Source organism: Micromys minutus, assembly GCF_963924665.1.
Source record: "Micromys minutus genome assembly, chromosome: 30".
In the NCBI taxonomy this organism is placed as follows: domain Eukaryota; kingdom Metazoa; phylum Chordata; class Mammalia; order Rodentia; family Muridae; genus Micromys; species Micromys minutus.
The window spans coordinates 8,512,332-8,656,510 of NC_137965.1; positions in this window are offsets into that span (position 1 = coordinate 8,512,332).

Below are 144,179 nucleotides of genomic sequence, written 5' to 3' on the forward strand. Positions count from 1 at the left end.
CTGGGAAAGTGACAGAAACTTTGGAAGAGAAGTAGAAGAAGGTGTAGAAAGCAATTTCTAATGACAACTTGCAGCCACATCACATATTTTCCTCAAGTTGTGTCTCTAACAAAAGTTCTTTTTTGTAACAAGTTACACATACACGTGTGCAAGCTCGCTCTCTCTCTCTCTCTCACACACACACACAATCTATACTTCCTATGCCTCCATAAAATATTTATACAATTATTTTAATGTTGTTTTCAGATGTCCAGTTGCTAGCTCTCCACTTACAAGAATCCAACAGCAACAGAAACAAGAGCAACATTCTTGTGAGAAGCAGATGATTGAACAAGGAAAAGCTGCTATGCTCCTAGGTGGTCCTGCAGCCTCAGAGGTATAATCCTGCATGTTCACGATACTTATCATGCCTTGAAACCTTGAGCACTACCCTGCTCCTGGTCTTGGAGTGATGAAAATGCTCTGACCCCTAAAACAGTGATTTATGAGGAGGTGATATTTTGGTAGCTTTTTTCATAGACTTCAAGAATAATGTGCCAAAGAGTCCAGAGGATTCTTTATTGAAGGCCTTGCAACTTTGTCCATTTGCTTTCTATCTTCACTGTCAGGAGGCACGTAGGATGCATTTGAGTACCAGCCTATTTCTTCTTAAGAGTAAATCTGATGTCCTATTTCTAGCAGGTGCAGTCCATTAAGACTAGATTGTTGTCAAGATTATTTACCAGACAAATGACTTCCATCACACCCTAGCAATATAGCCAATGTTTATATAACTGTTCAGTTACAAAGGCAGCAATTTCAAGTCTTTGCCAGCACAGAAGATCATCTAGTTCAATAACTAAATTTATTCTATTAATAAGACATAAACTGAAGCTTGTAAATGTCCTCTGGTCTTAAACCTTAGCAGATATAATCAATTCTTGATGAACTGGATGTGGTACATTGCCCTAGACTCAAAGGACGACAAAGAATAGTGTGGCATTTACCATTTTATTGCAAATTGCTCTTGAGATTTTGCTTCTTTCCAAGGCTCATTCAGTCAACACTTACTTCCTGGAACTTGCTTGTGTAACATTCAATTGGTTCAGCCAGTACTCTTGGGTAGCTTGGCAGTGTATGTCAGATTCTGGTCCAGGTGTGTAGACTGTTAGGATGCATGGCAAGAAAGAATGGCAGTCAGGTGGAATTGCTACTCATGGGTAGCAATACATTCTCTGATTGTATATGTTCTTATTTCTTTTCTCTGCCATTCCCTGTGAATCACATATATGAATCAAAGATGGGTCTGTGTGGCTATTGCATTGATCAATTTTACATATCAACATAGGTAAAGAGTAGCCAGTTGTATCAAGTTTCAGTTTACACATAGTGATTAATAAAGTATGGCTTAAAAAAAACATGATCCACATTTTGATCATCCTAAAACTGCATCACCTGGGGATCCATCCCATATGCAGCCACCAAACCCACGCACTATTGCTGATGCCAAGAAGTGCCTACTGGCAGGAGTCAGATATGGATGCCTCCTCAGAGGCTCTGCTAGAACCATACTGACACAGATGAGGATGCTTGCGGCTAACCACTGGACTAAGCACAGGGCCCCCAATGAAGGAGCTAGAGAGAGAACTGAAGGTGAAAGACCCCCGGAGGGTATCTTCCGTCTGAAGAGACCCCTCCCAAGGAGCAGCGAGACCACTCACTTCGAATGCAAGTAGCAAGAGGTTTATTTACACAGGTACCTGTGGGCACACAGTCTCTCAGAGGACTTGTGCGCCGGACAAAGGGGCAGTCCCCTTTTTATAGGGCTTGGGGGGCAGAAGCAAGGTACAGAAGCAGAAGCATAGCAACAGGGTTTTAATTGGTTAGTTTAAATGAAACCAGGGTGAACTGGGGACAAGCCTCAAGTTCTTCGGAAAGGGTGGCCTTGGCCCCTCCTCTGGGACAGGGTGCTGTTTTTCTTCCTTGTCTCAGCATGTATGGCAAAATATTGTGTCTTTACCCAGGTCCAGGTGGTCAACTACAGACATCTTGTTTGGCAGGGACTGTGGCAGAAATATGGCTCCAAGGACACAACTCTTGGTACCAGTCAGGGGCTGCAGCTTATCTGAAAGCTGGGCTTGTCTGAGTGTCTCCCTTTCTTTGTCTATTGCTAGCTGGCCGCCCACCGGTATCTTGCTTGGCCACCTGGGACCCTGACCTAGCCTGCCCCGTGTGTGCACAGCCTTACAGAAATGGCATTTACTGTTGCTAAGTGGGGGTCTTTCAAAGGAGCTGAATGGATTTCCAACCCCATGAGAAAAACAACATTATCAACTAACCAAACCCTACAGAGTTCCCAGGGACTAAAACATCAACCAATGAGAATACATCGAGAGACACATGGCTCCAGTTGCATATGTAGCAGAGGACAGCATTGTCTGGAATCAATGGGAGGAGAGGCCTTTGGTCCAGTGAAGGTGTGTTTTGCCAGTGTAGGGAATGCCAAGGTGCTGAGGTGAGAGTGGGTGGTTGGGAGAGGGAGCACCTTCATGGAAGCAAAGAGAGGGGAAGGGCGATGGGAGTGGGGGGAAAGGGAATAACATTTGAAACGTAAATACAGAGAATATCCAATAAAAATGAAAACAAGTATCAGAAATAAAAAATCAAAATGTAAAAAACAAACAAACATCCCCCCCCCCAAAAAAAATGATGCACATTTTGATGTGTAGACTTTTAAATAATGAAGTTGTCTTCCATAACATGAGTTGGTTTCATCCAACAAAGTAAGAGTAAAGACTAAGGTTTCTCCAGTGCTTCATAGCAATTTATTTCGAATTAAAATATTCCATTTAGGTTTAGAAAGTAACTGTAACTTACAAGGAAACTCAAGAAGCTCTTGAGTCTGAGCTGTAAAAGTCTCCACACCTCTCCAAATTATGCCCATAGTAGCAGTTTCTGGGAAGAAACTGATCTCTGCCTGCAAGTTATAATTCAAGGAAGGATACAGGAAGGCATCCTTTAGAGCTCATCAGTCACAATGCCGTGGGCTTTTGGGCAATGCAGGTACCTTTGAGTCAAACATGCTCCTATATTCATCCCTTACCCATATTCATATAACAACCCTGATAAACTCGGAGATTCACTGGGTTAGACTTGGATGGACTTGTTTCTTTGGTATGTTGTCAGTGCCTTATGAGAGATAAACAATCGCTTGTTTAATCCTCATGTAAAATCTCCAAACTGTGAGAGGGAAGGAATTCTGCTATGATGGTGCCTTCAGACTCAAGACAGTAGTAGCATGGAGCAAGCTATGTATATGATAGGTGTGTGTGTGTGTGTGTGTGTGTGTGTGTGTGTGTGTGTGTGTGTGTGTGTGTGATATTATCTGTCTCTGGAGAGTCCTGTATAATACAGGCTGTTTCTATGTCTAGGACTCCTAAACTCAAGCTTTGGAATTGATTGAATGAGAGGAACAGACGGTAAAGGTGAAGGAAAAGAGGAAAAAGAAGAAGAAAAGGAAGGACAAGGAGGAGGAGGAGACGGTAAGTCATTCCATACTCCCTTTCTGTGAGGCAGTGAGGCTAGTAGTGCTTTCTTTTTCCTTCCCAAGACTGTGCACGATACCCACCCAGGTCCTCTTTACTAAGGTTACCTGATTTTCTGAATTCTGGCAACCACTCTGTTTTCCTTTCCTTCAGTCCCTAACGTAGTAATGGTTTCAAATGGTATTTATTTGGCGAGTTCATATATCTCACAGGTGTCTTTAATCCCACCCACATGTACCGAAATACGGATTCCCCCGATTCATCTAAATGTTTTCCCTATTGAGACCTTGACATGGATTCGTAAGCACTTAGCAAGCACTCTTTCTTCCTTTCCTGTTATCAAAACTGGTGTGGAAGCACATGGCATACTGCAGATCAATAAGTGGGACATGTTTTAAGATTGTCTATGAATTTAAAGGGGGGAAATTCTCTTCAGTATGAGCTGAGCTCATTTACAGCTACTCTTGTCTGTCTTTGAGATGGAAGAGTTATTAATCATTCAAGTTACCCTTTATCCAATTCAAATCTTACATGGGGGTAAAAAAAAAAAACCACTTAAATGCAGAGAATTCTAGGATATGGGAAAATCTAGAATATGGAAAAATTGTAAGTGAGAATTTTATAACCCCACTTGTAACTTTAAAATATAAAGCCAAGGGGCAGGGGGATAGTTCAGTAAAAATAGTTCTTGTGCAAGCCTGGTTACTTGATCCCAGTCCCGGGGTTCTTTATAAAAGATGTCAGATGCAGTGGCACGCGTCTGTGACTCCAGGACACCTATGGCAATGTGGGTACAACAGATTTTGTGGGTCAGAGGCCCAGGGATATACTTCCAAAGTATCAGAAACAACACGAGAGACACTTCCTCCAAACAAGATGGAAGAAATGAGGCACCTCCCTACAAGTTGCCCTCTGAGTCCCACATATACCATCACACCTTCACACACATACACACATACATAACACATGCAAGCACACGCACACACACAACACACGGAAGCACGCACATACACAGACAGAACAGTCAATGAATTCTTTGTCCTTAAAGGCAAACATAGCCATGTTTGCTTGTAATCCTCAGCACCGAGGAGGCTGAGAAACAAGAGCTCTCTGGGCAGTCACACAACCTGGACACATGTATAAATCCCAAATTCTGGCAGAAACATTCTAAAAAAGTGAACATTGACCGCGATATTGACCTCTAGCCTCCTGAGCATGCGCATACACAAGCACATAAGGCTATAAGCACCGCCCACACCAAAGAAAGATCAAAGGGAAGTTGTTCTGGAGGCCTATTGCAATAATGTGCCCCATGGACCACAGCTGTTGTCCGTACTCATCTCATGAGTCACGGAACAGCTGATAGATCTTCCTGCAATATCCCTGCTGCCTGCCTGGACCAAACTGAAGCTGCGAGCCATGCTGCAAATTCCCTGAGCCTTTCAGCCCTCCATCACCAAAAAGGAGGGTTCCTTCTGGCATCCCGCAGGCTCCACGGGAGAAGAGTTCATTTGGCTTTAGATAAGGCTAAAAATCCACCTGAGCTCCGTAGCCACAGGCCACTCTCCCGACACTCAGCATCCCAGAGTCAGCTGGAAGGAGCAGAAATGCCAGCTGAGCTGGAAACACCAGCTCTTCTCTTCCTCTCCGCCTCCGGGGCCCCGCTATCCGTGCCATATCCTTATTCAATGTACATTCAGAGCTCGTATTTCTATTTTTAGTTAAGTCGTGTTTTGTCAGCTCGTCTGTGTTTGTCTCCCAGACACTGGAGCAGAGGTGGGGTCCATCAGTTATCTTCACAGGCAGAAGCTCCGTGAGTCCCTGGGGCTGACCCTCCTCCAGAACCCTTTTTTTTTTTTTTTTTTTTTAAATCCCTCGAGGGTGCACAGGAAAAGTACCAGCAAAGGGGCACGTTGCCCAAACTGGACAAAGTCCAACATGCAAAGGGGGCAGATCCTGTGCAATTTCAAATACAAGAAAGAAAGAATGGAGGGAGAGACTAAAGAAAGGGAGGCAAGAGAGATGTGGAAGAACAGAGAAAAGACGGAGATGGAAGAGAGGGGAGAAATAGGTCTTATGTCCATACAATAACCCGACCAAATTTTACAAAACGCGACTGACTGTTGTGCAGGGGAAGGTGCTAACACAGGAAGAGCTTTCGCTGTGTGCTGCTTACCCCACATGGTTGCTAATGAGAACATCACATTACATTGGTTAAGCTCCTCTGTCAGGCATCTCGCAAAGCGTTTTACATGCCTTCGGTCTCTTCATGCTCAGAGCCGTGGAGATGCTATTTTTTCCCCTTCATCTAAAGGGAGGAAAACCGAGACGAGGCTAGGACTGAAATGTGAACATAGCCATGGCAAGACTTATCATCTTCAATGTCCTGAACTCCGCACTGATGGAAGCCGTTTAGACTGGGTTTAAAAATAGAAAATGCGGGTGGTGCTGGTTGGCACATTGTTGGAGAAAAACGACTTTATCCCTCTCTGTAGCTATCAAATGCCAATAGCTCCTCGGATAACAACGGGCTTTTTGTGTGCACTCTGACTCCCCATCCCCCCATACTTAAATTCTGTTTGTCTTGAGTGTACACGGGTCTTTTGCTGTCACAAATGCTGTGAACTCCCCTGTGAAATTGTCAGGAATCCTTGAATTTATCTGCCACCTCTGACTATTACAATCTTTGTATTTCTTCTTCCATGGGAGACAGGCACAATTCGGATGTCCCATTGATCACTCCCTAGCTAGATGTAGATACATGGTATAGGTTTAATTCCAGTGAGAGAAAGCAGGTCTATATAATGTCCAAAGCCCGGGTTCCATCTAAATTACTATCTGTTCTATTAGACAGCGAATGAAAAAGGTTCATAAGAGTCTTAATCTAACTCTCAGAACCTCCGATTCCCTAAGGAAACTACTTTTGTATTTTTTCAATGCCACCCTCACTTTCGATTAAAACATTGTGTACGTTAAGTTGGTGATTAACATATTCTCAGTGTGTTCTCATTAAGTGGGGTGGTCAATTCCCAAATGAAGTGCTGAGGAGAGGGTTAATGCTCTGAGAGGAACAGTGACCCTCACCTTGTGAAGAGTGTTCAGATAGAACATGCCCTAGTTAGCCCTGGTCCTCAGTCCCATTTCTATCACCAGTAGCACCCGTGTTTAACTTACTTCCTGCTCACGTGCTTTCATTTTCTTTGTATGCTAACACAAGGCGGGGCTTAGCAATGGAAATGATTGTTCTTCAACAGGGCTCCTTGTAAAGGACTAGATAGTAAATATTTAGCTATTGTTGGCTTTCGGTTCCCTGCCATTGTAACCTAAAGGCAATAGTATATCAAATCAGACAAATAGCATGGCTTTGCTAACTGACTTATAGGCAAAGTAGGTTTGCAGGCAGATATTTGGTCTAGGAGCCTAGTTTGTTGACATCTACTCCCTAGGACAAACTCCTTGGGTCAATTGATATCCCCATGATCTTGTTCAAGATGCCTTTTTAGCCTCATCTCTTCTGATGGTTCACATGGTTCATATTCGAGGAAGGAAGTCCAACCTGTCCAACCCATCTTGGAAGGTAGGTTATCTCCAGAAAATTATAAGGTCTTTGATAGTGGAGACAGCATCAAAATTACACTGTAGCACAGTGTTTGAGTATCTGTCACAAGATTGGTTCTCAGTAATATTGTATAGATATGCAAGGGCAGGAGGGAGGGATGGAATTGTGAAATAATTCTCCAATTAGGCATTTTAAGTTTCATTGTCTCTAACAGAGTTTAGATGTCAGGTGAAGAAAACGTGACAAAGAAAATAGAAATGGTGGGGTAAATGAGTGTATTTAGGAAGGAAGTAGGGATAGAAACAGTAGAAAGTTGTTCAAAATCTAGAATATTCACTGAGAACTACTGAGCTTGCATTATATCTGAATTACTTGGTATTGCCCCCAGATAAACCAGCATCATAAAATATATGCCTTACGCAGTGAAATAAAAGGTTACTGTGGCAAAAAAGCAATTCAGCAATGCATTTGTAGTACCTCTGGGGCTCTAGAATTTATGACGAGCAAATGAACCAGAAGTAAATGAATCAAAAGCCATAATAAGGAGCGACTGCAAACTACAATTTAGTTAATAATGTGCCACATTATGAAGTACATCTAGCAGCCTTATGAATTAATTCTCTGTCGCTTTCTCCTTCTCATGATATTTTCAAATCTCTCCTGTGGTATAAATGATCATATAATGATGTTTTCTGTGTGTGTTTTTGTTTCATCATGACCTAGCACCAGAATGAAAACTTCCTGTCCTAAGGGAAAGTGTGGCGTGTCAGGAGCTAGCCTTGAGTATAGTTGTGTTGTCTTAGCCATGAAGGGGTTAACCCAGAATATTTTTAGTGGTGAGTAACATATATCAAACTGTCAAAATTGACATATATTGACACATTCATAGATTGATGTCAAAAACTGTCTTTAAACTGTTGTTCCCATACATCACTCCTGTGTTTTCTTCAGACATGACCATCTCATGGGTTTAGTATATGGATAGCAAAAGGGCAATTTCCTTTTGATATTGCTTTCCCAGGGCCTTTCCATCCTTACTGATGAGACATGTAAAAAGAACTTTGACCTACCAACACACAGCATGCGGCATTGTCATGTACCCAGGAAACCATTATGCTTGCTATTAATTTTTTGTAGCTTGTATTTTTGATATTTAATTTAGAGTAGCCTGATCCTATGCTAGACAAAGTGTTCCGGTGACACATCTGATTTGGTTGCAAGTTGCTCTGGTCATTCATTTTCGGGGCTTGTACTACTAAGCCTTCTCACTCTCTCCAAAGTGACCAGGTTCAAAACAATAAGAAATAAAATGCACTAGTTAAAAATGACACTTTATGAAGATAAGACGGCTTAAAGATAGGGTGGAATAGTCATGGCTGTTCTTGTCCAGAGTCAAGGTCTGAAGGGAGGAATGTCCTTCTCTTTCTTCAGTGTTTATGGCCTCTTAAGGAAATTTCTGATGTCAATCAGAAAGATAGGAAAAGATTCTCAGACAAGACTATTAAGAGAAGTGTTAGGCAAGCAGAAGAAACACTGTATTTGTCTTTCAGCACCTTTGCCCTACCCAGAACACTGTAATTGTCTAGTTGTGTGTTCCCAGGAAGCATATAGATATGAGGACACCAATTTTAAGGAAGCAGGCCCAGAAATAGAAATAGAAAGGATTAGACACTGTAAGTCTAGCAGACAGCTGCTAGTTGTTAAGAATGTAGCCATTCTATCTGAAATGATAGAACATGAAATGCTCCCCGTGCTGGCTGTTTTTGTGTCAACTTGACACAAGCTGGAGTTATCACAGAGAGAGGAGCCTCAGTTGAGGAAATGCCTCCATGAGATCCAGCTGTAAGGCATTTTCTCAACTAGTGATCAAGGGAGAAGGGCCCAGCCCATTGTGGGTGGTGCCATCCCTGGGCTGGTAGACCTGGGTTCTATAAGAAAGCAGGCTGAGCAAGCCAGGGGAAGCAAGCCAGTAAGTAACACCCCTCCATGGCCTCTGCATCAGCTCCTGCTTCCTGACCTGCTTGGGTTCCAGTCCTGACTTCCTTTGGTGACAAACAGCAATGTGGAAGTATAAGCTGAACAAGCTGTTTCCTCCCCAACTTGCTTCTTGGTCATGATGTTTTGTACAGGAATAGAAACCCTGATTAAGACACTCCTCAAAACTCAAGTGTTCAGACATTTAGTCCCCAAGTAGTGGGACCATTTTCAGAGGCTGTGAAACCTTCAGAAGGAAGAAGCCTTGAAGTAAGAAGTGTGTAACTGAGGATTATGAGCCCTTTAGGAGGCATCCTGATGTGATCAAATTTCCATTGCGAGTTGGTCGTACCATAATACCTTTCCCTCATGAAGGATGGATAATGACCATGAGAAAAATGAATTCTTCTCTGGGTAATAATAATTTATCAGAGTAATGAGAAAAATGACTAACGTTGTACCAGAGGAAGAAAATTCCTGTGTCTTTCCTTTCCTTTCCATTCCCCTTTTCCTTTTCTTTCTTTCTTTCTTTCTTTCTTTCTTTCTTTCTTTCTTTCTTTCTTTCTTTCTTTCTTTCCTTCTTCCTTCCTTATTTTCTTTCTTTGACTTTAGGCAAGTATTTATATATATTATCCTTGCTGCTCTAACATTATTGGGTAAACAAGTTAAGGGGAAATGCTTCTGCTAGACATTTGTAGGCAGAACAAGTTTTCTGGGATCTGCATGAATTTGGGATCGGAAAATAATGAGCGCTTCCTGAGTTGAGCTTCTAAATCTGGGAGGCACCATCCACAGAGCATACACAATGCGGCATGGTGTCCACAACATTCTTACAGTGATTCTTTTCCAGATTGTAATCTTGGCCCATCTTTAGAAGAGCCCTGGCTGCCCAGGCCATGTGGGAATTTTCCAAAATTATCTAGCTCATTTTAGGGTCTGTTTCCAGATAAGGCTGAAATAAGATCACATCACATTTCCAGAAACTATAGGGGGACACTGGCTTATGAAATGACATTTATGGTTTTCAGCTTATGAGGACAGGGCCTCTGATACCACTGAGCGTAGAATCTGATTATGTATAGGAGCACTAGTTTCAACTGTACTGTCAGCTTACGATGAGGTGAGGTTTATCTTTCCTTAGCTTAGCATTTCTTCTAATATAGTTGCTGGCTCTATATTACCAGGTTGATAATCCTGGAATGGAAAGGCATCATGAAGTTGTCTGAACCAAACTTTCCTTTTCAGTGTCATACCACAAACAATGTTATAATGAGCTCTTACAAATGCCCTTAGCATTTTCATAGCATGGACTTAATAGAAGGTGTAGTAAGGAGTCTAGAGGTAACAGAAAGCATATGGGAGAACATGCAGGAGCCGTATAAGCTAATATAACATTTCAGATTAGCGACTTGACTGTTACAATTTTTGATGTCTGTAGGAAGTTCTGACCCCCCTCCTCCACTGCCAGACATCTTTATTAACTGCTACAAAATACTTATACCCACATCTTGCTTTACATGTACTTTATGCTCATTGTAACTACTTAGATTTTAATGCATACTATCAAACCTTTAAAAAAACCAAATACTGACAAAAATGTATTTATATACTTTTATGCAAAAGTGCCTTTAAAATCTGTACATTTATCTCTGTTTTTTAAAATAAAGTTGTTCAATTAAAAAAAAAACATACCTTAAACTAAAAATGTTATTTAGAGTCATCAAGATGGCTCCATAGGTAAAGTCACTTGACACCAAGCCTTACAACCTGACTTAGATCCCAAGATGCATAGTGTGGAGAGAAGAGAACTGACTCCTGAACATGTTTGGCCTCCACATACTTGTTATGGAACAAATGGTAAAAAATATATATAAATATTAACATTTATTATTTATTTGATATATTTAAATAATATTTTTATTTTAATAATATTTTATTATTAAAATTTAACTATTATAAAATTCAATATTTTTAAATTATTAAATATATTTAAATATTAATGTATACTACTTTGGTATAAGTCAAGACTGGTAATGTATAGTACATTGGTATAAGCTCCCCCTGGCAGTTCTGAATCACATAACATGGGACATTTCTATTAGTGCTCAAGAGAAACTATTTCTGTGTTTCATAAATGCCTAATCACCCCTCCTAAACACATAATTAAATTATCAAGGTTCTAAAGAATCAGAATAATAAACAATTTGTGGCCATGTACTTCATCAGCTTCAGCAGCTTTTTTTTTTTTTTTCTGCTCTCAAGCATACTTCTCGATGTGTTTAGAATTGAGCAGATGTAATGTGTCGATGATGAACAACCCTGAGCCCTATTACAATGCAGCGTGTCACAGTGTGGGCAGTGAATTTTCCTCTTCTCCCTCAAGCAGAAAAATGGAAGCAAGCATCTTTAGTATCATTATTTCCATTGCCTAATATGTTAGAAGGTTCTAGAAGGTCAAGTTATTTTAATTGCCATCTGCTTGAGTAGCAAACACACAAACAAGATGCTGAAGAGGTTTTCCTACATTGCTTTTCTTTCTAATGCCCATTTGGGGAGAAAAAACATTACAATACAATCTCCTGAGTTTATCTCTGGAATTATATCAAAGGACATTTGTTATTAATTATTAAGATTTTTATGGTTCAGTAAGGTAACCTACACCCAGAAAGGAAAACATGGTATATACTTGCTTGTAAGTGGTCATTGGCTGTTATGTAAAAGATAATCATTCCTACAGACTCCCAGAATCTGGGTAACAAGGGGGGCTCAATGGGGGTGAGGGATGCATGGTTCTCCCTGGGAAGGAAAAATAGAATAGAATTTGGGGATGGGCTTGAGGAAGGTTAAGATGGAAACATAAAGGGTCAGGTGGTAAGTGATACGGGGAGAGACCACTGGAACTGGGAACATTTGGGGGCCAGAGACCTAGGATAGAACCAAACATGACTGGAGAAAATAACAAAATGATTGCTAACAATGTTATGCTATACTCATAGACAGTGCCTAGCCTAGTTGTCGCCAAATACAGGGACTGATGGGAGCAAATACAGGGACCCAAACATTAGACTGAGTCAGAGAAAGTGCCCTGAAGAAAAAGGAGGAAGAATGTAAAAGCCAGAGGGTTTGAGAACCTCATGAGAACATGGTCCACAGAATCAACTAAGTAGATCTCACTGGGGCCCACAGAGACTAAAGTAACAAACACAGGTCCTGTATGGTCCTCTGCATATACACTATAGTTCTGTAGCTACATGTTCTTGTGGGACTCCCTACATTGGGGGATGTAGTCCAAGATGACCGTGAGCTTCAGCCTTCCTACAGGTGTATGCACCACACCTGATACTTTATTTTTACCTCCTTGTTCATAGATGCAAAGATGCAGAAACAGAGGCACAAAATGTTTCCATAACTACCTGAAGCCTCTGCCACCACTGAGTGTCAGAGAGAGGGCTCAAACTTGGACATTTAGGAGCCATCCCATCAGCCAGGAAGCTCCCTAGTATCCTCATGCCCACTGTAACAAAGTAGGGTGTGCCTCACAGGACCACCACTGGGACATATTGACTACTTTAAGCTCAAGGCAGGGTGAAGCAACAGAATGAGAAAATTTCTCTGTTCTTCCATAATTTGCCCAAAAGCAGAATGAACATTTGTGAAGACATAGTTACTCTCGAATCTAACAGGAGACAAGTTAATGACTACAGAAACTGTGTACCCTCTCCTGCCCATGGGAATCTGCATGGAAGACTAAATGGACCAGATTTTGTACAGGCTTCCCCCATTTGTTTACCTTTGGACAAGCAGCTACAGTAGGAACTCAAATCTCCTTCTTTTTCTACTGTTCTTTCAAACTGATTGTTCTTTCTCAAGCTGGTATACATGCCTGTATTCTAACTGCCCACCAAAGTCATCCCTCACTCGGTCACACACCCGTGACTACTCCCATGTGTCCAGTGCACATAGGAACAAACTGAATTTTGGTGTCTCTACATATTGTCAGCTTATTTTACATTGCCCTGAGTAACTGTGGGCAGAGATAGAAGAAGAAAACGATAAGACGATGTCTAGCATATGTGACTCCAGAGACTTGTGACAATGAAGGTAGGTGTCACCACTTCCCATTTTAAAGCTCACCATGAGAGTCACCCCAGCATGAAAACTTGCCAGACCTCACGTGGCTTCTGACTGTTTGTAGTTGGTTTTTATAAATCCATTGTCCTAAACCCACTTATTAGACTGACTACACATAGAAAATACCATATTTTAAAAATGGAACCTGTACCAACTACTTTTTTTCTATAACTCTACATTGTCATGTTTAAATAACTTCCATGGTATATTTGTCTTCTTAAGGATCCTATGGGAGAACACTGGAATATGTCCATGGGCTATACACAAATACAGTTTTATCCAAGGGACTCATGCACCCATGAATTTGGTATGATTGAAAGTAGGAACCTTGGAATAGATTCCCCCAAGAGTGCAAGGGAACTTGCTTAGGAGACCTGCTTCATGAACTCTGTTCCTCTACTGTAAACTTCCTTCTTCCACAAATGTACTTTTATCACCTTAATGTTAAAAACAATGTACTTTTATCAGATAGCATGTTGAAAGTCTTCAGTGTGCTTTCTGAGACCTATTTTAGAGTGAGAAATAATTTAAGAGCTAATTCCAGAGTTTCTGACAAAGCTTACCCAGGCATTTCACATTTCACTGAGGGAATTGCTAATTAAATTCAGGACCAGGCTCTCAGGGTGTCTGAAACTGTGAATTATAAGTCAGGGTCAAGACTTGAGCTGGGGTCAGCCTGAACCAACTTTCATACTGGGAGTCGTGTGTGTGGAGGTCCTAGGAAAGCTCCCAGGGTCAGGACTGGTGCCTGGGAAGGCTATGTTCTTATCTAGGAAATCAGCAGAAATGGGTTAGGAAGCTAGACACAGGATAAGGTAAAGCATGTACAAGTGTGTACCGCTATATTTGATTTCTTGGTATCAGAATTGGAATAGTAAGTCATAAAGCTAATGATAATCAACCCCAATATTTTTATTGCAGTGTTATGTTATTGTGGAGACACCTAGAATGATATTGTCTTACCTAAGACTCTGAAGAATGCAGTGACTATACAAGGCAAATCTTGGAGACTGTTTTTGAGAAATATTACTCTACTTAGGGATTCATCATTTATTCAGTTGGATTTCTTGTGTCCATCTATAACTGATGTAAGGCACAAATGAGAGAAAAAGACAGCTTGTTAAAATGTTCACTAGGAGGGTGAAAAACAGCAGGGAAACTCCCCACAATTAGCTAACAAGTGCCTACACTTCCTACCCCAGCAGGGCCCCTCAGTTTATAATGACATTGCCCTTTAAAGATGAACAGGAGCAAGGGAGTGTGTTGTGGGAGAATATTAATAAGTCCCAGCTGGACTTTTCCTGACTGTAGTGCCTCCTCTCAGCCCCACAGAGGTGCAGTGCTCACCCAACCCACATGGGCTGGGGCTCTGCTTAGGCAAAAACAGTGGAGAGGTGAAGCTAACACAGAACGCTGTGTATTTCAATCACAAACAGCATTGGGATGTCATGTGTCATGGAACATCTTTTGTCTGTACGGTGTACACAGACCAGCCAGCCTTTCATAGTTGTGACAAATGCATAAAAAAAGCAGCTAATAAGTAAATCCATTTTAATACCTTTATTGTGGCTCAGGGTTTGACAAGCTACTTTTTTTGAAATCCAGGATTTCTTGATGGATCATTACTTATTTATCTTGCTGGCTTACTTGTTGTTGGATGATGCATGTGTGTCTGTGTGTGTGTGTGTGTGTGTGTGAGAGAGAGAGAGAGAGAGAGAGAGAGAGAGAGAGAGAGAGAGACAGAGACAGAGACAGAGAGGCACAGAGAGAGAGAGACAAAGACAGAGAGACAGAGACAGAGAGTCAGAGACCAAGACAGAGAACTAACATTGACTTCTCTCTGTCTTCGGGCTGTGGATGTAAGGTAACTTGGTGACTCACATTCCTGCTGCCGAGTCATTCCAGCCATGCCATGAGGAACTGTAGCCTCAAACTGAGTGAAAATTAACTCTGTCTTCACTGAGTTGCTTTGACAGCTATTTCATCACACCATGAGAAGCTCAACTAAGACAAACATCTCAAGTCCAACCTCAGCTCAGCAACTAAGTTGCTTTGTAATTGAGGATTTGTTTTGGCCCATTTGTAGATTTTCCTACCCCTGAATGATTAAGAACAGGACTGTATTGGTCTGGCTGAGGTGCACAGTAAACCACCACCGACTGTGAGGAGTATAAATCGCAGAAATCTGTTTAGAAAATTTCTGGAAGAGGAAGAAACAAAGATCAATATTCCAGCAGTGGACCACTTCCTGACTCATAAGCATTTACCTTCTCACTACAACCTGGCAATGGAAAAAGCAGGTGTGGCTTTTAGGCTTTTCCTTATAAGGCTCTTACTAAAGCTTCCAATTGAGGGCCCTGCCTTTGGCGTTCAATGATTTCCAAAGGGCTCCATCTCCCCAAACATTTAGGCTGGTATTGCATTTTAGTGTATGTGATTTGAGTGAGAAGGAGATATACATGTTCAGTCTTCAGAGGGGATTTGTTTCTTAGTGCAGTTACCTCCTCAGCCATATCAGCTGAACAAATGATTGTTTTAAGATAGTCAAATCTCTAGTTGATACATTCTAGTGACTCCCCCCCCCTCTCTCTCTCTCACACACACACACACAACTCCCAGACATTCCATAGTCTGACCCCTTCCTTGTTCCTCTGGCCTCTAGCCCAGCATTCTCTTCAACACACTGATTTTTTAGTCATTGTGTAAATTAACAAATGCAAACCACACAGTGGTTGATAGACAGCCAGTCTTTGAAAAAAAAAATCAGCTATTGTCACTGCTGTTGCTGCCACTTGGGTAGGCTGGCTGCCTGCCCACTGTCTTCCAGGGAGAATCTGAGAAAGCATCACCATTATGTCTCTGAAGCAAGCACTGGGATTTGTTCAGAAATGTAAACTCCCATTCTGCTGTGTGCTGGGAGCTGTCCTGGGTGCTGATGATCCAGCAGGGTGGTGAACAGCTGTGATTCCTCCTCTCCACCCTATATGCAACCACCAAACCCAAGCACTATTGCTGATGCCAAGAAGTGCTTACTGGCAGGAACCAGATATGGATGCCTCCGTGGAGGCTTTCCCAGAGTCATACAGATACAGTTGAGGATGCTTGCAACTAACCATCAAACTGAACATGGGGTCCCAAATGAAGGAGCTAGAGAATGTACTGAAGGAGCAGAAAGGGTTTGCAACTCCATGGGAAGAACAACATTATCAACCAACCAAACACTTCAGAGCTCCCAGGGACTAAAACACCAACAAGTGAGTACACACGGAGAGACCATGGCTCCAGTTGCATATGTAGCCAAGGACAGCATTGTCTGCCATCAATGGAAGAAGAGGCCTTTGGTCCAGTGAAGGTGTTTTCCTACTGTAGGGGAATGCCAAGGTGCTGAGGTGGAGAGGGTAGTTCAGAGAGGGTGTACGTTCATGGAAACAGTGGATGGGGAGGTAGGATGGGAGTAGGGAGAAAGGTGATAACATTTGAAATGTAAATGCAGAGAATATCCAATAAAAACAAAAAAGGAAAAAAAAAAAAGGAGAAAAATCTTTCAATGAACAAGACAACCAGAAGCACAGTTTTAAAGAGATAGGTAATAGTAACTATTACAAAGTTTATCAAGATGAGGTAGGGTGAGAAAAATGGAGACTGGAGTGGGAAGAAGAGTTGTATTTGGGGTGGGCAGTACAGGCCGCTGGGACAACGTGGTGTTTGAAAATAGATTGATAGAAGCTTGGGGAAGCATGCGTATAATCTAGGAAAGGCTTCTCCCACACAGGATGCAAGGCTAAGGAAGTACCTGGTGGGTCACACGAACACTATGGAAGAAAGTGTGGACAAAAGTCACTGTGTTACAGACGGTGCCAGCCACATGGCCAGAGGAACAAGATGTTGGACTGTGTTGGTGATGCAATTGCTTTAAAGGAATCACTGGGATAGACAAGAGTGCTCAGCAATTAAAATGTCTTGTTGCACAAACCTTATGGAAGAAGTTCAGTCCCAAGAACCCACATAAAGATGTAAGGAAGTTGTTTCTTGACTTCTACACACCCTTCTCATGTTGCATTCATGCTTTTTCTTTTTATCCCACGATGGTTTGTTTTCAATGATAGGAAACCAATTCTAACTAAGAGGTTTTAAACAAAAAGACATCCATGGAGAAAGAATATGAAACCAAAGTGAAAAGGACAGTAAGAATACAGATGCTCTATACTTTCTTGCCATCATTGCTGGGAAAATGTCTCCCCTTGCATCTGCACATGGCTGTGGATACTTCTGAGCCTGGTACCTGGGGTGAACAGGAATAGGTCCTGTAGCATCTCGCAAGTTCATAAAGGAAAGCATCTCTGATACTTGAAAATTGCCCCACCTAGTCAATGCCAGGCTACGCATTTTTTTCAGGTACGCCTCTTCACCTCTACATCCCACACTGAGTCCTGAATAAAAATAAGCTTGCTAAGAGATGTGTTTATCAGATCTTTCATCACCATGAAAAAAATACCAGGTGGCAGTAATTTGAGGCAGGGAGATGACTTTGTTGTTGTTGTGGTTGTTAAAGAGGTTGCATGTTCATGGGTTACAGGCTGTGACGAGCAGATTCCATCGCCATGGCCTTAAAACAAGACATGTGGGAAGTACATGATGGACCAAAGCCATTCAACTGATAATGAACATGAATCAGAGAGAGACAAGAAGGAGCCTGGAACTAAAATACACCTTCCCAGTGACACATTTTACTCAACTAGGTCCCATGTTATACAACTCTACTACCCGTCAGTCATTTGAAATATTAGTCCATCAGTAGTTTAGGGGAATCTGTGTACTACACAGTCATTTGGAATAGAAGGATTGACTGAAAGGAATGCCATGTAGCTAGTGTAACCCAACCACTTCTCCTGTTTTAATTTCAATTATGATGTGGGATCAAATACCTCATCAAAAAGCATTTTAGGGATAAAGGGCTTATGTAGCTTAAAATTCAAGGCTATCCCCCATTATAGCAGGGAAGTTATAGTGGCAGGGGTTTGAAGTAGGCAGTCACATCCACAGTCAAGAATAGGGAGGAATGAATGTACATGCTCTATTCCCTTGCTTATGATCAACTTCATTGACCACATATACAGTTCAGGAACTGTTTTGCCTAAGGAATGATGCCACCCACAGTGGGTTGTGTATTTATATATTGGTTAACTTAAGATAATGCTCATAGAAACACCCAAGGGCTAATCAGATGTTGGTTCTCACTGGAGCTCTTTTCTTAGTCAATTCCAGGTTGTGCTAAGAAGTTGACTATTAAAACTATTACATACCTTAAAGTGTCACCTCAAAACACTGCTGTCATTGGGACCCAGCCTTCAATATGTGAGCATCCTGATGGTATATGTCATATATAAGCCATAGCAAAGTATTAAACATTTTAACCATTCTCGATGAAGTTAGTAAGGGTCTTCCTTGTTTGTAAGACCTGTTACACCTTATAGCCACAATAGTCTTGGAAAGCAAGTAAAGCAGGAGTTTAGGTTTCATTATTCTTCTCTCTCCTGTCATCTCCCAAATGTTTGTGGTAAAAACATTTCAGAGGTTTCAGAGAAGGCAAATTGTTAATCATAGAAGTGGCCCCTTCAGACTTGGATTCCTCAGTCTTACCACCAGGAGACAGGTGCTCCCCTGTGGCACAGTAAAGCACACCTGTCTAGAAACCAGCTGATTCCTGGAAGTAAAATGCCAAAGATACAGTAGCATCTTATTTCAAAGCTTCCCAGAACATGCAGATGGTTTCTTTCACAATGGAACAGAGAAAAAGAAATCAGGAAACTCTCAGACTGGTAGCTATTATGGAAGATAATTCTATCATCTTTCAGACTGAAAACATCCATACTGCATCCCAAAGCAGAAAAAAAAACACTGTAAAATAATTAACCAAATCAAATAACCAAAGGGCCACCCCTCAATGACAGTCTTATAGGGAAAATCTATTTCACTTTTTTTCTTATGGTCTGCCCTACACACTACTGAGTGTGCCAATAGCATCTCCTTGACATATGAGGAGTTACTAAAATTTCGAGTTACTCTTGCAAACCAACAACTTTGTCCTGATGAGAGAGTTTGTGAAATTTCTGATTCAGGTTTGCTCCAAATGCTGTTGGAACTGACAGTTTTCTAGCTTTGTTTTTCTACAGGCTGGGCACAGTATAGGCATTTTATGTGCCAGAGGCCATTAATCCTTCTGCCATAGATGTCTGTATAATCACAGATGCTCTTAAAGATGCTCCAAGTTTATTAAGGAGCATGGCTTTTTCGAAACCATCAGATGTGATATTAGTCCAGAATTAGTTGGTTAACTCATTTTTGCTTTCACTCTGTCTCTCTTCCCCACTTTAATTTCACCCCTATGAAATTAAGTGCCTGTTATAGAGAAGGCTCCAAGCTACACTGGAAAGTTTTCTTAACCAACACTTTATTCTTCCTACGGTACAGTTACAGAACCAGTAAGTACATAGGTGGTGTATTTAATTATTATCTTACCTTGTTATATGTATACCACAAACACTGAAGTCTAAACAGATTCAGAAAATTAAAAATGTCCAAATAGTCCTGTGTAGATACAGGACTGGTTCACTTATAAAGAAATACATTGCCTTGAGATGATGTTTTGACCCAGAAAAAAAATCCTCATTGCTAAGTCCTGCAGGGAAGTCATGGTAATCATTAGGATTTTCACTCAGTTCATGTTCATAACATGAATAAAGACTACAATCTAGGCCATCCTTGACATTGTCATCAAAATGGTTTAATATTATGACTCCATAATTTCACCAACGAATAATACAATCATACCACAAGGCAGGACAATGTATAGCCTTCCTCCAACTGTTAACAGTGAGGAAAAGTGTCTATGGAAAAGCCTAGGCTGAATGGACTGGAACCAGAAAGAGAGAGAAAGTACAAAGAAACAAAAAAGGGAAGGAGGAAAAGGGGGGAAGGAGAGAAGAAAATGAGGATTGATGGAAGGATGGAAGAAGGGAAGAGGGGAGGGAAGAAGAAGGAAGGAAGGAAAGCATGCATCAGGAAAGAATAGGTTAGTCTATTGGGAATCTTTTCACTAATCATTTGAATAAGGTGCCTTCTAGACAACAGAGTGAGTTGAAATTTAGGGCCTAGACAGAGATGCCTATCAAGTTTTCAACAAAAGATGTAGCTCTTAGAGCCTGAAAACGCTTTAATAATCAGATAGCATCTTGAGTGGTGCTGAGTCAGTCAGGCAGTGGTCTCTGAGCCTCTAAGGAACCACTGAATATCTTCCTCTTTTGAAGAGGACACATCAGTTTTTAAGGTTTGCTTCCAAGAATGTGGAGGAAGCCATTCTTTTGTTTTTTTTTCACATTGCTGTGTGGGTTCTCAAATACATTTCGAGATTCAAGGTGCAGCATCTACTCTAACCTGTAGGAGGATGTGTTAGCAACCAGCCATGATGTAAATCATGTCAGTCATAGTTACAGTTTTGTTGGCTATCTTCCATTGCCACCTAGGACTGGATGAGTCATACAGAATTTAGTAGAAGCATCTTCTTGATACTAAAGGAGATACATTTGAGGGGCTCTTAGATTTGGTTTGCTCATCTTTTATTTTGTATCATATAACGTAAAAAAAATTCAAACTACATTTAAATAAGGTGATGGTCATTTGTGGTTTAAGTATACTGGAGTATAATATGTGCAATGTTTTCCTGGGAGAAATGTAGCATAGAAAATCAAATAAAGAAGTTAGCACAAGATACACTGAGGTCAAAGATAAAAGCTGGTGGAGGGGATTGGGACATTACCGTGTGTGAATATCTAAATGAACAGGGAGGGGGGGAATGGGAATGTAAACACGTGTGCATACCAATATCTAATAATGAGGGAGGGATAATAACCATGTGTCGATAGCTAAATACACATGCTGAAAAGTATTCTGGTAAAGAAAAGGGAAGGGTTGCCATTGCTGTTTCCTTTCCATCCTGTCTCCAAATATAGTGGGGGAAATTATTCGACATCTGCTTTTTAAAAACCTTCCTCTAAGAATCTATTTAGGAAAAAAAATGTCAAACCTACAAAAAGCTTGCAAGAATAGTACAATCAACGCCCATGCACTTAAATTCACAAGTTAGCATTTTGCTACATTTCATTTCTCCTTTTCTTTCTATGTAATGATCCATTTTAATGTGGCTTGTCAATGATAAAATGCTCCGAATTTCAACAAGTATCTTCTAACAATAAGAATGTTTTCCTTTTCCCACATAGATGTAAAACAATGACCGGTTTGGTGAATTTAACATAACTAACCACAGAATCTTAATACTATTCTTGTGCTGGTCAACTTTGCCAACTTCACATAACCTAGAATCACCCAAAGAAGTCTTAATGAGGAATTATCAGAATGATGTAAGCCTGTGGACATTTTAATGGGAAATTCTCTCAACTACTGATGTCAGAAAACCCTGCCTGTTATAGGCGGCATCATTCTCTAAGCAAACAGTCTTAAACAGTGTAAGAGAAGAGAAATCTGGCTGAGATCAACTGATCAACGATGCATAGATTTGCTTTGCTCCGAACATGGATGCTAGATGCCCTGCTCCTCCTGTCTTGAATTCTCTAAAATGAGGAAATTCTATAAAATTTTAAGTCAAATAAACTTATTTTTCTCCTATGTTGCTTTTATATCAGGGTATTTATAGTGGTAACTTGATAGGAAACTAGAAGAGATTGTCTTTAGAGCTTTTTGAACTAAGAGTTCATTAAAGATTGCCATATTTTTTGTATGTTCAGCATATTATTTAAAGTATTACAGAAAATAATAGATTAGTTACTTTTTTCACTGTTGCAACTAAATACATGACAAGAAGCAAATTAAATGAAGAAAAATATGTTTATTCTTGGTTTGACTGGATAATGAACTGTGTCAGATAAGGAATGGGGGGGGGACTTGAACCGGCTGATCATACTACATCTGTATTCAGTAAGCAGAGAAAATGATTGCTGGCTGTCAGTGAGCATCATCCTGGTTTTCTTCTTCTGGTTTTAGTCTGGAATTCACCCACATGGTGTACTGGCTGGTTTTGTGTCAACTTGACACAAGCTGGAGTTATCACAGGGAGAGGAGCCTCAGTTGAGAAAATGCCCCCATGAGATACAGCTGTAAGGTATTTTCTCAACTAGTGATCAAGGGGAAAGGGCCCAGCCCATTGTGGGTGGTGCCATCCCTGGGCTGGTAGACCTGGGTTCTATAAGAAAGCAGGCTGAGCAAGCCAGGGGAAACAAGCCAGTAAGTGACATCCCTCCATGGCCTCTGCATCAGCTCCTGCTTCCTGACCTGCTTGAGTTCCAGTCCTGACTTCCTTTGGTGATGAACAGCAATGTGGAAGTGTGAGCTGAATAAACCCTTTCCTCCCCAACCTGCTTCTTGGTCATGATGCTTTGTGCAGGAATAGAAATCCTGACTAAGACACATGGGACAGTCCTATCCATTTCCAGGGTAGGTCTTCCTTCCTCAGCCAAACTTCTCTGGAAACACACTCACAGTCACATGTCTCCTAGGAGATTCTAAATCCAGTCAGAATGAAAATAGAGGTTACATCACACATACCCTTTGGGAGAACTTCTATCATATAATGATATTTTAATCTACAGAGTAAGCTGTATGCTTCCTAATCCTAAGGGCTACTGAGCTAATGTTCTATCATACAATCGGCAGATCATGTCCTGATTGGACTGTTTAGACGTAATAATATGTCTCTGGTCATAATCTCTCTTGTCATAATCAATTTGGTTAATTCTGCCTTCTTTTGTGTAGGTCTGTTCCCCAATCCCCTGAGAAATGAAACTAATATGCAAGTAGGGAAGAAGGGTAGAGAGACTGATTTGATCAAAGACAGCATTTTTGGTTCCCAGGATTCAAAATATTTATCACAACCACATGATTCTTCTTCTACTGTAGATGCCAAAGGCAATAGGTAAATAAATGGGTTTGGTAGTTTGAATAACCTATGGGCATATATTTGGACGCTTAGTGACGAGGGCGTGGGGAGCCTTTGAAAGCATTAGAAAGACTAAGAGGTATGGCCTAGTTAAAGGAAATGTGTCATTAGAGGTGGGCTTTGAGGATTCAAAAGCCCATGTCAGGCCTAAGTGCTCTTTGTCTCTGTCTTTCTCCTTATGGACCAGGATGTCTTTCTCTGCTACTGGTCACAGTGTCTCTTAGCAGGTAGAGCAGTGATTAAGAGGCTGTTAAATGCAAATAGCATCCTGGTTAGGGAAAAATGCACTAGTCAGAAATTGGTCAATAGATCCCCTCAGAGGGGCTAATGAAGGTTTATTATGGGTGACGAAGGCTCAGGAATTCTTTTTTTCTTTTTGGATATATTTTATTTACATTTCAAATGCTAACCCCTTTCCTGGTTTTATCTCTCTATCCCCTCCCCCTCCCCCTGCTTCTATGAAGGTGCCCACCCCACCCCCTCCAGCCTCCCTGCCGTGACATTCCCCTACACTGGGGCATCAAGCCTTGGCAGGACCAAGGGCTTCTGGTCCCACTGATGCCCAACAAGACAAGAAGACCATCTTCTGCTACACATGCAGCTGGAGCCATGGGTCCATCCATTTGTACTCTTTGGGTAGTGGTTTAGTCACTGGGATCTCTGGTTGGTTGGCATTGTTGTTTTTATGGGGTTTCAAACCCCTTCAGATCTGTATTAGTCAGGGTTATCTAGAGTTACAGAACTTATGGGTAGTCTCTACATAGTAAGGAAATTTATTGATGATTCAGAGTCTGTAGATTAACTAACTCCCCAATAAGTGTTAGCAGCAGCTGTGAGTGGAAGTCCAAAGATCTAGCAGTTTCCCAATCCCACAAGGAGAGCAGGCAAAGAGAAAAACACCTTCCTTCTTCCAATGTCCTTATATAGGTCTCCAATAGAAGGTGTGTCCCAGATTAAAAGTGTGTACCACCACACCTGTATCTGGGATTTGCTTTGTCCCAGATGACCTTAAACTCAAATATCTCCTTGTCTTAGTGTCCTGGGATTCATAGCCACTATGCCTCTAGATCTCCATGCCAAGATCCGAGTCAGAAACTTATATCTCCCAGTCTCAAGATCAAGATAATAGGTGAGTCTTCCAATTCTGGATTGTGGTTCACTCCAGATAGAGTCAAGATGACAACCAGGAATAGCCATTACAAGCTCCTTTAATCCTTTCTCTAACTCCTCCATTGGGGACCCCATTCTCAGTTCAGTGGTTGGCTATGAGCATCCATCTCTGTATTTGTCATGCTCTGGCAGAACCTCTCAGGAGATAGCTATGTCAGGTTCCTGTCAGCATGCACTTCTTGGCATCAGCAACATTGTCTGTGTTTGGTGGCTGTATATTAGCTCCAGGTGGGGCAGTCTCTGGATGGCATGCTCCACTATGTTCACAGCAGCCTTATTTATAACAGTCAGAAGCTGAAAGAAACTATGATGTCCTTCAACTGTTGAATGGATATAAAAAACATGGTACATTTACACAATGGAGTACTACTCAGTTATTAAAACAATGACTTCATGAAATTCTTAGGCAAATGGATGGAACTAGAATATATCATCCTGAGTGAGGTAACCCAATCACAAAAAATACACACATGGTATCCACCATGTGTGTATTTTTAATTAAAGTGGATATTAACCTAAAGTTCAGGTTACCCAAGATACAATTAGCAGACCACATGAAACTCAAGAAGAAGGAAGACCAAAATACAGATGCTTCAGTCCTTAGAAAGAGGAAGAAAAATATTTTAAGGAGGAAATACGAAGACAAAGTTTGAAGTAGAGACTGAAGCAAAATAATTTTTATATTTGGTAGCATATTGTGTGTTCACTGTAGCACTTTGTAGACAGTTCTTTTATATATAAATCTTTTTTTTTTCATCTCAGCCTTGGAGAAATTGTAGCTTGAACTGAAGATCTACAGAAGTATTTTTCTAAGAAACTATTGTCTTCATCTTTGGGAAACAGAAATGGTCTCTTGACAGGCTGTTCAAAGATTGTCATCCAAACAAAGCATAACAAAATTGAAAAGTTTGATTGAAACACTCAGATACATGTATCACACTTGTGTTGACCTACTAGTACATACTGCAAGGACAGAGGTATGTCACTGGGCAGTAGAAACCACTGGGGTAGGCCAGGGTTTTAGGGAAGTTCCAATGAACCCCAATATGACTTCACATTCTGTCTACACCAGTCTGTTCCACCTGCTCATCCTGGTGACTTTCCAGTTGGCAGAGTCATGACAATTTATTCAACACTTGAGTGATGGTTTACTTTCTGTTCCAAACATTGTCACTTGTTGGCATCTATTATTGAAGAAAAAAATTAGTATGATATCTTTTTTAAGTATTTTTGAATTCCAATTAAACATTCGTTTGTGTATTGGTTGGGGGGCACAAAATCAAATGGTGTGCTATCTCTGTAGTTTTACCAAAGAAATAACCTATGTATGCACTACTCAGATTAATAACTAAATTGTGACAATCACCTGTTAACCAATCTTATGATTGGCAGAGCACCCTGCTTTCAAAAGCATTCAATCACTTTTTTTTTTTTATAAAGGATTTATTTATCTTATATGAGTGTTCTATCTGCATGTACACCTGCATGCCAGAATAGGGCATCAGATCCCATTACAGATGGGTGTGAGCCACCATGTGGTTGCTGGGAATTGAACTCAGGACCTCTGGAACTGCAGCCAGGGCTTTTAACTGTTGAACCATTTCTTCAGCCTCTAACAATCAATTCTTAACTCTCCTCTCTCCTCTCTCCTCTCTACCTTCTCTCTGTCACTATTGTGTGTCTCCTCAGTCTCACACAGGCTGATCTGAGACTCAGGTCATGTAGCCCAGATTAACCTTAAATTTAGGGCCATCCTCTGCCTCAACCTCTCAAGTGATAGGAATACAAGCATTAATTTCTATTTTTTCATAGTTATTGATTCTTGTGCTTTGTTAAGAAACTTGATTATCTCAAAATAAAGAAGAACATTTTCCATGCTCATAGAAAATTTGTCTTGTACTTTATAAGTTATTTTGAAATAATATTTCTGTACAAGAGGATACAGGAATCAAGATTCTGGCCTTACAGCATGAGTGTGCAACTGACCCTTCATGTTAGCTTTCTCATGAGTAAATTGTCCTATACTCTTCTGCGTTATGTTCAATGAATTTTTCTACCCATATTTGTGTACACGTCATCCTGAAGTATTTATCAAAGTATGTTTGTGTATCTGAAATAAATTTTTATTTTTAAAACTTGGGTAATTTATTTTAATTTATGATTATAAATTTAGCTTGCATGCATGTATGTGCATATATGTGTAGCCTTTAACTGGTGCCCATGGATGTGAAAGGAGGACAGCACACCCTCTATAATTGGATTGTGAGCCACCATGTGAGTGCTCTGGTCCTTTACAAGAGTAACAAATGCTCTTAACTAATGACATGTCTGTCTCCCCACATGATTTACAGCTTCAGAGCAAACTTTCCTGGCTTTCTTCTGTGCTGGCACACACAAAGTTTTATTTAGCTCATTGGTGTTCTTTTAAAGAATGTTTTATAATTTTTATGCCACGTTGTTTGCATATCTTCCATTAGTTTTACTTCTAATCATTTGATTTTTAAAAAAAAGTTCATATCACTGTTTTTGTTTTAGGAAATAGGAATTTAATTTTTCGTGTGTGTGTTGACAGTTTTCCATGACTTTTATTATCAAATATAATGCATTAGTTATTAATTCTAATAACTTAGCCCTCTGGAAAATGCCCACTGTTCTGAACTCTGTTATCATAGAAGAATTTTGTAGTAACGTTCTGCTTTTAATCAGTAGATTCCTGTGAATTTCTCATGCTCACAATAGGTGTTTTATACATAATGAACAATAAAGTTCTTCAATTTTGGTTAATGTATTTTTTGTGGCCATGGTGCTCTCATCAGGACTTCTCATGGCGACAACTCAGAGTAAGGACAGGAGACATCTTTGTCTCATTTCTGAGCCCCCAGGAGTGAGTTTTGGAGTAGTTCGGGTTATAGAGTGAGACTTCTTAAAACTCAGAGAACAAAAATGGAGAAGTTGCCCCTTGTCCTGCAGTTTCACCTTTCCCTTCTTACTGAAAGTCTCTTCTTTGTGGCTTACATGACTTTCCTTTTCTTCGCTTGTTCCTTCAGACACACATAATTTAGCCTCAAATGTTTGTTCTTATTTTTATTCTGGGACACTTCCTCAGTCCGTTTTTCCCACGAATGCGTCAACTTTACTATCTGAAAGCCAAGAATGTGGGCTCCAGCCCTCGTCAGTGTCCAGGTGTAGTGAAGTCAGCTGCCAGCGCCCTCCTGCTGGCTAACGTTCATTGTGGTCAGTGTCACTCAGTCAGTGATGCCATAATGAAACCGATTACTTTGTTTCTGAAAATTAATAATAACTAGAAAAGCCGTCACTCTGAGGACAGATGGGCTGTCTCCTTCCTGTCCTTTCTTTCTTTTGGTCAAGGGAAGAGGTGCCTTATGTTTGTTATTTTGTTTTAAGAGTTGTATTCTCTCAGCTCCTGACTGTGTTGCTACCCTTGAACTAATAAATACCAATCTTGAACTCCCAACTTCTCCCCAGACTCTGACAACTACTCTGCATACTGACCAATAAATACTTAGAAACTTTCAGTGGTAGAACAAATCAGACAAATTGGGGTGTCTCCATATTTCTAGGATCTCTCAAACAGGGCCTTACTGCCTCTTTGCCTCACCCACCATTTTTCGCTGAGCCACTGGTAAATCATTTTGTCCAATGTTATTAAACATTTAAGTGGGAAAACTAATCTGAACCACATATACTTGCATAGCAGTAAACATATCTCACCCCAACTAGTAAATTCTGCCATCTGGAGAACTGTGGAGATTAATGAGAGGTTTCAAGGCTGGTCAAATCTATAAGGTACTTAATACAAAGTAACAGAGTCTGGAGTTCTGGATTCCTTATAAATTAAAACGGACATGGGAATGTGTCTTTGGGGTTTGAGATGTCAGTGGGGACCATCAATCTTCCTCACAGCCTTTAATTTAAGGACTCTATTTAATTTAATATTCTACCACTAAAATATCCGAAAACTTCTATACTATGCGAATCATGATTTTAAAGGGAAACTCAACTCCAACTGTATTCTCAATAGCCCAGATATATTTTGTGATGCATTTATGGCATGTTAGCTATTGTGGTAGGATGGTGGATGCATCAAGGTCTTTTTCTTTTGTTCCTCGCAGTAAAGCATGAAGGAACCATGAGAAAATGACTTTCAGGGGCATAGAAATCAGGCAAATAGAAGCACTATGGGGGAGAAGTTAGATGCCAAGAGCTAAGGAAGTTCTTCCTACCAAAGCAAAGACAGATAAGAGGATGCAGAGAAGAGAATCATGGGAAGAAGCTCCCTGCTCTTTCAGAGGACATAGTGTAAAAGAGGATATGTTTATACACCAAGACTTTATTCTTCTTTCTTGGGTGAACCTAAAGTGCAAGCCTAGGAGAGAGTGGGAGAAGACAAGTCATGGAAAGATGGGCAGACAATGGGAGCTGACTGAGAATACATGTCTCCTAGAAGGAAGCAGTGGCGAAGTACACTGTCCGCAGTCAAATTACTTTTTGGGGTTAAGGACAACAGAGACTAAAGAAAGTCTAATAGATCTGGCAATTCGATTTTGTTGATGCCCTTAGCAAGAAAAGTGAGAGGAGTTTATAAAAACAAATTCTAAAGCCGGATTGCAAGATGCTAAGACATGAGATTGCCTGAGGATATATAGATACATCAAGTAATTAAAAGAAAATTCAGTGCTGGAGATTGACTCTAGAGGCTTGCCCGTGAGAGCAAGTATTCCACCAGTGAGCTATAATGCCAGCCAATCTGTGTGGATTAGCATCTCGGGTGTGTGCACATGCATATACCAGGTACATGTTTATGTAGCAAATGTGTTTGTGTGTGTACATATCAGATCCATGTGTGTAGTATATGTGTGTATACACACAATGTGTGTATGTGGTGTGTGTGCATTGTGTGTATGTGTGTGTACAGCATGTGTGTGCACATGTATCAAGTTCATGTGGCATATTTGTGTTTCTATGTATGTCACATCAGGTACCTGTGGCATATATTGGGGGTGTGTTTACATATCAGGTGACTGTGTGTTTGTGTAAGGTGTGGTATGCATGTAGTGGGTAAAACGTGTGTGGGGGTGTGTGAAATGTGTTTGTGTGCCTGTGGAACATGTTGGTATGTGTGCATGGGTGTGGCAGGTGTGTGAGATTATGCTGGTACTGTAAAGACTAGAAAAGGCTATTCAATGTCTTGTCTCCTCCCCCACTTTTCCTCTGAGACAAGGCCCCTTATGGACTCTGGAGCTAGGCTCCAGCAAGCTTCATGTTTATTTCCCCTGGTCCCTGTGCAGAGATTACAGACACATGTGTGATTCATGCCCATCTTGTGTTTGTTTTAACTTGGATTTTTAATCCAAGCTCAGATTTTCATGTTTATCCATCAAGAACATTATGCATCAATCCATCTCTCTATACGTACCCTCTTGACTTTTAACTCAGATGGAAAAGGAAAGAAAGTAGCTTTTACAAATGAATATGAGTAATACAGTAAATATAAAGTATAATAAACGTGGACAGCATAAGTAATATAAATTAGCATATACTCCAGGCCTCAGAATTTAATATTAAGAAGTCGGCCAAGTAAGAATACTTTGGATCAAAGAGCCTTGTCAAAAATGCTCTTTACATAAAAGAAACCCACTTCTCTCACTATTGTGCACAGGACACGTGTACTCACGAATATACATTTCCCTCTTTCTAGGCATTACTTGAGACACAGGATACTAACTACCTTAGTCTCCTCTGACCAAAAATAGGATAATGGTTGTCAGCAGTATCCTGTAAAAACAATGTAAAAAGTTAGAAATGAAGTAGATTTTGTGCCTTGGGATGGCAATTCTCCAGCTATTCATAACTCATATTTAAGTGCTTGCTTTCCTTTGATAGATTAAAAATAAGCCAGTTCACTGGGCCCGCGTGTTTATTTAGAGGGTAAAGGCACTTACTGCCAAGCCTGAATAAATGAGTTCAAATCCATGCTCTGCATGGTGAAAAGAGAAAACTGTTTCCTGAAAGTAGTCCCCAGTCTTCCATGTGTGTGCCCTAGCAGGTGTGCATGCACACACCCTACACACACAAAAGGAATAAGTATTATTAAAAATAAGTGGAGCAGCACAGGTCTTTGAGTAAGCAATAACAATACACAGGCTGCTTGTAACACATGACAAGGTCATGATAAGCCTATAAGGAGTTCATGAACCAGACCACAGCAAAAGGTAAACTGGTAACTGTAAAATGACTACACGTTGTGGTTTTCAAAGCAGCTTAGATGCCTCCTGTGGAGATGGACAAAGATGCTGCAATGGTACCCGATCCTTGATCCTTAACTCATTCCTTTTAGCTTCCTCCCACCCACTCACACTTCTCTATTCATTTTCCCTGTATCCCATGCTCAACCTGAAGGTGAATGATTTGTATCTAAATTCCAATTTTTGTTCCTGTCTCCTAAGAGTCCAACACAGGAACACACAGACACACACAGACACACACAGACACACACACACACACACACACACATACAATTCTCACCATCCCCAAACAGCTCCTTACACTTTAACATGAAATATATTAATAAACACATATTTTATGATTTTGCAGCCACAAAAATAAAATATATGACAGATAAGTTGATGTGATACAAGTTAAAACAAGGATATGTCAGTAAATAAAATTGTATAATATTAAGTTACTATAAAATAAACATAACTAAACACAAAGCAACGGAACAAACAAGACAAATCAGTAGAGAAAATAATGCGAAATTAAGAGTTGCTCTGTATTCTGGACAAATAAGCATTTTTAGGCTTATAGATATGTTTTATAAATGTTGTGTCTGTGAGTGTTTTGTCTGCATGTATACCCGTGCACTCCACGTGTGCCTTCAGGTTCTAGAATAGGGCACATATTCTCCTAAAACTGGGGTTACAGTTAGTTGCAAGCCTCCATGACTGTTCTGTGAGCCAAACCGTTGTCCTCTAGATGAGCAGGCATTAACCACTGAGCTATCTCTTCATCTCCTTCTCAGAGGTCTTCTGGTGTGATCTGTTTTTATTAAAATTGACAATGTGTAAGAACAGCATGTTCCAGATACTGGGCCGCTGCAAAAACATTCCAGAATGGCATCCTTTATGGCCCCCAGTAGATGTTTGGGTCATGAGAGAAACTCCCTGGGGAGGCTGTGGGATGGTGGAAGACTGTGTTCACTTCCCCCTTGGACACTCAGCTCCTCTGTGGACACTCAGCTACTCAGAATGCTCATCCTGATGGTTTCAGCCTGGCAATGGCGACAAAAGGCAAGGCTAGCCTCATCCCTGGCACTGAAGGCTCAATCAGTCTTTTTCTAAGAAGTCCTTTCAGTCACTGGGGTCCATGGACAAGGCCACTCCCTTGGTTTCTTTGGTATGACTTGGAAAGGGCCGATGAAAATGGAGGGAGTCTGTGTTTATCTGCCTCCTGACAGCTGTGGCAGAATTCTTCTCCCAGCCCCATTATCTTATGATTTCTAGCTTCTTTCTCAGTATTGCTTTCTATATTACAGAGAAAAAAGTTAGATGTGATTTTCAGCGTGGCTTGAATGTGCAGCGTGGACGTCAGGGTTAAGACCCCTTCTCAGTAAAGGGGGCTCCAGAGAAATAAGATTCCCCAGAAGTGACTGAGACCCAGCCTCACTATAGGGAGCAGTAAAGACAGTGCAGAGTGTATTAGCAATATTTAAAAAGAAAAATGTGCTCATTTGAACAAATGCAATTGATTCCTTTTCCATATGGAACCTCTTGGTTCTCCATAAATGCTAAGTATGAACAACAAAGATGCTTTAAGGGGCAGATTGAGAAAGAAAATCCACATAAACTTGGTCTGACTGAGCATAGGTGTGTGAAGTCTGGCTTATTCAGCCACCTTTGACACTCTAATGACAGAGTAATTCTTGGCAATTGCCAAATGACTGCCAAGGCTTTGTCCCTTGCTGGGTGGGGGCTCAGGCACATGTGGTCCCCTCTTCTCTGAAATACCATGGCCAAACTTACAGAAATCCCAGCTACATGTGAAAATGGGCTCGGGAACAATATTGATGCACGCCAAACCAATTCAATAGTTGGTGAAAAAGTAGAGAGAGCCTGTTTTTGGGAACAGAATATTTCCGAATGAGACCATTTTTAGTTTTCCCATGTGCTCTTTACCCATTCTGGGATTTTTCCACTTGTGAATTGTTTATTTTCTCGGTGGGACACAATTAGGAGAGCCTTCTCAGGTGTGATTGCAGTCATCGTTCGTATGGTGTGAGACCATTCTCTTGTCCTACCAATACTAACAAACACTGTGCTTAAAGATGTGATCTAAACCTTACGTAAATAGAAAGTAAAAGTGCTGAATACACGGACTCTTTCATGCGTAGGTTATATGAGGAATGGGCTATGAATGAACTGATTTTCATATCTTGAGTCTTTACAGCCAGAACCTAAGCAGCAAACTATAATTGAAAGACATGTACCCCATGACTCATGATTTCTGAGAGTTGGGGTCCCGTGAGACTAAGCTTGACTCTACTAGTGGCTTTCAGTTTGACCTTCAGCAAGTAAGGTCACCCCACTCCACCTTGATTTCCTCTAAGCAAAGCTAGTTTCTCTCTTGGTTTTTTACTATTTTATCCGCAATTCCTGGAACAAGCCCTGCACTGGTAGAGCTCAATAAATACCTCTTTAAAAATGAATAAAGTAGGTTGGTTCCTAGTTGCTAGAGTCTGTATTAGGCTACAAATGAACTGCAGAAGAATTATTGACAGCCTTGGTTGATGGTTTCCAATAAAAGCAGTTTAGTGACCTCACTGGACCTTCCTTGAGGCCCTAAAGCTAATCAGAAAAGAAAGTTAGGCATCTTGCTATTCTGTAGGTAAGGTTGGTAATCCCTAGCAAAAGACACATAAGAAGAAAACGTGCCTTGGTGTCTTCTCAAGGACAGGCATGGGAATTAGATATAGAAAGGACACAATTGGGTAGGTTAGGGAGATGGCTGGGTACTAGCAAGATATTCTCAGATACAAGTTCAGGGAAATCTAAGCATTTCATCTGGGCGTCATAGAAAAGAACCCTGAACCAAAGAGCATCTTTTCTGATTACGCTGGGCATTTCCCCGTGATTTCATTGTCTCTCTTCTGTTGCCCACAATGTAGCTCACCGTCAGCACTCACATTATCTCTTAGGAAGTTCTGTGCTTATGAGGACCAAAATGCTAAGCATGCAGTAGGTGCCCAATAAATTTAAATAATTATCTGTCATTCCTGAACACAGTCAGTTAAATGCCATATTGCCATCCCCTTTTATGCATGTTTAAAGAGTTTAGCTTTGTATTTGAAAACCTCTCTCATCTGCTAAGAAGTAAAGATTTTAATGCAGCGTACTGTCTGGGTAATGGAAGCTATTTTCCCCCAGCCCTCAGCTGAGACACTTCTCCATTTTACTTCTTCCTTCAAAATGATTAATCACTTCTCTTCTCTCTTACAGTTGGTTCTTTGGGGTCAACTGTAAAATACACACTATGACCTTTTGAAAACTCAGAAATAGACTTGCCACAGAGTGAAATTGGATGCATTAGTTTTCTGTTGTGATAATATTATGTTTGCAGTAAATAAAGTTGAGGGAAGGAAGAAAAACCTTGTCTTCATTACAGAGAGAGATCCAGAGCTGGGAACGGTCACTAAATTGATTCACTGGGAACTTTCATTGAAGAAGGCAAAGAAGGCAATCTGTGGAGCTCGCCAGAGAATCGGGACAAGTTTCCCTTACATTTCATATCGAAAATTAGGAAGGGAGTCTCCAGGGATGGCCTGTTTATTCATTTATTATGTAAAAAAATTACTATGTAGCTTTCAGATGCAGAGGCAGAAAGTGATACGTTTTGTTCGCTAAGCAAGGATTCTAATTGGTTGGGAGCTTCAGTTCCTACGGGATGCCAGACACTTTGTTTATTCACCTATCCAAATAGGTTTCCTAAATGGCATTTATCTCAGCTCAGCTCACCGAGAACTTTTCAGACCCATGGTCTATTTCCCTGCATATGAAATTCACTTTTTAGAGCAGTGGTTTTCAACCTGTGGGCCATGTCTCCTCTGGGGACCAAAAGAACCTTTCACAGCTGTTGCACATCAAAAACCCTGCATATCAGATGTTTACATTATGATTCATAACAGTAGCAAAATTACAGTTATGAGGCATCGGCAAAAAATAATTTTACGGTTAGGGGTCACTACCACATGAGGGAGTGTATAAAAGGGTCACAGCTTTAGGAAGATTGAGAACTGTCACTTTAGAGGGTGGGTATGAAGTACATAGAGTCTGTTTTTAAGGATTTGAATTTGAGTGAAACAACAATAAATTCTTTCAACCTGGGAACACCCAGGTGATGCATTTTCTTTTGAATAAATACAGCATTGAACGTGCAAAATGGGCTACTTCCTTTACTGTGTTAGATGAGTCAGCTCATCATTGTTATGTAAATAGCAAAATATTTCAACTCTTAGATTTAAAAAAATGTGATAAGGAACAGAAACAATTTTCACCTATTTTTTTCCCAGTAATATTAAAAGGGAGGGGATGCTTATTAAAATGCTGGCAAACCACTGGATTCACTAAATGTGTTTGTACTGAAGCTTTTTAGGGTCTTTATTCCACAATTCAAATGAGAAGATGTTGCCTTGGAAAAGTCATGTTCTATTAACGAAAGTGTGAACTAGGAAATTCAGTCCAGAGTAACTTGTTTAGTGGGAAAGGGATGAGATCATTGAGGGTGCCCTTAACTCATGGTTACCTCAGGGTCTACCCATGTCAAGGTCTCCTAGGAATTCTTCCTGTCAGCACCAAAAGACTGTAATGCGACCAAGGAATCACTGAGGGAAAAGAGAGTATCATCTAGTTTTAAAATAGTGAAAGCCAAAGAAAGGCATTTTCTTATTTCCTATATTTTGTAATATTCAATTGTTTCAGAGCAGTTGCTGTTATTTCTATAGTACAGTCTGATATTCAAACCCGTGCACCATGTATAGGGACAAGATCAGAGCAACTGATACATCTCTCACATCAAGCATTTATTATTTGGGGGATGGAAATACCCCAAATCCATTCTAGTAGCTATTCATAAACAGGGGAATAATCTCTATCACAACGGTCACCTTAATAGTGCCACAGAAGAGTGGAACTTAGTCCCTTGTCTCACTGCAACCAGTATTACTTAACTAACCTTGCCCCCCCACCCCCACCCCCAGTCTTTGCTAAGTGCAATTGCATTTTCTTTTCTATGAGGTTGACTTTATTCAGTTTCATGTCTAAATGTGGTATTTGTTCTGTCTCTGCCTTACTTTCCTTAAAGTCATTGTGTTTCATTGCAGCAATAGAAACCCTAATTAATACAAATGTACTTCATAATATGAAAACTACTGATTTGGTGATAGCTTAGGTAGCAAAGTCCTTGAGGTTCAAGCCTGAGGACTTGGTAGGCAGCTCTCATACATAAAACCGGCACAGCAGTGCACATAGAGGTCAAGACATGTGAATCCCTGGAACTTGTTGGACAGATAATGTCCTCAAGATTAGTGAGGGATATTGTATAAAAAACTTAGATGTTAGGGTTGGATGGCGGCTTGAATAAGATTGCTTGTTGCTTGTGGTAGTTTGGAACAAATGTCTCCCACAGTCTCCAAGGTTTGAATGCTTATTCTCCAGCTGAGGGCCTGGTCTGGGGAGAATTAGGAAGTGAGGGCCTTACAGGAGGTTTTATGAACCTGGAGTCAGGCTTTGAGGTTTGAAAATCCCTTGCCCTTCCCAGTTCACTGCCTGCTTTTCCTTGTGGTTTAAAATAGGATCTCTGATTTTTCCCAGCCACTGTGCTGGACCGCTCACACACTCCCTGGCCTGAGGGTGATGAGGTCTTATTCCTCCACAACAGTAACTCTGCCTTCTACAAGTCATCTTGTTCATGACATTTTATCTCAGCAACAGAAAAGGATCTAACACACTGCTCTTGAAGACCCAGGTTTGGTTCCCAGCACCCGCATACCTCCTTACAAGCTTAACTACAGTTCTTGGCTTTTTTTCTGTCATTTTCAGACACCAGGCATGTATGTAGGACACATATTAACATACAGGCAGAACACTCAAACAAACAAGATAATATAAATATTAAAAAATAAAGTATAGAGAAACAAAAGAAGATTCCTGAGTGACCTCTGACCTTCACATGCATGCCAATACATATTATCTATATATACATACGCATTGTACCATATATATGTGTGTCTGTATGTGTATGTGTAAATATACATATTATTTATTTATCCTCCTTATGTACATGATAACAAATGTGTCCTTTATGAATATTCCTGTAAATTTGAATATCCATTGGTTCTCTCCTCTTTCTCATCATATCTTACATTGACTTTACAGTCTCTTTTTAATTACCAGTTCCCCTTGTTGGTCGGTAAAAGAATTAGTAGTCACAGACACACAGTAGCGCTCTTTAAGATTAGGAACTCTTTTCTCTTGGAAACAGTACGAAGTCCATCCAGTCTGCTAAAAGTTTCGGAATTGTTGGCACAGAAACACTCCGTGCTTTGTAGTCAATAAAATCATTTCTGACTTCAATGTTTTTTTTTTTTTTTAAATGACATCTTACAAATCATCTATAAAAACCAGCTATTCAGTCTGGGGATTATTTTTCAAGCTCCCTGCAGAGCATACAATTTTTTTTGCTTTCTGATGTATATATTTTTCCAGTTTTCCTCCAGACAGTCAAAAGCTATATTTGGAATTGGGGCTCAGTGCTGAAGTTTTTGCCTTGCTAGACTCTGGCTTCAATCTTCCCGCAATGAAAAAGTTATCATGATGATAATAGAACAGGAAGCCACAACTGTGCTAAGGCCTGGCAATATTGTATGAGGAGAGGAAACACAATAAACATTTCTCTTCTTGTTTCCAAGATCAGGACTCTACACCTCAAGACAAATCCTTTGGCCCATCTATGAGAACAAAGGACTAGACTTACCCCCCCCCCCCAAGTCACCATGCCATCAAATGCTATCACAAAGAATTACAGAAATGGAATCTTACAGCACAAAGCAAACCTCAATCTCTTTTTTGCATAGGTAAATTTCCAGAGGATTTGCTTGGGGGGGGGGGAGGCTCAAACATTCCCCTAAGAAACATTGCATACATGTTTTGTTAGCTGGATGTCTTTGAGAGGGACCATCCAGCTTATGCTAGAATTATGCTGGGAGGCTCCATTAATAATGTCAAAGATATTTAGTGCCTACTATGACAAAAATAAGGGGTGGGAAATGAGACTTTTCATCAAGTTCCAAACCAAGGGAGTAGAAATTTTAGCATGTTATAACTCCAGCATCACATCACCTGGGAAGAAAGGACTAGTTCAGATAGTCAGTGCCTTGCTCATCTCCAAGCAGGGACCCTCGCAGGTCCACAGAAGTGGTTGTATCGTAAAGGTTTGAGTCATTTTTCTAAGGTGAACATTTATTTCTTCAACCATCATTTTGATACAAGAGCATCCAAGGGCACATTTGTGTCTAGATAGATGCCTTCTCCAGGAAGCAGAGGAAGGAGCAGGCGTTGTAGCAGGGTGTAACTATTCCTATGAGACCTTAGAGGACCTCAGCGTGGCAATCCTGCCATAGCAGTGAATAGCACAACACCCACATGAATAGACTGAATCCCTGATGCAGGGAATTTTTATAGCTATAGAAATTTCAGGGATGTAGCTATCAGAAATTAACGGGAAAGATAATTCATTATTAAGATGTCAGCATCTTTAAAAAATCCTAATCATATACTTTTGTAAGTAAAGAAAGGGAGAGGGAGCAGAAAGTAAAAAATGAGAAGTCTTAGTCAAAGAATCTAATTCAAGCCTGCTTCATGTGTGACATTGGTGCACATGAGTGTAACATGACTCTGGTCCCCAGGATCAGGAGGAAACAAGGAAGAGTGACCATTATGACAAGTGTGACTCTAAAGATAAAAACAATGGAAGCCAAACCGTTAGAAAGAGGAACATTTTCCTAGTATTTGATTCTCAGCTAATTTAATACCTAGCAACTTGCAAGCACAATCTTTGATCTTTGTGAAGACCCTTAAAAATCATAAGAAAATAAACCAGTTTTCGAGATGCTCAGCTTGGTGAAAATGGGAGAATTAAGAATTGCCATGTTGAAGCCAGGGAAGAGATGACATGCACTTTATCTAATGTTGAGCAAGTTGAATTTACAGTTAATTCTGATATAAAAATAATTAATACGTTCAATAGGATAGTGATAAAGTAAGTTTCATTTTTGATTAATCAAATAATGTCAGTTAGGGCCTTAATAATTTAGAGCTCATGATTTACACATGGAACGTATTAATAAATCAAACTGGTTAGTACCGAACCAAACTTTTCAAAACATATAGTTGGATATTCTGACGTTCTGAGTAAAAAAATAAAAAGGCCCTTAATAGATTCATAGGGAGTGGCATTGTTGGAGGTATGCCCTTGTTGGAGGAGGGTAAACTGAGGTTTCAGAAGCTCAAGCCAGACCTAATGGTTCACTGTCTCTTCCTGTTGCCTGTGGATCTTGATGTAGAACTCTTAGCTATCTTTCTAACACCATGTCTGCCTGCACGCCACCCACCATGCCTCCCACCATGATGATAATAGACTCAACCTTTGAAATGTAAGCCAGATCCAATTACATGTTTCCCTTTCCAAGAGTTGCTGTGGTCATGGTGTCTCTTCAAAGCAATAAAACCCTAATTGAGATAGATGCTAAAAGAGAGTGTAAGTGTATTTATATATGTTCATAGGCATGAATCCGAGAAAATGAATAATTACATTTTTCAAGAAGCGGGTAGGAACAGAGGAAACAGATTAGTAGGGAAACTTACTACAAAGGTGTCTACTCCAGTGCCAGATACTAGTATATAAAGGATCTGGGAAACCTTCCAGACTGGAAACATTGAACATATCTTCAACTTTATTTATTTATTTATTTATTTATTTATTTATTTATTTATTCCTAAGGGTTAGACTGAGGCTTATAACAAATATCCCAATAGAATGGGGGAGGGTGTGCCAATCAATTGTATAGATGTGTTTTTAGCATGTAGAAGCATCCGTATGTGGCTGAATGACTGATTCACACATCTCCCAAGCCCATACAATTTACCTATACTTTTCAGAATGATGTAGGTTGCACTGAATGGATACATGCTATAGGACTGAAATACAATCTAATGTAGGAAGAGGGAGCAGCCATGGAAACATTTTGAGAATAGCAAAGAACAATGAAGAGCATTGTCTTTGATGAACTACTCTCTTAAGAATGCTAACTATAAACAACAAGCTAGGAGGTAGATGGTAGTTTTACTGAGGATTTTCTAATCAATTCTGTTCCTTTGTTCTGTCCTTACCCGCTGAGCTCATGGAAATAAAGATGTGCTAGCATGGGACTGGGTTGGAGGAGCAAGACTCTGAGGCCATTCTTTTCAAACAGAACCCCCCACATTTCTTCAACAGCAGCTTACTCAAAATGTTTCTTTTGTGCTAAGTTTGCTGAATAGCTTTGGAAACAAAATAGCCTCTTATAGTCAACCCCTGACACTATTAATGCTTGACTCCTTGCTTGCAGTCAATAGCCTAGCATCCTGAGAGGCTTTACCCAGCAGTGAATGGAAACAATGCAGGGACCCACACTCAAACACTATGAGGAACTCGGGAAGTCTTGTGGAAGAATAAGGGGATAGGATTGAGGGTGTCTGAGAGGTCAAGAACACCACAGGATCTACAGAGCCAACTAACTTGGGTCGATGGGGCCTCACAAAGACTGAACCACCAACCAAAGAGCATACAGGGGCTGGACCTAAGCCTCCTACACTTAGGGACCAGCTGTGCAGCTTTGTCTTCATGTAGGTCCCCTAACAATTGAGGCAGGAGTTGTTTTTTACTTTGTTTCCTGCCATTGGATCCCCTTCTTCTAGCTGAACTGCCTGGTTGGGCCTCAGTGGGAGAAGACAAGCTTAGTCCTGCTTTGACTTGATGTCCCAGGGTAGGGTGGTACCCAAAGGGGGGAGGTTTCCCTTCTCTGAGGAAAAGTGGAGCGGGTGATGGTGTGTGTGGGGTATTTGTAAGGGGGGAGGACTAGGAGGATGGGAGAGAGGAGGTCTGCCATTGGGATGTAAAGTGAATAAATAAATTAATTAACAGAAAGACAAGAAGGAGGAAAGGAAGGAAAGAAGAGAGGAAGGAAGGAAGGAAGGAAGGGAGGGAGGGAGGGAGGGAGGGAGGAAGGGAGGGAGGGAGGGAGGGAGGGAGGGAGGGAGGGAGGGAGGGAGGGAGGGAGGAAGGAAGAAAAGTGCCAGCAGGAACCACAAGCCCTGGTATGCCTTACTTGTGAAATGTGGGAACAGTGGTGGCGGCAACCATTTATTTCCTCTAGGCTGCTGTGCTGTTGTTTTCTTACACTGATGTTTATGCTTCTGTATTTATTTCAGGCAGTATTCCATACCAGTGTTCACTTCTTGGCAGTGAGCACATAGACTCCCCTTATCCACATAATAATGATGCTGTTCTTTATGTAAACGGAGGCAGTAACTCCACTCAGCATGTCTGCCATTCTTTAAAACATAGCAAACCACACAACATACAGCAAAGGTTTGCAGAGAATACTCTTGTTTTCCTTTCAGGCTGATTTGTCTAGCGTGTTAGGGAGAAACCAAGTATGGCTAGCAGAAACTGAAGCCAACTGAGCAGAATCCATTTGTCTTGTCCTTTGAAACGCTGTACCTGTGAGAGAGCAAGACCTCAGTAACCCAGGAACCCTGGATATCAGTCAGCATTGATCACATGCCTCCTCCCAGTTAGTCCTTTCTGTCTGAGGAGCTGGGGCCCTTTTACTCATCTGGTCTACTTTTTACTTCCAGCTTAAAAACTGTATCGTCTGTGCATGGGACAATGGCTCAGCGGTTAAGAACACTTTGTGTTTTTATTGAGAATTCAAGATTAATTTTCAGCCCCTACATTGGATGACTTACTCCTACCTGTAACTCCAGCCCCAAAGGATCCAATATCTTCTAGCCTCTGCAGACAGCTTCATGAATTCTCTCTCTCTCTCTCTCTCTCTCTCTCTCTCTCTGTGTGTGTGTGTGTGTGTGTGTGTGTGTGTGTGTATGTCTTTCTCTCTCTGTCTCTCTGTCTCTCTGTCTCTCTCTGTCTCTCTCTCTCTCTGTGTGTGTATGTCTTTCTCTCTCTGTCTCTGTCTCTGTCTGTCTGTCTCTCTCTCTCTCTCTCTCTCTCTCTCTCTCTCTCTCTCTCTCTCTGTTTGTCTCTCTCTCATCTTCCAAAAATGCACTTATTCATGTACATTAATGTGTTCCTTTGACACATGTTCTTGGCATGCAGGTGAAAGGCCCATCTCTTTATCCACCCCGCCCCTAGATGGCCTCTCTTCCAGAAGCTGTACAGTAACATAGACCGCCAATGTAGTTTTGTGTGTTCATGTGTACATTTGCTAATACCATTACTTCCCCGGAGCTCAGTGAAGATCTTTTGAATTACAATTGTAAGTTATTCTGAGGTCCTTATAGAGAAAGGTTTGCTCCAAGATAATTTGCAGTCTGCATCCACAGCTAAACTTTAACAATAAGCTCAATTTGAGTCTTTCCTATCATAAGCATGGTAAATAGAGAAGATTGCTTGGGAGGCAGCTGGAGAACTGTGCAGATTGCATATAGAACCACCCATCTGAAATGTATTCATAGCCAACTAAAGAGTTCACAGTTACCTTCTGCTTCATCAGGTAAGAAGACAGACATATGTGTCAGGAGGGGCTGTAATGGTAGGCTCTTTTTTTAAAAGTCCATTTAAAGAAACATCATCTTAGCCTTGGGAGGTCTCTAGATTCACAGGAAACCGGGTTTGTCATTCAGAACTTTTAAGTATTTCTGTGATTATAGCTGAAATCTGGAATGGGGATGAATTATTCACATGTATATGCATGTGGTAAAGAAACCATTTGCCATGAAAATATTTACAACAGACACAATTTCCCTCTATAGTCCCAGGATACCTCAGCTGAAAGTGACAAAATGCAGATGTGTAATTTCAACTCCAGAATATCCCATAGGGTACAAGAATACTTATGATACACTGCCGTCTCTTCTCTTGTGGCTCATCCAGAGAACAAAATTGATGTCACTCCTTCCATTCTTCATTTATACTTGTCTTTCATTGCACCCAACTTTCCTTAATCCCAAGTTTTGCTTTCTGCTTTCTCTCTCATTTGGCTGCCTCTGGAGACTATAGCTAAGGAACGCATGCCAGACATAGCAAAATTTGTCACTTAAAGATCAATTTTTCAAAAACATTTAATCACGAGGTTTTGGAGCCAATTTTGATCATAGCAGTAACTTGACTAGTGCCAAATTTGAACTTAAGGTCCTTTGGATTTTTGTGTAAAACAATTAAGTGTGTATTTTTCCATTTTGATTAGAAGGCCAAGAGTGTTTTGTAAAGAGCAGCACAGTGGGTGAAGTAGCAGAGAGTATTAAAGCAAAAGGGAGTGACAGCACTTACTCAAGGTCAGAAGGCACATTTGCTGTAGTTCTGGAAATACAATGTCCTCTAACTCCCTGGACAGCATCCTACATAATGGATCTTTCTGCCCAGCATTTCTTATCTTGTCATGAAGGACAGTAGACTCATCTCTTTAACATAACATATGTAGACTGATGTCTTAGCAGTTTATTGAGTTTACTGAATCCTTAAAGTCTCTTTTTTTATCTATTCTTTGGCTAGTGCAGCCTTAAGGAATAGGTTATTTTTTTGACTTCCATAAACTGTGTGGATTTTTAAGAGATAGAGCCTGGCCAAGCTCATTGTACAAGCTAATTGTATGTATGAAATTTCATGTGATTGCTATTCAATCTCCAAGGCACAGCTCCAATACTGAGTGACCCTTGGTAGTCTTAATCCAACACAGCCAATTTATTCTGCATTTCCAGATTTAATAATGCTTATCACATTCATTTTAATTCCCAGAATATTTAGATTATTCAAATATGGTGTTCTCTATTTCTATTTACACAGGTGATTTTTTTTTCTTATTCATGGCCGACATAGTAGTCACTATGAGTACTTAGTTCCTTGGCATATAGTATAAATAACCAACTTTTGGAGAAAAAATGTTTATGCACACCTTGAGTAATATTTTTATTTTAGTTCTCAGTACAGATGGTCCCCATCTGATAACTTAAAAGTTTTTGACTTCGTGATATATGAAAGCGATATACATTCAGTAAAACGATACTTTATGATTTGAATTTTCATAATTTCCTGGGATAGCTATATGTAGTATGCTATTCTTGTGATACTGGTTTGTGAATAAAATCACAGCTCCCAATCATCCACACACAATCCATGCTGTAAAGTGGATTGTGTTGCTACAATATATGCTTGCTGGTAGGCTATGTATACTGGCCAGAGTTTTAGCTTACAATGGTTATCCACCGTAAGTGGATGAAGACCTATATATTTCAAAGAGAACAAACTTTGCAAAATAGCAGAAATGGGAATTTAAGATGTAAACCACATAGATGCTAGACATAGGATATTTCCATTCTAAACCTCATATAATCTTATCCTATGACTGTGGAGCAGGTAAGAAAATTTCTCTGAGTTCAGCCAGTGTTAAAAGAGGAGGAGCATAGAGATGACCAGGAAGGAGAAAATAGATATTATTCTGCTCCCTTGAATAGTCTTAAGAAATTTAGTAGCGCTCCACCTCCATTTCCTAGGGCCTAGTTACCACATGTGCCCTCTTCAGCCCCGCTCCACAGTCCTTCTCCATTTCTTTGTGCCTCTCTACTGGCCTCAGACAAATTCTTTTCAAGAGACATAACAATTACTGCACATGGTAGAGAAATAGGTAACTACTTGTATTCTACTTTGTTCCCTCTGTTCTGTCCTACTAGGGTACCCCTAGACTTGACAGCTTACATCTTGCCAACCCAACTTCATCCCATTGGGTCTGGCCACTACACATACCATGGACCCCAGGGCATCCATAATTCTGTCTCAGTAGCTGTTCACAAAGTCAGGCTCTGAACTCTACTTAAGAGATTCCCCTGTGTCAGTCTAATTTCCTGACCTATTATTCAAGTCTCCATCCCACCCAAATGTACCAATCTAGGACTGTATGAAATCCAAATGCAGATTTCAAAACAAAATTCCAGATCTGGGACTAATGGAGTCTAAACTCTGGGACCCAGTATAACCCCAAGTCTGAGAAATGACCATCACTCATTTGGTTCACACCAGACAGTTTAGGTTATCAGCCATAAAAGAACCAAGCATCCACCCAACATTTGACAGACAAGATATTCTCACTAAGAAACACCACAGAGTCATTCCAAACACCTAGATCTCATCACAAAAATACAAACACGAACAACAAAGGCAATATGCCTTTTCCAGAAACTAAAACCCTATTTTAGTATTTCCTGAGGTAAGCAATTTAGCTGAGGCACAAAACACAGGACAATTTTGAATATGTTCAAGGACTTTAAAGAATTTTTGTATAAATGCCTCCATAAAGACCATGAAATTACAAACAGTTGAATGAAGTAATGATAACAATTCAAGATATGAAAATTGAATTTAAAAAGAATTAGAATTGCTAAAATAAAATAGAAAAAACTCAAAAGGAGAAGCTTGGGAAGTCAAAGAAACTGAGTGGAGAGAAAAGAATAAATCAAATCTTAAAAACAAGGTAAAAGAAATAAATATCTCAATTAAAGAAAATGTTAAGTCTGAGAAATTCAACCCAAAACATCCAGGAATTCTGGAACACTGTAAAAATACCAAACTTAAGGTTAGTAGATATAAAGGTAAAAAGAAGAAACTCAAGTCAAAGGCACAAAGAATATTTTAACAAAGTTATAGAAGAAATTTAAAGAAAGATAAGCAAAATACATACAAAACACCAAAAAGATAGGTCTATGAAAGGAACTCCCTGTGATGCAAAATGATACAAACACTAATGTGTAGAACACAGGAAGGGTATTAAAAGTCACAAGAGAACACTACACCAAACTTTGTATGCTAATATACACACAAATATCTATAGATTATTGTTAGAGATTGTGCTGAGTTAGTAAGTTTGTGGTTGTAGAGTCTCTTCCAATAACCATGACTTCATGAGCAAGGAAACTTCTATTTGCAACAGATAGACACCACTGTACAAAACTGTTATAGAGCCCAGTCTGAATGGATGCATCTATAAAAAATAGCTAAAACCTAAGGCTCAAGGAACATTGCAGAAGAGGAGGCAGAATAATTATAAAAGACAGAGGGTCAGAAAATTTGCTTAAAAATTGTGTCAACTAGTAATATCAGAAACTACCATCATTAAATCTCACCAACATAATTGCCCAAATCTTACTTCAGCAAACATGACATCAATGGGCATGTTAAAGTGGTTGGAGGAAAGCCCACTAGGACTTAACCCTACCCTGAGAACTGTAGGCAAATGGGATAAGCTGGGAGTGAGAACATTATTTTATTCAGTTTGCCTCTGGAAAAAGCACACCAGTGGTTCACCTAGTGGCAAAAAAGAGGGGACAAATGCCATAACTACATTATAATTACAAAAATTATAAAGAAAATTAAATGAAGACAAACCCCTAAGGAATAAAAAAGCCAAGTCACAGGTAAAGGCAGGTCTATTAGAATAGCATCTGACTTTTCAATGGAGATTATGAAAGCCAGAATAGAGTACACTAATGTTCTACCAGCTCTGAAATATATACCAAAAATACCTGTCTAGACTATTATACTCAGGAAAATGATCAATAACAAGAAAAGAAAAAAACATTCTTAATAAAACTACATTTAAGCAATTTTTTGTTCGTGCATGTAGCTCCACAGAGGATTCTAGAGGGAAAACTTGACTGAAGAGGAAGCTCACTACACTCAAGAGGATGCAGTGGACAAATAATCAGAGAACAGATACCCCAAGGAGGTCTCTAATAACAAAAGTAACACTGTAGCAAAATGACTGGAAGTAATAAACAATATCCAATAATAGCTCTCAATATTAATGGTTTCAATTCTCTAATAAAAAGACACAGACCAACATATTGGATTACAAAACAGAATCTAACATTTTACTCCTCCGAGAAATACACCTCATCATCAAGGACAGTCACTACCTTAAAGCAAACGTATAGAAAAAAAAAAAAAAGCTATTTTATCCAATCAGAAGTAAGAAGCATTTTCCCAGTTTTTGTTTGAGCCTCAAACAGGGATTCTTCCTCTCAATTCATCAAAAAGCAAATATAAGAAGACTGTCTTCCCAGTCCCTTAATTTGGAATGGATGGCTTGGGTCATTCTATGAATTAGAGGTATGTTGTCATTTAAAGGGACAATTTACAAGTAATTATAGATTTGGACAGGAAGGAAGTTAGATGGAGTGCATAACCTGGAGGATTTCCACCTTTCCTTTGTTCTTCTTTAGCCTTTCTTAGGTAAATGGAAGGGGGTTAAAAAGAGAAAAAATAAGGATATGCTAATAATATAAGATATCAGACAAATAGGGATAGTTCATTAAATCTCTGCTTAAAGAAAAGAATTTTATAGCCATAATATACATGGTAGAGATTTTTATATTTTGATGCAAAATTGAGGTTATATTTTCTTATAATGATATAAAATTTTTGATACTGATACAGGATTAAGGTTTTCATTGGTATAAACTTTATATACTGGTACAAAATTTAAAATCAATTTTGTTATTCTTAGGCAGGCATTGAGCCTATGCAACTCGTTTAAGAATACAAGGGTTAGGCCCAGTCCTTTTAATCATTGCTATTTAAACTTTTTAGGATGATTAAGGAATACAAATTGATAATTAGATTGTTAAACTCATGGTCACATTAGATTCTAATTTTGTTAATTACAATAAAATGTTTTGAAGGGTATTCAAAGAGTAAATAGCTAAAAATAATCAATGTTTAACAATTCAGTTATGCTACTCATAGACAGTCTAGAAAAGCATCAGAGATCCATAGACTATGGCATTTAAAGTTATTTTATTATTTAAATATCTTTGACTACAAAAAATGTCTGTTCCTGACAGTGTCTCCATCTGTATTATGCTGTGTTTTTCAGACACAAGAAGACTGAAGACATTGAGTACAGTGGCTACACAGCACTAAGCCAGATGGGGCCATGACACTGAGAAGGGGAGGTGAAGAGGAGCTCCAACAGCTAATTAAGAAGCCATTTATTTCCAACTGACATGTGCTAAAAGAGGAAAACTTAGTTTTCTCCAACAGAGTCTCTTTGGGTATATGAACCATACTCAAGAGGCAACAATGAACGGCCTAACAGTAAATGGCCATCACAAAACAAACTCAGTGCTTTGTTTTCTGTCTCGTACTGCTTTCTAACCTTACTGGTTTTTGCTTCGTGTTCTATACTTGCCAATTTTATGGAATTTTCTTTTATTGTTGTTGTTTTCCTGTGTGTATGCATGTGTTTATGTAAAAGTGTATGTATATATACTGTGTGAAATTCTCAAAGGATAACGTTTTAAAAGGAAAGTCAGACCACTGATCTAATAGTTTGTTTATTTGCTACCCCTTGATTTTCCCATGAGTTTAGGAAATCTGTTAGGTTAAGGAGTAATATGGGGACTAAGGAAAGCAGAATGGGGATTTAGGGGGATAAGAGGGTTCATTGTGGTCAAGTTAGTTCAAGACCTAAAAAGGGAGTCCAAGGTCATGTGGAGACCATGCTCTGGATCCTCCAGATTTTACAGCTCTGAAGGGTTGGTTGAAAGGGGAAAGAACTAACTCCAGTGTGATGGAGGTAGGGCTGGAATCAGTAGACAGTATCTACAAATAGATTTGAAGAGTGGTTTTAGGGGTGAGGAAGGTGACAAATAAAGAGGTCAAAGCCAAGTTGTCAGACTGAATAATTTGGTGAAAATTAATTTGCTGCAAAGCAACATGCAAGAGGCTGGGTGTACAGCTGTGTATCTGTGGAAATATGCATTTTATCAGGCTTAGAATTCTTATAAATATTTTCACTTTAGAAAGCACGATAGTCATGTAGGTTTTCTTCTTTCTTTGTCACGTAATTTTTAAAAAAATTTGAATATCCAAACAAATTGCTACAAGGAAAGATTTTGTTTCAACTACTCAAAATAGGAGGTGGGGAGAAATTTCCATTTCTTCTGTGGCTTTCATGCCAGTGTGATTCATTGATAATTTTCCAGTTCTACAATGTACAAAATATGTAAAACATTAATAAAAATAAACAAATCACTGTTGAGCCATTGGGATATAGGCTTCCAGTGGACCCACAGTAGCAATATTCTGTCTGTGAGCAGAGATTTTTTTTTCCCTTTTTTCTTCCACAAAACCAGACCATTCTTATGTAGGTCTGATATGTCAATTTTATCAGTGTACAAATGGTCTGAACTTTGTAAGTCTTTGAAACATTTCCAGGGTCATGGATCACAGCTCATCCTTGGAGAGCTTGCGCCCACCCATCCACTGGCTGTCCTTGAGCCTGTCAGACCTGACAAGTGACAGAGTGTGCCTGGTTAGGTTGCACTGCTTCACTGGTGCAAACCAAGAGCTTACATGTAAGGACAAATTTTACTCCCATCATTCTACTATTAGTATTTTTATTTACGTTGCTCTCTGCACTGCTTTCATTATCACTATGACCAAAAAAATAAAAAAAATAAAAAAATAAAAAATGGTCAGAATGAGGAAAGATTTATTGTGGCACAGTTTCAGAGATTTAAGTACAGACCACGGTGAGGTCAAACACAGTGACTGTGTGGTGGAAACTTTCTCACCCTCATGGCATGTTGGAAGCATAGCAAAGTGAACAGGACCAGGAACTACATAGAACTTTTGAAGGTACATTCAGTGACTGAATTAATCCAGCTAGGACAGCCCACCTCCCAGAATCATCTCATCTCTGGGGATTAAGCAGTCAGAATCTGAAACAGTAGAGACATTTCATTTCACACTCAAGAAGGAGCACTTGCTCAAGGCTTTAATCCTTTCTGTTGCTATGAAGTCACACTATGGCCAGAAGCAACTTAGGAAAGAAAATGTATTTTAGGATTACGGTTCCAAGAGGAGAGTGTGTATAACAGAGGAGGCATGGCAGCAGGCAGCTGGAACAAGAAGCTGAGAGATTACATCTTCAACAGAAAACACGAAGCAGAGAGAGTGAGAAAACACCCAGAAGAGGGAAGGAGCTAGAAGTAGGACACAGCTATAAATTCTCAAAGTCCCAAGCAAAGTGGGGGTGGACATCTATGTGTTTTTAAGAATAGCAGAAAGAAATGGAAATTCACAAGGTTAAACCATAGCAGATATTAGACTTTGACTTGGCCAGTGCACACCTCAGGTTTCGCTGTGCTCTTGCATTGGCAGGGGGTAGAAACAGGCAGGGGAAGGGAGCAGACCATGGATAGCAATGAAGATTCTCTGTTATTTACTTATGACATACTAGATGAAAACATTTGTTCCTTTGCTAGTCCTTGCTTTTCGGGAATGTGGGAAGTTTGATGGAATTCAGGGCAAAACATGATGAACGGTGGAAGTAGAAAAGGATTTAAGTGGGCAAAGGGGCCCATCTAAATCTTCCCTCAGCAAAGTCGAACCACTCCATGAAACAGTGTTGCCAACTGGGAAACAAGCACTTAAGCAGTGGTCCTAATAGGGATATCTCTCATTCAACCCCCACAGGCTACAGACATGTGACATGTGTGTCTCTTCTGACTTGTTGAGGTCAAGAGATTACCCATGACTTAAGAGAGTTGCTTTCTTCCTTGACCATGTGGGATCCAGGAGTCAAATTCATACCATCAGGTTGGTGGCAAGATTCTTTATTCACTGGGGCCAGAAGCAGCATGGCAAGTATTGGGAGGGGCCTTTCTGAAGCCTAGTTTGATGGTGTCAGAGAACATTAGTGGGTGACAACTAAAGGAACTCTGCAAGACCTTGTATCCTATTCAGATCATCCTGCCTCTTCTCCCCATCTTTTGTCTTTATTGTGTTAAAATGAAAATTATTTTCCCTTGTCATCAATCTTTTAATTTTTAAGGAGTTTTCATTTTGTTAGTTTTATTAGTTAAAACCAATCCCTGATATCCATGCTATCATTAAGGCTTGCTATATGGCTGACCGACTATGTCATGCCTGAGCTGAAATTACTTCCTTGTTTTCTTGAAAAAAAAATAACCACAGAAGTATTGCAAGGAGGATGTGAAGCACAGACTCCTGATAGAACCTGAACTATAAAAATAAGTAAAAGGACTTACCATAGAGAGAGAGAGAGAGAGAGAGAGAGAGAGAGAGAGAGAGAGAGAGAGAGAGAGAGATCCCGTTTCAGAAAGTGCTGGCTCAAGAGGAAGAACATAAGCAGATCCCTTGCTCCTCCACAGCAGAAATGGGCAGCTCAGTGACCACTGTCCTGTAGAAGTAAAAGAAGCCTGCCCTCTAGCCCTTGACAAGGAGAGAGAATACTTGATTAACAATCCCATAAGGCTTTATTTTCATTAAATGCTGATTTATCTACACGCTTTATCCTGTGTTGAGTTGATTCAAAAGAAAAGAACTTTTCCCTTTTGATTATTAGTCTTCATTTCATTGTTTCATTTTATTTTTAAAAAAGGAAATGGAGTAGTATTTCAGTAGTTAAGAACACTAATTACAGAGAATATGGATTGAGTTCTGTCTTTGTTAGAGTTTTACTGCTGTGAATAGACACCATGACCAAAGAAACTCTTAAAAGGACAGCATTTAATTGGGGCTGGCTTACAGGTTCAGAGTTTCAGTGCATTATCATCAAGGTGGGAGCATGGTGGCATCCAGGCAGGCATGGTGCAAGAAAAGCTGAGAGTCCTACATCTTCATCTGAAGGCTGCAAGGAGAAGACTGGCTTCCCGGCAGCTGTTACAAGAACATTAAAGCCCATGCCCACAGGGGTATACCTACTTCGAAAAGGCCATACCTTCTTCAACAAGACCACACCTCTTAATAGTACCACTCTCTGGGCCAAGCATATACAAACCATCACAGATTCCTAGCACTCACGTGACTGCTCTCCTGTCTGTAGGTCCAGTTCTAGGAGACCTCACTCCCCCTTTTGGCCTCTGCAAGCAAAGAAGTGGTGAACAGGCATCCATGTTGGCGAAGTACCCATGTGTTGTGAATTTTGGTTTGTATGTTCTGCTTCCTCAAGAGTGCCTGTATTCAGGTGCGGTCAGGTGAAATCTTAATTAGTCAGACGAGGCTAGAGCCTGTGCTTGCGCAGGGAAAAGAGGGGGCGGACCTGAAAGGTTTAGAGAGGGAAGAGGTGAGTTGGGGGAATGGAGAGAAGATGGAGGAAGACGATGAACCAGAACTACGTGGCCTGAAAGAGCCACAGGTAGCTATGGATATCATAGAAGATCAATAGAGTAATGGAGGGTTCATTTTCTCCATCTGGGTGTGCAGCTGGTATTTATATCAATTGAGTTTTGAGTTCTTTGTGTGGGTTGAAGATTTAGTATTATAAATCTGGCCAATAAATGATATCATTTTCTAGGGTCACTGGGATTTGTGTGAGCTGCAGCCGGCTGTCTGCCAGCTAGCCACATGGGGCGATTGGTCTGGGAAGATGGGGGTGGGGGCTTGGCAACCAGATAGCCATGGGAACCATGGGGGCAGGTGAGATTGCTGTTGCTAGCATGTAGCCAGACATAGCATAAATTGTTTTTTATGTTTTTTTAAAAATAATTACACTTACACTCTACACCCAAGCAACAAGTGTTGATTTTCATTAGTATTATTTTAGTTTTGGGTTTTCAGCTTTACATCTCAAACCCATGTTCACACATGCTAGGCAAGTGCTCTACCACAAAGATATAGCCAGAGCTTAGGTTCTGAGTTTGTAGATCACATTACATGGTCTCTACCATCTCCCTTCTTGTTTTCTCTTTAGTCTATCTTCTTCCATGATGGATCAGTTAATTCCAGTGTGCTTTTGCCTCTTATCACTGTTAGCTGAAAGATACTGAATTACAGAAAAACAAATCAACAACAATAACAACAACAAAATCCCCAACTATTGAATTAGATCAATCTGTATACTTTAAAGATGTTTTAACATTGGAATGGAAGTCAGGCAATGTGTTGCACTGGAGAAGTGGTTTTGTCTAAATTTCCACAGATGATGAAAGAGTAGGGGCTCCATCAGACCGGTAAGTATCCCATCTGAGTAAGAGGAGCTCCCTCATGAAAGGCACCACTCAAGGAAGGAAGACAACAATTCAGAGGATGCAGAAAGCTGATTTCCATTCCATGAAGACAGCTCAACCAATTGGCCCCAAAAGGACCAGTCCTTTTTTAGATGGGCAGACTGAAAACTCTGATGCTGAAGCTGACATTTGCCGAAGGTTTGCTGAGGGAGAGATGATCAGATCAGCAGGTATGAAGGATCACAACATCAATGGACTGTTCAGATCGTGGGATTGATCATTGTTTCTGATGTAAAAGCTAAACTGTATAAGTTTTAGATAGAAAGAAGGAAGATGTAGAGGAATTTTAATCCAGGAATGTGGCTGCTCTTGGAAGAGATCATATCCAAAGATATAACCCTGCTGCTCTTCTTTCACCCCTCTGGTTGGAATATAGATACACACTCAGCACACACCTTTGATTCCACTGGCTGACAATGCACATGCCTTTAGACATGCCAATCAGAAGAGGAGCTTGAGCTGGAACAGCTGGTTTGGACGAGCCAACCAAAGTTCAGAAAGAGCTAGAAAGGGTGTATTTATTCAGCATTTAGTCTCAGAGACTGAAATAGTCTAGGCCTAGATAAGGCTGTATAAAGGTGAGACACATCTGGGCCTAGACCTGGAGATAAATAGAAAAGAAAAGGAAAGCTTCTGGGCTCATCCCTAGCTGTGTATTCATGCACCTTGGGTACATCTCTCACTCATACCTTCTTCTAAGGAAGAAAAGTGACATTCATATTTATACACTTTTCTTAATTTAGCTTGTCTTTAATATTTTTAAAATTTAACATTTTATTTCTCCACCATAGGTAGATAATTATTTAAATGGGTAGATAATTTATTAAATGTTTTCCCCCCCACTGGCATCAGTGGGAGAGGAAGTGCATAGCTTCATGGAGGCTTGGAGTGTCAGGGTGTCAGAATACCCAGGGGACTGGGGTGGGCACCTGCTTGGAGGAGAAGGGGGCCAAAAGAGGAGAGATTGTGGGAGGGGGCATCAGGAAGGGAGGAGTGAGAAGGATGGACATTGAATAAATAAAAAAATTAAAATAAATTAAAACAAAAAAGCAATTGCTTCTGTAGATCTGGCTGTAGGCAAACCCTACAAAAGTGCATTTTCTTAATTAGTGATTGACAGAAGATGGCCCAACCTATTGTGGGCGATCTCATTCCAGGGCTGGTGGTTCTAGAAAGCAGGTTGAGCATCCCATGAGGAGCAAGCCAGTAAGTAGCTCTCCTCCATGGCCTCTTTATCAGTTCCTGTCTCCAGGTATCTATCCTGTGTGAGTTCCTGTTTGACTTCCTTCAATGATGAAAGTGATATGGAAGTATGAGCCAAATAACAGCCCTCCGAAGTTTTTTTTCACAATAACACACAGAAGTTTATATCTTATGTTAAAACTATTGTTTCTTAAAGGCATGCAATGCATAGTTAGATGTCTTCTTTCTGAATATGTTCATGAGCATATTTTTAACTTGTATAATAAAAATACAGAAATATATTCTAGTGAATCAAATTTGAGGGAATATTTAGTTAATTTGAATAGTGTAGCTATATTAATGTAAACATACTCAGGAAAATACTTTTGAATATAGCAAAATATTTTAATTTTCAGTACTTTACTTTGAGTTTTCAACTTATTATATTTGTAAATTCTTTGAAGTTGGTTTCTGTTCTATAAATATTTTAACTGATATTTTTAGTGTTCAGATTTCACTGTGTGTAGGTAACTAACAAAAATGGAAATAATTACCTTAAGTATGCCAAAAACAGATGGTGACTATGGTATAAAATTTATATAGTATTTTCATGGCTTTGGATATTAGTACTCTGTCTTGAGATATAACCTAGATATAACAACATATATAAAAAGTAAGAGCATATATCAATGAATTTTAACATATGTATCTGCCTATTGAACAATAAGTAATGGAAATGCTGAAGATGTATTTTCTGGTTCTTTTATAGTCTTAAACATCCTAAATATCTATCTCACATCTATTTCTGTAAATTAGGTTTTGTCTACTTATAGTTGCTTTAAAAATATTGTTTGCATCAGTCCTGACTCCCTCCTAGCTAAGCTGCTAGAAATCAGATAAACAAAGGAATTTCCTGCTAATGAAAGAGCCAACCTGCCAGTCCCCAGAGAGATTAAGAATAGAAGAAAAATTCAGTGTGTGTGTGTGTGTGTGTGTGTGTGTGTGTGTGTGTGTGTGTGAATCCCACAGAGAAGTACTATGTACAACGTGCATTATAGAGAACTAAATAATCTAGAGATTAGTAAATGTGGGAAATCATTTAATAAGCTGATCTTTACTTTAATGCCTTACCTCTTAGTCAATTTTTCATCCACTGCGGGTTTGGAATGCAAACCTCTGAATCAATTACTGCTTCATTCACTTGTAACTGCTAACTTATTGCTCAAAGCCAACACTGGGGCCAAGAGAAAAACCATGAGCAAAGTGCACACTAGGCCTGCAAGTCGGTGCAGTGTTTAGGTGAGCAGTGTTACACAGAGGCAGTGGTGACAGAAGTTTCTCTGAAGATAATGGATTGAATGTCAAAGGTCTTCACAGGATCATGTGATAAGACTTCAACTATTTTAGGAGATGTTAGAAGGTGGGATGTAACTGGAGCAAGTAGTTTTTTTTGGGGGGAGGGCGGGCTTTAGAGTTCATTTCATGTCCTGGTCCTTTCTATTTCTTTCTTTTTCTGTATTCTGGGTACCACAGGGTGAACAGCTGTGCTCTACTGTTGCCTATCTAACTCTCTAAAAGCCCAGAAACCATGAAGTCTGTAACAAGAAACTGAAGTCTAGGAAACTCTGAGCAAAGATACATCTTTTCTCATTCAGACATTTTTCTCAGGTACTTGTCACAGCAACGGTAAATGTGACTAACATGCCATGAAGTCATCGAGAGAAAAATTTAAGAACTCTGACCTAAAAGAAAGTAGGGCAGGTCCCCCTGACAGACCTTGCTCTATATGGTCGTTTGAGACACTGAAGAAACCTCCATGTAAAATGTTAAAGCTTGTCAGTAGAGGATAGCATTTCCAATGCTCTTGATCGCCATCTGCAGTAGTTTGAACAAGGATGGGAACCATATATTTGAATGCTTGGAAATAGCACTGCTTAACAGGATTAGGAGACATGGCCTTGTTGGAAGAAAAAGTCCATTCCAAGTTCAGAGTCTCTCTCTCTCTCTCTCTCTCTCTCTCTCTCTCTCTCTCTCTCTCTCTCTCTCTCTTGTTGCCTTTGGATCTGTTTGTAGAATCCTCAGCTACTTCTGCAACACCATGTCTGCCTGTGTGCCCCTATTCTTGATAATGATAATAATGAATTCAAATGAATTCATTATCATAACAATGAATTAAAACCTCTAAAAGTAGAAGAAAGCCCCAATGTTTTATAAATGTTTTCCCTTATAAGAGTCACTGTGGTCATGGTATCTCTTCACAGCAATAGAACACTGGCTTCGATACGATTAAACTCTATCACTTCCCATCCTAAAATTGAGGAACTCTAACCAAAGATTTTATGTGTATGAATGGGGTAGGGAGAGGTATCAAGGCAAAATGAGAATAATGACCACCCAGTGTTTTCAAGTTTGATTGACTGGCTGTAAGACAGTATAATTTTCTAGTTAAGAAAGATAAAGATTTCTGGACAAAATGGAGGTCTAAGATTTTTTTGAGTCTATAATTTATTTTCTTACAAAATGGAAGGCAAAGTGTCAAATTTACAAGTTTTCAGTTGAGAGGAAACAGAAAATTATATAAATTCTCAGCCTTTATGTGTGATTTAAAGGCACAAGGAGCAGTGATTTTTAGATCTCATAGTCATAAGGCACTGGAGTTATTATATCATTTCTGAGGGTTAAGACCAATATTCAAGACAGAAAATGGTGGGCTAGAGAAATGGTTCAGTGGTTCAGAGCACTTGATGTTTTTGCAGAGGACCTGAATTTGTCTCCCAACACCCAATCACCTATAACTCCAGTTCTAGAGGATCCCATTCCCTTCTGGTCTCTGTAAGCACTCCATACACATGGTATATACACACAAGCCTGCATATACATATATACATAAATAAAACTAAATTAAAAAACAGATGCTAGTGATTATAACACAGGGAACATTTCAGAAAATGTCAGAAGAAATCACATAAAATTAAAAAATATTACTTTTAAAAATGTAATCCTGATGCATATATATGATCTAAACATGTGCAACTGTGATGTTTATATATATATATATATATATATATATATATATATATATATATATATATATACACTTGTATACAAAAACACACACATTTACATAATATGAGGAAAACGTGAAGAAGTGAAGAAAGTCTAGAATTAAGCCCTGGATGTCACCCATAGTTTGAGGTCTTGGAAATGAGGAATTTAGAAGGAATAGTAAGAGAAATAAACTGATATAGTATGATAGTTAATGCTATCTATTGACTTAATTCATCCATAAGAAAGCTTAGTAGTTTTTTAAAAGTTCTCTTTGGCATGATTGGGAAGGTTTCTACACAATACTAAAATTTAAAGTCAGTAAACTTAATCAAGCATATTTTTCTCTACACAGCAGGTAGTTATCATGTGTTTGTTGAATGTTTGAACAAAACCAAAGACTGAGTAGGTAATAGTTTACTTTTTTCTCTTTAAACTTAAACATTTGACATCTACCTTTATGTCCAGAATAGAACTTATGCCACAAACTTTGTATGTTCTACAACATTCCAATGTGCACTACAATTTCTTTAGCAATTTCTCTGTATCTCCAGAATTAAGATCTCAACATCTATTATGCATAAGCCAATTCCTTATAATAAATCATTTTATATGTATTTACGAAGCTATCCATATGTTTATATCTATGCAAAGAATAAGGTTCTTTTTTGAAGACTTATTTATTTATTTTATATATATGAGTACACTGTAGCTAGTGTGTTTGACATACCAGAAAGGGGCATTGTATCCCTTTACAGATAGTTGTGAACCCCAATGTGGTTGCTGGGAATTGAACTCAGGAATTCTGGAAGAGCAGTCAGTGCTCTTAACCACTAAACCATCTCTCTGGCCTCAAAGAATTAGATTCCACTTGTCTGTATAATCTGGATTAGTATATGCAATAGGAGAAAGAAGAGCAGTAGCATCAAAGTCAAAAGAGACTACTTAAAATGTAGAGAATGTTCCCATGATGGTTTGTATATGCCTGGCCCAGGGAGTGGCACTATTAGAAAGTATGGTCTTGTTGGAGTAGGTATGTTATTGTGGGTGTGGGCTTTGAGACCTTCATACTAGCTGCCTAGAAGCCAGTAGTTTACTAGCAGCCTTCGGATGAAGATATAAAACTCGCAGCTTCTCCTGAACTATGCCTGCCTGGATGCTGACATGCTTTCTGTATTCATAATTACGGACTGAACCTCTAAACCTGTAAGCCAGCCCCAATTAAATGTTGTCTTTTATACGACTTGTCTTGATCATGGTGTCTGTTCACAACAGTAAAACAATAAGTAAGACTGTGTTCATCCTGGAGACAGAAAATGGAAAGGGCAGATCCTGGCAGATTATTGATGATCTTGGAAAGATGACAATTTGATGTGGCCTGAAGAGACTATTTTAAGTAAGAAAGTATAAGCAAAAATTGTGGTACATATACACAATGGAATACTACTCAGCCACCAGAAACAATGACTTAACCAAATTCTTAAGAAAATGGCTGCATCTAGAGAAGATCATCCTGAGTGAGATAACCCAGTCACAAAAGAACAGACATAATATGCAGTCACTGATAGTGGGATGCTAACCCCAGAGGCTTGCACTCCCCCAGAAACAACTCACAGACTGTATGAAGTCCAAGAAATAAAGAAAACAAAAACTATACATATATTCACAAAACAAGAAGACTTTGACTATTTCCATGTTGCGTTTTGTTTTGCATGTACTTTACGCTTATTTCAACTAGTACGTTTTCAATGCATACTGTCAAGCCCTTGAAAAAAATCAAGTACTGACTAAAAAACATATTCACATGGTTTTATGTAAAATTTATTTTAATGTCTGAAAAAACAGTACTGACAAAAATGTATAATTTTAAGCAAAAAATGTTTAAAATCTTTACATGTATCTTTGTTTTGCAAAATAAAGTCGTTTAAAAAAATAAAAAAATAAAATGAAAATAAAAAAGTAAAAAAAAAAGAAAGTATAAGCAATATGTAGCCAGCTATCTATCCATCCATCTATCCATCCATCCATCCATCCATCCATCCATCCATCCATCCATCCATCGATCTATCTATCTATCTATCTATCTATCTATCTATCTACCTACCTATCTATCTATGTATCCACCTACCTACCTATTAAGGAAGTATGACCATCATATGTTTGGAACTGAGGGGGAGGAGCATAATACAGGTTGGCTTTACATAAATAAAATGCCAACTTCAAGATGATTTTAGAGATGGATGATGAGGCATATTCACAACAACACTGTTCTTTCTCTGATGTTGGTTTTCTGGATTCAACCAAGAGTAAAGGACTAGTTTAACTGAATGTGGCTGAAATTGTCATCAACATTGCCATCCTCACTCTAGATACAGGTGGCAGAGAATGGCCGAGGGCAAGATGATTTTAAAAAGGATATAAAATGTTTCAGGACCAGATTATAGTGTTTAAGGGTGAGACTTAGGTCAAATGCCTTTTTAAAACTAGAGGAAACAGAACAAAGATCTACTATATTAAATTTCTAGGAAATGTAGCTGGTATTTTAGAAAACAAAAAGGAAGATAATATTGTGTTATTGAGGAGTTCATAATAAATGTAGAATAGTAGAGTCTACACACAGCTAAATGACATTTAATGCTGGAAAGACCAGCATAGGAGTGCTACAGACTGAGAGCTTGTGTGCCAAGTTCTCTCAGTGTGTGTGTGCTTAAAGCCATGTTTCAAGGTGGTGGTGTCTGTAAATGAGACCTTTGGAAGATAGTTACAGAAAATAATGTCCTCATGAATGGGAATGGTGCCTTTAAAAGAAACCTGTGGTTGCTCATACATTCCTCCCCACCATGTAAGGCCCAAATGAACAAACACCTTTCCAAGAAAAGTATACACCAGACACTGGTCTGTATGGCATAGTGATCTTAGCCTTAGAAGCCTCTAAAATGGCAAGAAGTCATTTTCTGTTGTTTAAAGATACTTGTCCCGGGATATTGTATTACAGCAGATCAAGCTACAATGTGCAATTATGGACCATCAATCATCATAGAGAATTTATTAGATGCTGCTAAAAATGCGTGCTTAGCTGGGCATGGTAGTATGTGTCTGCAATTTCAGCACTAGAAGAGAAAATTCATGAGAATTACAAGTCAAGGTTAGTCTGATCTACACAGAGTTTCCAACCAGCCAGGAAGGTCACGATCATATTACAAAACAAAACAAAAAAAAAAAATGCTTCTTCAGGAGAGCAGTCCTTTGAGATACAGGCTGAACAATTAATTATGCTATTTATATTTAGGAATGCTCAACTATAAATTCTGTGGAGTTGCCCTGACAAAGATCTCATTTGATCTTAAATTACTCTCCAGTTAGCCCGTTAAGTCCCTACTCTTAGTTTTCATTTCTTCAGCTTAAGCTTCTTACAGATCTAATTAAATGAGAAATACCCAAAAGAAGGTAGGTAGCTGCCACTATAAAGGCATTTTAGAAAATTGTGTGGTTGTGATGTAAAGGCTCAGGAGTAAAATACCTGCTTCTTAGGTTCAGTCCCTAGCACCAATATAGATTAGTTGTTATATAAAAGGTAAAGAAACCATATGAACACATATAGCTCTTTTTATATAAACTTCTAAAAAATACTTTATAACCACCCGCATAAGAAGCATGTAGAGTTAAAATATTTCCAAGTCAGTCAGCCATTGTATGGCAAGAAAACTAAATACACAAATGTAGTGAAATTTTAAAGTTCAGAAGAAAATATTGCCAAAGCATAAATGTTTGGCTGAAAATTGGTTTGGAATAAGAAGGAATACTTACTTGTGTTGACAAACTTCATCCTGTAGCAAGGAAGAAACATTATCTAGAGAGGTTGCCACAAGTTCAATACGAGATTTAAGAACTCAGCCCTTGTGACTTAAGTCCGTGTCCTATCCAGGGCGTGTCCGTTTTCCATTGAAACAGAAGCATCTCAGGCACTTACTGGATCAGTGACAGGCTGAACCAAGTCACTAAATTTTTGCTGAAAACTTTTTTTTCCATGATTTGAAGGTGGGTGGTATTGTCATGATTTGAAGGTGGTTGATATTCAGGACTCTGGTCTATGAATACTACTTGGAAAAACTCGTGGTATTAAAATATTTCACTTCTCAATCCATTTAATACAATCTACTTACCATATTATTCTTGTTAAATTTACAATTATCATCTAATTGTGATATTTTCTTTTCTTTTTACAATTGTCACCTAAGTGTAATATTTAATCTTTTCTTCTAGTTGTACATAGGGCTACCCTTCCTAAGAACCTGAGTATGAATCCACAAAACACACACCAAGGCAGAGAATAGGGCTCAGGTTGTAAAGTGCTTGCTACATAAACACAGGAACCTGACCTTAATCCTCAGAATCCATGGAAATACCTGAGCATCATGGTATTTGATTATAACCCCAATCCTGGGGAGACAAAGGCGTATGAATCTCTGGGGTTCTCTGATCAACCCGTATAGTGTAATCTGTGAGTTCTATACCAATGAGAGACCATTTCTCAAACAAAAGCACAAACAAAACAACACCAAACATGGTGAGGTGTTAGCAAGATGGCTTAGAAGTTAAATCCCCTGTTCTATAAGTAAGAGATTCAGTGATTTCCAGAACCCACACAAGTACCTACTGGGAACATTGTTCTTGACTGTTGTTTTAGCTTTCGGAGACATAATCAGCATTTCCCCAGACCAAAGTGGGTAGCAAAACTAGTTGTTGAGCTCTGGGTTTGACTGAGAGATAATGCCTCAAAATATAAGGTAGAAAAACAAACCAGGATGTTTCCCAACATCATGCATATATTTGTATACATTACATATACCCATCCACACACAAACATCTGTGCACACACATACCACACTCATTCATAAGTTTCAGTAGATTAAAAAAAAAAATCCAAAACTCAAGGTGGATGGCTTCTAAAGAACAACACCCAAGGTTGACTTCTTGCCTTCTTGCACACATTTATACTCATGTTCACATGTGTGCATACACATGAATATATGCAAACACAAATATGCACCTATACAAGTGGATTTACTCTACCTTAAAGTATGGAAAAGTAGCATCCTTTTCAGGTAGTTGAAGCCCCTAGTTGCCATCTACAAGCATCTTTGTACTGTATAGTTTTGCAAGAGATGAGGACAAAGATGCAGACTTATGGAGCTGACCTTCTGGACCAACCCATCTCCAGATTTTGCCAGAGTGTTATTTAGCATTCTTCATCTGTTATATTGCTGCTAGAAATATAATATCTGGCTTTATTCTGTAGAAGTATGCATATGAAAATGATTTCATATCACTTGAGATAGCTCTAATTATTGATACATATGTTCTCCTCAGTTACAGCCAACTACTGGTATGACAATAATGATACTGCCAAGTTTTCCTGTGGCTATAAGAACTTTCCAGATGAACTATTCATGACAATACCTTGGGGGTTAATTATACACACACACACACACACACACACACACACACACACACACACACAATATTACAAGAAACCCGCATTTTATTTCTGGGAAGTTGGATAAAGGGAATTTGTCATGGGTCTGGAGCATTTGTATACAGCAGAGAGTAGAAAGTTCTTTCTTATGATCCTGTTTCTGTGTGTTATACCCAGTGGATAACCAAAGATAAAATTGTCGAGGAAGTTGAGGGAAGGTATTGAATTCACTAGTTAGATTAAATAATACTTGGGAGTGCAGTGGACAGTAACTGCATAACAGCAGAAAATAATGTTTTCTCAATGCAAATATTTTATTCATCATGATATTTTTAAACCACTGACCTTTTCACTTCTTCCAGGTCTTGTAATTTCTGGATATGTGTACCAGAGATTAAAAACCATGAGGACTATTTCATTGCCAATCCTGTGGCCTTTCTTCTCACATCAAGGGGAACTAGTTTCATTTGAATCCTTATTTCAACAACAGTGAAGTTGCCTGGATCCTTACTACAGATAGAAGAAGAACAGTATTTTTCCAGATAACAGAAAGCCATTTTTTTCTTGGACCACAAAGCTCAGGTGGTAGTCATGTTTTCTACAGACTGGGAGCTTCTTTGCTACAAGGGAGCTTCATTTACCATGGTATTTATCTTCCAGTGCCTGGTTTTCAAGTAGACAACTATTCCTTCTCTTCTGGCTCCTCACATTAGACTTCTCCTCCCCTCAAGGTCTGATGTTCCTCCCTCCTGCCTTTATCTTTCTCTTTTTTTCAGACATCACCAGACTCCCTTGACTACCTTATCTTCCTTTAACACATATCTATGTGGATCTCTCAGAAGCTTTTTCTTTGATTATTTTGGTTTTTCTGACCTTGTGGAACTCCCAGCTTATCCCTTCACCACCATGCACGGAGCTTCTGCCTTTATTTCCAATCGTAAGCTTTCATTATTCCATATTTCCTTTTGAAAAGTCTTTGCATATGTATTTACAATATGGACTCATACCCAAGTTCCCTTTGCCTCACTTAAAAGCCAGTAGTATTGTGTCGGTAGTGTCTCATGTATCTCAGGCCATGTTTCAGTTTGGGGATGAGAAAATATTTTCCACAGGATTTACTACAAAGTTTCTAATGAATCAGCTGGTTAAGCCCATAATACCTTGTTTGATCAGTGCTGCTAAAACAGATATGGGACTCCACTGCTATTAGTCTGAACTGGCCATGTAAAGTCCACCATGGCCTTAATGTTATCTCCATCTCTTGAGCATTGGTGGATTCTGGGCCTGCCCCATTTTAATACTTTTTAACACTCTAATCAACCACATCCTATAGCCAGAAGAACTCAGGCCATGTTCCTTCCAAGTCTCACCACTTTCCTCCACAGCTCTCTAGCTGGGACAAGTTATAAAGCTGTACAGAAAAGTTAATTCAATTGATCAATAGATTTCATGGAAGGAATCATGCACCCTTTAATTTAATTTGTAAGTATTGTAGTAACTCATTTAATTGAACTTTACAAGAGGAACAGATAGAAAATAGATTATGTATTATGATACAGAAGCAAAGTATTTTATAAGCAAAAGTACTGTGGGCACCCCAAAGAAACCAGGGAAGTTTGAATATTTCTTAATATGTTCATAGGTTAGCAAGCAGTAATATGGCTAACAATAACAAATTAGGTCAAACAAAAGGGCCAACTTCACAATTTAATACAGGCCTAATTGAATGTAGATTTCATTTTGCTCGTCAGAATATTAAATTAAATAAAAGATTTGCTTTTTGGTCAGTAGTACCAGTACTAGCACTTGCAAGAACATTTTGATTTTTCTTAAGTAGAATAAATAATTGAACTACACTTATTGTAATGCAATTTCCTGAACGAGTCTTGGGGAAAGTGAATTAAAGGGAGTAACCTATTATGAAAATAGCTGGAAAGATGGCACAGTAGGTAGAAAACATTTGTCACCAATCCCGATGACATGAATTGGATTCCCAGGACCCACATAGTAGACAGAGACCCAACTCCCCACATGGTGCTCTGATCTCACAAGGCACCATGTTATATATTCATGCCCTACCACACACACACACACACAAACACACACACACACACACACACACACACACACACACACACACAGAGAGAGAGAGAGAGAGAGAGAGAGAATAAACAAACAAATGTTATTTTTAAAAATTAACAAGGTCCATTCAACTAAAATTGAAAAACAAAAGGTGCATGAAGAGTTAAAATCAGAAGTTAAACAAAGTTTATGTAGAGATGACTATTTTATATTACACGGCCCAATCCTGTATTTATTTCTACCCCCCTTTTGAAAGTATTTATAAAACTAGTTGAAGAAAGCTGTATTTTTTGGTTGAACTATTTAGTAGAATGTGTGCCTTTTTGTCTGTATGTGAAGAAATGCTGTACATTTTGCAATACAAAAAATTAACATAAGGTAAAAGGAACCATTCATGCCCAGTTCTATTTCTCACTATTAACTCTGAGAGGGCAACTGAGAAGCATACATCATTTTCCCTAAGATCAAACAGGTCTAAGACAGTCACCATACCATACTGGAGTAGGAGTCTCCAATGCCAAATCTTTTTGGAGGTGCATCATTTTGTAGAATATTGTAAGGACAAAATGACCTTGATTAAGGGCACATAAGCCTGGGGTTTGGTGACAGGTGCTTCTTCCAGATTTGTCTTTTCTGTGTACACTGCAGTCCACTAAGTACACTTACTTTCTCCAGTAAGTGATTTGATATTTGTAGCTCTGAATGGGAAGCTTGTGGACTATTGCTTGATTTTCTAAAGAAATCTGTCTCTGTTGTCACTGATATCACTGACTTTTTTAAAGGCAAAATATAGTTTGCAGAGAGCAAATCTTGAATGTTTTGTGTAGCTGATAAAATTTGTTACCAAGAAAAACAGAATTTTACCCTCATGAGCAGTGATAACAGTTCATGTAAGATCTAAGATTACTGATATACTAAAAATAATTACAAGTAGGCTTCCAAATAGGCTAGGAAGAAAGTATTCATTTTCTTTCAGGTTTGAAGAACTGAGAGTGCTTTATTTTTAACGCTCTAACGTTTGAAGGAAGGTATTTAATAATTGTCAAAAATTGCTTACAGTGTTCTTATATCCGTTGAGTAAAAATGTGAGGAAAAAAAAACTCAGTGTAGACGATAAACTTCAAATTCCATAACCAGTGATATTTATTAATGTGGCTAGAGAATTATAGAGTTAAAATTTATGATGAAAGCTGGTCATGGATCCAGAAAAGTTGTGGAGCCAAATGAATATTTATTTGATAACTTCAGAAATAATAGTCAATGCTAAGCTCCTGAAGGCTATACAAGGATACAATGCAAAGCACAATAAGTGGGTAGACCTCGGAGAGCGCCTATTCAACATCCTTGACTGTTGATTTCTCCCCATTATTCTCTTCAAATCAGTCAGTCCTGCAGGCGTTTGCACATGATTTATAGTTGACAAACAAGTGATGTGCATGGACTCGGTTTTAATTCGGGTTTTACACTGTGATTGATGAAGAGCAGGGGACGTTTCCCTCAGATTTCTGGCTAATGGAAGGACTTTGCTCAGATGGCTACTTTTTGTATTGGCCTCTGTATTGGGCATTAGTTTGCATTCATTATACAATACAGACAGAAAAAAATGAAGAAGATATCTCCAGCATGCATAATTGAACTTCCCCATGAAAGAAAAACAGACCCCCAAATAAACCTAAAAGTTTTACTTTGCAGGGATTTAAGTTTCTGTCAACTAGATATTTAGGTGATTCTACAGATTAGAAGAAATAAATCTAGACATAATATAGTTTGAAAGCCTTTTAAATTAGTATAAGAGAAAGATACATAAAAGCAAAACAAGACAAGAAAAGGAATATACCTCTAGTTGTTAACAAGTATTAATAGGATTTAAAATGATTAATTAATTGTGCATTTAATTCAGTATTTCCAAAGAAAAACTCAAGAGTTTGGGTGATCAATCTACATAGAAAAGTTAGGGTATAGGCTCAAAAAGATAAAGTGAAAATAACTCATGTAAAACAGATTAACTCCTAAATTTATAGCTAAAATATACCAAAAGATACAAAATTATAAAGGTAATTTAAAGTGGTAATAAAAGCCCATTCTGAAAAACAATATAAATCAAGAAACAAACAAAACTCCTTTGGTCAATTGTCTCTGCCCTGGATGGAGATGCCCTTCTTAGCTAGACCAGGTCAATCAGCAGAGCCTAAGAAGCCATCCCTAGGAAGGCGAAGCTACCTTAAGCCAGAGGTAGGAGTAATAACTTTTTAAAATGATATACTGCACTTTTTCCTCTCAGAAATCCTGCCCCGCAGGTGCTCTTGAGCTACCATGAGATTCAACTTGGTCTATGGATCTTTCTGAAGCTGAAACCAGAAAGACAGCAACTTTTTCTTTTTCATTTTTCTGTCTCCTTTATGATGCTGATCAGAACCTAAGTTTACTTTTTATAATACTTTGGGCTTCTTTAATGTGTAGTTTCAGATCCTTGTACAAGGGCCTGAGGGGCATGTTTTAATATCAAAGTAGACCTGACCTTAGATTCTCTCAGCATCTTTCAGTCCTTAACTAACATATCCAGCCCCCAATCCTGAACTTCCCAGCCTAGGGGCTTGGTTGTCCTTCACTTATAGGCTCTCCCCTATATAATCCAGACATTTTGGTCTCCCTGCTCTCTCTTCTTCTCCCTCCCCCTTTCCTTTATTTGCTCAAGTACTTTATCTCTTTCTCTTTCCCCTTCACCCCTTCCCCATGGGCACTTCATGTATATATAATTTGACTTAAATTGGCTGATTTCAATAGTAGATAATAACTTATCAGCCAATCAGTTAATCATTTATTATGAGTTCTTTCCCCTGCTATGTTATTGCCTACCGACCATGTGTCTGACATATCAATCATTTTAAATCACATGGCTCTCCTATGGACAACTGACCTTGTATGTCCCAGGTGGCTTTTTTCCCCTTTGGTCTGGATATTTTCATTTGACTTTATTCTTAAATTAATTTAGTAATGAAATTCAGAACTCTAAGAATGGACTCTGAGTTCCACCATGAGTAAGTAATAAGTTAATAAAGTGGTAAACCTGCGTGCATTCATCTGAGGCTTGAAAGGCATCTTCTTATAATACAACAAGTTGTTTCATTCCTGTTTGTGATCAAATCTCTGTTTTTCAAGGATTATGCTATGTAATCTTAGCTACAAATGGTTCTGCATTGCTTATTCCAGGAAACTGAAATCATGTATTTATTTCAAATGTTAAGACCACCTTGTTATGAACATGTTAGGACCATCTCGTTATGATGATCTTGCAATCCTGTCTACCAAGGTTGTTATGACCACCTTGTCATGTTTATATTCTCCTTCTGTAACCCTGAATATTTGCCTGAAAAATTCTGCATCTGGAAACTCCCCACTCCTAAACTAGAAAATCCTTGCTTTCTCTATTCCAAAAGGAACCCTCCCATTGGCCCTGGAACTTCTCAATCCAATTTGTAATGCAAATCCCCAGAAACCAGTGAGTGTCTTTGATGGCTCATTATTGATCAAGATCCTAGACTTCAGCTATGCTCACACCACACTAAATACAACACGAACACATACATACTCATATTTTCACTGAAACTGTGAACTTTTATTTTGAAATATCTGTAGTGTTCTATTGAAAGTAATATGAAACTTACTGATCTATAAAGAGTATCTGCCTTAGAATTATACTTCTGGATAAAACAAAGTATAATTACTAGGATAGATGGATAAAACATTTTTAGCTACTATTTATAAGAAGAGCTTTCATGATTTTTTTTATTTGCCATTTTTTAGATAGTTCCCTTTTCACTCTAGATGAGTCATTTCCTCTGCATTTGCATTTTCCAAGGTATAGTTGATAGGTGAGATAAAGTGGAAAAATTATGTGTCAAATTCACAAAGCTCAGAGTTAAGATCTATAAAGCATTTGGCAAAATAAAGATGTGTGTGGGTAAAAGATCAGTGATAATAAACCAGGCTGGAAAAGACCTTAAATAAAGGACTTGTTAGGAGATTTAAGTAGATACTTTCTTCTTCATTCTCAATTATTTTGGCATTATGTATAAAGAACTCTTGAAATTCAAATTCACAGCACAAATATGTAGATAACTGAAAGTGTTCATAAAACATGCACATAGTAAAGTGGCTACAAGGTATGTGAAAAGATGACCGAAATTCATAACTCACCAAAGGAGTACAAACTAAAATCATGAAAACTGAGTATGGTGGCACATGCCTGTAGAGCCAGTATTTAGGAGGCTGAAGGATTGAGAGTTCAAGGTCAGACTAAACTATGTAATGAGGTTCTGTGAAGCCTAAGCCACCTAGCAAAACCCTGTCTCAGAAAGAAAACAAATTAAAATGTAACAGATCACTTAAAAGCGGGTAAATTTTGCAAAATAAAATTGAGAATAATAAGTGCAAAGTATGATGTATAATAACTGGATTTTCATAAAGCACTAGATGATACTAAAATGGTATGATCACTTTTAAAGTAGTTTGCTAGGTTTTTTTTTTCCAGTGAAATTTAATATAAGCCTATCACATGACTCATTAATTATACTGGGAAGTATTTTCTCAACAGAAATGAATGCATATGTCCACACAGGGTCATGCATGGAAATGTTAATAGAGCTATATTTATAGTAGCTACAATTAGAAACAATCTAAACACACATCAGTGAGTAAATAAATAATGATATCTACACAATGGAATTCTAGAGAGCAATAAAAGGAAATTTCTCAAGTTCCACACACTTGCCTATATATCTCATGATGTCTTTGTTTTTTCTAATAGTTTTGAATTTTAATTTCTTTTTAAATTTTTTATTGGATATATTCTGTATTTACATTGCAAATGTTATCTCCTTTTCCCCCACTCCTATCCTAAAGAAATGTTTACCATTCCTAGTCATCAGGGAAATGCAAATCAAAACAACCCTGAGATTCTACCTCATACCAGTTAGAATGGCTAAAATAAAAAACTCAGGTGACAGCAGATGCTAGTGAGGAAGTGGAAAAGAGGAACACACCTCCACTGTTGATGGGGTTGAAAGCTAGTACAACCACTCTGGAAATTAGTCTGGTGGTTCCTCAGAAAATTGGACATAGTACTACCTGAAGACCCAGCTATACCACTCCTGGACATATACCCAAAAGACTCTCAAACATATAACAAGGACACATGCTCTACTGTGTTCATAGCAGCCTTATTTATAATAGCCAGAAGCTAGAAAGAACCCAGATGTCCTTTAATAGAGGAGTGGATAAAAACATTGTGGTACATTTACACAATGGAGTACTACTCAGTTATTAGAAACAATGACTTTATGAAATTTCTAGGCAAATCGATGAAACTAGAAGAAATCATCCTGAGTGAGGTAACCCAGACACAAAAAAACATTCATGGTATGCACTCACTGATAAGAAGATACTAGCCCTAAAAGCTCTGAATATCCAAGAAACAATTCACAGACCTTATGAAGCTCAAAAAAAAAAAAAAAAAAAAAAAGGAATACCAGAATGTGCATGCCTTAGTCCTTCTTAGAAGGGAGAATAAAGCACTCATGGGAGGAAATACATGGATAAATAGAGGAGCAGGGATTGAAAAAAAGATCCTTCGGAGACTGCCTCACCTGGGATCCACTCCATATGCAGCCATCAAGCTGATGCCAAAAAGTGCTTACTGGCAGGAGCCAAATATGGATGCTTCCTCAGAGGCTCTTCCAGAGTCATAAAGATACAATTGAGAATGCTTACAGATAACCATCAGACTGAACATGTGTCCCCAATGAAGAAGCTAAAGAAAGGACTGAAGGAGCTGAAAGGCTTTGCAATCTCATGGGAAGAACTCCATTATCAACCAACCAAATTCTCCAGAACTCCCAGGACTAAAACATAAACTAATGAGCACACATGGAGAAACCCATGACTCCAGTTGCATATGTGTCAGAGGATAACATTGTCTGGCATCAATAGGAGAAGAGGCCTTTGGTCCAATGAAGGTGTGTTTTTCCAGTGTAGGAGAATGCTAAGATGCTGAGATGGAGAGGTTGGTTGGGAGAGGGAGTATCTTTATGGAAACAAGGGGATGGGGAATGGAAACATCTTTATAAATGTACCTTTTCTTATAAAAAGTTTTCAAAATGACTTGTCAGAGAGGCATATTTTCAAGGATACTTAATCTATATAGGTAGTGCTGGGAGCCAGCCCAAGTGTGGGAGTTCTTCTTTCTTGCTGGTTCTTCTTGAGGCAGGGGAGGTCAAAGAGCACCAGTGGAGGGTAAGACTTTGTTCTACAAGATATGGGGATAAGGCTTTGTCTTACGAGATATTTAAGGTTGCTGTATAATAGAAAGTTTACTATCTAAGTCTAGGTTTCTATGCTACTGTAGCTGACCTGCTGTCTGTGTTCCTTTGGGGTCAGAAACTGCAGTCTCTGGAACTTAGTACCTCATCCTAAAACAGCAAAGGATTAATAACGTTTATACTATAAATACAGTAAATAGCCTTTGTACTATTTCAGCAGGAACTGCTGGGCTCTAACTTTCATCCTGCTAGTCAGAAGACACAGGAAGTAAAAGGGACACTTAGAAAACTGATAATAATGTTTATTACTACGTTGTTAAAGTTTCTTATGCAGCCACCAGAAACAATGACTTAACCAAATTCTTAAGAAAATGGCTGTATCTAGAGAATATCATCCTGAGTGAGATAACCCAGTCACAAAAGAACAGACATAATATGCAGTCACTGATAGTGGGATGCTAACCCCAGAGGCTTGCACTCCCCCAGAAACAACTCACAGACTGTATGAAGTCCAAGAAATAAAGAAAACAAAAAAAATATATACATATATTTACAAAACAAGAAGACTTTGACTATTTTCATGTTCCGTTTTGTTTTGCATGTACTTTACGCTTATTGTAACTATTAGGTTTTCAATGCATACTGTCAAGCCCTTGAAAAAAATCAAGTTCTGACGAAAAAAATATATTCACATGGTTTTATGTAAAAATTATTTCAATGTCTGAAAAAACATTACTGACAAAAATGTATAATTTTAAGCAAAAAATCTTTAAAATCTGTACATTTATCTTTGTTTTGTAAAATAAAGTCGTTAAAAAAGTTTCTTATGAATTCTATCTAAGGAAAAAAGTAGAAAGATTCTAAGGGCAGGGGTGGGAGGTGGGGGTGGGGTGAAATTCTTCTAAGTGGGGGAAAAGAAAAAAATTCTCCTAAGGTAAAAAAGTTTCTCCTATCTCCTTTTCATCTCTTTTGTCAAGATGCCTTTAGCTTGTTGGGCTAGGGAAATGTTTGGAACAATAAACTTCTATTGAATCAAGAGAAGAGAACAGCACTCACAGAAGGAAAATTTTTACATAAGCAAATATGCATAAGCTCACAAAGTTCATATACAGATTCACGAAGGCGCACTTATGCATTTCCACTCAGACCAGTTGGGTCCAGCTTGCACGCACATTATCACAATTACATTCTTACAAACATGCACATACTTTCACAATCACAAACTTACACACACATCCATACTTACGTATGCACGTGGAACAAAAGACCAAGCACCATTGCAGAAAGAACTCACTCATTCTGGATGGAAACCGAGCTCCAATCTTTATTGTGTAGAGAAAGAAAATGCTTCTCCCTTTTAATGCTAAATGAATTAAACCCAAGCTTGTACAAAAAAAAAAAAGCTTTGCTCCTTTTACTAAGCCTGCCTTGTTATTAAGAAAGGACCTGTTCTGTCCCATGGTAAGGAGAGGCCTGTCTGTTCCTTCTGCTCTCTGCAGCTTCTTCCCTTTCCTCTTTCCCTCCGCATTCTGCACATTGCTCTCTTAGTATTTTATGTTACCCATAGTCTCTAAGTTATCCCACTCTGTGTTCTCCTAATCTTGCTGCCTCCTCCTGCTCTGATGTCACAACAATGTTCTTACTCTCAATGCTCTTTCTCCCAAAGCTATGCCTATACCTTTAAGTTTTTGCGTTCAGTTCTGTCTAAAAAGTGTTCAGTCTAGAAACTTCTCCTCAGCTCAGTTCCTCTCTCAGCTTTGTTCTTCTCTGCTCGGTTCTGACCCTTTTGTCTTTAGCACTTCAACATTTTTCAGAATACGTGACCACATGTTAAAAAGTTTATCACAGATTCACACAAAAATTAAATCATAAATTGAAATACAATTTTATAACAGAGAATGTTTACGTGCATATCCATTAGGAGTAATTATCTGGCATCATCTGTCTCAGCTCCACAGGTTGGCTGAAGGTTTAAAACCATAACTAAGTTGTTAGTGAAATTTTGTATAGATAAACCCAGTTAACATTTTATTCTCTTCCCTAGAACCTATAATAAATCGTTAGTTCCCTTTGGTTAATTGTTTTACAACCTCTTGAGATGTGCTCTGAGTAGAAGAGAGTGGTTACCATGTAAGAACAATTAACTGGTGACACTTGGGAGACTGGCAGAGTCCTCACTCCAGTTTTGACTATCAGAAAAGGATTTAATAGCAGTCCCACTGGAAAAAAAAGCTTAATAATAACTGTTAGCAATTTTAGGAATTCTTCTGAGATAATTATTAAGACTTAAGAAGTCATCTATTTGCCTATATAACATCACTACAAGATAGTACATCCTTGTAGATCTGCAGAGATCTGCTCCAAAGAGATGTGCTATTACTTAATGATTGTTATACATGTTTAATAATAACAGGGAAAGCATTTTAATAGCAGAAATCTTTCCTAAAATGAATTCCTTATAGCCTTGCTTGGTAAGGGTGAACTAGTGGCAGATTATATAATAATCTGAGTCTGGTCATCTCAGGATGATCACCTGCTGGTTATTAGCTTGTCCTGTTATGGCTCCTGACAAGGTAGCTTTCCAATCTAGCTTTCTCTGGGGTACAGCTGATTCATAAATATAATAGATAAATTTTGTATATTTGAACTCGTGTGGATAGGAAAGAATGTTGGAAGGTACCCAGTGGTTGACCCTTGTTCTGTTGACTTCAATGGATTGGCATTTTTTTTCTTCCTTCCTGAGGTTTTATTCAAAGGAACAGAACAATGACTAACACCCAGACAAACAACATTGTCTTGAAACAAAATCAGATACAAGCTCCATGACTAACGTGTATAAGACAGTAGAAACTTTGGCATCCACCATAGCCCACAACTCTGACATTTGGAGAATGGCATCCAGGCACCCAACCCACCAAAGCTCCTGTTTTCTGAAGAGAGACTAAGTAGCCAGTCCTTGTATTTAAAAAAAAAAAAAAAAAAAAAACTTTATTTTAAAAAAGAAAGATAAAAGAAAAAAAATTTAAACATTTTTGCATAAATGTATACAAATACAATTGTGTCAGTGCTTGGCTTTTTTTTTTTCTTCTTCTTTTTAAGGTTTGATACTCTGCATTAAGGTCTTACTAGTTACAATGAGCAAAAAGTACATGTAAAACAGGATGTAACCTGGAATTAGTCAACGTTTTCTTGGTGTGTAAGGATTGAACATGACAGTTTTTTTTGTTTTGTTTTGTTTTCTTTTTTTCTTGAACTTCACACAGTCTGTGAGTTGTTTCTGGGGCAGTCTGAGCCTCTGGGGTTAGCATCCCATTATCAGTGACTGCATATTATGTCTGTTCTTTTGTGACTGAGTTATCTCACTCAGGATGATATTCTCTAGATGCAACCATTTTCTTAAGAATTTGGTTAAGTCATTGTTTCTGACGGCTGAGTAGTACTCTATTGTGTAAATGTACCACAATTTTTGCATCCATTCATCTACTGAAGGACATCTGGGTTCTTTCCAGCTTCTGGCTATTATAAATAGAGCTGCTATGAGCATTTGTGGTGCATGTATCTTTGTTGTATATTGGAGTGTCTCTGGGGTATATGCCCAGAAGTGGAATAGCTGGATCTTCAGGTAGTACTATGTCCAATTTTCTGAGGAATCGCCAGACTGATTTCCAGAGCAGTTCTATCATTTTAGAACCCCACCAACAGTGGAGAACTGTTCCTCTTTCTCTGCAACCTCACCAGGATCTGCTGTCATCTGAGTTTTGGATCTTGGCCAATCTGACTGGTGTGAGGTGGAATCTCAGGGTTGTTTTGATTTGCATTTTCCTGATGGCTAAGGATGTCCAGCATTTCCTTAGATGTTTCTGGCATGGCATTTTTAAAAAACACTTTGATAGCCTCTATGAGATCGCTATTACATTAGCCATTTGCCTTGCCCTAAGAGGCTGAATGGTGATCTTAGCTACTTTTCTCAGATTGTACTTGGCTACTCCTTTACTGCCCCTACCAGACCCTAGTAACATATGTATACAAAAAAGTGGAAAAGATCAAGATGCCTCAGTCATATATGTTACCATATGAGAATTCTCAACCATAATCAAAACTGTAACCTCTTTAGCAAATCTCTGGGTATTTTCTTTTTGGTTTTCTCTAAAATATCTGAAAATCAGCCAGTCTCTTGAGATGAAGAGTATTCAAGAGACAGAAAAATGGCTGTCTGGAGAAAAAAAAAAAAAGAATGACCCTCTATGAAGTAGTATTTATATCTTTTTCTGGCAGCAGATTACATGATATGCCACTCTCTTGCAGTGTTCTGAATGAAACACACACACTTACACACATACACTTACACACACACACACACACACACACACACACACACACACACACACAGACTTTATATTTTGATACCTTAATCAGCTCAATGTCTGGGCCACTTCCTAACGTCTATGTGGCTAATCCACCTCCCTCTGATAATCCCAAGTTATTACTTACTAAATCTTACATTCTATTTTGGCTGCCCTGGGCCCAGTCAGGCAACTCTCTTTGGCTGCTCTTGCCCGGCTCCTACTTGCTGACTATACTCTCTACCCCATGCCTTCTCAGGTGCGACATCTCCTCTCCTCCATCATTCCTGTCATGTCAGATCTTCTCTTTTCCCTCCTTCCTTTCTATCCCTTGCCCGGGAATCCTAAAAATCCTGCCTCTGTCTGCCATACCTAGCCACTGGCTGACAGCACATTTATTTACCAATCAGGACACAAATCAACATAAGAATAAAGGCAGCCATACTTCTACATAAGGTCAAGTGTACCATGATGACATCCGGCAGGGATCATGGCAGGTTAGATGGCTCAGTGATACTGGGTCAAGATGAAAATGAACACCCAAGAAACAATTCAAACAACTTATGAAGCTCAAAGAGAAGGAAGGCCAGAAGGTGGATGCCTCAGTTCTTCTTAGAATGGAGAACAAAAATGCTCTTGTGAGGAAATATAAGGAGAAATAGAGGAGCAGGGATTAGAGAAAAGATCCTCCAGAGACTGCCTCACCTGGCTATCCATCCCATATGCAGTCACTAAACCCAAGCAATATTGCTGATGCCAAGTGGTGGTCACTGGCAGGAACATGATATGTTAGCATCCTCAGAGGCTCTGCCAGAGCCATACTGATTTGAAGGAAGATGCTTGTACCTAACCATCAGACTGAACACGAGGACCCAATGAAGGAGCTAGATAAAGCACTGAAGGAGCTGAAAGGGTCTGCAACCTCATGGGAAGATCAAAATGATCAACTACCCAAACCCACCACAGCTCCCAGGGACTAAACACCAACAAATGAATTCACATGGAGAGACCCATGGCCCAAGGTACATATGCAGTAGTGGGTAGCATTTTCTGGCATCAATGGAAGGAGAGTTTTGGTCCAGTGAAGGCTCATTTTCCCAGTGTAGGGGAATGCCAATGTGCTGAGGTGAGAAAGGGTGGTTGGGAGAGGGAGCATCTTCTTGGAGTCAATGGGAGGGGGGATGGGATTGTGGGAAGTGGATAACATCTGAAATATAAATGTAGAGATTATCCAAGAAAAAAAGAAAGAAAAACATCATGTCACCAATTCACAAAAGACTATTGTCTGCCAGACAGGGGACAGCTCTCAGTACTCACTGAGAAAAGTACAAGGGCTGTGAATATCAAAACAGTTCCAGAGAAGGTCACTTTATTAGAGACTCAGCCTTTATCCATTGTTTTTGGTCCACTGACAATTAAAGCAACTATGAAGGGTGGAAGAAAACATGGCTAAGAGTTGATACTCAATTGCAACTTACCTTCTGCTTGAATTATGGCAATTTACACAGCATTTCCACCAGCAGAAAACAGGAAAATGTCTCGTATGAACAGAAGAGATCATGTGCTGAAACCATTCTGTTCCTTGCCTGAAGTTATTCCACATTGTATAAAGCACTGTTTTTCCCCCAGATTGTTTTGTCCTGAGGAACTTCATGTTACAAGCAGCTTTTGACTCCATCCTGAGGGAAGAGAAAGATTGTACAGGTCACATCACACCATCTGTCCAGGACCATCCACATAACACAGACTAATAAATGGCTTATCCCTAGCAGTAGGAATTGCACCACTCTGATAAATTTACCAAGCTCAGTGAGACTATAGGGCCGTGGTTCTCAACCTTCTGCTGAAACCATAAAATTACTATTCTATAACTATAATTCTGCTAATTTTTTGAATAGTAATGTGAAGCTCTGTTATGTGGGATGGTCTTAGGCGACCTCTGTGAAAGGATCATTCAACCTCCGCAAAGGTTGAGAAACACTGCCATGGGGGTCTATGGGTCTACTGAAGTTATATTTAATAAAGAAGTTCAAGAACTGACCAAACAGGACAGACCTTAGAATGAGTGCGACCCTCTCACTTGGGCTTATAAACTGACAGGCATTGCCACGAATCTGTCATCTAACGCCCAGCGTACATGTCATGGGCTAAATTCCCGACTGCCACACTGGGTCTTCAGTTCTACTTGATCACGGCTGTGGACCATGCTGACTCGGTTGTTCTCTTACTGCACATCTGCTAGTTCATCTGTGCCTGGCTCTGCCATGAGTGCTTCGGATCTGATCCTTCCTTTCTGTCTCTGCAGCTGGCTACATCTTTACTCTCAATCCTGACTTCCAAGACCTGATTCTACAGCAGTAGCTTCTTCTCTTGGTTGGTTTGAGTTCATTGTCTTATCTATTTGCATTTCTATTAGGCTAATCTTCTTGAACTCTGATATGGCCTCCTTAACTTGTATTCATCTCACACACACACACACACACACACACACACACACACACACACACACACCCCACACACATACACACTCGTGTTGGTTCACCAGATTACCAAGGCAGACAAATCCTCAAACACATTGGTTTAGGGATACACCTCACATTTAAATGCAATATTCGTGCAACCATTTTCACATTGAAATATGTGAATGGGGGAATCTGATTCTGTGTTTCTAGGCAATAGTCACTCTCATTACTGCATCATAATGATCTCATTGATTTTGAAATACCCACCAGCCATTGTGCAACAATGGAGACCTTTCATAGGAATTAGAAATTTACCAGTTCTTAATGATTTTCATTTCGGTCATGTATTTTCTAGGGTGGGAACAATTCTTATAAATTCCAAAATATAATTTCATGCTGTTTCAAGGAACCTCTGAAAATATGAATGTTGAAATAGTCCTCATTGTTTTAAGATCATAACATATATATAATTTTATGTGTACAGGTATTTGGTCATCATGTATGCCTGTGTCCCATGTGAGTACCTGGTGCCCATTGGGGCCAGAAGAGGGCATTAGATCCCTGAGACTGGAGTTAGAGATTCGTGATTTTAGTAACCATGTGGGCCCTATGAAGGAGCAGTCAGTGCTCTCCTCCTCTGAGCTGCCTTTCCATTCCCTCATTTATAGTCTTTTTTAAATCGAATTTTGGCCATGACCTTTGAAGTTAACCATTTTTTTTTTTTTCAAGCCTTCTAGGAATGTTTCTGTCACTTGTGCTTGACATTCAAAACTTTTAAAGAGCTTTCTACAAACTCTTCAAAGTGACAGGGTGTGAGGAAATGTCTTTTATACATGGTCTTGAATCTCAGGAGAGGAGCAAAACACGGTGTTAAGAAGCAAGCCAGAAAAGATATGTCTTCCATAATGGTAAAAACCATGAACTATCAAAGGTGGGCACAATGCACAGTTTCTAGCTCTCCACAGGAATTTCTGTAAACAATTGAGAATGTTAGAATATAGAGGTCTGGAGCCACCAGAACAACATAACAGCATGCAGTTAATGGCTCCATTCAAAGAAACTGTCCCTTCTCTCTCCTCTTCTTCATTAGTCACTGCCACTCTTAGAGTTTGCCAGTTTCCTGTTTTTCTCTAAGCAAACACCCTTTGAGGCATAAAAAGGAGGGTAGGTGACTAATTAGTGTGTCAAGGGGAACTAGACGGGGATATTGAGAATTCAGAATCCCATTTTCCTCTTCCCTCCTTAGAATTGATTTTGCTGTCACCACTTTAAAAAAAATAACAAATGGTTGTGCTTCCATTATTTGATGGAGATAAAATGCTTCTTCTTCATCAAATATAATTCCTGGCAAATTCTATTGACCAAATATTTATTTGGGTTCTAAAATTATAAACTATTCTGAATAGGTCTTAAATAGTCTCATTAATTGCCACTATGAAATAGATTAATTCTTATTTCCTTGTATTAAGGTAAATCTAAATGCAGCAAGCTTAAATGCACATAATCAGATTAGAGTGCCTGCCAGAAAGATAATGATTTTTTTTTTCAAGGCGATGTATCATGGGGTCAGACGGCAACCTGCCATTAAAAGCATCCTATTTATATCTCTTATTTAGCTGTGGATTGAATCAGAGATGAATGTTTGTGGCTGTTTGTCTTTTACTCTATCTCTAGACTTCTGCTCCAGGCTGAAGTCTTTGATGGTGTGTTTTGTGGATGTTGACAAGTTAACTCTCAGTGTCCTTTCCGAGGAAGGGGGTGGACAAGTACCAGCTTCCTCTAATGAGACATAGGTTGCAGTTGATTCCTTTCTATTTTTACCTTGCTTCTGATTGATATCCACACCCTTCCGGACTGTGCCTTGGTGATACACAATAGTTAGTTACTCTTCCAGAGCCATCATCAATCTGAATGTTGGGTATTGATTATGTGTTGCTAGCCCTACACTACAGGGTTGTTACTTTGTCGGTTTGGCTAGTTTGCTATTCTTTTCTTCTGTCCTGTTCCCCGAGTGATCAATTTCTGTTACAAGCCTGCTGGTTCTAAACGAGATTCTGTCCCAATATACTTTGTTATGAAGAGATTGATTCCTTACAACGTCCTTCCTCTGGAATGGTACTTTGACCTTATTTGACTTTTTTTTTTTCTACTTTAGCAATTGGTGGCAAATAATTCACCTTTTTTGTATTTCCTTCCAACAAGTTTTCTTTCAGAAAGTTGTTTTCATGTGAAAATATAAATAAATAAGATAAATAGAAAATTACAAAGGATCTGTGACCTCCTCTAAGGCTTAGAGGACCTAGAATGTACGACTATCACATTCTCCTAGATGCTGAAGTCTCACTACCTGGTTAGTTTTTGCTTCTAATGATTTCATAATAGTTTTGCACTAGTTATGTTCTCATTCTAAGAGTAAGAAATTACTTGAAGAATGTCCGGTGCGTTTTCTATTGGGCTTTAGGAAGAGTGAAGAGAAAAAGAAGATTCAGGGAAAGGATCCTGAGTTAAAGCCATCCTAAGGGAAAAGTTTTTCTATCTCTGCAATCAGTACCACGAGAATCCTATACACAATGCTTCAGCCTGTGCAGACAAAGCAGAAGGTCTGCTTTGAAAGATTTCTTGGGAGGAATGTGAGGTTTTGTACCACAAGGATGTGATCTATGTTTATATGTGACCTATGGTGTGTGCAGGAAGTAGAGAAAGCAGGGCACACAGGGCTGAAGCCATGTTACAGAAATCACTCTTTCCCTGGGTAGGGAAGGTATCCCTAGACAGTCTGAGGTAGGATCTATAGTCCCTTGGTCTTGTCTGTTTAGGGACCAAAGATTCTGTATGCTCTAACACTTTCTTAACCCAAATGTAAGAGTGTTGACAAATTAGAAACCCCCACTGCTTTCTTGTCCAGTTAATAATTATAACTTCTTCTATGCCCCTGTTCAAAACATAAAATAAAAATCTGTGAAACCAGACTCCTTGAAGAGCATTGCAAAGCATTTATTCCTGACAGCCACAAAGTGTTTTTCTGGTTTATTGAATGTGCTCCTCCCCCAATTCTCTTCCTATTCTCCATGGGTTTCAACTTTTATGTCAACAAGTGACAGGATTGTGTTAACAAAGTTTCATGTTATGCATACGTGTAATGCACCCTAATCTTCTTTTACCCATTTCCTGATCCCTCTTCCCTCCCTTCCTTCTAGCATTCGTCCTCATTATATCCCAGTTCAATTTCAGCTTTTCATAAAGTGGTCAGAGGTGGTATCAGAAGATGGGAGAGCATCAGGCTAGGAAGTAAGGTATTATTCCAATACCTGCAAAGTTCATGAAGATCAGAGATACCTAAGGGGGAGAAAGATCACATTAGTCTCCTAAAGAACAGTGACGGTGGTCTCCACATTACCGTAAGGTCTGGTTTCCATGACTTTCTGTGGAAATGTGGATTTTATCAATGATAATTAATTACCTTTTCCTAAGGCAAAGAGGAAGGAAGATTGTGAGGAATTTGAAAGTAGGAGAAAGATTGGGAAGCGTGAGTGAAGAAGGTTGGTAGGAGCGAGAGAAGGACTCCCAAAGCTGAGGCCCTTGGGGAAGCCGAGTGTCCTGCCCTGGGGTGAGCTTCATCTACCTCCCCTGGCTAAGATAATTGCATACGTTTTCCAGCCTCTATAACTCCAAATGCCTTCATTTGTGACTCTGAAAACAATATACATCTCTCGATGAAGATTCAAGGCAAGAGCATTTGCTGTTTCTAACTTCTTCCAGAGTAAAGAGAACATTTATTTCTTCTTTCTTTATAAATCCCAGACTAGTGCAGCTTGAGGCTCCCAGTAAGTAAAAAAAAAAAAAAAAGGTCCTTGTCCAAGTAGGCAGACATTTTTAGAAGCAGGTCAGGAGGATAAACAGGGCTGATGAGAGGTAGAAAAATTGGAAATACAGAAAGTATAGGTGAAGCACAGAGGACTAGTTGATCTTCAGGTTAAACCTCAGAGTTCCTTGTTATTTTATTTTATTTTATTTTATTTTGTCTCATGTGTCCCAGGTAAGAATTTTCTGTGTTTCCTGCCTTTTCCTTAAACTTTCAAAGTGTAATTCAGAAACTAGAGTACATATGTCTTGCTGGTACACTGATGGTGGTTTGTTCCTGTACCTTCAGATTTCCCTGTAGATTTAAGTGACCTCCAAATTTACTGCTCATGCTAGTCCCATGAAGAAGCTGCTAAACTTGCCTAACACGTGACTGTTTTATTTAGGTTAGCAAAGGCTGAGAACTCGCAGCAAGTGTTCTCTCTTATTTTCTTAGTGCTTTTTATTAATCTGTTTGTGACACTCTGAGAAATGTTCATGGGTTGTAGATGGCCGGTCGGAAATGTCATCTAATGTCAGCTCAGCCAATGATTCATTGCAAATGAGCCCTGACTACTGGTCAGTGACATTTTGGTGCTTTATTTATCTTAAGCTTTGAATAATACTCTCATACTTTATAACATATGAAATACCACAATGAATTCAGGGATCACTCTTCTTTTTAAATCAAGATCAAGGGTGTGTAGTATTTAAATACAATATTCTAAGAAGATGTGACTTTTTATGTTTATCACTGACACAAAACTCAAACCAAAAAACTACATCTCCATTGGCAAAGGTCCTGCAAGCTAGAGGACCTGACTTAGCCCCAGAATCCACATAAAAAGACATGGTGATGTGAGTTTGTGACCTAGCAATGTGGAAGGAGGAATGGAGGGTCTCCGAAGCTCACTGGCCCACCAGCCTCAACTAACGGGTGAGTTTCTGACCAACCAGAGATCCTCATTAGTATTAATTTTAAAGAGCTACACCTGCTTGTGGTTGACCTCTAACTTCCACAAACACACACATGCATACACACTTGTACGTACATGTCTACCATTTAGCTTGTTCTCTCTCTTGCATGCGCACATGCGTGTACACACACACACACACAAGCACACACACACCTAGAAATAATAATAAATGACAAGAAAAACATACATACATATATATGTGTGTGTATATATATATATAAACATACATACATACATACAAAAAGTCACGACTCTAAGAGCACTTCATTAAAATACAGCATCGGAAAATCAAATGCAGCAAAAGACTTAAAGTAAAGGTATATGTTAAAATTCAATGCATTAAAATAAATGGAAGACATGGGGACTCTGTGACATGACCCAGCAGGTGAAAACACTTACCACTAAATTTGACAACTTAGATTAGATTTCTGGAGCACCAGACTTGTCAGTTTGATTTAGATTCTGGCAAAAGGATAAAACTAACTACAGATAATTGTCTTGTGACATTCACACATGCACTGTGGCATGCAAGTGTACATATACACAAACACACACACCCTCACACCATATATATATATATATATATATATATATATATATATATATATATAATATATACATAACATATATGCATACAATTAATAAAAAGAGCTAAAGAGATGGCTCAGTGGTTAAAAAGAACCAGAGTTTCCTACATCCATATTAGGCAATAACAAGTAGCTCCAACCCTAGATGATCTGATGTTCTTTTGTGGCCTTCATAAGACCAACACACACACACACACACACACACACACACAGAGAGAGAGAGAGAGAGAGAGAGAGAGAGAGAGAGAGAGAGAGAGACATACACACACAAATAAAAATAAAATGAAGTAAATATTTTACAAACACTAAAAGAAACACTTGGATATCTGTTAGGAACAGCTAAAGAAGAAATCCACCCTTACGTCCTACCCTGAGGTACATGCCTCCTGTATGTTAGGGTGGTCCCCAGAGGCCTAACTGACCAGGGACTTCCATTGGAGCTCTCTGAGGAGGGATAGCAGCTGCCCTGCTTGCTGGTCCTTTTCAATCCATTTGGTGTTGAAGAACAGACACTTCCCTGCTGCGGCTCTCCTTTCCTTAACACGGATACTGTCTGTGTTTACGCCCGCCCATCCCTTAGCTCGTGGTGCTGGAACAAACAAAATACTAACTACAGATAATGTCCAGTCAACATTCTCACCCCTTTTACTTGACTCATAATTTCTTTTTAATCTGAAAAATCTAAACAACGTGCTTCCCTTCTCTGGGCCATAGTATTGACAAAGGAAGAAAAATGGCTGCATGTAAAAGGAATGGACTCGCTTTCTGTTCATGTAACAGTTCTGCCCCTCAAGAGCTGTATCAGCACAGCTTTTGATAATCGCAGCTCCTCTCCCCAGGCCCTAATGACTTTCCCCAAGAATACAGGTTTCAACATTCTGTCACACCAAACATTGGGAACCAAGTTTCCTTAGTCAAACCTATAGCAATGACTTTTCTGCACACTAAAGCCTTAAAAATGTTCTAGTATTATCATTTTAAATAGAAATTCAGCACCACTTTTTTGTTAATAGCAGGGGTATGGAAATCAGCTAAAATGAATTTTTATTCAACATGTACTACCTGAATGCTGCACTTGGTATTTTCAAAGAGAACAGGGACCATGGAAACTACAGTGGATTGGCATAAATGTTGGTCATTTTGGCTGTTTCCAGGGGAAATGTTATAGTAAACCACATTGGCATAGCAGGGCAGCCGGTGGGACTTTCTTATTTGTTTTCTGACTTGTGAGTTCCCTAGCCTCCCAGAGACTCCAGTGTGAAGTTCCACCCTGGGGGATCATTCACTTTATCAGAGGGATAAACCTCTGCAGGCAGAACCGGCACACGGCGGCATTAACAGGAAATGTCCTTGGTATGTGCCATTACTCTCACAATTGTGCCTCTCTCTGCTCTGCTTTATACAATGGCCTTTCTTCACGCCATTATGATGGCTGGAAGGTCGTACAACTTTTGGTTTATGGCTCAGAGCCCTCCAAGGAGATTTTGATTTAAAGGAAAAAACAAAAACAGCATTAGATGCAGGTTACAACAGGAAAGAAAATGAGTTTAGGACAGACTCCATCTACTTTGGAGAGACAGGACAGAACAATAAAAAAAAAAAAAAAAAAAAAACACCACCACCACCACCACCACCAAAAAAACCCCACAAGATTTGGTCTTTGTTCTTTGAAACAGTCTATTGTAAGATGTTCTGTTGTCTCTGTCAAAGCCATTGAAGATGAGGCAGTGGGGCAAATATTACTAGCCTCTCCATACTGGCATTGCAGTTGAGATGTTAACACCTTCATACAGATGTGGCAGCTAAGATACTAGCCCCTTCATACAGCTGCTGCAACTGAGATGCAAACCCCTTTATACAGATGTTGCAGCTGAGGCTCCGAAAGGAGGCTGAGTGTCTTACCCTAGGTCATCTAGGGTTTATTTGTTTGCTTGTGAATATCTGTTATTTGGACAATAACAAACAATTTTGTTTTCAGCTTTGTATTATCTCATTAAACTGTTTCCTCTAATTCCACACAGAAGCAGACTAAAAACTTTTCTATTTTTTAAAACCTGATTGGGATGTCAAACACAAATCGAGAGAAAACCATTCCCAACTCAACACTTACCTCCCTAGAAATTGAAAGTCTTGGTGGTGGATACACCATTTGAAAAACTCATTTGCTGTGTGTGTGTGTGTGTGTGTGTGTGTGTGTGTGTGTATGTGTCTGTGTGTGCATGTGTATGCCCTGGTGTGTGCATGTGTATATCTGTGTGTTCTTCTTGTTTAGCAGTGCTGAAGATCAAGCCAAGGGTCTAACACAAGCCAGATAAGAAGTCTACCCCTGAGACATGCAGCTCCTAGCTTCTTAGACAATTACTGAGATACCTGTTCCTCCTCACACACAGAAACTGACAATAAAAGGATGACACACAAATATCTTCAGCTTATCCACAAGCGTCAGAAAACATTTAGTCATGTCCTTTGTTCTACATCAGTTCTTACCCCATGGTTCATGACCTTCTGGGGGTAAAATAACCCTTTCCAAGGGATCACCTAAGATTGTCAGGAAACACTGATGTTTATATTACAATTAATAACCATAGCACAATTACAGTGATTAAGTAGTAACAAAAATAATTACATGGGGGTCACAACAATATGAGGAACTGTTTTATAGGAATATTGAGAAGCACCGTTTTAGATTTCTCTCTCTCTCTCTCTCTCTCTCTCTCTCTCTCTCTCTGTGTGTGTGTGTGTGTGTGTGTCTTCCTCCTTCTCCATCTTTATTTTTGTTTTGTAGATGTCAGCTCAGATCCTGTGCTAGTCAGAGCCTGTGGCTGCTGGCCTCAACCTCAGCTCAAATGCAAAGTGTAATTATGCATGGAAGTTAGCCATCGCTGGAGTGGTATCTGGGTCAGTGAGTGCAGGAAAAGTGTGCTTTGTTCTGTTAATGGAATGGCAGTGAACCAAGCTGAGAGACCTCTCCTCCCCTCATGTCTAACCTAACACCTGTTCGACTACTATGTTCATTTCCCTTTACTTGGCCAGGTATCATGTGGGGAAAGGAACAGGAGGGTGACAATTTACACTTGTGAAAATCCATTACAGACACCTTTTAGCTGTGTTGCCTTTATCTACGTAGCTTCTCTTGCCTTGCTCTAGGATGAGCATTATTATTTTCCTAACTAGTCTCTGTGAAAAGCCCCCGAGGCTTTTACACTGTGTATGTCAAGGAAGAAAAGCAAGGAAGTAAATATGGGGGAAGGCAGTCACAGACAGTTCAAACACACACACTCCAAGTCTTCAGTAAGTAATTGTGCGGTCTAGATACAAATAAATATTTACTTCAGTTTCACAACAACAACAACAAAACCCCTTTTATTTAAGAAAGGCACTATACTAACCTGGACCCTATAGGGCTCTCAGAAACTGAACTGCCAACCAAAGAGGAAGCATGGACTGGCTCTAGGCCCTTCATGTATGTAGCAGATGTGTAGCTTGGTTTTCATGCAAGTCCCCCAACAACTGGGGTGGGGGCTGTTCCTAAGTCTGTTGCCTGTCTGTGAATCCAGTTCTCCTAACTGGGCTGCCTTGTCTGCCTAGGCTTGCAAAGACTTGATGTGTGGCAGGGTGGGGGAGGTTACCCAGGGGGAGCTTCCACCCAGTTGGAGGGGGGAGGGGGAAGTGTGAGGGGGGTCTGAGAGGAAGAGGCCTTTGATCGGGATGTAAAGTAAAATAAATAAATTCATTAATAAAAACAAAAGTGTGGAGCTATGGCTCTCTCATAATTCCTTTCCTGTGTTTTGCTGATGGAAAAGGCCCAGAGACATTAGGTAAATTGTTCTCCTTTGCCCGAAAGACAGAATAGAGTTGTTAGCCACTTATCAGTCTTATAGTTTCTTCCAGTCCACTTTTGACCTTATAATTATCATGGAGGCGAGGACCTCGAGCAAGGACCGAGTCTCCCACAGTGTCACCTTCCCTTACAGCTTATGTGATATTTATAGTCTTCACTCACAGTGGTGAGTCGGTGAGAGCTGTCGTCTGTCTGCTGGGTGGCAGTCTTTTGTGAATTAGTGATACTGTGGTTGTTCATTCTGGCTCAGTCACAGAGCCATCTCCTCTGCCTTGGGTACCATTTGATGTCATCATGGTCATAGCCCCTGGCTATAGAGCCAGGTTTTCTCTCAGAAAGACATCCTTCTGTCTCCCAGACACATATGGCTTTCGATAGAATGGCTGATTTTCAAGGATATTAGAAGACAACATATCCTACCCGTGAGGACAAGACAGCGAGTGCTCTGGCAAGCGGACATCAGAGTCTTGCTAAGTTTAGTCTTTGGGATGAATCATCCGGGGAGACTGGTACTCGCTCTGGGTTGTTGGCTGTTTTATTTTTAGAAAATCTGAATTCCAGTGAAATCCATTTGGCGGCACATAATCGGTGTGGCTCCAATCCAGACTAGGTAATTAGAGGTCAGCTGGAGGCGATTATCTCCATCTCTGAGTGAGCTGGGCTGAGATGCTGTTCGAAAAGCTTTTAAAGCAACATTTGCTTCCTTGTGACCAATTTAGTGCAAATGAGGGTCTTGAAGGTTTTTCTTACCTCCTTCTAGCTTGCTGTGTTGTCTTTTTGACTCTTCCTACAGAAAATCAATCTTCTGGAAAAATTCCATCTGAAACAAAGAGAGAGAGAGATGGGGAGAGAGGAAAGGAGGGAGGGAGGGAGAGAAGGAGGGAGAGAGAGAGAGAGGAGACTGAACCTGTGCTATGCCGGTGCCTCGCAAGGTCACATTATTTGGGGTGTCTCTTTTGGGGGGTTATTTAAAAAACTTTCCATGCAGCTTCACTCCCCCTCCTTGATTAGAGAAGAGATTTCATGGGCATGTTAATTGTCTTTTTTTCTTTTAAATATACAAGTGTGCATTCACAAGCGTGTGCACATTCATGTATGCACGCGTGCATGTGTGTGTACGTGTGTTTGTATGCATATGTGCACGTGTCCATGCATGCATATGGGTAGGGGTGAAGATCAGCAGACAAAGTGTCCAAGTCAGTTCTCTCCTTCTACCGTGTGGGTTTTGGGGCTCAAACTCCAGCTGTCAGGCTCCTCAGCAAGTGTCATGACCAGTAAAGTCATCTTATCAGTCCCGTTTACAGTCTTATAACCCTAAAGGAAATCCTAAAGAATGATTAGTGGTGCGTTTTTCTTTAACAGGGGAAAGCAGATGGTGTGATGCATGCTGGGCTGGGCTGTGTCTGTGGAGGGACAAGAGTGGCAGGGAAGTCAGGATGTCTGACCTCCCACTGCACTGCCAACACCCCACCTCCCCTATAGTACCAGTTATTTGGACATCTGACCTCCCACTTCCTTGTGTGCGTTATTCTCTGTTGCCTGGCAGCCCTGCACCCCCATTCTTTGGGGGGTGCTCTACATGATGAGGACCTGCCCTGCTTTTGGTATTAATGTGTGTTTTAAAAGAGAACATGTTTGATGACCAATGCAAACCCATTGCCTTTCTCTACTCATCACCGGCTGCAAACTAATGTGAAAATGCAATGTCTATATCTCTCTTCATGCTTTCTTCTAATTTTTACATTGCCACAGTTAAGTCACAACCCCTATAGCTGCTCTTCTCTCTCAGAAGTTAGAATGTAACACACATTCTATCTATCTATCTATCTATCTATCCATCCATCCATCCATCCATCCATCCATCTATCCACCCAACCACCCATCCATCCACCATCTATCTATTCATCCATCCATCATCTATTCGTCAATCTATCATCAAAGTCTCTCTCTCTCTCTCTCTCTCTCTCTCTCTCTCTCTCTCTCTCTCTCTCTCTCTCTCTTCTCTCTCTCTCTCTCTCTCTCTCTCTCTCTCTTTCTCTCTCTATCTATCTAATTTGCAGCTGCAGACAAAGCTAATGGTCTGCTCAGGATCTGATTCCTTGGCATGCAGTCCATGCTAGACTAACACATAGTGTGGGACTTCGCACAAACCCCTGTACAGTCATAAAAGTCAGAAAATCTCCTTTGTTCAGAAGAATTCGCTGAAGTAGCCCTCTCCTTTGAGCTCCCAGTCCATGTCCATTCATATTTAATGGCTATCTTTCCTAGTCCTTCACTTTAGCTGTTTTCTAATGTGTCACACTGCCTACAATGCTCTCCCCTCTGCGCCCTCGTGCCCCCTCACACTTCCTCATCAGGCTCCCAATAAAGCTCGTTCTGAAGGGTAATTCTGTGTTAGTTTTCTCCTCTGTGACCCTGCCTCCTGCAACAGGAACAAGAAGACCCAGTAAATAGAAAATAGTTTACATTGGAAGAATGTGGCTCCACAGATGGGATAGCCATCCACACATTGCTTGAATAATCAGAGATGTTTATACGATTCCCCAGAGTTCCTACTTCATGTGGATAATGGTAAAATAATGTAGACTCCATATTGTTTATGCAAATCCTCGGATATGGCTTATAAACCAACAGGATTCTAAAGCTAATTGTTATTAACCTCCTACCGTTTTATTCAGCCATGTAGTCCGGTTTTACTATGTCTGTGTGCAGTAGAGTTTGGAATGCAATACTGCATACATCTTAGAGTTCCTAAGCTCTCTCTGTGCACTGCATGTGTGACACGTCCAATCCTAGTAGAAAGCCAGGTGCCAATAGTAACTTAGTATATTCTCTATCTGAGCAGAGAGCAGATGAGCTAATAACAGAAAAGCAAACATAAGTTATTAACACACCACAGAGTTCTAGAGTCATGGAGTTCCAGAGCTGGAAAGGACCCTATGAGATGAAGTAATGTTTACCAATGTGTGAGAAAGTAAGACCCATAGATATTCTGGAAGGTGCTCAAGGTCAGCCAGGAAAATTAGCCACAGACTTAGGCAAAGACCCAAGTCTTTTGACCTGTTCCTTCGGTGTGTCTTGTACCCTGCATTAACACACTCTCAAGCTCTGCATGAAAGTACACTGGGCAAGGGCGAAAGGTTGGTGTAGGAGTGAGGTAACTTGACTCTAAGGTGTTTTTCTGTGCCACAAGATTCTACAATGTTAATTCTCCACTGCTCTTACTTCTTCCCAACAGAAAGCAACACTTTATCCCATACTGCTTCTCCAACTTGTGCTTTTATCTTTCTGAGGCAAATATAGTCTTCACTTCATGAGATATAAAGGGTTACCAAAGGATTTTTTTCCCCTTCGTCTTCCTCCTATCTGGTAAGAAATGTGTGGCTTGCAGAATTCCACATATGAGCCCTTGGACCCTAGTTTGACACAGCAACAATGAAGCAAGGGCCAAATGAATTTTTAGATTAATGTCCAAATGTCAGACTACTTAGTAGCCTAAGTAGACTCAATCCCATTGAAACCGAATAAGTTTCCCTGTAAGATAGAAATGGTTGCCTAGCTCAAAATCAATCTTCAGTACTCATTATGGGAGAAAAACGGGGGCTGAAAATTACCTGATCAATAACAATCTTTGCCTGTGTCCATCTTTTCTGGAAAATGGGCTACAAACCTGTTAACAGTGCCAAGGGCTGGTCAGCAAGGTGATGTTTTGAGAGTACTTAGCCCAATGATGACACCTATGTTTTAAACAACAAAAAGGGGAAGATATTAGTTTAAAAGCAACTGTCAATAAAAAGGAAAGAAAAGCTGACTTTGTAATAAAAATAAAGACTGTCAAAATTTGGGGTTCTTTTTGGTAGGTGTGGTGGTGATTTAGTTTGACCAATTTGTCTTAGTTAGGGTTTCTATTCCCACACAAAACATCATGAACAAAAAGCAAGTTGGGGAGGAAAGGGTTTATTCAGATTACAATTTCCACATTGCTGTCCATCACCAAAGGAAGTCAGGACTGGAATTCAAGCAGGTCAGGAAGCAGGAGCTGATGCAGAGGCCATGGAGGGATGTCACTTACTGGCTTGCTTCCCCTGGCTTGCTCAGCCTGCTTTCTTATAGAACCCAGGTCTACAAGCCCAGGGATGGCTCCACCCACAATGGGCTGGGCCCTTCCCCCTTGATCACTAGTTGAGAAAAATGCCTTACAGCTGGATCTCATGGAGGCATTTCCTCAACTGAGGCTCCTTTCTCTGTGATTAACTCCAGCTTGTGTCAAATTCACACAAAAACAGCCAGTGCAATTGACCCGTTGTCAATTTGACACATAAACTCATTACTATCAAGCCTCACCATCCCCAAGATCTAAATAACCTTAAGAGTCCAATAGTCTTTACAGATTCTTACATATTAAAAGTGCAATTCCTTTAAAATATCCAGTCTCTTTTAAAAATCAAAGTCTTTTACAATTTAAAGTCTCTTAACTGTGGGCTCCACTTCTTCCTTCAAGAGGGAAAAATAACAGGGAACAGCCACACATCTTGTCCTCTAGGTCCACTGCCTGTTCTCTGCTGTTGCTGTCCTTGGTGGTCATCTCATGACACTGGCATCTCTAAAATACTGCTATCCTGGGTCATTAACTGAGGCTTCACCTTCACCAGTGGCCTTCCATGGCCTCTCACAGTGCTGAGCCTCAGCTTCTCTTCATGACCCCTTCATTTCTTCAAAACCAGTACCTCCTGGGTGACTCTTACAGGTTACCAAGTCCAGCTACAGCACGAGGTACAGCCTTGGAGGTGTGGCCTTGTTGGAAGAATGTGTCACTGTGGGGTTAGTTTTTGATACCCTCCTCCTAGCTGCTTGGAAGACATTATTTTCCTGTTTGCCTTTGGAACAAGATGTAAAACTCTCATCTCCTCCAGCACGTTGCCTGCCTGGATGCTGCCATGCTTCCTGTCTTGATGATAAGTGAGCTAAATTTCTGAACTTATAAGCCAGCCCCAATTAAATATTTCCTTTATAAGAATTTCCTTGGTCATGGTGTCTCTCTGTGGAAATAAAACCCTAACTGAAACACTAGGGTACAAGCATGAGTCATAGTCATTGTTTGGATCAGAAAGTATAGAAAATTATCCAGGTCCCAGATTACTTACATCTACCTTGAAAACATTAGTGTCAGCTCTGGACAGAGGAAATGTCATAGAAATCATGAAATATCATAATGTATCAAAATGTAGGCACTGGCCACTGGCTATTTTGGTAGTGTTTTACTACATTGTGAATATAAAAAATACTTCTGCTCTAACTTTTCAGTTGGATTATTTCCAAAATTGATGTCTTGATTCAGTTACTGTAGCTTGATTCCAAGTCTCTACCTTCTGTCCTCAGAAAGGCCAAGTGTTACAACTCTGAGTTTTCTGGGATGGTCTAGTTTAATATGGTATTAAAAAAATTGACCTATGGCTTGAGTATGTGGAAATTTAATCTCCAATGCTACAGGGTTAGGGGGTAGAGCCCATTAAGAAGTGTTTAGGTCATGAAGGTTCTACTTTCATACTCAAGTTAATGGCTGATTATGAAGGAGCTCAAAGCCATAAGTTTTATCTGTTTCTCCCTCTCACACTCTGGACCTTGTGATTTCTGCAATGGGATCTCTCTCTCTCTCTCTCTCTCTCTCTCTCTCTCTCTCTCTCTCTCTCTCTCTCTCTCACACACACACACACACACACACACACACACACACACACACACAGAGAGAGAGAGAGAGAGAGAGAGAGAGAGAGAGAGAGAGATGACCCTTGCCAAAGATCAGCACCTTAATTTGATTTTCCAGCTCCCACAACTTCAAGAGATATATTTCCTTTTTTATTAAATTCTCAGCACATAATTTTTATTGTAGCCACACAAAACCAAGACAGATATCAAAATGAGAAGTTATAGAGAGGTGGCAAGACTATTGCTTCACTTTCTATCATATTTCTTAATATTATTTCAGTTTTAATGTATAAGACACAATACTGGATAGGGATGAATGTGTAGCTTAGCAGGAGGGTGCTTGCTTTGCATGTTTGATTCCTAGCAATGCAGAAAACCAGGCAAATGAAGCCACCTCAAATATACAAAACAGCCTTCCAAGAAACAATACCATGTACAAATATCTGATTAGATATTAGATTTTATATTAGATAATAGAATAGATGTTTAGGGGAAATCCAGGCAGTACAGATTTTTACTATCTTTAAAAGCTTTATGAAAATACCTTTTCTAATTGTAAGGTGACTCATTTTAAATTTGTATACTTTTGAAACTGATTTCTTTATTAATGAGTCTAAATTTGGCTGCACATAGTGGCTCATGTCTGTAATCCAGTGCCTTGGACACTGAGGCAGGAGGAGTGACAGTTTAAGGCTATGTTGGGCTATATGGTGAAATGTGTTGGAAGATAAGAAGTCTGGCTCATAGTTTTCTGAGAATAATGCATACATTTTATTTACGCATATTTTCCTGTGAGTTATATATTTTTATAGATAGTTATAGATTTCTAGTGTCTGAAACTTAGATTCTATTGTTATAAGGTCACCCAACGTGGAGAGAATAGCTTTGAAAGGACTTTTTAAACAATTTGTACACAGTGAAGACTTCTATCTCCCTTTTCCTTCTCTCTTTCCCACATCATGGTTTTTCTCACAGGATCTAATGATGCTGAAAATAATTTTTCCTTCTGATTTTCACAAATTTCTTTTCACTTTCTGCTCTATTAATAAACCTTTGATCTTTCTTTTTGTTGGTCATCTCTGTCAAAATATTTCCTGTCTTGATTGTAAAGACACATTTTAAGGCATAATAAACAATGCCAGCATGCGTTCAACAAGCATCTACTGAGTGCTTGCAGTTTTCCCGGGAAAACTCTAACCTGGAATAAAATTCTATCTTTGTGACCTAGGAATTCATTCACATAATTCTTTTTAATTAGGATACATGATATCATTAGATAACAGTATGTCATTTTCAAATTAAGTGTGCTTCAGTGGATCATTCTACCCCCGCACCCCTCTCCCCACCTACAGCTGACTCCCTCTCCATTATGTGGACTTGTCCAATCATTACAGTGATGTTTCCCAGCACAACTATAACATTCATTAGTCCCAGCCTCTATGACTGCTGATGGTCTTTTCTCTGTCTCTTCACAATTACAACTCTCTATTCTTGCTGTTGACATTTCGGTGCACTCTTTTTGGTCACTTGACTGAAAATGAATGACAAACCTAGCCAGAACTATTTAATAAACAAAACAAAATGAAGACGAGGTCTCCTTGACCAAGGATATGAAAGGCTCTATTTCTGCAGAGGAAGACTCTATTATTCTCTTATTGTTTCTTTTCCTAGTGCTACTAATGCCTTTTTCCACAGCAAAGTTTTATTAATAAGTCTGCTGAGAGCTATTTGATGATTTGCCAAAACTAAGATCTGCTATAAAAATTTTCAGCTTTTGGATGAAATAGCCCAACTAGGTTTATAGTAAGGTGACTTTTACAAGCTTCAAACAGCCTCATAGCAAAGACCCATTTTTGTTAAAATTTAATCAATCAACTTATTAGCAAATCTTAACATCCTATACCCTCATTTTTGTATTAATGGGTGTTCATTACTGTAACAAAATGGATATCTTCTAGCAAATTATGTTTTCATTGCCTATGTAGGGAAGTGCTTCTTGGAGGAAAGCCTAATAGTGATCAGGTCCCACAACACATAGTACATGCCCTATTAAAAAACATTTACTTTCACTAGTTTTTCACTTAGCCCATTGAAATGCTTGCAAGTTTTCAAGAACGAATTGAGTTTGTGTATTTCTGTAATGCCTTCTCCATAGCAAGGCCAAATGACTAAACTGTAGGCATTTGCAAACTTAATTATTACGGGACATTGGTTTAAACCAAGGGCAGACTTTCTCCACTCAAACACTCTGGTTTTGAATAGCTGAGCATGTGTTCTGTTTATGTCCCTGCTTTAGTTATTTACTAGACCATGCTAATTCCATCAGGGCCTCTGGAAGCATGATCCAAGCAGCTCACCTGTCAAAAGAGCTCTAGGATGAGTGTGCAGTATCTCCACCTGGACACAATGTCTGGAACTATACTTTCTGGCCTGAATCTTTACAGGAATCTTTCTAAATAACTTTGGAAGATGGTATTTCAGCTAGTGCTAGGGTCTTTCGAGGAAGGAGAGACTTGTGTCTAGTTTGTGAAACATCCAATTCTGATGCTGAATAGTGTTATATCTGTCTTCATCTCTCTCTCTCTCTCTCCGTCTCCCTCTTCCTCCCTCCCCCCTCTGTGTGTCTCCCTGCCTCTCTGTGTCTCTGTCTGTCTCTGTATCTGTCCCTTGCTCTTTCTCTCTATCTCAAGCATACTTTTAAATATTTGGAGACAGCCAAAAGAAGTGAGGTGATGGGGTTGTAGAGTGGTGGAGAGGGGTGGAGTGGGGAAATGGGGTAACCTATATTCCTGTCTAAACCTTATTTTCATCCTGAAATACCAATATTTGGACCAGTTATTTGGAAATACTGGCTAAGAAAGTTCAAATGCTTTGTAATTTCCCGGTCTCCTGTACAATGAGTCAGAGGCTAAGTGAGAGCAAGAAAGTTTTCTGTTGGACATGACTGATTGTTGTAATAGCAGCTAGCTAATCGATGTTAAAAAAAAAAAAAAAAAAAAAAACCTGTCAGCATGGTAAGAGAGGGGGTCTAGGAGACTCACTCAACACTAAAAAAGGTGAAGTCAAAAATCTCTGACAATAGTTGCTCATATGTGTTTCAACACTCTCATGCAGTGGGCCTTACATCAGCTGTTGGTTGGTTACTCCAATGAGCTTTATGCCACTATTACACCAGTGTGTTCTGCAGTCTGTTCACCATTGTAGCTTACAGGTGTCACAGCTAGATTAGAGTTTACCTTTCTCTGGCATCATGCAATGTACCTTCCAATACCATGAACACCTGTCAGCAGGGGCATAGGATGAGCCTCAGGTGACTTTCTTTGCAGAGACAAATTTTCTGCAGTTTGATGATAGAGTGTTCTTGCTGCCTGTTCATCAAGTTTCTGTTTTTAAGTGACAATTCAAATTTATGGAATATGCTAGAGATTCTGGTCCAACTCCACAGCTCTCTTCAGCCAAGATGGTCTTAAATTTTGTGACCAACCTAGTAAAAGTCACTGGGCATCATTGCCCATTTCTGGGTCTCATAAATTAGCAGATCAAATGAAAATCACTCCTGTAGGCCCAAAATGAGTGGCATAGGAGCTGTGACCTTGATGGAGTTGGTGTGGTGTTGTTGAAGGAATTATGTCACTGGGCCACTCTTTGAGGTCTCTGATGCTCAAGCCAGGCCTAGTATGCCATTTTATTTCTGCTGCTTGATGATCTGGAAATAGAACTCTCAGCTCCTTCAGCACCATGTCTGTCTGCATGCCTCCATGATTCCCACCATGACGATAGTGGACCAAACCTCTGAAACTAGAAGCTGTCCCCAGTTGCATGCTTTCCTTTGTAAGAGTCTCTTCGCAGCATCAGAAACCCTGAGACACAGAGCACCACTCTCCGTCATCCGTATCCCAGTTGGCATCTTTTTCCTCTCCATCTCTGGCCCATGGAGGATCCACTGGCTTGTTTCTTTTCTGTTATGTTTGACACTTTTTCCCCAATGATGGCCAGAATCGCATTTCTAGTAGCTTGTAGCGGGAGCTGCAACATCATATCCTAGTCGTGGATGTTGTAAGAACTGAGAATGAAAGGAATGGAAGGTCTCTGAACTTAGTTTATTTCTCTAGCCTCTTGAGAATTACCTCTGGCCTCTTTCTCACATAATGGCCCTTCCCAAATTTACTGACAGTTCTCCTATTCTATGACCTTTCTACAGATTTAGCTACTATGATTACTCACGGCTAGTACACTTCTGTTCCTTAGATACTCTTCAGTTCCCAGTCTCTTTAAAAGCCATGCACCCAAAACCGAGGTACCTGCTGTGTTTCCATCAATGTCTATGGACCACAGCATCTGTCTTTGTTCTGCATGCTCTTCTCATCAAATCTGTGTCTGCACTGGTCCACATTGGCAGCCCTGAATTTTGTTTGTTCAGACTGATTACAGAGAAAGTCCTGCGTGCTGCTGTATCATGGGTTATAATTGAGGTTTGCCTTTTCTGACAGGTTTCAATAAGCTTAAGGGTATTGAGGGCACAGACAGCATTTTGAATGACTTTGCAAGGTTTGCCATTCCCCGCCCCCAAGGAAACTATTGACCAACGAATTTTTGGAAAGGATTCAGACACATCAGATATCCCCAAGCACTGAACATAGGGACATTATTGAATTGTGCAAATGTTTAGCTGATTTGGCCTTTCCATTTATATTGATTTAATTAATTTATTTTTTTCTCTCCCCCAAACTCAGTGTGAAGCACTTTCTATTTTTGTTCTTATTTGTCACTGGTCATACGATTATGTCTTCCAGGTAGCATTTAAAATAATCAACCTACTTTTTGTGTGTACGCGCAAATTTTTCTTCCTGCTAACGAAAATTTATTCCTACAAACCACTTGGAAACAAACTCACTTGTAATTCAGCAGGTTGTTGCCATTTTTGTTTCCCCAGAGAATAGCCGGTGCATTTACTGCCATCTGGTGGTAGATTTTGGAAAGAGGAAAGAATAATTTAGAATAAATTAAATTAAACAAACAAACAAACAAACAAATAAATAATATCAGGGCCCATTGGTGAAGAACTATAACCTTAGATGTGGAAAGTTGAGGCTAGAGGACTACAAGTTCAAAACCTGCCTAAACTACACACTAACACACACACACACACACACACACACACACACACACAGAGAGAGAGAGAGGGGGGGGGAGGAGAGGAAGAGAGAAAGTTCAAGGAAGCCTAGGCAAGCTAATGAGGCTCTGTCTCATATACATACATACATACATACATACATACATACATATATACATACAACCTTGGATATTGAATATAGAACTTAGTAATAAGGTGTTTGCTTAGCATGATCCTTAGTCCAATCCTGGGTCCAATCCCAATAGTAATAGTAATAATAATAATAATAATAATAATAATAATAATAATAAATAATGATGATGATAGTAATAATAATAATGAAAGAAAGGAAGAAAGGGAGAAAGAAAAAAGAAAGGAAGGAAGAAAGGAAGGAAGGAAGGAAGGAAGGAAGGAAGAAAGAAAGAAAGAAAGAAAGAAAGAGATATCTATCAAATCAGTATATTATGTACAATCAGGGCCTACAGAAACTTGAATCAGCTTGGATCAAGGGAAAGAAATAGTTTCAATCATATTGTCTTTTAATCTCAAACTAGTGGGCATATGTGAACATATGTAAAAACAGTACTTTTGTTGCTTTCATATAGAGGAAAATACAGGCAAACCTATACTAGGAAGTTTCCAGGTCCATCTGTTTTAGTTTGAATTTGAATTCCTAGTGTGAATCGTGTCTGTTCCGTGCTAGTGAGTGGATCTGACTCTGGTTCCCCCTTGGCTTGCATTTTATGCACAGGTCTGTTTTTTCCATTGAGATAAACATGAGAGCACAGCTAGAACTCATCTAACTGCCTCTATAGTTTTCCTCTTTCTTTCCTTTGTGCCTAAACATTCCAAAAATCTCTGCTTCCAATTTTGCCTTCCTCTTGCTGAACACCTTCGCAGCTTCAACTTTCAGCCCCGGATACAAGCTCTGGGTAATGACAGGGGTGACTTGTTTATGCTAAATGGACCCTGGCAATTCAAATACTCTGAAATCATGAATACATTAGTGCTAATAGGTTTGACCAGTTAAACCTTACCTAACTGCTAACATTGTAGTCAGGGCATTAAAAGCTGGGAGAATTGCTCAGATCTAATGCTGTGTTGAACAATTGGCCTCTCCTGAAATTGTAGCACCAGGGCAAGTGCTGAACTTGCTTTTTAAACATTATATTACATTTATTGATTATTTTAAAAAATTGTGTGTGTGTGTGTGTGTGTGTGTGTGTGTGTGTGTACATCTGAGTGTAGATACTTCTGGAGGCCAGATCTCCCTGGAGTTAGAATTCAAGGTAGTAGTGAGCTGCCCTGTGAGGAAGTTTCCAGGTTCATCTGTCTTAATTTTAATTTCAATTCCTTGTTGGGAACAGAATGCAAAGGAACCATACACTTTTAACTGGGGAGCCATCTGGATTCACTATTACTTCTTTTATTCATTAACATTAATTTCAGGTTGGATTATGGGGACATAATTATAGAAGACAAATCAGGAACACTAGTGAGCTGTCAGCTTGACTGTTCAAACAGCCGACAGTGACATGTGTGGCTCTCCATTTGTACTTCTACTTATTCTCAGACGGCAGGCTTGAGATTCTAACTCAAATGTCCTAGGGCAAAAATACAAGCTTGCATTTCAAAAGTAACTTCAGGTGATACAGAGAGGAGTGTGCTCTGTACACCACACTAGAAGGGAACATTCTGAGTGACATGGATATCCCAAGAGAGGGAGGTTAGATAAGAATGGCATTCCATGTCTGTAGTACCGGCATCCAGGAAGCTGAGACAGGAGGATCACATGTTTGAGGTCAGCAGAGATTACAGAGTAAGACCACCCCCCCTCTCACTCACACATACACACACACACACACACACACACACACACACACACACACACGAATATCCAGATTATAAAGAGGAAGTACAATCCATGAGAGAGTGAGTGAAAGTTATCTTTTTATCAGAAGGGTTCGGGGTTGCTAGTTAGTTAGTAGTAATCACGGTGGGAGAAATTCACAAAGAAAGCTGAAATTCCAATAGAATAAGGGAATATTTCAGGTGGACCAACTGGGAATGTTCAGATGAGCTGCAGGAGTGTAGGGTTTTCAAAGGTTTGACTTGCAGATGAAGCTTTCCCGACAGCATATTCAGCTTGAATTGATTCCTAGTACATTTCAGAGAACTAACAATTAGGAAAATTAATCTGATTAGAAACTGAAGTGCTCTAATATTCTATTTATATAAACACTTAAAACTCAGATGCTTCACTATGTTGAAGCAGAAGCATAAAAATACTTCAAACTTATAAAGTTTGAACTGACCAAATGCTACCTGGTGGAACTGGGAGAAAGATAAAATAGTATTAAGAGGAAAAATAGAGCCTTAAAATATACATTAGAGCATAGGAATGTTAAAACTTAAAGTAAAAGGCAGTAAATAATTAAAATAACCCCAAAAGTAGGGTGTATATTACACAGAAGAAATGAGGTTAGTGCATCCATCAATTTATAATGTTTTCAATAATTAAAATACTGAGATCCTTTAGTGGCATTCAGAAGGACACTGAGGCAGTTTACTGGGGAGGAAGGAGTTCATTAGAGAAGTCATTAATGCTGTGACAGACAGAGCATGGTAGGGCTCTAGTTCTAGAGATTGACAGCATACTGGGATTTCCAAGAGAGGAACCATGAGGCAGAAGTGAGACTCCTTTCTCTACCTTTCTGTGAACTGGGGAGATTTCCCAGTACAAAACTATAGCCTGACTGTTTAGTGTCCAGGCAGGAGGCAGGGAAGGAGATGGGGCCTGGATCTCACTACAATACTTTCACTTCAATGTTAACTCTGTTCCCAGGTGAGAGGTCCTAGTACCCGGAGGTCTGTTAGCCAGACTCAAAGACAATGTCTCAATAGGAACCTGTGGGTATTCCTGAGAGAAAGGCTGTCCCAGATAGCTCTGCCTGCACAAACTCTGGAGTCTGACATTGTATTCATGCAAACATGTACTTATGAACTGTTGTAAGATGAAGATTTTAAGTTTCCAATCTTTGAGGTGAACCTGTAAGGTTGTTGAAACATGTTAGTTTTAAATTTTCATGGTTACCAACCTTTAAAAAAATACATGGTATGCAACTGTTATAAATTTCAAAATGAAGGCTTTAATCAGGAAAATGCTGTTTCTCTGTATCTGTGCCTTCCCCCTCACACTTTCAAATGACTTTTAGTAAAACAAGGTTACAAACAAACTAGAACAATGTTAGTGAAACTCTAGACCTCAAATCAATATATGAGATGACTCCATAGAAGAAAGTGGATTACCATCAGAGATATGGACAAAGATCTAATCCCATAAGTAAGCATTACATATCTTTTGTCATCATAGTAAGAAACTAAACAGCAACAGCAAAGTCCAACTTATTTCAATAGTAGGTGATATTAATAAGTATAATAATAAAAGTTGTTTTGGTTTTTTTTGTTTTTCTTTTTTTACTTAAAGCTTAAATGATCCGCAGTGATTTTTATTCTAGCACTGAAAGCAAACATGTTCTAATAATACTGTTGGATAGAAACTGGTGAGAAAGCTCTTCTGGAACAGGAAGTGTGACTCTATCTCAGCACATTGTATCTTTAAAAGAAAACATTGGGCACTCACTGAGAGACTTTAATGGTTTCAGAAATTTGTCATTTTCAAAAACGTGACATTGAGCTAGAATTATAAGGCAATCAAAAGCAAAACGAGGCTTATAGCGATGTTAGACACTAACCTTTCGCTTCCTCTTCTTCACCTGGTAGTTGAAGGCTGTGGGCATTTTGGGGAAATTGGAAGTAAGGTAAGAAGCATTAATGAGCAGAACTCCAAGCCTCCAGATGGGTGAGTAGAAAAAGTCAACACAGTAGGGCTCATCATTTTCCCTAGGAAAACCTGCTGCAGGGCATAGCCTTGGCAACGGTACTGGCTCTTTACTGTTTATACCATCAGACTTTACACTTGGTCAATTGTTAGGTCTCCACGATTCTCTCACACTTTTCTCAGTGGAAATGTCTGTGTCACTCTGCTGACATCTGAAGCTGTTCATAGAAACCTGGTTAATCCTGAGCCTGTTTTCTTTTAGGAATCTGAAGTTTAGTTAGTATGAGTCAGAGAATACCTGCATTTAGGCTACACTACAAATCTTGGGTAGTGAGTTTACAGTGACCTTCTTGGCTGACCACATTTCATATACTTCACAATTTGAAGGTGGAGCACTGAAGTGCATTCTGCAGGCTCCAGTCGTGGATGTTCATCTCTGTTTGTTTCACGTAGATTCCCCTCAAACACCATTGATGCTGTGGAATCTGTTATAAATCCTTTTATCATAAGAAATGATACCCATGTTTGTGACTACACCTGTACAGTCAGTTCCTCCAGCAAATCACTAAACATGAATATGGTCTCAAGGAACCTCAGAGTTGTGATACACAAAAGTACTTGACCTTTCAACCAGTGTTTGTCCTCATTCATGCATCTTGAGTGTGGAATATAAAGGAAAATGAAGTACTTGGTCAAATTGGTCAACTTAAGATTGGTCTGTGCTAAGGAATAGCTCTGCAATGTGGAAGGCTTCACCAGTCACACACTAATGAGCCAAAACTGTAACACCTAATGGCAATTCCAATATTCCCATGCCAAATACTTTGAGTAGAAAATATTATTCACTGCTTATATTGTCTTCTAACAGCAACGTCTCATCCAAACTTCTTAACCTCTTCTTTGCGATTTTGTATTTCAAGGTTAATACACCCCTCTTTCAAAGAGTGGAAGGAGAGAGAGGTATAGGTAATTTTGGAATAGAGAACATTTGATGGGTAAATGTGATTTCAACCTACTGAATGAAATAATTCATCAAAGGAAGATTTAAAGTTCTGTGTATTCAAGGATTTAATCTATCATCTGTCTATGTATCTATGTATTCATGTTTCTGTGTATGTACATATCTATCTATCATCTATCTATGTATCTATCTCTGTATCTCTGTATGTGAGTAAGTATGTATATATGTATCTATCTATCGTGTATCTACTTATACATGTATATGTATGTAGGAATTATGAATGTGTCTGTCTATCTATCTATCTATCTATCTATCTATCTATCTATCTATCTATCTCTCCCTCCATCTATCCCTCTATCCCTCTATCCCTCTATCCCTCTATCTATCTATCTATCTATCTATCTGTCTGTCTGTCTGTCTGTCTGTCTGTCTGTCTGTCTGTCTGTCTATCTATCTATCTATCCATCCCTCTATCTATCTATCTATCTATCTATCTATCTATCTATCTATCTATCTATCTATCTAGTTAGAATATTTTTTGTCTCAGGGAGTTGGCACTATTAGGAGTGTGTCACTTTGGGGGTAGGCTTTGAAACCCTTCTCCTAGCTGTTGGCAGACAGTCTCTCTCCTGGTTGTCTTTGAATTAAGACGTAGAACTCTCAATTCCTTCTCCAGCACCATGTCTATCTGCATGCCGCCATGCTTCCTACTATGGTGATATTGGACCAAACCTCTGAAACTGTAAGCCAGCCACAATTAAATGTTTGCCTTTCTAAGAATTGCCTTGGTCATGGTGTCTCTTCATAGTAATGGAAACCCTCATAAAACTCTACCTATCTGACTATCTATCTATCTATCTATATCTATCTATCTATCTATCTATCTATCTATCTATCATCTATCTATCTATCTATCTATCTATCTATCTATCTATCTATCTATCTATCTATCTGTCTATCTATCTATCTATCATCACCTGCCATCTAACTATCGACCTTTGTGCCTACCCACCCAGAGGTGGATCTATTGAAAGAGCTGCAAAGGGATACTCTCAGGCCTGGCATAAAGACTCATCATTTTCATGTAAGGGAATGGAATAAGAAAAATGAAGCATAGCATCATGGGATGGAGAGGTTTTAGTTATCCCCAGTGCTCACATAGAATCTGATACCAACTGCTCGGTCTAAGAATCAGAGATTTTTTTACAGGTGTAATTGAATATAAATTTTAGGATGTTGCTTTTTTAGTGGGGCAAAATGAGCTCAAAATTAACTCAATCAGAAAAAAAAATTAAGAAGCTATAGGACATCCTAATATAATTGCTGAAATCATTAATGGAGAAAAATGATAAAACCATGCAGAGGAAAATTATGAGTCATAGTGGAAGGCTGATGGTGGACTTGTCATTGGGAAACACTTAAATCAGAAGAAAAATGAGAGAACTGCTTTAAAAAAGGGGAGGGCCTCACAATTCCATATTAAGACAATGAATATCTCAAAAATGAAGTACAAATAAGGACTTATTTTATTTTTCTAAGATTAAGAGACTGTATTGCCAGCTAATTTCCTTTACAAAAATTTGAAAGTAAACTTTCAAGGATAAAAAATACTATCAAATATTTAGATATATTATACAAAGAAATGACAATATTAGAAATAATATGAGTACATTTTTGAGAAAACTAAAAATACTTCTAATTATGTTAATTTTATTAAATTATGAGTGTGTGTGTGTGTGTGTGTGTGTGTTTGTGTGCTTGCATGTGTGTGTGTATGGGTGTGTTCATGTGTATGTTAGAGGAGGGGTTATACACATGAGTGCAGGTGCCTACAGAGGACATAGGTGTCAGGTCTCTTAGAGCTCAGGTTATAGGTGGTGGTGAGCCATGCAGTATGGGTTCTGGGACTTGAATTTCAGGTCCTTTCAAAAACACTGTGCACTCCCAAATTGTGAAGTATCTTTCTAACCCAAAAATTTAAAAGTATATTTTAAAAATTAATAGATTATTACATTTAAAAGAAAAATAATGGTAAATTTGGGGACTTATAGTAGGGAAAGTAAAACCATGACAAAAACAATAAGAAGTTCTGGAGCAGAAAATAGAAGTGTTCTGTTGCAAAATAGCATTCATGGCATAGGTCAAATTATGTAATAATAAATGTAGAAGGCAAGTATCCAGATTATAAAACATAGACCTACCACTGAAAAATTTTAAAAGGAGACCTGGCTCAGAATTCAATAATGGTTATAGAAATAGAATAACAAAGCTGAGATATTATGATAAAAGTAACAAAGAATAAGATTGGAAAATATAAAAATAGCAAAAGAATAAGTCTTAGTCTGTAAGTGACTCCATCAGTTGTAGAGTTAATAGCACCATTTAAACACAATACTTTCAGATTAGTATAGAATCAATATCCAGTTAATGATACATTGTCTAAAATGTCTAAGTTAAATATAAAGGGACAGATATTTTAATGGATAATAAAAAATCATAGAGCATAAAATAGTAATCAAAAATCATTATTTTCATATCAAATACAGTAGGTAATGTGCAAAAGTATGATATATCATCAAAAAAAAGGAAAGGAGATTTTTTTAAGTGATTTATCAAATTACCAAAGTATAGCAGTTCTAATTGTCTGGGTGCTTGATAATGGAACATCAAAGCCCATGAAACAAAAACTGACCTTGGAAAACACTAAAGCTCAATTCAGTGATTAGTAGAAGAGGAAGGTGGGCAATCAGCAAGCATGAACTAGGCTTGAGTGACACTCACTACATATTTAACATAAACACACATGTTAATGTAACACTTATCTGGCTACTTTTATGTCAACATGGCACAAGGAAAAGTTATTTTGGAGGAAGGGACCTCAACTGAGAAACATCTTCACCAGATCAGCCTTTGGGCAAGCCTGCAATGCATTTTCTTGAGTGATGATTTATGGATAAGGTCCAACACTCTGTTTTGGATTCAATAAGAAAGTAGGCAGAGCAAGCTATGTGGAGCAAGCCAGTAAGCAGCACGATTCCATGGTTTTTGTATTAGTTCCTGCCTTGAGGTTCCTGCCTTAAGTTCCTGTGCTGACTTCCCACAATAATAGATGGTAATCTACAAAATGAAATATAAACACTTTCTTCCCCAAATTGCCATCGATTATAGCATTTTTATCAAAGCAATAGAAACCGTAACTATGACATACACTTAGCAGCAAGGTGCACATTTCTTCCAAGTATACATGAACATTTATCAAGTGAGGATATATTATTTTTTTATTATCGGGAATTTGCTTTATTTACAATTCAAATGTTATCCCCCTTTTCAGTTTTCTCTCTGGAATTCCCCCATCCCATGCCCCCTCCCCCTTCCTCATTGGTAATTAAGCTCTAGAAAACCTTTATTTTATCTTCACAATATGATTTAATGGAAAATCAACATGAGAGTCATGTCTTGGAATTTCTCGTATATTTTTTCAATTAAATAACTTACTGCCATAAAAGAAAAGCATGGATCAGATGAAAGTTTACATAGGATAACAGAAAGTACCTTGAACTGAAGGATTACTTCTTATTAAAATTTGTGATAGGGAATAACTACAGCATTGGTTACAAAGAGCGGACAGCACTAGGTGCCTTCATTTGTAAGACCTTAAAATCAGTGTTGAAAAGAAAGAACAAAATAGCCTCAAAGTAAACATAAAGGAATAAACAATAACTAGTGAGGAATAACTGATGAAGCAGAAATAAAGATCAATGAAACCAAAATCCAGGTATTTGAAAGACCAATGAAATAGTTTATAATAAAGGCATCGGCAGTCAGGAATATCATTAGAGGAATCCCCTTTGCAGCTCATGCAGACATTACAAGAAGAGTAAGAGAATAAAATAAGCAGCTTTGTGCAATCGGTTTGCTGTCCAAAAGAGATTAACAATTTCTTCGGAAGTACAAATCCCAGAGGCTCCCCACATGCTCATGTAATTTCAGTGGTAAATTCTTCAAAATCTTTAAGAGAGAAACAATATTTGTTTTACACGAATTCTTTGTGGGAAACCAAAGTTACCCAAGCGCTCTCAACTACTGACAGTGCTAAGACAAATTTCTCAAGGGAAAATTCTTTGCAACATTTATCATACTGGTAGAGGATATGTATATTTACAAAATTTTAGTGAACCAAATATAATTAGGATTTTTTTCTAGCAAGATATGGTCAACTTAACATAGGGAGATCTATATATTTTGCCATAGTATCATGAGGCTAATGCAGATGCATAAAAATCAGTTAATAAATGTTAAGTTATTCAAGACAAACAAACTAACAAAGACAAGGATCTCAAAAAATCTAGCTATGATAAGAAATTTCTTCCACTGGATAATTGATCTCTACAACCAATTAAACAAGATAAAATAAACCTAATGGCACTAACAATAGATTACATATTTTTTTCTTGGTAAAATTCTAAATGTGTTTTACATTAACACCCAGTTATTGGGAGCTCTGGGTGGGTCTGGATGGTTGATATTGTTGTTCTTCCCATGAAGTTGCAAAACCCTTCAGCTCCTTCAGTCCTTTCTCTAACTCCTCCACAGAGGTTCCCATGCTGAGTCTGCTGGTTAGCTGCAAGCATCTTAATCTGTATCAGTAAGGCTCTGGCAAAAGTAAACATTGGGGGCCCCATGGCTCCAGCCTCATATGTAGCAGAGGATGGCATTGTCTGGCATCAAAAGAAGGGAAAGCCCTTAGTCCTGTGAAGGCTCATTTCCCCAGTGTAGGGGAATGCCATGGTGTTGAGATGGGAGTGGGTGAGTGGGAGGAGGAGCATCTTCATAGAAGCATGGGGAAGGGGGCATGGGAGAGGGAGGAACCGGGAAAGGGGATAACATTTGAAATGTAAATACATAAACTATTCAATAAAAGATACACACAGTCAAAATGTCCACTTTCAACTTTCAATATTGTAAGTCCTTTCGAATTCTATTAAAGAAAAGAGAATGTATGTATGTGTGTGTGTGTGTGTGTGTGTGTGTGTGTGTGTGTGTGAGTTTATTAACATCATAAGAATATATAAAGAAAAATCTTTAAGGAAGTGAACTATAGAAAAGGCTACAAAGCAGATTCAGACAAATTTTAAAACACACAGTCAATGTGCAGAGACATCTATGTCATAAAATAATTGACATGTACATTTACAAACAAAATCCAGACAGAAACTAGAGAAAATGTGTATCAGACTTCTATGGAATAGCTATAAAATATCTTGAGACAAATTAAATGAGTAAACATTCTCCCATGGCTACAAAGCAGAAATTTCAATCTCATTAAGATGACAATTTTCTTCCCACTGTCCCTGCAGGCTTTGTTGATAGAAAATGACAAGAAAATTCTGAACCTCTACATAGAGATGCACTTCACTGAGATTTCAACAAAGACATGCATGCATCTGCACACACACACACACACACACACACACACACACACACACACAATGGGAGGATCTAAATAAACTATGTAAGCTAAAACTGAAAATCAGATGGGTTATTTGGAATGTTGGTGTCTAATTTCTTGAATTTTTAATTTGTTTTGGATATTAGCCCTCTGTCAAATGTAGGGTTAGTGAGTAACTTCCCCAAATCTGTATACCATCCTTTTGTCCAAATGATGGTGTCCATTGATTTACAGAAACTTTTCAGTTTCATGAAGTCTCAATTATTAATTCTTGATCTTAATGTCTGAGCCGGTGGCATTTTGTTTAGGAACTTGTCTCCTGTACTGACAAGTTCAAGACTATTTCCCCACTTTCTGTTCCATTAGATTATGTGTCTCTGATTGCACATCGAGGTCTTTGACTCATAGGTTTTGTGCAAGGTGATAAATATGGATCTATTTGCATTCTTCTACATGCAGACATCAGTTAGACGAGCACCATTTATTGACGATGATCTCCCTTTTCCATTGTATGGTTTTGGCTTCTTTATCAGAAATCAAGTGTCCATAGGTGTTTGGGTTTATTTCTGGGTCTCTAGTTCAATTTCTTTGATTCTCCTCTCTGTTTCTATACTAATATCATGCAGGTTTATTACTATTGCTCTATGGTACAACTTGAAGTCAGGAACAGTGATTACTCCAGATGGTCTTTTATTATTCAGGACTAGTTTAGCTATCTTTGGTTTTGTTTTCCATATGAAGTTGAGAATTGTTCTTTCAAGTTCTATGAAGAATAGTGTTGGAATTTTGATGGGCATTGAATTTATAGATTGCTATTGGTAAGATGACCATTTTTTACTATGTTAATCCTAGTCCTCCTGAGTGTGGGAGCTCTTTCCATCTTCTGAGGTTTTCAGTTTCTTTCTTCAGAGGCTGAGGTTCTTTGTAATACAGGTCTTTTACTTGTTTGGTCAGAGTTATACCAAGATGTTTATGTTATCTGTGGCTATTGTGAATGGTCCTCCAACACCTTGAGCAGTAGTTGTATCTAAGCTTTCTGCCTGTCTGTGGATCCTGTGAATCCTTGTCTGACTTCAGTAGAGAGAGAAGTACCCAGTCCACCAGTGACTTTGTTTGCGGGGAGCAGTGACCCAGATGGGGGACCTTCTCCTCTCAAAAGAGAAAGGAAAAGAGGGAAGAGGGAAGGGTGTGTATGAGGAGGTACCGGGGTGGGGGGAGAAAGGTCTGATATTGGGTTGTGAAGTGAATAAATAAGTGAATTTAATATAAAAAACTGAAAATCAATATCACTCACTATAGATTTTCACATGAAAACAGACATGTTCAGACTTTTGCCTGGACTTCAGTGGGGCTACATTTCAATAAAGCCACAAAATACACCAAATAGCCAGATGCAAATGCATTTACTGAATCTACATCGTGACTATCAAAGCTTTGGATTCACAAAGCACAACATAGAGTGTTGATTATTTACCCTCAGGATTGTGCTACAGACTGGAAGCTGCTCTTGCGGCTGATTCACAGGTGAGAAGATTGCACTACTGTTCACTAGACAAGGAATACATAGAATTATAGAAAATAAAAGATTGTTCTATGTAGGTGTATTACTTTGCATCAGAGTAAAACCAAACCTCTGTCAGTTGGAAAATATCTGCAAGAATCATTGGCAGAGACCACTGTACTCTTATTGTTGGCATTCCTTCCATGCTCTGCCCAAAAGTTACCTAGCAACAGCCAGGTAGGACAACCTTGCTATAAAGAGGATTGTTTGGCTTCTTCCACTCTGATTCTCTGACTTCCTGACCCCCCTTCCCTCTCTCTGACCCCTTTCTCCCTCTCTAGACTTCCCCTTCTCCCCACTCTCCCCAAGGGTTTCTGGCCAGTTTCTCCTCCTCTCTCCTTCTCTCTCTTTCCCTTCTCTCCCCTTCTCTCCCTCTCTCTGTCCTTCTCTGTCCTCCTTCTTTCTCTGCCTCCTCTCCCTTCTCATTCTATGTCCTCAGATAAACTATACAAGACCCATCCTATAGATGGTATCTGGGGGGGAAGCGGGACAAGGGATCTCTCAGCATGGGCCCATAAGGCATCCCTACCACAAACCATCCTGTGCTCTACAAAACATATCAGTAATTTTATAAAACACAATATATATAGACCTAACTTATTTCTAGTAAAATAGTTAACGGATTTCAAGAATTGTATCAAGGTAATTCAGAGGAGGAAAGACCATCTTCACCATGAATGCAAACACAATTGGATAGCTATATGGAGAGAGGAGGGAGGGGAGGATGCTCAGGGGAAATGAAGAGCTACTCTTTATGTCACAACAGTTGGCCATGTACCTATAGCAAAGAACTAATCCTTGATAGCAGGAAGACATCCTGAACCTGGACAAGAACATCACATGTTGTGACCTACATATTTAGCCGGCTGAATAGGGTAAGTGACCTGTGCCTAAGAGTTGAAGACCCTGCCCCTAAAACAAACAAAACAAGCCCACAACATTGAAGACAAAGATTTTTTTCAATAAAAAAAATCAAATTCTGATTAAGTATAAAACAAAACCTTAATAAACTGAATTCATCAAAATACATGTTTTTGATGACTCCTTAAAAATAGTTAATAATGAAAAAGATGACAATATATTTAGCTATTAATTAGTTAACATATTACATTTAAAACTTTTCATTCATAATATGCAAATATTATATTTCAGAAAGAAATAAAATCCTATAAAAAATAAGAGTTGAAAGATTTGAAAACTGTCACTTAAGACATGCAAATGGGAGATTTTCAACCTCACTGGTTTTCAGTCAATTTTAAGCCATAATGAGAAAGAACTAACATTGCTGGCACTCAAAAGACTGACGATAAATGGATGTGTAAAGTCGACAAAAGTCATTGAACTGAAACTAGGGGAGATATGCATTTTATTATGTATAAATTACACCTCAATTCAAAATTATTTTCATCAGAAAGTTGTATAATGTCTGAGATGCTCTGTTTAAAGATGCTGTTTCTGCCTTTTGTGTTTGGAAGGACAAGTTTCCTCTCTACCATGTAAATGAATCCCAGAGCTTCTGTGTACTATTAATATTAATGTAAATTAATATTTAATCACATTAGGAATCGTTACACAAAGTAAAGAGAGCATACTTTGGCTGCATATGAATGTCTTCCTAGCTTCTTTGCTAATTTGGTATGTACAGTTGCAAGATCTGGCCTAAGTGAAATATTCTTAATGTTTCTTATGGTTGTGAACATTCTTAGAATGTTCATGGTCAATACAGAATGCTTATGTTAGTAAGATAAAACATCTGCCTTTATCAAATAATGACGTCACAAGGAAAGAGCAGCACCCATTTTCAAGCTTTTTTTAACAGGATAAATAAGCTTATCATTCAGGGGAAGAAAGGTTCAGTGCACATCACACAAAACCCAATGTTCTGTAACATATCCAATTACAAATTGAGCAGTTATTTTCTGTGCATCTCATAGATTAAGAAGTGCAGTAGGCAGAAAATCTAGAAGTGAAATTACTCTAGGATGCCCAGAGTCACTGACACTTTTCCTATTCAACCTGTGGGTTTTTCCCCCATGTTTCCTCAGGGTGCAAAACTACCTGCTCAGCCTCTAGCTTCACATTGGTGTTCGCTTCATGAAGAACAGGAATGGCAAAGGACCATTAGTGCTTGTCACACAGCTCCAGAGAGCTTCCATTTCCACTGTCACTGACTATGCCCACCTGCAAGGGAGTCTGAAGCTGGATATGCTGGCTCCAACAGAAATCCTGATATCAAGGAGTAACAGAAAACAGAAACCTCCTAGACGGACTACATGCTGTCTGTTAACCCTCAAGGGGTCTTGGTTGGGTTTATTTTTCTGCCTACTAGAGAGTTACGAGGTAGGAAAAATCTCAGTTACAGCAGACAGCAACAGGTAACAAATAATCACAAATATACACACATGTAATAAATGGTTACACACACACACACACACACACACAGAGAGAGAGAGGGGGAGGGAGCAGAAGTAAACAGAGCAAAGCACACACACAAAAAAAAATACTACCTATAGAGCAAAGAGGCACCACAAATTTCCATTTTCCACTGAAAGGCTGGGGGTTTTACAGATGACATAGGAAAGGTGCCCACTTCTAATTTTGGGTTAATCATCTTAAACAAATGAAGGGGAGCTGATATACACACAGTTTCTGGAATACATGTTTAAGGCTAGCCTTGAATGTACATAGTCAGCCCAGACCTGTGAGCCAGAAGGGGGACTCTGTTGGCAGGAAGCAAAGCTTGTTAAGCTTCTGTCTCAGTTCAAGAAGGCAAAGAAGAAAGTTTGCCTTTTTTAATGTCCCCTTTTCTTATCTGACTACCCATTAGAAATCTGTCCAGTTCCTAGTCTTCCATGTCTGCTACTTCCTCTGTTCCCCCGTAACCAGTGAAAAGTTTAGACTGACTGAAGACTGTCTGCAAATAGAATTTTAAAGTAGTAAGAGTTTGAGGTTCCATAGGCCTAGAGGATGATTCAACCATGCCTACCATGGCATTTGCTTTCTCTTGATGTTACCTTCCAGTGGTTTGGAATTTCTGCTTTGCAGGGTCTCAGGCATATTAGGCAAACTCTATCCAACTGACTGATCTGAACCTATTACCCTGTTGGCGTCAATCAACAAGCCTAAGGGCGCTAAAACCCTACACTGAGAATACAGACTGTATTTCTTCACACTCACCCAATATTGAGCCCTAAAACATTAAAGAAGATTCTGGCTTTTCCAAGAAGTGCCTGAAAGAGTTTAAAGCTTTGCCTAAGGCATTTAAATATCTCAAATTGTAACTTTCAAATTGATTATTCATCACATAACTGCACAAACATAAATTACATAACATTGTATTTATTTCCCACAGATGGGAACTAGGTAAATGGCACCCTAAAATATTCATCCAGTGAGGGAATTTTACCCTGAACACAATTGCCCATTTTATCTGAAAAAAATTAATTAACTCTACCAGTCAGTAGACTGCAGAGTAATTCATTGATTTTGAAGAGTATGAACATGAAGGAGTTGTGGTTTTCAGAGGAAAAACACCTATATATTTAGAAACCAGGGGGACGCTGACACATCATTTTCACAGGAATGACGCGAAGATAAAAGAGAAAGCCATTGCTCTCAAACGTTCTGCATCCCTCGGCTTTGATCTTCTAAGACTTGCAGAACTTTACTTTGATTGAATGTGTATGATGTCAAACAGCATCCAAATGCAAATTGAAAATGCTACTCTTATCTTTTTAGGCATAGCTTTCATCTAACTGTACTCCAATTTTCCCTCTACAAGAAAAGCGGTGCCTGTGTCTTATCTGCTGTGAAGAGAATTTTTTAAAAGGCTTGGACATGTTAAGCAAATTGATTCTGCTATAGAACAATGCACAACCTTACCATCTGCACAATAAGACCACATTTTGCTGCCATCACTGTAAATTCGACATCTTCTGGTTCAAAAGCAAAAGCAACTTCCTAGTGAAATGAGTTTGAAGTCTTAGTGAATAGGGCATTAACTCAGACTAGGTGGAAAGGTAACACAAGATATAAAACTAACATTTAATACCCTAGTTCTATACCAGGCCCCTTTCTGTGTCCGAACGGAGCTGTGTCATTAACTAGGTTTGAGGTATTTAGACAAGTGGCCTAGTCTTGTGTTCATCTGTTACAAAGTGAGGAGGTTCTCCTGTGGGGCAAGTGGACCATGCCACCAGACAGAAGAACTGCTAAAGTTGAAGAAGGTTCAAAACCTTAGTAAATGTCATCATTGGGAATGTTGGGCATTATAGCCAGTTCCCAGCCAGGTTTTACCTGTCCTGGGACATGTAACCATGACACCTCTCTAAGAGTACTATCACAACCAGTCACATAGCATACAATCATAGAGTTATCTATACTAATGGGGTAACTAGATAGGCCCGGTAACTTCCCTTCCTTGGCACTTCCTGAAAAAGATATTTAATCCCTGGTCATCCTCAGTAAGACACATATCTTCACCTCCATCATAAATCGAGCAGTTTGTACAAGCAAGTACAGTCTTCTTCATCAAGGATCATGGAGGAGGAACAGGAGTGGGAGGGGAAGAAGCCTTGGTCTCTGTGCCTCTCTTTCAGTCCCTCAGTACTTTCAACACTCACTGAAAACCAAACCAGATTCCACTCCTCCCCTCCCCACCCCCATCCTTGGCTCAGCCATCCCCTTCCTGCCTGGCTCACAGGTGAAGTGAAGAGGTACCCAGCAGCATCTGGGTACTAAGAAGATTGAGAACACCAACATCTGTCTCAGACCCTACTGTTTCTCACCCAAGAGAACACAGTCTGAGACCCTGAACTTGAGCTGCATTTTACCTTCCCTGAGTGGCATGTCAGTACCTCACCATCACAGAGCCTAAGGCAGGCATTCATCTGGACATCAGTGACACACTTCTTCCAACAAGGCTACACCTACTCCAACAAGACCACACCTCCTAATAGCATTGCTCCCTGGGACAGGGTATTCAAACCACCATACCATTCACCATTATCTCTTCTGTCAAAATCTGGCATTTCACCCAAATCCAACTCAAACATTAACACACCCATAGCTCTTTGTAATTTTTACTGAAGATAATTCTTGGGTTTTTTTCAGGATACTTTAAAAATTTTATTTATACTTTTTTTTTGTTATTTTACTGTACTCTTCTTGTGCTCTATAAATATTCCATGCTGTTTTTGAAATACTGCTAAATGAATTTCTATAGGAACAATGATCCCTTAAAGGACAACATATTTCCAAGCTTAGGAAATGACTCAGGCTTGGATGAGTAAAGATAAACCATGGACTCCAACGTCCAGAAGACACAAATTCAAGTCTTATCTCTAATCACTTATTAATATCAGGGAGATTATTGCTACTTAAAGATTGTTAACACCCATCTTTTAAAGACTTTTTTCTATCGCTCCTAAATAGCAGGAAAAAGCCATCTCCTAGCCAACAGGGTGTTCCAAACAAATGGCAAGCCTTCTTTTGTTAAAAAATTGGGGAAAGTATTATGTCTGTGCTGAATGTCTAAACAGGCTACCTGATATCTGAATGTCAATGTCAGTCAAGGTTGACTGTCACCCTCAAGAAGTCACTTGCCTTGAGAAGCTCAGTAAATTCTTCCTCCAGAACAGGCATTATATGCAGAAAGCCAACAATCCAGATGGAAAGTTCTTTTGGCTCAGTTGTCATAGATTGGGAAATTGCTCTATGAGAAAGTGAGCTTTGCTTTGCTTACAGATGAACTGTGCCATCATCTGGTCCATAAGCCAGTCCTCTCCTGTTGGTCTTGGGAACAAGATGTAGAACTCTCAGCTCCTCTAGTGCCATGCCTGTCTGAATGCTCCCTTGGACTGAACCTGTAAGCTGCCCCCAACTAAATGTTGTCCTTTATAGGAATTGCTTTGGTCATGATGTCTCTTTACAGCAATAAAACCTCTAAGGATGACTGACAAAGGTGAGAGATACTAGAAAAGTCTAGGAAACATTGATGTGTAGAGAATTGTAACTGGACTAGGTAATACTTCACAAAAAGGGGACTAAACATGACATAGTGTGTCAAATTATATCCTAAGCCCTCTGCTAAGCTTCTTAGAATAGGTATTTCTAGGGGGTATATTTGTTGCATATATGGTTGCATGTGTTCATATATGTATATGCAAGAACACATAAAGGTCAAAGGACAACCTCAATATTTTCCCCAGGAGCCTTCTACATTGCTTTTTGAGACAAAGTCTTCCCCTGGCCTGGAGCTTACCAATTAGGTTAGACTAGCTGGTCAGTGGGCTTGGAATCTGCTTGTCTCTGCCTCCTAGGTGCTGGAGCTGTAAATACCTGTTGCCATTCTTTGCCTTTTTAGTGTGGCTGATGGTAATGAAACTCAGATCCTCAAGCCTGTGTGGAAGGTACTTTATAGACTGAGCCAACTCCCCAGCCTCTTCTGCTGGCCTTTGAATAGAACTGGGCTGTTTTAGGTTGAATAATGTGTGTTTGAATTATATGACAGTGAGGATACATTCAGGATTTTGAGTAGGGTGTAACCAGATTAATGCAAGATGTAGAGAAATTACTTTGTCAACCTGCTATGAAATATATTAATTTTAAAGGGAATAATTAGAATGCAGAAAACCCATAGAAACTAACTGAAACCAGAATCTACTTACTTTGAATTCATAACTGTTCTCCAGTACTTTACCATACAAAGAACAGTTTACACAGTCTCATTTTTATAATGAGAGTAATTTTAATGAGTAGCCATAGATACTATTTTCTAAACATTTATTTCTGTACCAAAACCGATACTATGTACCCAATATATATTTCCTTAGATATCACAGAGTAGATTCAATCACTTCTTAGAACAGAATAGAAACCGAGGCTTAGATAAATAGGAGAAACATATTGCTGGGTCTAGAGAGATGGCTCAGTGGTCTGTCTTCTCTGCCAGAGGTCTTGATCAGTTCCCAGCAATCATATGGTGTCTCACAACCATCTATACTGAGATCTAACTAATGCTCCCATCTGACAAGCAGTTGGATATGTTCTACATGAAGATAGAGTACTCATACACACACACACAAACACACACACACACACACAGAGAGAGAGAGAGAGAGAGAGAGAGAGAGAGAGAGAGTGACAGAGAAAGAGAGAAACAGTGACACACACACACACACACACACAGAGAGAGAGAGAGAGAGAGAGAGAGAGAGAGAGAGAGAGAGAGAGAGAGACAGAGACAGAGAGAGAGAGAGAGAGAGAGAGAGAGAGAGAGAGAGAGAGAGAGAGCGAGAAACAGTGACACACAGAAAGAGAAACTAAATTAGCCATTAGTTAAGAGTTAAAGTGAACAAAATACATTTAATAATTAGTATATTTATGTTAAAAACAAAAAAAAGCAGTTGCTGAATGTTGTTGCTTAGCTCTGAATTCATTATGTGTATTCTCAAACACTGCTGAATTAACAAATATTGAGCCAAGTGAGGAGGGACATATCCATATGAGGGAAATTTCCAGTTCTTTTAGTGAAATAGAAGTACTGCTTTTGGAGGCATAGATGCGAAATCAACCTATGCAAATTGCTGGGAGCAATGCCAGGATTAATCAGGATTCTAGGGATAACAATCTAGATAGAATGCCAGTAAAACAGATCCCCTAATGCAAAAAAATTCAAAGTTCTTCATTAAAAGGACCCAGATATAACTACTATGATTCCAGGAAGCAGGGTTGATTGTATCAGTGAAGCAAATGAACTCAGCATCTACTGGATGAAAGGGAGCAACCTAAGAATGCTTCTCCAGACTAGCAATGGGGCAACACTGCGCTAGGGCAAGATAAGGTAGTAAGTAATGTGTCCAAAGACTGGCTCACACAGCTCTCTAATTACCAAATTCAATTTGCTGTTAAGGTAACGTGTAAAGAGCAGAGAATAATTATTGTGGGACTTCAGTCTATAAATGGCACTACCCACACAATGCCTGGTTAAACAGACTGTGGAAACCACACTTTCCCATTATCACCCCCAGATCTGGAAAAGGTCTCAGATTGTTTTAGGTGGTGTTATGATGCTTGGCATTTTGGCAAATTTCCCATGAGACAGATGTATGGATCTTTAATAGTGAAGGCAAGCTTATCAATAGGATTAAACTCAATGGAATTTGCTCCTAACACACAAATGCACAGGAGGCTGATTTATACACCAGAATTCATGTATTAACTTTACAACCTCAGATTATTTTTAGAATGGCTCAGAATATAAGTAAATAGGAGGCTTAGGGGTGATGTGGAAGGAACATATGGTCTCCATTTAGACGAACAGTTTGAGAACCTCATTTAGCTCAATGTCATTGACTAACTTCTTTACATCTTTGAGTGACAGTTTTCTCTGAAGGAACAGATGAGGTGACATAAGGTAAGATTTTAATTTGACCCTGGAATACTCAGCTCTAGGACACAAGGCTCTGTGACAACAGACTGATAGGGTTGACCCCAGAAATTATAGCTGGGAGGTCCAAGATGTAGGATCCTGAAGAAGTGACCAAATATGTGTGGATCAGGTTGGCAAAGTAGGGGTATCTATCTGGTAGTTGGACCAGTTGCAGAACAGCTTTCATTGCAGAAACCCTGAATGATGGTTCCTATAATGGGTGGGTCTACTTTTAGGGTCTGAACTTTTAGGACTTTTAAAACCATACACTTACCAATTAACATGTGGGCTCAAGGTCTTGGTTCAGTAAAAGATACAGTGTGGAATATGGACAAAAAATGCAAATGGAGTTTTACATAATGAGCCTTCATGTATCACGGACAGGAGCCCTCCACTGTTCCCAACACTAACTTAACACTCCATTTTAGACGTGGCTGTGTGACATAATAAAGCTGTTATTCTTCTTTCTTCTAGGTGTGTCTAAGTTTTAGTAACAGTCAAAGACCAAGGCAAGGAAGCAAGGCAGGGACTTTTAGGACCAAAGCTTGAGACCATGAATATCAACTAGGCTCCTAGAGAACTAGGAAAAGTACCCTAATTTCACAAGGAGCAGGTCTTTCCCAATTCTGGTGAAATCATCTGTATAACAAATCACGTATCGTGGCCAAGTTATGAATCAAATCACTTGTTCAGGTTTAACATATGTTGTCCATAAACATGCACTCTCAAAGTGATAGTGAGTTTTGTAGATGAGCCAGTGAAGTTGAGTCGCATAACAGCAACAGGGAATATAAGTGTGAATGTCTAGTGTCCCCTTCCAAGAGACTTGATTTTCTTGTTTTTCTTCTCATGATTCCATACAACTTCAGTTTCTTTTGGGGTAGAAATTGTACCAATTGCTCATTTTTTTTCCAAACAAATCAATTATAATGCTCATAGTTGCTTTCTGTGTTCTCAGATAACGTCTTTCTTAGAAGTAAATGAAGTCGCTTTGAGAACCATTTCTTAAGAGAAACAAGGATGCGGTTGGTGGTGAATAATGGGGTGAGAGGACTCCAAATCTTTCCTAAATTGTTCTAAGCAAATAATCAATGGAATCCCCAAAGCCACTTCCTTCCATCATGAGAGAAAAAAATGATTCCATTAGCCCAAGCTTGCCTGTTGACAGTCATATTTCAGATAAATATTTCAATTTGAGTTTCTATATTTGCATGACATTTAGGATAGTAGGCTGAGAACATGAGTTTTATATGGCACTTTGTCTCATAAGTAATATTTTTAAATGAAATATTTATTAGAATGAGATTCCTTCTACGATGAATTCCACAGGAGCCCAGCATCCATTTTTATCTTGTCCTTTATCTGGTCCTTGCTGATGATGGTTAAGTTTTTCTTCTGATTCCAGGGGTGATCTACACCTAGAATTGGTGTCGGCCTGTGGTCTGGAAATTGCCTCCCAGCAGTATTTGGCTATGTTCGCTGTTCTACATTTAAATGGAAATATGTTGATAGGGATTCAGAAATATCACATGTAGAAAATAATACTAATCTTAATCAAACTTCCTGGAGGAAATCTGTGCTCGACAGAGTATTACTGCATGCCATGAGAACTCACCCCATCACGATAGTGGCCAAATGCACCATTTTAGAACAATTACTACTTTGTTTGATCATATTCCCAAATTCATTTTATAACTGAATTAATTCAAGATATTAAAACCCCCCAAAAACAAGAAAAATGAATAAAATAGGCAATATCACGTGACAAAAATATATGATTATATAGTATGTCCTGTAGGTGCAATATAAGGTATAACCTGTCTATCTAAGCATATTGCAAAAATGATTTAGTTTTTCGTTAGAGGCCTTTTTTGGAGAATTTAAATATCACAAACAATCTGTATATGGTTTTATATTTGTAGTCTCTGAACATTATGGACATTCCTCTAGAGAAGAAACAAACAAGGCAGGACATCAGCTATGACAGTGAGACTGCTTTGTTTCTTCCCTTGTGGAAAGTATGTATGAGGACTGTATGAGTAGGTACTCTATGAGTGGGTGACAACCAGAAATCCCTATGTCCTTGTCATTCCTCTGGGTGCCAAAGGTGTTGGTCAACTTCAGCAATGTCAGCGAAGTGTTTTTCTCAATATCAGGTGACTGCTGTCCCTGCTCCCTGTCCTCTCCTTCTCCTCTCACTCATCTTTCTTCCCTAATCCTTCCTCTTCTTTCCTGACTGCTTTCCTCCACCCCCCACTACTTTCTTCTCTTTTGTTTTATTCTCTTGCTACTCTATTGCTTTGAGAATGGGCTTCATGTAGCTCAAGATGGCCTCAAACTCTCTATATAGTCTAGAATGACCTTGGATTCTTATCCTCCCATTTCCACTTTCCACATTTCAGAATTCCAAGCCTGTGTGTATGAGTGATGAGTATCAAACCCAAGGCCTAATGGATGCTAAACAGGCCCCACTCCACCTCATCTCAGTCTGATTCTGAATTTTAAAAAAAGGCATAGGCTGACACAGGGCATAACTGCAGGATGGATTCTGAGAGATAAGCAGAAAGAAGAGAGGCCCAAGGGCTTTAATACCCCAAGCCTTTAGCTGAATTCTTAGCACTAGTCTCTCATGCTGCAGTAAGCCAGCAGGTAGCAGAAAAGCATTCCTAGTAGAAACACCAGTGGTTTTGCTTCTGTCTTTGAAGTTGAGGCAGATGGTCTTAAGAAGCCTGTGCTCAGCAGTGGAATAATACTATCATCAAGACAGGTTCTCAGCAGAACGTGTCATACAAAGGAATTGATAGCCTCTACTCCTTTGCTCTCTAGACTCTCATTTTTCTGCCATGGCCTGACTCGGCAAGAAGTAGCTAACTAGATGCTGAGTCCTGGACCTTGGAAACCCCTAGTCTTAATAATTTTAAGCCACTAATACCTCTCCTTTATATCACCCTATCTTGGCATTTTTGCATTTGCATAATAGCATAAAAGAGGGTAAAAGAGGTGCTTTAATGCTCCTTGGTATCTTCAAAGGTTGTTTCATACCCATGATTCTTATTTAGAGGGTATCCCAATAAACTGAGGGCTCTGGAGCCTGAGTGGCAGATGTACATGTAGATATCTACGTCAGGGTCGTATCTGCAGACAACTACACCCTCAATACAGCTGCTCTGGTGTTATTGTCACATGCAAAGTAAATATACTGATAAAATTATAATGCAGAAAAAGAAAAGGGTGAGGAAGAAACTAGGGTACAAAAGTAATGGTATGTGGTTCTATTGTCCTATATTCTAAGAAAAACTGTATCTCCCCTTTTTCTGTCCACAGATTGCATTACTTAAGAAGATCCTAGAGTACCATAGTTAAACATAATGTATCTTTATTATTACTGAAGTCAGTATGTCCCACTTTTCCAGCTTGGGATGTGAAATAGAAGCATTCTCTTCTTATTCAAATTAGGTGGTAAAGTCTCATCCAAGTTGTGACAAGAACAGCTCTTTTGCTGTCCAGAGTCTTTGTCCTAATGTTACTGTAGCTGCAACAATCTCTGGGTGATTTCTTTTTAAGCTCAAGTTATTCCCAAGACTAGTCCTGTTTACTCTTCTATTTTTCCCCTATATTTTTGCCATTGGGGTCACCATAATTCAGCAAGTGCTGACATCTCAACAGCTATTCTGTTCTTTGAAATAAAACATGCTTCAAGCAGGGCACCTACATCAAGATTGACCTAGTAACCAAGGAGAATGGTGTAGGATCACTCCTTTGAAGTGCATTCTCTGCTAAAGCACTTCCTCAAAGAGAAATCTGGTATAACATAGACTCTGGAATGTTAGTTTCCAGGGGGCTTCCATCAGCACTGCACACTAAGAGGCTTAAAACAACAGAAACTCCTGGTTTTAGAGGCTAGAAATCTAAAGCAAGATATTGGCTTTAGGGAATCTTCCTTCTTTGATGCTGATAATCCTTGGTATCTCTTAGCAAAGTGCATTTATCCACGTTAACACCATCTGAAGCCCTAACACTCCACGCAATGGGTGGTTTGGTTCTCTCCCTCTATGGAGATTTTCATCTTTCCATGGCCTTGGATTAAACCTGCTTTGCTGTTCCTTATGGCTGTGGAGCTATACACAGACACACAGTCACACAGTCACACAGATACACAGACACACAGACAAGATAAACAGACAGAGATATAAACAGGCACAGACAGATAGACAGACACTGACACATACACACACACACAAACACACACACAGAGAGAGAGAGAGAGAGAGAGAGAGAGAGAGAGAGAGAGAGAGAGAGAGAAAGAGAGAGAGAGACTATTGTCCCACTCTTGTACTTTAGTGTAAGCTGAGATTGAGACTCACAAACCAAATCCTTGTTCTTTGACCTTTTGGTTTTCACACCACGGAACCCAAGCACATTGTGCTTGTCACTGCCACACGCCTGTTGTCTCCCCGTCATGAATATCTGCTTAGAAGAAACTCCTTCCGTTTAACATCCTAACACATTTGTGTATTCAGGGTTGTGATACTGTCTAGTGTGTTTTTGTGTTTATTAATTGATTTAGTGGCTGTTTACTGATGGGTTATGTGCAAAAACAAACAAACAAACAAACAAACTGTCCCACAGTCACAACGGAAACAAAGATAAAAGGCAGGCAATCATTCCAACATAAATTAAGTATCAATAAGTGCCATAAGAAAAATAAACCAAATCATGGGTAAAGTTTTATGAAAGCTTTAGATTAGTCTCAAGAGGTAGACAGTGAATTTAAAATTGCCTCGTCCGATACTCTTAAAATCTCCCTAACCTCATTCCTTCTTGGCATTCCCACGGCAATACATAAGCCCCCAGCTCCTCTGTATCATGTCTCCACTGATACATGATCCCAATCAATTTGTCTACTCAGTTTATGCCCGTTCCCATCTCTGCACTTGCTTCTTTAGTTTATAGTCATGTGTCCAAATGATGGCAGTGGAGATAAAAAGGGTGATGCAGTGAGACTTACAGGAGGGATGGGAGTCATGAAATTTCCTTCATGCTCATCAATAAGATCAGAGACATAGGTTGGGTGCATAGAACAGTGTATTGCATGTAAGGTTGAGGCAGAAGCCTCATACTCATATCGTCAGTGATAGGGAGCTGTCAGGAAGAGTACGAGGGAGCAAATCAATCCCTGCAAGGAGAACACTATGTTCCATTTGCCAATCTTAATAGAGAACTCTAAGTACTTGCCCACTTCTGTTTAGCACATGCTGGATACTAATACTGGTCCCCTGAAGAACAGCATGCACCAATGATAGGCCCAAAGGGAAAGCACTGTCTTTTCAATTTCTTTTAACAGTCTTAGATCTAACAGGTTTGTATGTTTGGCAGAAAGTTTTGCATAGACTCAGCTACTACGTTATATGTCTGGTGAGATGACAAGTCAGACAGATAACTTTTATTACTCACAAAGAGACTGCTAAAATCAACAGAAGTTTAGGCTTTGTGGTAAACCAGTTTCTAGAGGCCCAAGAGAGCTTTCTGGGACATACAGAGCGTTATGTGCTTACAATTCCATTTGCTCTGTATCGGAGGGACCCTAAAAGCAATCCAATCTGACTTCCATTCCCAGGCTTCACTGGGTAGCTGAACTGAAGCAGAACAGAGCATCCTGTTCTAGGAGAAGTAAGGACAGAGGCTGAGGCTAGGCTATTCTCAACATTTTTTCCTCGCCTCTGCTTTGACATTTTTGCTACGTTATGCCAGAGAATTATAAGGAGAGAAGGTTCAAGTTTGTTGATGGATCTGTTGGGTTTTTTGTTTTGTTTTGTTTTGTTTTGAGAAAGAAGTTGAAATGTGAGGTCACAAAAAAGAGGGAATACTCAATCAGATATGCAGATGAAATCATGAAGTTCTCCTAGGGAATAGAAATAGGAAACAATAGACTTAACTTAGTGAGTGATTGGTCCCTGTGTGAAAAGGATGGTGAGGAAAAACTACATGGAAGATCCAAAGAGAAAAAAGTAGAAATAGTTCAGAAAAATGCGAATAAACCAAGATCTTAGGAATTCACCAGGTACACTGCAAATAGTCTGGGAAATTTATGTTTAAAGGAGTGCTATTTGAGCTAGGCTACATACCTCTTTCTTCTTGATTTGTTGTTTCCTTTTTTTATTTCATCTACTGCATAAAAATATGTGTGTTTTTGGCTACAAAAGGCTTTGACAGAACTAGTACAAACTGTTACTCTTCTGTCATTCCAGAAGATATTCTGCACTCAGAGCATTTGCTAAGAACCCTTCTGAAGACCCATGACTGCTGCTGGGAGCCCAGTGGACTCAGGAACCCACCATTCCCCCAAACCTCTGCCCACCAAATATCACTCCCCTTCTGCCCAGTTCTTTCTGCATCAACAGACAGCTAGTTAGTCTGCTCCAGGGAGATCCTCTGATCTCAGAGCATTTGATACCACATCCTAAGGCATCCCAGGAGATCCACTCTAGGACACCATAGCTTGAAGGCATCCCAGGAGTTCCTTTGTACACAGAGCAACTAGTTAACTAACACCACAGTCTGAAGACCTCCTGAGGGCTCTGTGGTGTGCAGGACAACTAATCCAAAAGTCTGAAAGCCTCCCTGGAGTTCTGCTGCATACAGGGAAACAGTAACCAGAGTCCATAGGCCCCCATGGAGAATAGATTCACATAGGATAACAGTTTGACTGCTCCTCTGAAGAACCAGCAGTCTTAAGACCTCCCAGAAGATCTACTGCAGCCAAGGCAATAGATCAGGAGCTTTTCTGCCCTTCTCAAGACCCCACAGTTGTAAGACTCTACAGGAGGTCTGCTACAGCCAGGGCCAGGGAGACCTGAAGCAACCCAGGAACAAAAGAGGCAGACTCCTCAGAGTCACCCAGAGCAGCAAACAGGGGGATAACCAGATGGCAAGAGGCTAGTGCAAGACCATAGGCAACAGAAGACAATATATGTGGGCATCATCAGAACCCAGTTCTCCCACCACAGCAAGCCCTCCCTGAGTATATCAACATACCTGAAAATCAGGAAGCTGAGCTAAAATTCTATTTTATGAAGATAATAGAGTCCTTTAATGAGGATATAAAATCAGTAAAAAAAAAAAAAAAAAAAAAAAAAAAAAAAAAAAAAAAAAAAAAAAGAAAAAAGAAAGAAAAAGAAAATACAGGAAAACATAGGTAAACAGGTAGAAGTCCTTAAAGAGGAAACAAAATAGCTGATAAAAGAAGCTTAAGGAAGGAAGGGTTTGTTTTTGCTCATGATTTTAGGGTACAATCTACCATAGTGGAAAAGGTATATTGGCAGATCTTCAAGGCAACTGGTCCATACAGTCAGAAAGCAAAGAGTAATACATTTTGGTACTCAGCTCACCTACTCATATTTATTCAGTATGGGACTCCAACCCATGAAATAGTGGTACCCATATTCATAATGGGCCTACCTACCTCAGTTAAGTAGTAGAGAAATAATGTTTTAGTACACTGTGTAAAGGTTATCCTTGTGTTATTCAAATTCTGATTTCTCTGCTCTAATATCTTGTGTTAATCTATAAATTACAGTTACATTAAAATAATTCATTTTATAAAGTACTTCTGGAAGGTTCCTCACAGATATACCTTGACTTGTGATTCTAAGTCTTGTCAAGTTAACACGATTAGCAATTATAACTGGACTGTTTCTAGTATCTTGAGTTGCTAGACTCCAATTCAATGACCAAGATCAATAAAAACAACTTTCATCAATCATAAACAACCATACTAAACTCCTAACTAGAAATTTCACTTTCTTCCATCATTTAGGTTTTCTTTGTCTTGCTTATGTGAGCACATTATAAGCCTGTTCCCTGTAGACCTCCATGATGCCAACCAAACAGCTAGGGCTTGAATACTCTGATTTATGTATCACTGTATGAATAAACTTTAAAATGTTAATGTTTATATATTTATCTTTTAACAAAAGCCAAGTGTCACTGAGTACCATCTACTTTTTATCCTATTCAGTCTGTGCCCAAGGGCAAAATGCTAAATGGCTGAGAAAAGAACAACAGAAGAGCAGCTTTGGAGTCAATGCCATGGCTAAGTACTGAGTCAATATATTTTCCTGTGACCACAATGGAAGCCTAGCATTTGAAGTTTTATATATGTGTACAGTTTTCCCTTGACATAAACAGTTGAGAGCTGTTGAAATATTGAACATCACAGGGTGATTAGAAAAAAGAGATTGTGAGGAGAAAGACAAAGTAGGAAGACCTACAAGTGTCTTCCCCCCTCCCCCAGTGATATTGGGAAACACACACACACACACACACACACACACCCTTTAACACAGTTCTTCATGTTATAGTGACCCAAACAATAAAATTATTTTTGTTACTGCTTCATATCTGTAATGTTGCTACTGTTATGAATCATAATGTAAACATTTGATATGTAGATGGTTTTGGTGATCTCTGTAAAAGTGTCCTTTGACCTACAAGGGGTCACAACTCTCAGGTTGGGTTTTGCTCAGTGGTCATGTTGTTGACTTATAATTATTTGTCCTTATACCTATATCCTTGGGCTGCTTTCAGCCTTGGTCAAAGAAGTTTTTGTGTACAGTTGAGAGCAGTCAAGCTGAGACATGTAGATAGTCAAAGTGCTGAAAATGACAGACTGAGTTGTTCAGCCCGAAATGAGATAGCTAAATTATCTTCACCAAGGCTCGGGGAACACTGCACACAAAGGGGACAGAACTTAAGAGACAGAAGATTTGAAAGAGTAGTGTGAGATTCTATCTTCTATATGTGGATGGCATGGTTATAAGACTCACAGGCTCACAGCTGCTGAGGTTTCCCCCACAAAACCTATACAAGGCCAAGCCAGTCAGACTTCCAGCTTCGATCAAGTAGACAAGCTCTAGGTCTCACCATATACTAAAGAGCTTTTATCAGTGAGTAATGCTGGACAAAGGAGAACCATTCATTGCTGAGATAGAGTTTCTGTGCTCCAGTAGAATGTCCACACACCCATGCATACACAGATGATAGTAACTAAATTGAGTGGCTTACCGAAACAAAACAAGACAAAAACGTAATTAACAAACAAAAATACCCCTCCTCCATAAAACCAAAAACCAGGATATGAAGCTAGTATGGAGCAAATTAGAGCGGCATTAATTAAGCACAGAAATGGTGCCAGACATGATTAGATCTCCTTATATATTTAAAAATTCTCAAATATTTAAAATTTTAAATTTTATTACTTTTATGTGTTTGTGTGTCTGTTTGTGTGTGTGTGTGTGTGTGTGTGTGTGTGTGTGTGTTGTACACACAGAAGTACATTTGTGGAGGTCAGAGGACAACCTGAGAGAGTGAACGCCCTCTTCCCACTATGTATGCCCCAAAATGAAACTCAGATTTTTCAGGCTTGGCAGAAAGCACCTTCTCCTTCCGGCCATCTACAGAGGTAGAGAAAATCGAAGAATATCTGAAGCTATTGAACTAACATTTGCAGAAGGGATGTTGAAGAAACCTGGAGGCTTTTTATGAGCACCTCAGATAATGCTCTCATTTGAAGACTTTATGGAGCAAGTGCAGATTAAGGGCTATCTTAACATTTCTTAAATTGTCTCTTTCAATTTCTGTGAGTCCTATTTAGTGTTTACTTCAACTTAATTGCTTCATTAGAGTGCCTGTGTAGCACGAATTTAAACTTTAAAAATAGAAGATGTCAAAGTAGAGATGATGTGTTTGATTTAGAGACCATCTTGCAGCTGAAATATAATGCCAAAAAACCCCAAAATACAATAAAAATAAAGAGAAGGCACTTCAGCAGCAGGACACAGTGACTCCAGGGACGAGGGGCCTGGAGGGTGGGGCATAGAAAAGAGGTTCCATAGGGCATATGAGGAAAAATGACTCCATGGAGAATAATCAGCTCATTTCAGCCTTGAGATGTTGCGGCCCTAGGTTTTTTTAAACTCTGTGGTCATTAAGCATTGTTTTAGCAGACATGTTTTCCATCAGCTAAATTAGTATTAGGACAATTTGTGTTTCTGTTTAGTGGAGTGATTCTACAAAAGATAAAAACTGCAGAAAAGAAAGGGAAAGAAAGTTGTAAACTGAGAAACACTGTAACAACATAAACATCCTACTTTGCCAATAGAATAGAAAATGAGCTAGTATAGGCACAGACCGTTCCCATACCTTCCAAACATCCCCCCAAGAAACCAAGTCGTCTGTGGCTCCTGTGGTTTTGACTTCGAATCAACTCAATGGCTTTCTGTTCCTTTCCACTCTGTGATTTCTTACTTTCATTAAGTGAAAGTCAGCTCCACTGAAACATAAATTTTAGTCAAGTTACTTTATTAAACAGAATACTGGGTGTGTGTATCTTTAGAGTAAAGGAACATTGGTTTTCTCTATCTGACTTACTCTCTTTCCCTCTCTTCACCCTCTCCTCTCCCATTTCTCTTCCCTTCTTTCTCTTGGCTTGCTGGATATGAATGGCAATTATAAAAAGACCACCTGAAAAACTACATTATTGCAATTCTTTGGCTTTCATCTAATTTGTGAACCCTCCTGTCCCTAAGCCAGGCTTTATTTGAAGCATTTTGAGCTTTCCAAGGTAAGTTGGTATCACATGTCAAAACTCCCTCTCCTATTAACCATCCCTTTCAGTATCTCCCTAAACCACAGAACAGTGTTCTTCTTTTCCTTCTCAAGCACTTCCTTTATTTATCTTATTAAGTTCTTTATTGTCGCATAGAAAGGAGGAGACATTTTACTGTTCTCATCCCTGTCACCAGCCAAACAGCTGATTTATTGTATGTGACAAAAGAGAAACAAATCACACTAATTTATTTTCATGGAGTTTGTCTTTGTGTTCCCCAACCAGATGTAGTACAGTCTGCCTAGCCTCTCCTGGAAGTTTTAGAACCCAGTCATTTGGTAATATTTTCTCTGCATTTAAAAAAAAAATCATATATGAGAGGCAAAAGATAGATAGATAGATAGATAGATAGATAGATAGATAGATAGATAGGGCAAATAATTCAAGGGTGAATGAAAAGAAGGAATATTTTCAGCAATATGGGGATCCTGAACCTCATTTCATAACACTAAAGGTGCAAAGGCAAACTTGGACCTGAAGTCTAAGAATGATCATGTGTTCCAGTCAATATCCATTTCAGTCATAAACCAAGACAAAACAAAAGACAATCTCCATTAACCAGCTAGGAGGCTGAACTCTCAAGTCGTAATCAAGACTCAAATCAAGCCTTAACTACCTGGAGACTCTCTTCAATGAGACAAGAGATTGGGGATTGATGCAAATGCAAGAGGTTTATTTTCCATTGTTGGGGTTAACCTTCAATCAGTCCCTCCTAGTGAGTAACTGGAAGGCGACCCAAAATGAGTATAACAAGCAGTTTTTATACCTTTTGGGGATACACATTACATCAGCAAGGTTACAGTTTAAACTTATTGGCTAAGCATATTGACTAGCAAGCATGACAAACATTTGAATTCTACCTGGGGTTTTTCAGAGGTATTAGGACTTTCTCTCAGGGGCAAGCATTCCAAGTTCCTAAGTATGGCTAAATTCTCCTCTTAAATACTTAATGCTGCCCTTCTAGAGCCCTGAATGGTAGCACTCTGGGCTGTTGTCTTGAGACTTTATCTCCTGGCCATTAAGACGCTGAACTCTAGGAAATGGCTACTACACCAGTTCCATTTCCCATGTGACTCAGAACTAGACAAATAGCCTCTGGTGGAATATTTTCACCACATCAAATTCACAAGGTGGGTTTTCAAAGTATTTCCATCATTTGAAGTTTTCTTATAATTGCTGTGCATTATGGTCTGGAGGGGACCGGCTTTGGACTCAACACAGAAGGCTGGCTTGCACATCACAATACAGTATTTTTCATGAGTCTCTGTTTGCAGCTTATGTTTGGAAATGCAAACACAGGACCATGAGGCCAGTGTGTACGTGCAATAATATCACAGAGTTAGACTGTAAGTAAGGAACTCTTCCTGCAGAAGTTATAGCTGAGGGAAATGAGCAAGATCTGAAATAAAGATGAAGCCATGACTGATCACAGGTTAGAAAGTATAGGGAGCTTCTCTGTTGGAATTCAGCACCAGACAATTTCCAATCTCAGCATGTCATAGTCAACTAATTGAAATATGGCAAGAACATTTTGTGAAGGGAGAGGCTGGAAAACATTTCTACTAAGTCACTCATAGGTTGGGAGTTTTGGAGTACTGAAGGCTGTCTGGCTTCCTCACTCCCACTGAAATCCTGACGCCAAGAAAAAAGTGAACATACTGCTCATTTTATCAAGAAGGGAGGGGTTAAACAAGATATGATGTTAGGACCTTTTGGGGTATAGTTTAAGAGTTAAAATCAGACCTCTGTTTTATTTTCTCCACTGTTGAGAATTGAACCCAGGAACTAGGCAAGCATTCCACCACTAAGTTAAATAGCCAGCACTCAAAAACAAACAAACAAACAAAACCACAAACAAACAAACAAAAAACAAAAAACCCAAAAAACCTTGGAAGAATCACGTAACATTAACAGGTAGAGCACGCAAAGGATTTGCAGTAAGGTTTCCAAGGATCTCAAAGTGCTGAGTCATTTGATGCTCTCTGCTGAAAAGGCCACTCCGTAGGATGTAAGCATAATACAGATCTCTGGATACTTCTACAAGGAGTAATGAAATGATCTGTGGCTGTTGCTTTCAGAGGCCAGAGTTCTCCAGAGCAGCTGTTGATAGGGACAGTGGGATTTGAACACCTGCTGAGACAGGACAGGGAACAGGGGCATGGACAGCAACACTCTTGTACTTAAAGGGGCAGCACAGGAAGAAGTGAACACCAACCTTAGCATGGAATAAAATAAAATCAGTGTGGAAGGCTAAAGAGATGCCTCAGTGCTTGAAGCTGCTTCCTTTGTAAGCCTGGCAACCTAGGTTTAATCTCTAGGACTCCTGAAAAGGTGGAAGGAGAAAACTGACTCCCCAAAGTCATTCCTTGACTGCCATATAAATGCTGTGCTCCAAACACACCTCTGTCTCTCTCTCTCTCTCTGTGTCTCTCTCTCTCTCTCTTTCTCTCTCTCTCTCTCTCTCTCTCTCTCTCTCTCTCTCTTTCTTTCTCTCTCTCTCTCTCTATCACACACACACACACACACACACACACACACACACACACATCACTCAGGAATGGGGCAGGCACACATATACACACTAAGTAAATATATAAACAAACAAACAAATGAATAAATAGGTCAGCATTGGGATTGAGGTATGCAATCTTTCACCCCTCCTATTCTACAATGAACAAGACCAATCCCTCTACCTTTATTTTAGACTGGGACTTATGGATTTGAATCCCTTCAGATCCCTAATAAAACAAACATAGAGTAAGCAATGCAGAAGTGCCTAAGAAAATCAGTAGGAAAAGACAGATGGTAGAATGATTTTTTTTGATTCTTTTGCTTAGATACTTGCAGAAGTATTTGATGAGTTAAGTTATTTCTAATGGGGACAGGTAACATGAATTTTTAATGTTAGCTATCAAAATATTATCTATACTACAATAATAGTATAAGCAGTAAAATATTCCTGATATGTACATGGGGAAATACTATTAAATGGACCAGCTATAATTCGTTTTGTCTTATTATATGCTTGGTTAAAAATGGCCACTCACATAATCAAATGAATACGAAATGAAATGAACATTTCAATTCAATTTTAAACATGAAAAATGTTTCCAATAAAATACTTACTTAAGTTTTTGGAAAAAAGGATATTGTAACTTGACAAAATGCATTAGCATATTAAACAGAATCTTCTGGAAAGAAAGTCACGATGTCAAGGACTTTCCATGGAAGGAAATCAATCCTTCCAACCTGGCTGAGCAGACAAATAAAACCTCATCAAATTGTGCACAGATTACAAATGTCCATATGAAACCACACCCACCGTGATGCCATCTTCATTGCTTTTGTTTCTGTTGCTTGCATTATTTATTTGTGCAAGGAATCACTGTGTAACTCACTCTGGCCTCAGATTCTCAGCATCTTGCCTTACCCTCCCAAGTTCTGGGATCACAAGTATTTAACTCTTTGTCAGCCTTAGTATCATCATAGTTTTTAGTCACTTAGGGAGAAATAGACAATGTAGGATATGTTAATTTCAAAGGTGCAAGAAAAAAGAGCACCAACCTAAACCATCACAGCCAAATTAATTAAAGCATGCTGTTTTATTTGCATTCTGTTTAAGAACTCAGCATCGTACATAAGGAAGTCAAGGGTTATTTTGTAGCTGGGGGGGTGTAGAGGGTTGGCCAATGTGGGATTTTGCAGGCAAATAGGTGAAGGAGCAGAACATAAGCATGACAAATCAGTCATAAGGACCCCCTGAAACAAAGACACAGTTGCAAGATGGGCATGACAACAAGGCTGTCATGACAACAGGTAGCCATGGCAACATAGTCATAGGTGGTAGTCTAACCTTCTGAAACAAAGGTAGGGTTGCAAGATGGTTATAAACAAACCTTTTGAAACAAATGCCTGGGATTATATGCCCATAGATCAAGGGGCTTCAATGTTGGAAGAAAAACTCACAGTTCAAAATTCTATATGGCATTTACTTACTTATGATATTCTAATGGTCAAAATTAACTCCACTTATCTGACAGGTGAGTATTGACCAAGGGCTTTCTCTTTGTTTAAGCTCTAAATTTTAAACACAAAATAGTCAATGAACAACCCACTTGTCTGAGCCCTCTCTTTGTATCAGATAGGAGACCACTGAAACGGTTTGGTCTTAAAAGAAGCACACTCCTAGAAGCAACTTATTTATCTATGCATCCATCTGTCTGTCCATTCATCTATCTATCTATCTATCTGTCTGTCTGTCTGTCTGTCTGTCTGTCTGTCTGCCTGTCTGCCTGCCTGTCTGTCATGTATCTTTCATCTATCTATTTAATTTTTGCAGCTGGACCTGAGTGTTGATCATTATCATTGCTTTTTTTTAATCCCCTGTTAAATATTTTAAAAATATCTTTGGGATAATAAAAAACCTAATCACCTAAAATCCTCTGCTGAAACTCATCAGCTGATAGATGAGAAAAGGAAAGCCATGCTCCTGGAAGAGGAGAAGTCTACAGTGTGAAAGAATAACGATTCCCTGTGTGCACGGAAGGAGGGCTTGTCTCAGTCCAGGCTGATCCCACTGAGTCTCTAACTGAAGTGGAGCTGAGACTTCCATTTCTAGCAGGTGATGCCACAGGTCTTTGAGTACTGCTGCTCTGAGGGAACATAGCACAGGAAGGCTGTCCAGAGCGAGCCATGGACTCTGCTAAGCCATGTAGGAGCCAGGACTGGAGAGTCCAGAGTATCTTCACTGCTGTGTAATGTTGTCTTGGCTCTAGTGAGTGAGTCTGACCCTGAACAGCATTTCGCACTTTCTGCCAGTCTGCATACTTATAAAAATTTTATTGACAATTGCCATGTGCAGTTACTGGGTTAGTCATGGGCCCATAAATTAATTAGCTCTTAAATCACCACAGAGCCATTTAAACAAATATTTATTGAGCACCTGATAGTGGTCAACAAACGGGAATAGGCTATGGCTGGGAAGAGACCAGTCTCCAAGGCAGTGAATCAACAGAGCTGGTGTCATTCATATTCAGAAAAGGCCTGGAAGTCAACCTTGGTTATCTCTGTGTAGGCTAAAGAACACACAACAGAGCAGGTGGTTGGGCTATCCTGGGGGAGGGGTATGATGCTCTGTATAACCCTGAAGCTCAGCTGCAGAGATGTCTGCTTCAACTTTGCTGACAGCTTCATCCCCGGTTGGGAACAATGAGCACTTCCCTGTTAGTAGAAAGCAGGTTACACCTTCCCCACGGTTGCCTCTGTGTTTGGCAGCAGGGCTTCAGACATGCTTTTGATAGAAACAGTGCCTTTCCAATAAAGACAAAAAAGAACGTATGTAAGGTAGCATGTCAAAGCTATCCTGAGGCAGCTCTCCTGCAGTGTTTTCAGCAAAGTTATCCTGCGTGCTCTGCAGAGATCTGCCCTTTTCCTGCGTCTGCAGACAGTGGCTAATAGAGGCCAAAGTGTCCCAAGCATATCTACTTGCTCATAGTGTTCCATATTACACCTGATGACACAAAATTCTTTCTTTCTATTTCTTTTTCTTTTTGGAAAAACCAAGACTGCAGGAGACCTAGAGTCTACTGGTAGTTCTCTTTTGTTTTCGTGGGTTCTGATTTGTTTTTACTAGTGGAGTGTGATCATACTGGATACGAAACAGGACTCTTGGTATTTTTTGCTTTGCTTTTCTGAGTCTGTCAATGTTTTTTAACCCTATAGTTCTACTCCCTACATCAATCTGGACCACAAAGACGGAGAGAAAGCACCAGGAACGGTTTTCTCTACATCCTAGTGTACAAGAGCAGCCACAAATGATTCTACATCTATCAGTAGACTTTTTCAAAGAAAGTTAGAATGATTACCATTTTCAGCCAGAAGCAGTGGTACGTATCTCCAACCCCAATACTTAGAAGCCTAAGAGAGGACGATCACAGCAAAACTGAGGCCAGTATCAGTTACACAATGAAGTCCAGGCAGATCCAGAAATAGAGTGATAAGCACCATCTCTCCATATATATATGCACATATAAGTCCCATCCCCCATATATATGCCTATATGTGTGTGTGTGTGTGTGTGTGTTTGTGTGTGTATGTATGCATGCATGTCTGTGTGTGTGTGTGTGTATGTGTGTGTGAATGAAGGCGTGTCTGTGTGTGTAACAAGTAAAACAGATATTGGTAATTCCAAATGCGTTGAAATGGTTTAAGGTAAAGGTCATCTTAAGACATTGTTACCTTTTGAGTTTCTGTATTGATTTTTAAAATAAGAATTGTTGAGTTTATCACACTGAAGCCTAAAATTCCTTGAGACATGGATGTGGCTAATTCACCTCAGTAGCTTTCCAAGGACTTAAATTCTGGACTCTCTGTGTATCCTGTTAGATATACGATGAAAGAATGTTAGCAAGTGCTTGGTATACCCTCTTCATTTCTGGGTAAAGAAACTGTCCCAGAGAGTTAGTGACATTTTCCAGTTCTTAGCAATGAGAAACCTCTTACAATCCAGCACTGTGTTCATCACTTTACCTGCAGGGTCCTCCATGAAGCTTCCTGTTATGTACAGCAGAGATTATACTGACACCGGAAAAAATAAGCTGACGTCTGTGAGTAAATATTCCAATAGACCAAGATGCAATTAAAAATATCTTTATAAAAACATAGGTCCTAGGGGACAAATAACAGGAAATTTTGATAGAAATTTTACTAGACTCGGGTAAAGTTCTCCATAAAACCTATAAAAACCATTAAGCAGTTTGGGGGAAGTACATGTGCATCTTTTACTGCAGTAATTTTAATGAGATTGATAAATTGAGCTCACCCATAAATGCTGGAATCTCTGGCTAGAAGGGAGAACACTTAAATTTCATGTGTGCTCAGGAAACAGTATAAATGTACATTTCTTATCTTTGTTGCTGACAATAAAATTTATTTGACATCAGTGGATATAAAATTGAAGCTGGTGGCAATAATTCTCAGTGTTCACCCATCACTTCCTGCCTCTCACTGAGAAGAGGACTCAGATCTTCACCTCTCATGACCTGTGGTACTTTTGCTTGAACTTCCTCACATCCACCCAATGCCTTTTTCAGTCTTTCCAGCAAAATGCAGCCGGTCATCATTCCCTCCCTCCCTCTTCCCTGTGCTCTTGGATCTTATTTTGAAACTTGAGACAGATTGTGTCATTTTCTCTGGGGCCTTGAGAGGAAAGTCCTGCACAGAGAGCCAAAGTGCTCAAAGCTTTATAGCTTCACTCTCCAGACTCAGAAACTCATGTGTTACTCACTCCTTCCTCACAAACTGCTACACGCCCCTATTGTGTCCTGCTCACACAGAAGTCAGATGCTGGTAGAGTTCAACTTCTCAGACTAGGTAGGGTCTGAGGACTGACACCGTGTGGTTTCAAAATCCAGCTCTGCCCTGAACTCAGTGACTTCCACTTGTTAATTTTTTGTGTGTGGAAACAGTACCATGTGCTCTAGAAAACCTCCCTCCCAATATCAAGAGCTGGGTGATCTGACACAGACCCAGGCTTCCAGGACACAGCTTCATTTGGTTCTGGAGCAAGCTCACCGTGGTTCTCATTTGAGCCACTGTTCCTGAGGTACTCACGAAGCTCCAAGGGTCATGCTCAGCCTACAGACTTGCTCTTGAACTGTTGCTTAGAAGCTAACAAGATTGTATTCTAGATTCGTGAACTGTGTTGTCCCCTTTTTGTTTCCACCTAGATTTCTTGTACGTTTTACACTGACTTCCTTCAAGAAGAAATCCCTCAGATCAGAGGTTGTTTCTGGTGGTTTTTCCATCTTCTTCACAAGTGCCCCATATCCACAAAAATACAAAAAAATGTTTCCCTACCACAAAGCCTACCATTGTCCAGATAGCCTTCAGGGCTCTGTGCAGAATGGTGAACTTCCTTTACATTCAGAGCTTTTTCGATCTGATCTTGTCTGGGGAGCTCAAAATGCCCACACACCTCTACCCGGAGAATTTCACATAGCCCTGGTTAAGATTTCAGGTTCTCCGTTCTTTCTCTCCTGAACCCATTCATCTACCACATAGGAGATTGCTAAAATGCCTCTCCATGCTAATGAGGCATTTCAGTACCTTAAGCCTTCAGCCAAAGACTGTTGCCCATACTGGATATTGTGACCCTGTCCCCAAACTATACAGTACTTGAATCACCCCAAGTAAAGTGGTCTATCTCACTGCAACTGATCCCAGTATTATCATTACCTTTCATACTCACAGGGTTTCCAGTGACACTCCTCACCCCTCTCATCCCCACTGAGTATTGGTCAATAATCCCTGAAGAGGCACAGAAAGGAATATATACACCATTAAGGGTACTTTATGCTCCAATCCACACATTATACGAAAGAAGTTTGAATTGGGATTTCTACTAGTTTTATCTCTATGTAAAAGTTAATTACACTTATCCCATAACTATTTAACTGTCTAGCTTTGCAGTCATTCTTCTGAGCACTAAGGACACAGCAATTTAAAAGTGAAAGAAAAGAATAACGTACAAGCTGAGGACTGGTTTTCATGGTATGAGAAGGCATCGCGCAACATACAAAAGAAGAGAAGAAAGCAACAGTCCTACCCAGCAGTGGTGCTTATGAACCACAGTGAGGAACATGGCAGGATAACCCTATGGATGTATGATTGACACACATACCTTGGTGGCAACAAACAGATTAATTGGACTTAATGCTTGTTCATCGAGAGGAAAGTCTTGCCTGATGTTAAAAACCTAGACAGCTACCTTGAGTAGTGGATGGCGGATCTTGGAGGAGAACCTACAGCCATTGCTTTACTAAACTACCATGATTCTGAACTAAATTCTAAATATTTGTCCTTATGCTCTTGGTAATGGATTTCTCACCCCTCATCCAAGAAATTTTTCTTTACCCCAGATGGAGATCAGTAAAGAAAACCACAACCAAACAAATTGCAGAGCTGTGGAGCTCAGTCCACACCTCTCCAAAACAATTCCCACAGTTAAGGCTAGGTGGTCATTTTGGAAAAGAAATTGATAAGAGCCATAGGATCAGGAAGGTTGTTGTAAAACTGTGTCTCCTGGTAATCTCAGAAGTTGGACCCATAAAGTCTCACCAATGACTGCCTGAAGATGAACTGAACAAAAAACAAGAGACATGTCAAAGGAGATGGAGGAAAGCCTCCAAAAACTAAATGTTATACATAGCTATCGGCAACTAAAAATGTTCAGAGCAGGAGAAATTATCTTCTCCAGGAAAGAGCACAAGAATTGGTTATCCAATACCAAATGATCAGGCCTGATGAACCTATGTAAGTACTGAAAAAGATGAATTTGAAGAGAACAAGGAAAAGTATATGGGAGGGTTTGAGAGAGGAAATGGAAGGAGAAAATGATGTAATTTATATTGTAATATCAAAAATAAGAAGAAGGAAGGAACAAAAGAAGCACATCTTACCATCAAAGAACTCTTCTGATAGATGGAAAAAATGAAAAATGATAAAAGTAAGAAAGATGGGTAGATGGACAGTGCATTGTTAACTCTCATTTTGAAGGTAGACTTCACTGAGGGTAGCACTCTAGCAAAGACTTGGAGGTACCTTGCACCTCTCCAGAAACAGTCTCATGGGAAGAGAAATATCTATGTGTGGAAACATAATCCAGGAGGGGCAATGTAGCCCATAGCTGGCACAGAGGGACACAAGACTAAGCAGCAGAGTGAGGTTAGAGGTGACTGGAGTCAGATCTTGCAGAGACAATGGAGCTCATGCCATTTAATTGTATAGATTTCCCTTACCATAGGCCGTCCCTAAGATCAGTCTCCTCCCCACCATCAAAGAAAATATAGGGTCTTAGTTAATGTCAGTCTCAGCTCTCTATCCTTTGCTACTAATTCAGGATGTTTCCACCGGTTTTACAAAGGTATCTTTGACATACAAACACATCTCCTTATCCCCTTGCATCAGAAGACATTTCTCAGTTCTTCAGTTGGGCATTCTATGACCAGAGTCATAGCATGCCCTAGGAACTGCTCTATCAGATACACTTCACTGTTCTGTGTGGGCTCTGCCAGACTCAACCTCCACTGAGGTCCTTTAGTATTCCTGAGATGCTGATGGTGACTTCTCTCTCTTATCCCTTTGACATGTCTTCTTTGTCTGTTCTACTCAGAACCCGAACCTCTGGGCTTCTGGACTATCAAGCCTCCTTGATATCATATATTTGTTCTCAGCTTCTTATTCATTAATCGTTTTTGCTGTTTCTACCCTTCAAAATTTGCATCTTATTTTGAATGCAGAAAAAAGTTTTCCTCCTTCATTGTTAATTTGCAAGATTCCTTAAAGTTTCTGAAAGACAAAAAGACCATCCTGAGTAACATCTCTCTAAATCTGTAGTCTGCAAATTTGAGGCGATCATTAAACCTATTTAAAAATTAATGATTTTTTAACTTTATTTTCCACAAGTGACTAGGATAGCCTTTAATCAAAGTAAGAAAGCCATAGTGCTATGTGTATTTTAATTTAAAAATTAAAATGTATTATCAAGCCAATAGATACACAACATCAAAATTCAAAATGCAACAAGAAGAGGTAGTGCAAAAGTCTTTTGGATTATTTCTTTCACTAACAAGATTCCCTTTCAGATTATAATCTGTTTTAAATTCCTCACATATCCATGCAGAGGTCTGTTATGAAATATAGACACATACCTTTGTGCATATACCTGTAAACACAATGCATAATTGTATGTGTTTGGATACTGTATATAGTATTTAGTTTTTGTTTCTGTGATAAATACCAGACAGAAAGCAACTTAGGGAAGAGAGAGTTAATGTTTGCTTGTAGTTCCAGAGGGGGCATCCACAGTGGAGGTCAGGGCATGACATCAGGAGCACACAAAGCCAATGGATGATATCTTCACCTTTAACCATGAAGTAGGTACAGCAAACTGCATGTAGGTCTATGTGTTCCAGAATGACATGTCACCTAGTGAAATATTTCCTCCATCAAGTTTCTGTCCCATAAAGATTCTATCATAGTTCCAAGTAAGATGGTCAACTGGAGACCAAGAGTTAGAATATATGACCTTATTGAAGACATTTCTCAAATTGTCACATGTACATACATTTGGTAAGATACTATAGGTACAATCTTTACCCTTCACGGAACTTTTCATGTTAAACTGTAATTTAGACATGTCCCTTTCCCTTTCTTCCTCTCTCTTTCACTCCCCTTTCTCTTTCTCCCATCTCAATGTATGTATATACCTTTAATCATCTCTTGTTTAATCACCTGCAAGCTACTAAAACTTTGGCTATCACATATAATTTCTTCACACACAATTTTGTGTGTTATTCTTGATAAGTAATAGTTGCCTATAAGATACTTCTACAAGGAGTATCACTGATTTGGAATCATAAACACTGAAATATTGAAAACTACCTTAGATTTAGATAAATATCACCAAATAATTGTCCACATACATAATCCCCATTTAAAGTATTATGAACCACTACATACATGGGTCCCTGCTGATCTACTACATGGAAGTGTAATCTCAGTGGAAATCTCATTTGTATTCCTCTGATTTTTAGCAAGGTTGACTATCCCTTCTTGTTTGTGAGATTTTCTGTGAGCAATCTGTTCATAATGGAATCTATTTTGGAGTCTGATTAATTGTCAGATGTTTAGAGTCAAAACTGTTCTAGCTAATATTTCTTGCTCATTATATTTTGAAATTAAACAGTGTCACAGTCTCTGCCATTCTAGAGCTTCTCTTCTGAACAACAACTCCACACAAGCATTTTGCTTAATCTGTTGTCTAGTCATTCCTTGTGCATCGCATATGGGTGGAGGGAGGCAGCAGTGTTGTCTTAGGACAGCTGGTTAGGTAGATCTTAGAGCCTATGTTCTGTAGTCCGTATATCTCAAAGCTGGTCTTTCTTGTGTTCTCTAATGTGACTCTGGGAAATCTCACACTCTATGGGTCTCTACTTCCGTGCAATGTCTTTGTTTCTACACTTTCTTTCTTGACAAACAACAGATTCACACCTCTTAAATCTCTTACAGGTAATTCCACAGCAATCTTTTTTGGCATTGGCTAAGCTTATTAAAGCTGTAGAAAAGAGCTAATTGTATTTCCATGTGTCTTTTCTTCCTTTTTCCCCTGGCTCCCTCTTATAATCAATCCCTTTATAGTAAACTTTTCTCTTGGCTCTCAACTATCTCCTTTCTCCAGCATTTAAATAGACTTGTAGGTCAAGGTATCAGATAAGAAGTTGACTCTGAGATACAGTGGATGAAAGGTGTCAGAGTGACTAAAGATATAATATATTCCAAAGTAAACAATTGGAAAAAGCCTTGTAACTCTTAAATAAGGAGATCAAACAGTTGAAAGAGAATCAGGGGAGTAGCTTGGGGTGGGTATGTAATGAGAAGTATCTGGCAGGATTCTAAACCAACCTAGCTCACTGCTGGTAGCAGAGAGCACAAAGTATCGTTAATAGGGCAGGTCAAGAGACCCAGGTGAAAGGAGACTGTCAGCCTTATCTACAGAACAAACACTTAGTTTTCACAACCTTGCATCCCAGTAGATGTGTTTGTAGTATATTAGTGTCTCTTCTGAGAATGGTTAGTGTCAGCGAAGAGGTTTATTCTGTTACTTGCCACATCTTATAGAATTATGTTTAGGCGTCATCGTTAGAAGAAGTCTAGTGTTTAAAAGAGAGATCATATAGGGGTCTGAAAACCAGGAGTAATCACAAGTCCCATAGTCTGGGGACAGTCTACACAGCCTCCGGTTGCTCCCAACCACAGCCACAGAACAGTTATAAGATAGTTGGTAAGGGGAGACCTTGTTACAATAAGAAATTTAAGTAACAGAATGCTTGACTTGGACAGTAAACAGAACAGTGGCAAGCTACAATATTGGTTTATAGGATCTAAACCTATCACTGAAAGATAAACTGTAGCAGAATTTCACATCCTCCAGCTTGGGGCAAAAAGGCAGCCCAATCTCTGGAGTCATTCTTCTTCTCTGAGTTTCACTGCTAATGGAACTGAAAACCCCAAAGCCCCATTTAATTACTTGTGTCTACAGCACCATCTCTTTTGCAATGTTTAATGCATAGAGAGATTTTAAAGCAGAGACTCTGGCCTCTCTGGTCATATCCCAAAATTGGTTGCTTTTTCTCCCTTTCACCACACCCAGTAAACATCCCTTATCTAGAAGATTAACCACACTGGAGTGCACATACTGGAATGTTTCTGGAGCGTGAAAGAACCTTCCTCATCCACTGTCTGCAAAGCTCAAGGTGTTGAGTATGGCTTCTTTGAGCAAAGAAAAATGTTCTTAAGATGAAAGCATCATGCTAGACAGTACACACTTGGCTGCTGTGAGCTGACCACAGGCTTCGGTGTATATTCTACACTCTTGTATGTCTCTATGTTATGGTCACTGGCTGTGAAGCAGTTGGCTTTCATCAACTTCAAGTGCATTTTCATATCTTGTTTGGTTTGAGATTGTTACTGCCATGGCAAACATACCTCTAACTAAAAGTATTTTCTCCTTCACCAAGAAGAGATAGATACCCATATCAACAAGTGGGCAAACCACAGCACAACAATACAAGAGACAAGGAAACATGAGAAAAATGCAGTGTAAATGTGATCAGTGTCTTTTAAAAATGTTGCAAACAGGGAGAAGCAGTACATGAAAAAAATCAATACCAAAACTAGATGTGAAATATTAAAACAGATTCAAAAGAGCAAAAAAAAAAAAAAGTGTTTAGGAATTTAGCAAGGAAATTGGAGTATTACAAATGGAAAAGTCAAGAAAAACTCATAGCAAAATGCATCATAAAATTATAGGCAAGGTCAAAGATCAAACAAAATTAAGCATATCAGAAAAGGAATTCAGCATTGCTGAGATATGGCATTTAGACATAAATAAATCAAAATAAATAAACATTACCACATCTTTTGGGAATTTGGGGACAGAAAAAATGGAAATAGAAACTAAAGCAAAGGTAAATGAATACCACCATGTGAAACAAAGCAGAATTTTCTGCAATCAAAGTTCTAAAAAAGGAAATCTCAGGACAAGAAGCATTTGAAAAATACATAGGTGAGTCCCAGGGTTGAACTTCTCCAATGCACATGGTTCTGGCTACAGAATGAAGAATCAATATTCAAATCTGCTGGAGAACAATACCAACTGTAAAGACAAATTCATCTGAGCATCATGAGATATCTCATAAAAATTCCAAAAGTCAGAAAGTAAAAGGTAGTATACTGACAGCCATGAAAGCAAATACCTGCCAAGGAAGATGTCTATGACCAGCAAAGTTGTCTTCTAAAGTAGCGGAAGAGATAAAGGTATTTCAAGTACTAAATAAATTTAGCAGAAAAAAAAAAAAAAACAACAACAAAAAAAGCATCCTTAGCCAAAGGTTAAGTTCAAACCTGAACTACAATGAGAGCTCATTTATTCAAAACCAGAGTTGCAATCATCAAGATAACGCATTGTGGAGAATTTGGTGAGGATGTAGTGAAGAGAACCTCTTACACATTGCTGATAGGAAGTTAAAGTAGTTAGCCTCTGGAGATAGCAGCATGTAGGTTCCTCAAACAAGCTGCCATGTGGTTCCACTATATCTAGGGTACATATGCAGAGGTTGCAGAGAGATTCTTGCAAAGTCCCATTTATTCTTTCATTATTCACAATAGCCAGGAAGTTCATGCACACAGTGGAGTTTTATTCAGCCTCAAAGAAGACATGAAGTTTTGAACAGCTCTCTTTTCATTCTTCTCCATTTGTTATAATGTTCCTTATTGTGTTGGGACTCTTCTAAGGAAAACTCTTTAACAATCATTACTTCCTAATTGGTAAGGTGTTTAGTGAAAGCCAAGTGCTCCTTAATTTCCAAAATTCTGCCCGTGTATCACATATTCAGGAATATTCCCTTGTCACATCTTTTTTTCTGTCTATGTTTAGTTCAAACCTAACATTTTGCTCTTAATTAGCCACTACGCTACATCTATGTGTCTTTACAACTTGTTACAATCAATTTGGAGACTTCAACAGTCTTTAATACCCTGTGTATTTCTAGTGACTCCTATTTCTTATTATGTAGCATAGCATACACTTAATACCACTTAAAGTACCTGCGAGGTAATGGTTTGGAATCAGGGGTGGATGTTATTGGTCAATAAACTTTAGCTTGCTTTCTGTCGCTATGAGAAGTACCATGACCAAAAGCAACTTGAGAAGAATGAGGTGATTTTAGGTGACAGGTTCCAGTCTGTCACACAGGGAAACCAGGCTACGAGAGAATGAAGGAACCCAGAGACAGGATGTTCATGCAATGGGGCCCATGAAGTATCTATTCTTACTGGCTGACTCACCTACTTTCCTACAGCCTACACCCATCTTTCCAGTGATGGCACCACCCACAGTAGCTTTGTTCATATTGCATATTGCAGACATGAAAATGCCCATGGGGCCAATCTGATGAAAAATGATTCCATGTCTTAGGGTCCCTTTCCCCAGGAACAT